The sequence below is a fragment of the Phragmites australis genome, chromosome 7 (assembly GCF_958298935.1).
Source record: "Phragmites australis chromosome 7, lpPhrAust1.1, whole genome shotgun sequence".
Classification (NCBI taxonomy): domain Eukaryota; kingdom Viridiplantae; phylum Streptophyta; class Magnoliopsida; order Poales; family Poaceae; genus Phragmites; species Phragmites australis.
This window is the reverse complement of record NC_084927.1, coordinates 27,343,106-27,462,397: the sequence shown is the minus strand read 5'-3', so window position 1 is coordinate 27,462,397 and position 119,292 is coordinate 27,343,106. Positions and strand designations below refer to the sequence as shown.

Sequence of the window (119,292 nt, the reverse complement as noted above, 5' to 3'; positions counted from 1 at the left end):
AACAAGGAGTCACAGGCTCTAGGATAGATAAACATTCTTATAACCAGCAACATCCTTGAGGGACATTCTGAGGGCATTTATAGTATCCACACAGGAGTAGGGTGTTACGCCTCCGCGCGGCCCGAACTTGTCTAAACCCCCAGTGCATTTACTTCATTCTGCACTAGATCATTCCACCCAGCCAGCCATCGCATTCATATCCATTTATTTCTCTGGCAAATATATTCAGAATCATCCCCCGGCCGAATATCTAAAAAGGGGTCCCTCAGGATCCCTGCGACAGGAGTTAACCCTCCGACAAATACCTTGCAACCTTATCTCCCTCTGGTGGTGTGTGAAAGCCATCCATTTTTCTACCCAATGGACTTGCATAGGGATGTTTTCTTCTAACCAATCCATTTTCAATATGATATCATAACCATTGAGAGGGATGATCTTGAAATTATTGCTGAAAGCATGCCCTTGGACCATCCAACCCTAATTGGCTAGCTCATGAGTGCAAAGAAGAATTCCTCCATTTTCTCACTGACAAAGCAATATGTACTGCTAGAATCAACGGGCATAATTACCTCACCATTTGTCCAATTTTCTTGTATCCTCATAGTCTTGGTACCCTATGTGCCATTTAGAGCCTGTTGAGATATTGCCATGAGATCCTCTTTGGAGTCAGATTTCACACCTCCTGTGCCCTCCTCAGAACTTTCAGTAACTTTAGGTAGCAATTTCCATAATTCTTCCACCACATTCAGTGACACCGTAGCTGCACATTTGTGGTTGGTACCCCACTTCTCCCCACACTTAAAACATAGACCTTAAGCTCTTCTATAGGATCTGAGAGATGACAGCTTGTCTTCACTACTTCCTTTAACAAAGGTACCAGTTGTGCTTCTCCTTTCCTCAATGCCATTCTACCCACTGCTCTGATACCAAATGTTACCGCAGATCAAATCACACAGAGAAGGAGAGGATAGTTCGAGATCACGGCAACTCATTGGACCTGTTCATCGTCTGTTTCTTTTAGTTCTTTCATGCCTTACAAGAACGAGAGTTATGTCTTAAGTATCAACCAGCAAAACGAAAAAGGAAAACACGCTTCTTCCTTTCGTCTCTTGGGCCGACGCTCACTTCGTCGCTTGGGTTGATGCCTCACTGCATCCATTCCGGCCCACTTATGCGCTTGCTGGTTCATTTGGAGCGCATCAACTTCTCCCATCTTTTTCCTGCCTCAGCTCTTCTGGTCTCCCGTATGCTTCTGCCTTCTCCGGCTTCGCTTGTGATGTCAGCATGACTTGGGTTGGTGACAGACGGCTTGGGCGCGCGGCCTGGAGCCATGAATGGCGGGATCCTGTTGAGCGGTACCAGTCGCTGACAAGCCAAGCCGAGGACGGACAACCCTCGACCTCGAGGTAGCCGTCGCATCTGGTGAGTGCCTCATATCCGAGCTCCTCCTCATCGATGACTCCGCCACCTTTCGCTCCGCTACAGTCAATGAGTGTACTTAGCACGCTCGTGTCCACTTGATGAACATTCTACCTGCTTGCATTGCCCAGTGCATCAATCCAAATTGAATCAAATTGTTTGAAGCAGTACACACACGCCATTTCAAAGAAGTACGAGCTAGGCTGTATCTTCAGTAGGTAGCTGTTGATTGGGAAATCAGCTGGTTATTACAAACAGCTTGACAGATTGACAGTGACACTAAATCTAAGTATTCCTGCCCTCTTGCTCTGTAGTTTTGACTTTTGAGTGCATAGCTGTGTGGCTAGACGCTCATCTCCTGCACCGTTGTGGCAGAATTTGAGCCTTCCAAGTTCTAAATAGGGTTATATTACAACGTGAATGTGAGATACCAACGTAATTCTCCATGTTTCCGTCCACATGAAAATAAAGAGTCCAATAGCTTACCTGATTTAGCATCCATTTCAACCAAATGCTGTTGTGCATTCATTTTTTGCTGCAATAGTGAGCCAGCCGCCCAGTCCATATTATACAATTTATCCAGAGTCCTCAAAAAGGATCATCATGTGAACACCAGTATATCTAAAACTGCTGAATTACCACTCTGAAGAGTGTGAAATCCTGAATTATTCCTTTAATGAAAATCTCATGTAGATTGTAGTCAGTCAATCCAGAGGAATGAATGAAAGTGCTTGCCTTTATATCATCGGCTTCAGCAGTAATGTCAGTGTCGAAATCCCTCAGAACCTGTAGAGAAGTCTCACAATCATCCATCATGTTCATCTTTGCCTAGAGATAAACAGAAAAAAAGTGGTCGTTAAAAATGTCAGCTTGGTGCATTACTCCAAAGTTCATATCCAGCCTGCGCATCTATATACCAATATTATCCACCTTTTGTTGATGAGTTTATGGGTTATTGAAATATTCGTTGGGAGCTGGCAATTACATTATTCACTAACTTTTTACTGAACCATATTACCCATCTTATGTCTGTATTTAGCTAAGGTCTACAAACAAATTAACGTATAGAACACTCATAATATGAACATACTATCCACTACAACAGATAAAGGAATATGTAATACAATTAAAAATTTTGAAGTCAAAAACCATAGCTACCTCTCTGGTCACTCGGCCGCCCAGCGCCCCAAGCCTGTATTTATCAACACCTTCCATTGCTAAAACTTGATGAGCGTTAGGATATGTTTGGCAGAGCTCACAGAACAGCTTTCTGACTAGAATTAGAGGGAACTCTGTCAAACAGCAGTTTTCAGCTTTTAGCTCCCTGAGTGGAATCCGTGTAAATGATTTTCTGAAATAAACTAAAAGTTAAGAGCTGAAAAAAGCAACTTCCCCTGATTCACTTCATGCAGAGAATCACTTCCTCTGTATATTTTATTTTAGAGAATCATTTTCAACTACAGAATCACTTCCTCCAGATAATCACTCCCCGTAGAGAATTTAAATCAGAGAGAGCTCTACCAAATAGATTCTTAGTCAAAAGCTGTTTAACTCTTGATATCTTTTGAATTCATATTTGTGTAGAGTCAGGTTTCTGCCTATCGCTGGTTCGATGTACTGAATCCGTAGAACTGTTGTCAATTTTTTTATTTTTACAGTGATTGATCTTTGTTTACTTCCTGATTATAGCTTGTGCTTTGCAGATTATTCTTTTTTATGTTCGGCTTGAAGTAGATGTGTACCTGAAGGTGAGGCTGTGGAATATCCTGTTTTAAAAGGTGGAGTAGGTTGATGAACTGATCAGGTGAAAGCCTTAGTTGTTTCAAGTGCATGTTTGATTGTTTGTATCAAGAACATTCTGATTTTGTTCGTATTTATATTCTCACAGAAAATATTGTTTGCTTGCTTATATATATTGTTTCTCTCTGTATTCGTAAATGTAATTATACGGTTAGAGCTTGATCCCGTAGATGCGTCCAAATCGAGCTTCTCTAGAGTCTGACCTAGTGGGTATATTATATCTGCTACAGTACTGTAATAGGTCCACTCGTTAGTCTCAGGTGTATAGTCATTACATTTGTTCATGCAGTAAACTAAACACTTTCACATAGTCACTGTATTTGCCTAACAAAATACTTTTTTTTCAAAATCACTACATCCACTTAGCTTCTACTCATTCAAAATATATATTACAGCTTAAAAACTCATATAGACAACCAAATACATCCCAACACTCTTTTATCTAGCATCAGCACCTTTCTCTCACTCAAAGTGGATGGAGCTAGAGGACCAGGCTCTCGTATACAAATCTCTCAATGCAAAGGCCCTTTTACCTGCCAGACTGCTCATTTCGATTACAAAAGGCCTAAAGACAACAGATAGAAAATATATGCCTTTTACTTCGAAAATAGCATTTCATATACACAAATTAAAAAAATGAAGCCTTCTTTTTTCTTTACTTATATAGAACTATATACATTGAACCAAGCACCTGTTAAAGATAAAAAGGATTACATTGTTACGTTCGGTGTAATAAATCAATTTAATGTGTTGTGATTCATGTTATTGTCTTATTTTTTTTATATGTAATTTATGTGATTAATTGATTAGAGACAAATTCTAGCAAATTCATACTATTTTTTTGATTTTTTTTAAAAAAAAATTAAATTTAATTATAATAAATATGACATATCATATTTACTGATGACCCTCATAAATCTACCAATAAAGAAAACCTTAGCAGAAGGTCAAATTGGCTCTTCGGAATCGGATCCGTCATCCATCATCTCTGAAAGATGGAGGATGTTTTTGGAGCATATCATAGGGCGACATGAGCTCGGCAGATTCGGATTTGTGCGCGATCTCGACGGATCAACCGAACGATTAATTTGGAGATGGATGCATGCATCCATCCGACGTGGTCGCCGCTGGTTCGCTGCTCCGTCCGGGCGGCGAGAGGTGGACCCCAGGGGAGCGTGCTCGAAACGGAGTTCGTCACAGCTCTAAGCTTGCCGGTTACTCGAGTCTATTTGTTATAAGCTCGATTCAAGCTCGGTTCGGTGAGCCAGACTCTAACCTAAGCCAAATCAAGTTAATGGATATTATGATTTTTATTTAAGTTTATCATCATACTAAATTTATACATCTTAATTTTTTTATGTATCTTCAAGGCCTAAGGGATGTTACAAGAACCGAAAATAAGAATCATTCTCAAATCTATCTAAATGGCTACGTCATAACAAACAACTAAGTGACAAGACACATTCAAGATTTATCATGTTATTAAGCTTAGACAAATCGAATTTGAATCGAGCTTAGCCTGTCCTTAAGCTCGGTCACCATCCTAGACTGATTCATGCTCGACTTGATCTTTTATCAAGATTGAGCCTAACAAGCTAAGCTCGCTCAAGCTCAGCTCGTTGACAGTTCTAGCTCTGACTGGCTCCTGAGTTCTCGCACTTGCCAGCACTTGACAAAGCCATGTTTTATCTTAAGAAAGAAGAAATGCGTGTCCAGGACGAGTTTTGAGCTTAGAGCGACAGATGATGCAACAAATGAAGCGTCTCCTCGGTAAGAGATGGTAACGGGGCTATACCTGTTAGGAAGTGCTCTCCTATATCCGCCCACATTTAATTATCGGGTAGAAGTTCTATTCCGTTCCTATCCCCACTTAGGATTTTGTGGGGATCAGGGTCTCAATAGGGACATGAAATTAAATTTAATTAGTTTTTTTTCTATATATTTTATCATGTCTTTGTAATATAAATAAATTATTGCTACATAAAACAATAAACTAATACTTAGATGAGTTAACTATTACAGATTAGATAAAAAAATATAAGGGTTGTCTGTAAAAAATAATGTATTACATATATATTAATAAAAATACATATATGTATATGTATGGGAGATATAGTAAGAAACCAGCAAAAATCTAAGGTCCCATTTGGTAGAGCTTTGGGAGCTGGTTCCGCTCCAGAATCACTCCCAGCGCTGTCAAACGGGCGGATCGAGGAGTGATTCCTCGCGGAAATCACTTTTCGTTTTGTATAGCGAGGTGGGAGCTGAAAAAACTAATTTCCACTTAATTCCCGACTGATTCTCCTCGATTTCAACACAATATCCTCTCAGAAATCACTTCCACCACTAGCATACCAAACGATTTTACAAACAGAATCACTTCCACTACAGAATCACTCCCACCCTACTTCCACCACAGAATAACTCTCACCACAGAATCAGAGCTCTACCAAACGGCCCCTAAAAGTAGACAACATATTCGACCATATTTGCTAAAAAAAATAGCATGTCATTGTATTTATAAATTTAATATGTGTATTCGGCAACTTATTTACCGAAAATAGTGAATAGCGTCAAATACAACCTACTCTCACTCAACTCCCATGTCTTGAACAGTATCCACATTGATTAAATTTCATTTTCACTCTGCTTCAAAACGGTGGTCTTCTGTTATTTAAAAAATTTAAATTTTTTTATGTGTTCTATAATATATGTGCAACCCATTTTAATTGGATTAAAAAAATCTTTTATATTTTTTATACTAAAATTCTTAAAAAAAACTACTTTTATAACTTCTAGCAATTGTTAATGACTCAAATAAATTCTAAAAATATGTGAAAATTTCCCAGATTTTCCTCAGATGTCGAATATGGTACTGTTCACTATTTTCGATAAATAAAGTGCCGAATACACATGCTACATTTATAAATACGATGACATATTATCTATTTCGATAAATACGATCAAATATGTTATCTATTTTTATTTTCTTTCCAAGAAGCTGAATAGAAAGGATGGGACTCCCATCCTCATCCTAGTGGCGAAGATACATAGAGAGCAGGGTGCAGATAAAAAAAAAAATCAAAAATCAATGCTAGTCTTCAGAATTTTAACTCTATCATATCCCTACAGTTAAAACTCTTACAAACAGATCGCACAGACTAATATCCAACGTAAAAATATACGTAGATAAGATCCTACATCTCTCTTCATTCCACTAGTAAGATCCTGCACGATCGTACCGAGAGTGATTGCAGCTTTACGATCGTGCAGCCACTCTCGTTTCTTTTTTGCGAGGGCACTTTCGGTTTTTCAAAACAGCCATCTATTTTTATAACTTTCGGTTTAAGATATAAAAAATAAAAAGTTCCCTCCGTAGCGCCGTCTCGTGTCTGCGACGTCGGCCCAGCCTAACAAATCCTCACGGCCCATCTCCGATTATTAAGCGTCCACCTTGACTGGGCCCTCCTCTCTCTTTGTAAAAAAAGAAAAAAGAAAATTGACCGAGCGCACGTACTCGTCTTTCTTCCTCTCGACAGACGGCCGCGTTCTCGCCCCCGTCTCCAGTCTCCGGTCTCCCAACCGACGAGATGGCCGAGGTGAGAACCTTCTAGAACTCCTCCTCCCCCGATCGCGCGCCTCCGTTCTGATGCATTATGTGCCGCCGCCGTGTCGTTGCATCCGTCGGTTGGTATTAGCAATCGAGAGCTTCCGATCCAGCTCGCCGATCGCCGTGCATCTGATCCGCGTGTACCCGCGCGTGATGTGGATTGCTATAGGGTGTTTGTTCTGAACCTTAGGTTCATTTCTTTCTGTTTGTGGTGGATGGCTTGGTCTGCCTGCTTGTTGTGCGGGATTGGTGGGCTATGTTTGATCCCCTTTCGTGCATTTTGCGTGCTGTTGTGTTGGAATTTTTACGGAATTTCGTTCACAGATCTGGTCTAGGATTTTCCGTTCTTCCTTCTAGGTGTCTGTGATGACCAATCGGCTGTTTTATTCGGGGGAGATGGGTTGGATTGTTTATAACGTCACGTCTGTACCTTACAATTTCTTCCAAGGTAGTAATAATGGTTCTACCACGAGCCATATCATTCACCATTTTACGGCATCAACCTGTAAGGCACGCACTATAAGACTACCACGTACCACCTACTGTATGAATTGTAGTAACAGGGCAGTGGGCATATGGTGGGAGAGACTGTTTAACCTTCCCACCCACATGGGTTTGAGTTCGAGTTCGAGGACTGGCTGGTGTGCCCATATACTTTGTGAATGCCAGAGCTCCTGGATATTTCCCCTCCTCAAACTTGGAAGACTGTAAATTGCAAGATATATGGGCTGATTTCAGTAGATGGAGTGGGGAGAATTTGAAGTGGGGAAGACATGTAGGGGACTAAGCGAGGCAGTTAGCAATTCATTGAAACATTACTTAACGGTTGTTGTAATGTGCTTCTCATTCTGTTGATTATCATCCCCTTATGCAACGAGAAAATCCGGTTACTAGTTTGGACATTGTTCTTATGCAATGAGATAATCCAGTTACGAGTTGTAGCATTTATTGTTGAGTGAAATGAACTATGTTACTTGTACATCTTATCTGTGTTTTTCTTCTTTAAAAATTTACTGTCCTAACCACTGTTTGATTGATCCAGTTTTTCATTCATACTTGTACTTGCTTTGCAAGCTTGTCTCGCATTGGTTTACCTTATTTGTTGCCAATGTATTGCTCTACTCTTACTTGTTCATTGCATTTCTATTGTACCAGATTGAGATAAAGACAGCTCCTGCTGACTTCCGCTTTCCTACAACGAACCAAACTAGGCATTGTTTTACACGCTATGTTGAATACCACAGGTTTGTTGATTGCAAGAGCTTTACATGTGAAAATCTCTCGGTACCTTTCTTTACTATCTGAACCTTCATGAAACCAGATGTGTGAATGCCAAAGGGGAGGCTGCTACTGACTGTGAGAAATTTGCCAAATACTACCGCTCTCTTTGCCCAGGAGAATGGGTGAGCGCTTTTGCTGTCTGTGAATATGTTGTAGGATTACCACCATTAGTTTTATTTTATTTATTTGAACTGCAAATTGATTCAACCACAAACTATATCAGAAAGTCTTATGTGACCTAGCGATCTTATCTTTTTAGTAAGTAGTGACCTAGCGATCTTATCAGAAAGTCTTATGATGCACGAACCTGCCAGAAAATTTATCTGCACTAACCTAAACCTAGAATGTTCGTTGAGTTTAAGTCCACCTTATCTGAACCACTTGGTCATAAACCATGAAGTTAGTTCTTTATGTCGTCATATTTCTCTGTAGGAGTATTGCAGGCTATTTTCCTGATTTCCTCGGTACACTTGGCTACACATATTGTCACTCGAATACTTCAACATGTTGTATGCTCCTGCTGAGCAACCTTATGCAGACTGCACATATAGTTGTAGTTTAAAAGATCTTCTAATGTCAAATCATTTGTTTTCCTTTAGGCATGGTACCTTCAGATATGCTTCAAATGTATAGCAATGCCATTTAATGATTAGCTGGACCATGTTACCTTGATGCAATGAAAAGTCGCATGCATGAGTACTTCAAATTTTAACATCCGCTTCTTTTGCTCTACTGAATCAGGTCGAAAAGTGGAACGAGCAGAGGGAGAATGGGACATTTGCAGGGCCCCTCTAAATCTTCTGTTTGAGAGCCACCTTGGTCCACCCTACAGCTTTCATCAATTGTGCTGTTCTTTTCTGATTTGAATATTTGAATCTATGCTATTCTCTTGTTTCCCCCAAGCAGTCGCTGCAAAACAGCAGGTGATGCTGTTCTTTGTGTTGCACTAATAATTTCAAGCACTGTCAGGCCCTGTTTGTTTTTTATTTTGATTATGGATTCTAGCCCTAAAAACAAACGGTCATAATATTAAAGCTGATTCTCATAATCTACGAGATAAATTGTACTATGAAATCCCATAATCCATAATCCGATGAGAATGAGCTTCCATAGATTCTACGGAATAGACTGGATTCTCATAATCTGAAGCCAGACTCTTCTCTTATTATGTTTGTGATATCTTTTTCTTCTTTGCTCCTTATCCAAATATAAATCGAGGTCTCTAGTTCATTTCCTATGCTTCTGTTTCCTCTTGATATCTGGCCTTGAATGGCAGGTGTGAGGGGAAAACGAAAAAAAAAAACTAAGAAATGGAATGGGAAAGGAATTGAATTTGCTCACGTTTTACTTGAAACTTGATATGCAGCAAATGTTCAATCGGTAGAATCTCATATGGTTGAAGAACTATTTTCCTGTTTTACTAGGGATAAAATCGATCAAATTCGGTGAATAGAACTGGTTTATCTCGTAGAATCCTCTGTGGCTCTAGGGTTCAGCGAATCATGTTTCCTGTCCGCTACAAGAAGTGGACGGATTTGTTATTTAATTTGAGTTCTGAATGTCCTGCGGCATCCCACAGCCCAGTATGTGAAAATGGTGAAGTGTTAATCGGGTAGTCATGGTAAATATAGAAATAATTTTATGGTGTATACAATACAATATTACCAAGCATCTCATTAAATTCCAGCTGATTACATGATGCATAAGAAGAAACAAGAAAGAAAATGTGAGTACTACTATTTTCTTAAAACTCACGTACGGCTCAAAGGAATCGTAGTCCCCCTCGCTGTCACTGTAGGTGGACCCAGATCCCCTCGCTGGGAATGCGTCCATTCACGACGAACAACATGGAGCAGCCCGGTGGTGCTGTTCCAGCTGAAGACCGCCGTCGCCAGCATCTCCACGGACGCCTGGTACACACCGGCCGTCAGAGGCACCTCTACCCCGCCGATCACCTGGAAGCCCCTGTGGCCTCTTCACCTCGACCTGGAGGAACAGCAGCCTCTGGCCCTGGGCCAACGAGTGCGTCGTGAACGACGGCGCCACCAATGCAACTGGCACTACGGGATCGCGGACTTGAACCCCGAGCAGCAGCGTCATGTTCGCCCCGTACTTCACATTTACCGGTGCGCCGGTGGGCGGCGGGAGGGCGATCTTCGGACGGCACATGTCGTTGGAGCGGTCGAGGTAGTCAGGTGAGAAGGCCTCGAGACTGAGCTCGTTGGGGAACTTCACGTTGTTGCGGAGGAGCACCGCCGACGAGTGGTACATCCGCGGTCGCGGGGTGCCCTCTGGTCTCTGCTCCTCGAATCGGTTCCCAGGTGCACTATCGGGCCGGTAAACGACGGGTGCGGAAGCCGAGGTGTCGGCGGACTACCACCGACCGGTGCCGTCCTTGGCGCCGTTGATGACCGCCACCTCGCCGTTGGGCGCGCAGCAGGATCATGTCCCCCATCACCCGCGGCGACGGCATTTTCTCGATGACCCACGACGCCTTAGGATCGGTAATCTTGATCCGCCCGCACGTGTCCAGCGCCGGGCGGAAGACCCCACCTGCGCGGCTTTCAGAGCAATTTACCTTTGAAAAGAAATTTTATAGTATCATATTTTTTTCTATAATGATAAGTATTCACCTTCTCTTTTTTAACTTAGCTATTAAATTATGAGATAAATAATATGAATAAAATCTCACGAGTGTCTTTTTAAATATGATATTATAGAATTTGCTTCCCCTTGTGAAACCAGCATCTCGGCTTCGGTGGGGTTTGGCTTCATGTGGAGCAGCACCGACGAGCCCGCGCTCGGTTTGTTTGTCAGCTCGGCGCCGGGGAGCACAGGATACTCCCGGACAATCGTGCCATTCTTGTAGTGGAATAGAATGGCACGGTTGTTGGCGTAGATTAAAAGATTGCCATCTACGTTGAGATGTACGAATGGATACGAACTGTTAGTTTGAGACAAAAATGGCAGTTCGAAGGTACCAGAAGGACCTGTCTTTGGGTAGAACTCGTAGTTGAACTTGCTGAGCCCACCGACGATGATCGCGCCGCCGTTGGGGAGTTTTTGGTTTGTGGCGTAACACCGGTCCGCGGCGAGCACATCCGGATCCTGCAGCTTCTCGGACCAGTCGCAGCTCCTGTCGCTCCCACTGCACGCGGGCATGAGGCGCACCTTGCGGTACCCGTCTTCCCACCCGTGCGCCGGTCTGGACGAGGGTGCCGTCGGGCGCGACGTAGCCCGACGAGCACCAGGTGTCGGTGAAGATGGAGATGGAGAGCGGGCGGAACGTGTTGTTCTTGACGTTGTACTCGACGGGGTGCGCGGTGCAGTCCCCGTTGGGGAGCGCGAGATCCCGGGGGTTATTGCGGCACGGGTGCCCGGCCGGGAAGGTGAGGTTGGACCGGCCGAAGTTGGTGCGGTCCAAAAGGATCACGCGGTCGTTGTGCAGGAGCTGCATGTGCATCGCCGACACGCCGGCGCTGGGCTGCAGGAGCGTCCAGCTCCCGCCTGCGCAGCTCGCCGATGCAATGCTGCCACAGGCGAGCAGGGCAAGAACGAGGTGAAGGAATCGAGCTTTTTTATTTTTATATTTCAAAAAATAAAAAATGCAATGTTTGAAAAATTAAAAAATAGACTATTATAGTCCGTTTGATGGTTTCGCCATTCTAACATGTGGCATCTTTAAAAAAAGATAAAGACATCGCCCTTTCAACGGACGATGGGTTAAAAAAATATTACATTCTATTATTATCAAAATTCAAAACATTATCAAAATAGTTATAAAAATACTAAAATATATTGTAGAGAACTCTATAATCTACTCAAACAATTACTTTTACAATGAGAAAAAAAAATAAATTTTGTCGTACACAATCTCCTATGTACAATTTGTCTATTTTATTTCTTACAGTACAAATCATATTTTTGTCTGGATTTTTTAAGAGCTACTCTCTTCGATTGCAAATATAGGTCGTTTAGACTTGTGCATCAGGATTAAGAAAGTAGATCAAATGATCTTGTTGCCCTTTTATTTATTCTGCATAGGAAAAAATAACTCATTCATTTGTGATAGTGGTAGCATTTATTAAACAAGGGTAAGACGGGAACAAAAAAGAAAAAAATGCATAGAAATTCGAGAATGACTTATATTTAGAGAATAGTTGAGGAAGCTAAAACGGCCTATATTTACAACTAAAGAGAGTAGATCATAATATCCTCTAGAACTAGTCATGTTCAACTATCTGTCCGGGTTGGGCTTCGGGTCAAGCTCAAAAAAGCCCAACAGGAAAACTAAAAGCTCAAGCCCGACCTGGCCTGGGCTAGGGCTGGGTTGCTAGGCCTGAGTCTGACCCGATAGAGGTGAACAATGCATTTTTCAGGCTGGGCTCATATTTTCCTGGGCTTTTGGGTTTTGAGCCGATTTTCAAAGCCCAAGCCTGACCCACGCACCGGTCAGATTGGGTTTTTTTGGACTGGGTTGGGTCAGGTATGCCGGACCGAGCTACCCATGGTCAAGCCTATCTAGAACATATATTTTTTAAAAAAAATCATGACTATTTCGATAGTATTTTGAATTTTTAGAGCAATAGAATGCTGTGTTTTTTTTATTTATTAACATGTCGCTCGTTGGAAGTACTATATTTTTATTTTTAGGATGTTGTCCGTTGGAATGACGCCTATTTTTACAATTTTTAGTGTCTAATTTTGCAATTTGTTTATTTTTGAAATATAAAAATAAAAAATCGAAGGAATATAAGCTTCATGGTTGCTTAGAGAGGGTTGTCGACATTTCAGCCCGGTTTACAGCTGTCCCGTTTCCAGGCATAGCTAGCAGCCCGTCTTATGTTATTTGCTTCCTAATTTCCCAGGCTTCTCATAAATCGTGCCAAGGCTAGGGCCGGATTCGAACTAGCCCCAAAACAGCAAGGCCGGCCTTCGTCTTCGGCTTAAGGCCACTGGAAACTTGTAGCCCTCTTTGCGCTACTCGTCAACTTACCAGACAGGCCAGCTCCCACAAAAAAAAAAAAGACAGGCCAGATTCTGTAAACGATTTGGTGATTCGCGATCTCGCTGAACGTAGAATAAAATGAGCAAGGTCAAAAAACAAAGAGAGAAGCCTTATGAGACATGAGGGCATCACCACCCACGGGTTCGTTCCACGCTCACTCCTGCGCGTCAATCAATTTAACTTACGGAAATTCATTCATAGGACGTTGTTGCTCTTTGATCTCGTTGTCCAGAACCCCCCCCCCCCCCCTCCAAAAAAAAAAGCATTATGAATTTATGATCGGTAAAGCAGCGAAATGCTGCTAAAACTACCCGGTCGGCGAGTCATCCAGATGAATCAAACCACGAACACAATCTGTGATGCTAATACTGGTACAATTGCATCGATACACACGAGCGACCGACACGGACGTCGTTCGTGCTGTTGCTCCAAGGGATCGCGCGGCTCAGCCCGGGCGTGCCGTGGCGCCGATGCCGGTCGGTCGGTTGATCGTTCAGTCCCGGCGCGGCGGCCGTGGTGGCTCGAGCCTGGTGGAAACGGCGGTGGACATCACGAGCATGTGGCTCAGCGTGGCGACCCACCTCTTGTACACGGCGTAGTCGTCGGCGCGGAGCTCCACCTTGCCCTTGCTCGTCGACACCTCCACCGGGTACGTTGCGCCCACGTCGGGGCTCGGCTTCTCCGGCGCGCACGGCCGCACGTCGTGGATCACGCCTGCGGTGCATACACGAACAGGTAGGTCAGCTCAGCTCAGTTTGTCCGAGGAAGAAAACAGAGGAGACAGGGAACGAGACGATCGGGTGTTGCTGGTTCATTACTTTCTTTCGCGTGGCAGAAGGCCATGACCATGTTCGTCTTCTTGATCCGCAGGACGATCTCGCCGTGCTTGTTCGACGCCGCGGACACCGTGTGGAGCTTCCACTTCCCTGCAAACATGCGAAGAGAACGCGACGGGTGTTCAGGTTCACATGCACGCGACGTGTAGGTTGTAACCATGGCATGCTGCAAGCCTGCGACTGGCATGGAGGGCGCCGTGGTGACACTCACCGTCCGGCATCGCGACGAACATCTCGTCGCCCTTGGCCAGCGCCGCCCTGGACCTCGCGTGGTTGAAGTCGAAGTCGAGATCGTCCTGCGACCGCGCCGAGCCCGTGTGGTCCGCCCTCTCGTTCTGGCCGTGGCCGCCGCAGCTGCGCCGTCCTCTCAGCGTCGCAGCTCCCCGCAGTGCTGCGACATTTCAGGCGAGCAAAGAAGTTACTCCTGAGAATTCTTTGGAGTCCTCATGGTGCGGCAATGCGGACGGAGGAACGGTGAGTGAAGTGAGGCCGAGACATACAGGTGGCGGCGGCCGCAGTGAGCGTGATGACGTTGCCCGCGTCCGTGGAGGCCACGGCGGCAGCGACGGCGGCAGCGATCTGGTCGCGCGTGGCGCCCGCGGCCTCGGCCACCTTCGCGCACTGCTCCGCCACAAGCGTGGCCGCGGATGCCACAGCCGTCTCCCTCATCGCCGCCGAGCCCAGCGGCGCAGCGTTCTCCGCGGCGATGGCGGCGAGCGCGGCTGCGACGCTGGCGACGGAGACGGCGGCGTGGACCTCAGCCCTCTGCAGGCGCGCCTCCTCCTTGCGCTTCTGCTTCCGCTCCTTCACCCACTTCTTGGGCGAGATGCCGCTCCACGGTGCCATCTTGCGCGGGAGCTGCACGCGACGTTCAGATGTTTAAGCTCCAGAAACCCATTATAAATGGCAACATATCTCGCCATTTCTTGGATCCGTGCATGCATAACTCGGAATGAAATGCTACCTAAGGAAGTGAAAAAACATAAACTTGGAAAGAAGATGCGGTTGCATTCTGGCTTCATCTACAATTCTAAATTTGCATGATCTGTTCCATATTCAATGTTCTACGTATCACAATCACGATATCTTTCCAGAACATGCTAATGAAAACGTCGTGCTAACCATTCATATTCATCAGAGTTCAGAAGATGACATAGTATTCTAGAAGAAAAGAAATGTGAACATTGTCCCGTCAAAATCAATGAACTGCACGGCCAAGTTCCATGATCATAACAGCCCTTAAAGAACTGAAGGTTGATCCGAAATGTGAGAATAGACCATGCAAAACATATCTGTACAGTTTGAAATCATACAGTTAATTTGTCAAGGATCATGATTCATGCATATTAATGCAACTTCAGAGATGAATATAATTTCTTTCACTCACCCATTTCTTCTTGCGACAAAGATTGTAATCCAGTTCTGGATGAATTGCCTTCTGCAGCCATATCCATGACTGAAAAGAAGAAGAAACGCCAGAAAAGATCAGACTTGAGATCAGGCTAAAACAAATATGCACACGAACATCGCACCACACAAACTATTTACCTTCAGATCATCATATTTCCACTGGGTCGTGCTGAAACCGCTGCTGTCGACCACCAAGCTACGATCACTCTTCTGCAAAGCACCCAGATATATATCGTTATGCATGTCAATTTTTATATTCAGCACAACCTTCTGATTTCTTCCTTGTGCTAGCAGGAAGATACCACTGGACGGTTCCCGAGGGGAGCCGCTCCTGCGACAAAATATTTGCCACAGAACTGAATCCACACTTACTTGCAACTGGTCTTTCCTATCATTGTCAAGCGTCATGACCGGATGCTCCACCAGCGCCATTGAGCAATCCTTCGGTCCTGTCTGAAGAACTTGGATAGCCGAGCTGCACCACGCACTAGAGAGCAGGTCCATCGGCTCTGGAGGTGGCTCCTCATAGGCAATTAGGCTTCTGTCCGGCTCCATGGCCAACTCAGAAACAAAGGTAGTTTCAACAGAAGCAACTCAGAAAAGGCAAGGGTCAGAGATTTATACAGGATGGCGCCTGGACCCTTGGTGGTTGTAGAGGTGCAGCTTCTGTGTCTTTCTGATGCGCAACCCGCAGCCACAGACAATGCGTTAGCAGAAGAACCAGATCCTTGATCGAATCACTAGGATAAACCCAACCACTAGAACCAACTTTTAGCTGTAAAAACATGAAAAAGGACAGGTGTCACAGAGAAAGGCAGTGAGTTTATCACTATAAATACTGATTAAACAAGAATATTAGTTGCTTTAGGGAGCAAATGCAGTGGGATGGATCATTAGCTTCGCCTTAGCTTTGGGTGCACACAAAGAAGAAGGAATCAAAATGGGGACCTCGGAGCCTTTACAGTAGAAAATTAGTAGCATAATAACTGTCCTGAAACATCGAGGAGTTTGAACATACACTTTTCGGTGCTGGATATTATATTCTGGCCACTAAAAAACTGCTGAAAGAGGAGATACTAGTGTTTCCATGCAATGATCCTATGTATTATATTGTAAATCAAATTGAGTAAAAGGCGAAGAAAACATGAGATGTTGGGTAGCCACTAGTGGAATAGAAAACCAGAAAAAGGCAGCAGGATGAGGGTGTCATGCATACGATGTTGCGGAACTTTCCAAGCATCATTGCCATGCGTGCAATACTGCTATGCTGAACAGAGACGTACACTTCATAGGGCATAGATTGTAGACCTGTAGCGTAGTATCTCTTAACGTAGAGTGCAAGGATCTAGTGGATGTTCAGAGCACTGGGGGTTCAATCTGACAATCCCATGCTGTAGCAAACTGTAGAGGGAGCACAGAATGATAATGCTGAGGGGTTCCAGTCTAACATCAGTAGCTGTCCTTTTTTTTTCTGGAAAAAAAAACATCAGTCGCTGTCCGTTATTTATAACATAAAAATGCTAGTAGCAAATCGATATATTGCATATCATTAGGAGTCCAGAGATCATGACTGGTCTTTAAAATAAGGTGGAAAAACATCATGTAAGTATGTCTTGTAGGATTTTTTTTAGTTCTGAAGTATCACTGCAGTATGGTATCACTAATAAAAGTGAATGCTTCAGTACTGAAGTGAAGAACTGAACCTGTGCTGTTTGCAGCTATAGTACCGGGATTGCCCCATTTGGGATAATCGGCTTTGGCATAAAGCAGGAAAGAATTTCATTAGCTCGTGAATTATTGGTTCTAGAAAGAATTTCATTAGCTCGTGAATTATTGGTTCTAACACCCTCAAGAAATGGCAACATTATTTGAAGTGGAGTAGTGTTTGCTGATGATCCAAAGCAGCTGCTGTTGTTAAGGAACAGTTGAGCAACTCTCAATATTGCTTCTGGTCTATTAGAGGGCAGCAGTAATGCCCTTGCTGGTTGGTGTAATTATCAAACCCCCTAAATCAAATCAATGGCCCCGATCTTAGTTTTGGTGCATGCATTAGATTGATCTTTCTCATCTACTGCTGCCTAAAGAGCATTCCAACTTAAGTCTCTTAACCTTGTTTATTCTAATCTCATGTGTAGGCCTCTAATCTTGTCTGCTGATCATTCACCTTTTGAATTTTTTTGATAGAGATCATATTTTATATATATCACAGCAAAGGGCCTTTTTAATCATGGATAGGACTATAGGGGATCTCTGCACTTTACAACTCCTTTTGAATGTAAAGTAGGGGCTGTAGATTCTTGATGGCTCTCATGGAATTTCCAGGGGAAGCTGAAATCATGGTTATTTGTCGGCATGCAATTCTTGTCACTGCTTTTTACTAGCTTTTGATAAAGGAAAATGGAATGCCAATTCTTGCTGCACTATGTCTGTTGGGCAATTTTTTTAACCACGCATTACAATAGACGTTCAGGAAAAAAAAACTGATACCTCAGTAAAAGCTTAGCATTTAAGCTTCAAGATAAGAGAGACATTATTAAAATTGGATGAGAAGCTAATTCCTGACATACCTGTAACTCTTTTCAGCAATATGGTGAGTACCGGACAGATAGTTGAAACACCATGTGCTAATCCAACAATTTACTTCAGTTCCGTTGATCTGTAGAATCATTTTTATGCGTATGTAATGCAGTCACCTTCTTTTACTGCACAGCAATATGGTGCCCAGTTGTTGTAGACCTTGTTGAGTACTGTCATCAGGCCCTAGTTGACTGAGACGCTCTTGTTTCAAATGTGATTATGCTAGAGATAACCCAATACCCATTATGTTGGACAGTAACAATCGTTGCAATCACCAAACAAATAATTACAACTAGACAAATCAAAATTGATCTCACATAAGAAATAAGGCAAAGCCCAATTTCATTATGAAGAACAATCTATCAGAAATATCATAGCTTCTATCCTGAAAGGCTCATAAAAAATTTTGAAGAGGAAAGATTACATGATGCCTTGAGTATTTCCTAAGAACCCAACTTCCAAATTGGCAACAACAGCTAAATATCCTAATATTGTACAGAACCAAGACATTTTAGGAGCTTCTTAAACTTCTTCGTGCAATTTCTGCATTTCTCCAGTCAAATGGCTAACTCTGAAACAATTAATACAGCATCCTAACATTTTGAAGCTAAACTATCTCTCCGTCAATAATGTGGTGTCTCATCAGAACAATTTCCTTGACAAGATTCCTGTAAGTGAATGGCCGGACAGCAGCCCTCAGGAAGAGCCCTGTATTTATATCGCTCTGCCCTCTGTCCTCTGCACTTCTGCTCCTTGCATTATCCTGCTCCTCCTCATCTTCCTCAGTTTGTTCCTGCTCCATAACCATTGCATTTGCTCTGCCCATTTTCCATTCCATCTCTTTTGCTAGTTCCATCTGCTGCTTATTGTACCCATTTGATAGCTCGATGCTCGTCTTCACCAGCTTCTCCATTTTATCAGAACTTTTCATCGCCTTCTTCCACTGCTCATTCCAATACTTCTCACTCTCTTCACTATTTTCAACTTCATCAGGTTCCAACTCTTCTGTGGTATCGACTACTTCCTCATCCTCATAATCATAGTCTCTATCATCCATACCCTCATCAGCCTCATCATCCTCAATCCAATCAACAACCTCAGTTCCATCGTCATCACCAACCTCATCATCACTCCCATCAGGCGCATCACACCCCAGCTCCATCTCCTCTAGCTTCACCTTCCATTCCTTAGTATAAGGATGGAGGAGCTCCATGGGATGGTTCGTGAGCAGGAACTCTAGGCATCGTGACTTGTCTACGTCGCTCAGCCTCGAGTAGGCATTCACAACATCATCAACATAAGCCTTTGGGTTGGCCCTCACAATCCTGCAGAGACCACAGAAGTAGGTTGTTCGAATCACATGACCATCCTGCTCAAGATTAAACAAGAACTCGTTCTCCGTAGCAGGGTCAACCAATGGGCGTAGCTTGCTGAAGAAATCCTCCTGTGGCTCGAAGCGCGACTGGTACAGCGGCCGCCTGACATATATGATGTCCGGGCGCGTCCAGGCCGCGCACCGCGTGATCAGCTCGCGCGTCGGGTTGCCGAACCTGCCCATGAGGTTCCACTTGTCGAGCCACTGGTCCTTGCTGGCCTGGACGGCGACCTCGGCCGAGAGCGTCCACTGTTCCCAGGGTTTCTCGTCGGGGCGCCAACTGGGGTGGCGCACGAAGACCCAGTAGTACCTGAACCCGACGTCGTCGCCGAGCTCGTTGAGGCGGTGCGAGAATTGGTTGGACATGTCGAACTGCTCGATGCGGTCCCACTCCTCGTGGTCGTGGACCTCGGACATGAGCGAGACGCGGTCGTCGGAGAAGCGGCCGCGGATGGGCGGGCCGACGACGATGCCGCGCCAGTGGTATGGTCCGTAGCGGCCGTACTTGTACCAGTCGTGGCGGTGGCGGAGGCGCGGGTCATCGGGCCCGTCCATGAAGCGGACGGCGCGGTCGTACCCCATGCCGATCATCTCGAGCTCCGCGTCGGTGAAGGCGTCCGCCTGGCCAGCGGCTGCTGCGGCCGCGGCGCGCCGCTTGCGGCGGTAGAAGGCGTTCTCCCCGAGGCGGCGGCTGCGGACGCGGGCCTTGGCCTTGGCCTCGCGCCGCACGTCCCCGCCGCCCTCGATGCGGCCGCCCCCGCCCTGGGGATTCTTCTTCCCCTTCTTGCTGCGGCCCGCGTGGGCCACGGTGGAGGGCGGCTCGGGTGCGGAAGGCCTCGGCTGGCGCGGGGGCGGGGTCGGGGAGGAGGGGAATAAGGAACCGGAGTCGAGTGCGGAAGCATGGATGGTGGTGGTGGTTGTGGTGGCGCTGGGTTTGCATCTGGGGGACGGCGCGAAACATGGGGGCTTGGAGCGGAACGGGCAGACGGCGGCGGTGGGGGGAAGGAAGCGGAGGCCGGAGTAGAGGGGATGCGGGGGTCTGAGGCAGAGCAGGGTGGGGGTCGCGCCGGGCGGCATGGCTGACTGGGGTTTGGCTTGGGTTTTGGGGGCAGCTGCCTGTGAATAGTGATGCCTTGGAGATTTCCCTCCTCCCTTGATGAGGTTTGTGTCTGAACTGGTAGATCATTTCGTGTGGTTTGTCAAAAAAAAAAAACTCGACTCCTGCTGGCGGCATTTGAGCGGCAAGCCAGGGTTGGAAGTTTTTTTTTAATAAGTTCATTTTACACTACTAAGAGCATTACTAACTATATCTTCATTTACTTCTTTTATTTTCTTCTCCGTTTCTATTCCCTTTATATTTTCTCATCTTCAACAGCTTATTTTTGAAGGAATTCATAAAGAAAAATAAAAAATAATCTCATCCTGAAGAAAATATCTTAAGAATCTCTTCGTAACCAGAACCGTGAAGTAAAACTGTTGGAACGCTAAAAATAATGAAAATCCCTTCACAAAAGAATTCTCGTCCGTAAAAAAAATCCCTTAAGATGCTCTAAATATCATTGGAGTTCACATAACCCCTTCAAGTTTTCTTTGTTCATTTAACTCCCTAATGTTCCTAAACAGGATCACTCTACCCTTAGGTCGGTTTATCTCAGCAGTTTTGATGATGTGAAGGCTACATTGCCGTATAAACTGCCACATCACTCTCCACACACCTAAAAAGAGGGGTCCAAATTCGAATAAAAATAATACTTCCTTTCTAGCATCTACTCATATCTAAATTATGTCTCTCATGTTGTCCACACATATGATTTATGGGGAAATAGATTCTCTCATTTTATATAAAAAAATTCTGGATGAACAGTGATTTATATGCGTGGCAATCAGTGTCATGACTTATTTTACTGTAGCCAGACACTGTAGTATTTCTCTGTCATAAGAACAATATATTAGGATTAATGTACTTACTATTTATTGATGTGACAGAAGGAAAGTCACACTTACTGTTCCCCGTGTCTTTTGTTCCTAACATCAGAGGATCCGTTTACGACTTACTAATTCAATGTTGTCTGCACCTTATTCAATGTTGTACGGCTCAATTCGACTTCACATGCGCTTGATTCGCCACCGCCCACACCTGATGCAATGTTTCCTAGTCTGATTCGCCGGCAGCGACACCAAATTTGCAGGCGCCATTCGCACTCGATGCCACTGCCTGATTTACCCCGCTGCCGGTCACAGGTGTGCCTTACGTCGACAAGCATCAACAAGACGAAAGTGTTGCAATTGCATCTCCCATCAGTCTCGTCGATGGCCTGGACAGTGTGGCCGTTGAGCTTGAACTCGACAAGGACATTGAGTTGTGCAACGTGTGGAGCCATCCACGTCGCGAACTCCCGCAGCAGCACGAGGCATGCGGAGATAAGTTCCTTCTCGTTTCGCCGCCATTTAGTCAAACGAATCGCGTGCGTATCAGTAATGGGCTACGACATAAATATGCAGAGCACCAAGTCTTTTGCAGCTAAGCTCATCAAAGGTTTCGTGGCCTAATAGATTATCAATACAAGCAATTAGTCAATCAACCATTAGTTCAGAGCGTATCCTTGGCACAGTGCGGCACACAGAAGAGGATAGGTGGAGAGGATGCAGTGCTCGAGGCAAAGAGATGGAGAGAGTTGTGTTAGACATCCACCCTAGCCGGTCCTCGATGTGCGCCGGCCTGCTCCTCTCCGCTTATGGTGCTGCTCCTTGCATGTATAGTTAAGCCATACATGGCTGGTTATTGCATGCGCCATTTATGCGTTGAGATCACGCTTTCCCTGCATGAGCTGCATGCACCGGATCTCTCTTCCTGGGATACTAATTCTATAAATCCCGGCTGGAGGATATCTCGGCACATTTAGTAATCTCCTCTTGTGTTGCTAATCAACATACAGTACCGCGTGATATCCTCCACTAATATGGCATCATGATCGTCTTTGCTTCCTGTGACCACACGCCTTCGCTTACAACCTAGCCACCGTCCTATCTCCATGGCCGCCGCCGACGCATTAGCTAGCGCCACAACGGCTACCACTCGCGCACGTGAGGCAGCCGCCGCCTGCAAACGCGCGGAAGCCGATGCTCAGGCACACACAGAGGAGGGTCGCTTCCACGCAGAGGCTGTTGCACACGACACCGAAGTTGCCCGCGCCCTCATCGTCCATGAAGCTGCAGCTCTGGCCAACTTGTATGCCTAGGCAATGGCTGTCCAAAACATCCGAGCCCTTGTGCCTGTCACCCTCGACCTCAGCTCGTCCAACTTAAACAAGTGGCGCGGTCAATTCCTCACCACCTTGGGCAAGTACTCCCTCACCGCCCATGTCCTCTCCGACGACTCTCAACCCGACTCGCCCAATTTGTGTCGCATGGACTGCATCGTGCGCGAGTGGTTGTACGGCACCATCTCCCACGACCTCTGCGAGATCGTCATGGAGTCCGGCGTCACTGCGCGAGCCGTGTGGACAGCCCTCGAAGGGCGATTCATCGACAACAAGGAGACACTCTCTCTTCACCTCGATGCCGAGTTTCGTGCCTTCGTCCAGGGAGACATCAACATCTCGGACTACTATCATCGCTTGAAGAGCATGGCCGACGCTCTCGACGATCTTAGCGAGCCTGTCCTCGACCGAATTCTCGTGCTTGCGATCCTCCATGGCTTGAACGAGAAATTTGCGTACATGGCGGCACTCCTAAAGCGACAACATCCTTTCCCGACGTTTCTTGAGGTGCGGTCTGACTTGCTCCTCGACGAACTTGAGATGGCCTCCCGTCCCAGCCCGTTGTCCACAGTCCTCGTCGCCACGGCCTCCTCTGGGGCCAAGGACAGTGCACTGCCATCCGGTGGCCAGGGCGCTACCACCACCAGCCGTAGCAGTGCCTCTTCCTCCGGCGGGTCCTCTAGTGCTAACTGTTGACACCGTCATAACAACGAGGGCGGAAACAACAATGGGGGTGCAAAATCCAGCAATGGCAACAACTCCATGCCGGTCGGGTGGCCTTTGTTCTACAACTCGTGGACAGGCACAATCCAAATGTGGCTCGTTCCACCACCTGGTGGCCGTCCACAGGCGCCAAAAGTGCAGCATCAGCAATGCCCCCGGTGGTGTGCCTCCCCCACAGGCAATGATAGCCTACCCACCAGCACCTTTGCACTCCTACGTACCGTCGGGTCTCACATCTCTACATATCGCGGCACCACCCCCATCGACCCCCAGGACTTCTATGTCCGAGCTCGGGCCATAGGATCAGCAGTCCCTGGCGAACGCCTTCAACACGGTAACGCCCATGCCACCTCAGGCCACCACAGATTTATATAAGGACTCCAGGGCCTCTCAGCACATGACTTCCGAGACCGGTAACCTCTCCCGTACCTTTGCACCTCGATCATCTACTCCTTCATCTATCGTTGTCGGTAATGGGTCATTGCTACCTGTCACCTCCACTGGCTTAACAAATCTTTGTGGTCGTCTTCATCTTAATAATGTTCTTATTGCCCCTAGTATTATTAAGGACTTTATTTCTGTTCGTCAGTTTACTACTAACAATAATTGTTTCGTTGAGTTTGACCCTAATGGCCTTTCTATAAAGGATCTTCGGTCCTGGAACGTGATCATTAGGTGCACTAGCTCCGGCCCTCTATACCCCCTGTGGCTCCCAAGGCTCGTCACCCAGTCATGTTCTTTTGTCGCTGGTGTTCCTACCTCTCTTTGGCATCATCGTCTTGGCCATCCTAGCAAGGACACGTTTCCCAGGCTTGCTACTATTTTTGCCATATCATGTAATAAAACTACTACCGACACCATTTGCCATGCTTCCCAGCTTGGTCGTCACTTACGCATGCAGTTGGCCACATCTCAGTCTAGATCTTCAAATAATTTTGATTTAGTGCATTGTGACCTTTGGACATCCCCTGTCATCAGTGTGTCTAGTTACAAATATTACCTAGTCATTCTTGATGATTGTTCTCATTTTCTCTAGATGTTCCCCTTGCGTCTTAAGTCTGACACCTTTTGCACTATTTCTCACTTTTTTTCTCATGTGGCAGCTCAGTTCAAATGCACGATCAAAAACATCTAGTGCGACAATGGACGGGAGTTTGACAACTCCACGGCACGCACATTTTTCCTCACTCATGGCGTTCATCTTCGCATGTCCTTCCCATACACGTCTCAGCAAAACGGCAATGTCGAGCACATTATTCGCTCCACTAATAATATTGTGCACTCCCTCATTTTTCAGGCGTGTCTTCCTCCCACCTTTTGGGTCGAGGCGCTTCACACCGCGACGTACCTTCTTATCCGCCTCCCAACCAAGACACTTGCTGCCTCAACCCCGTTCTTTGCACTGCATTGTGTGCATCCCTCTTATGTACATCTCTGCATTTTTGGCTCCAAGTGCTATCCAAACTTGTCCGCCACCGCCCCACATAAACTCTTGCCTCGTTCCACCTTGTGTGTCTTCCTTGGTTATTCCTCGAATCATAAAGGTTACCGGTGTCTCCATCCATTGACCAACCAGGTGATCATCTCCTGGCACGTCACGTTCGATGAATCCTCGTTCCCTTCTGCCGAGATGAATCCATCTCCATCCGCTGTTGAGTTTGAGTTCTTGAAAGAATATGACACCGCGCCGACCCCTATTGGACCATCACATTTTGTTTCATGTGCAGGTTCGTCAGCATCGGGCTCTGGGACGCCTCTCACCGTGCTCACTCTGTGCCCTGCGCCTGACTCTATTGGGTGCCCGCCGGTCACGCCCCACCCGCTCATGACCACGCACACAATTTTTGCGCCGACCGGAGCCACGATGTCCCCACCGCCGCTCGGCTCGCCACCCGCGGCTTCGCCCGTGGGACCGCCACCCGCTGCCTCACCCGTGGGCTCACCACTAACAGCCTTGTCCACAGGCTCGCCGCCTGTGGGATCACCACCTCCTGCAGCTCTGTATGTTGGCTCTCCACCCGCGGCCTTCCAGCCCAATGGCACCCTCCCCAGGGCTCTCCTCTAGCAGCCTCAGCGCGTGCGCCTGCTCCTGTCGTGACGACGCTACCGATGAGTGCGGTTCCAGTACCGCCCGTCACCAACTCGCACGACATGCAGACCGCGGCAAGCACGGGTTTCACCAACCCATTCGCTGCCTTAATTTGCATGATGTGGCCCTATCGCCAGTTTCAAAGACCTATCGCACTGTGCTCGCCGATCCCAACTATCGCGCAACATGGAGGAAGAGTATATTGCTCTTATGGCCAACAAAACGTGGGACCTTGTTCCTCGTCCGATGACAGCCAATATTGTTATGGGCAAGTGGATCTTCAAGCACAAACTAAATTTGCATGGTTCTCTTGACCGCTATAAAGCTCGCTGGGTCCTTCGTGGTTTCACTGAGGTAGAGGAAGTCGTACCTCGCAAGCTCATTGCCAAAGATCATGCCATATGCGCCACCATCTCCGGAGACGAGCTTGAGAGAACTATATATTCCAATCGGGTGGCGCAAAGACACCACTATGGAGACCTTAAGAAGTTATTACCCAATCTACAGGTTAGTATATTAGCTAAATCCAATGCCAGTCACGTGAGCTTAGTTCTCCCATGTAGTGCCAGTGAGGCCGCCAGAGGAGAGGGAGAACCAGCTCGATTGGAGCCACACCGGAGATCACCCTCCTTTTCATCAAGGTGAACTGTAGTATGGGGTAAAAAAGGAGTCGAGAGCCTTCTCCGGGTTATTGATTTTTGGGGTTTCGAAGGTTAGGAGGCCTCATGGTTACGCTGGGCAAGGCCTGAGTAAACTTGGCCCGCGCAGACTGGGCCGGCCCGTAACCTAGCGAAGTTCGTTCTTCTCTCCACCGACCGTAATCACTTCTTCACTTTATGAAATACGAGCAGGAGAGCTGCTTGAAGCAGCTCAGATCTGATGGCCAATACAGCTACTGATGCTTCCAAAAAGGATTGTGTTATCACGTATCTGATACAGTTAGTGCTTCCCTGTTCCTGACTAGCAACGAATTGTCGCACGAACCTGAAACAATCCGGATAAAACTGAAATGGTACGGTAGAACTTGTCGATTGTGGCAGTGGGAAGCATATATATCACCCACTTACGAAAAAGAATCCCAATCGATTGAGCCTGCTTGTGCATCAGAGTCTAGCTCGGGCGGAACGTTCTGGACGCCAATGGCACCGCGAGCTATGGAATCAGAGTCTATGAAAAGCAACTAAGCACATGACCATGCCAGCATTTTCTTAATCCAGTCTATCCAGTGATGGCATGGAGAGAGATATGCCACCACACTAAACAGAGACCACTTTTTTTTCTTTTGCGAGGAAAAGAAAGACCACCGATTTCCTCGTCTTGTCAGTTGTCACCTCAAACATGAACGTCGACCAGTTAGTAATGCAGCAATCTGATTAATTAGCAAAAAATACAGTTGCAGATCAGCAGCAGTTCGCAGTGATAATATACATGTAGGGATTAGAGAGGGGAGGGGAGAGAGCATGGAAGTCCTGATCGCTTCCGAGGAATTAATCATACACGTAATTAATGCTACACGAAGCTTTAATCTGCATGCATGCGCGCGCGCAAGCATGCAGCAAAAATACAGCCCAAATAGGAGGCTAGCTAGTGTACATGTCGGCGTGTTGCGGTTGCACCGATCGATCGATCAGAACGTGGGCACGACGCCATCGACGCTGTAGTCGGCGTCGGCGCCGGGCGCCATGAGCGCGGCCACGGCGGCCGCGGCCGAGGAGTATATCTCCTCGTCTTCCCCCTCCGCCTCGGCCTCGGCCGCGCCGGTGCGCTTGGCGAACCGGCCCTTGATGCGCGGCCGCGTCTCCGCGTACGCCTTGCGGGACGCGTACCGGATGGTCTTCTCGAACCGCCGGCTCTTTCGCTTCTCCCTGTACCGCATCAGCCGCGCCTCCCGCTCCCTCCCCCTGCTCACCACCGGCACGGCCGCCACGCCGCCCGCCGCGTCAGGCACCACTGCCGCCTCTGACGATGACACCTGCGTACGTCACGTCACCCCAATATCCGTCTCATTTCGTCAGGACTTTGAACAGCTTAGCTTGTTATGACATGAACTAGTGCGTACTGATACGGTGTCGATAGATATTCTTACGCTGTGGTTCATGGAGTGGTCGGAGTAGAAGAGCTTGGCGCCGGTGAGGTCGAGCTCGGGCGGAACGTTCTGGACGCCAATGGCCTTGATGTCGTCCATGGAGCGCGCGAAGTCGAGGTCGAGGTAAGGATCGGAGTCCGCGAAGAACACGTCGGCGGAACCCGCAACTCCGTCTTGCTGCCCGTGGTCGGGCTCGGGGAGGAGCCACGACGCCGCCTCGGCCTCGTTGCTCCCGTCGTCGTTGTCGGCCGCGCCGTGGGTCCCCACTTTTGCCACGGCCGTCGACGAGGCGAAGGGCTTGGGCGCGTCGGTCAGCGCGCCGAAGAAGGGCGCCACGGGCAGCCGCTCGTGGCGCCGCGCGAGCGGGTTGGCCGAGTGGATGTCCGCATCGCAGGCGGGGCAGAGCGCTGCGGCGTCGGCCTTGCAGGTGACGGCGGCTGGCGCGTGCTCGCAGACCTCGCAGAGCCACACGCGCGCGTGCCGCGACCCGGCACCGTGCGCGCGCGCGTCGCAGCCGGCACAGAGGAACGCGGCGTCCGCGCGGCAGTAGAGCCGCGCCGCCTCGGCCCCGCACGCGTCGCAGGGCCGCGCGCCCAGGCCCCAGTAGGTCCCTCCCACCGACTTGTCGTCTCCCTCCATCGCACGCTCACTCGTTCGCTCACACTCTGCAGTTCGTTGTGGCTGCTGAGCACAAAGCGATTCTCAGCCAAGCTTTCCCCCGCCCGGCTGCGGATTTGAGCTCGGCGCGGGCCGTGCTGGGTGGGCGGGTATTCGACGCAAACGCGCGACGTGGAGGCGCTGCTAACCACGGAAGTCGCTCTCCCGGCGGGCCGGGGCCAAATTGTTCGCCAGTGCCCGTGCTCGCTTCACTTCACCTCCCCCTGTATCGGGCCGTGTCGCCTGTCGAGACCCTGCGGCGCGCACGGTAAAATGCTACGGCCGACGCGGACGTGTGCCGCGCGGTAAATTCCCGCAAGCGCGCGCTAGCCTCGACGACGATCGCTCCCTGTGCCGGGGAAAGACTTTAACGTGCTCGTCGTTGTCGTCCGAAAATTAGGCGGGCGTCGGGACATGGCAAGTGGGCGTGATGCGACGGTGACGGGCGGGCCGGGGCTGCGTCCGCGTCGGCCGGGCCCGGCCGCCCGATTACCGCCGTGGGAGCCATAGCGGCGACAGGTGGCGACGCGCGGTTGGCCCCCGGGATCTCGCTCTTATCGCCAATGGATGCACTCCGGCCATGTCAGCTACCCGTGGCCGTGGTAGAACGAAGTACAGGGCATCAAGATTCAAGGCCGTTCTGGAAAATACGCTCTCGGAACGCGGTGGCGCAAATCTCCGGGACTCGGGGTGCTGCTTGCAGGATGCAGCCGCCCTACAGAGCTCGGTGTCGACGTCCTCTGGAGATGACGCGAAGAAGCGACTTGTTTAGCATCAGATTATTCAGAGCTGATCCCTGCATCCGAGGATGCTTTCGGTTCTCTAGTTCATAGTTTCGTCGGCCGATGTAACTTAATTGAGGCAGTACTAAGCGTGCTCCACGGGCTCGGCGTTTGCCTCGAATACGACTGCAAAATGCAAATTGTCAGTCGTTTCAGTGATCTGAGTGCTGCAGGGTCATTCAGACCAACGTCTGCAGGGTTTGCAGCTATGTGTTGATAGGAAAAAAAAAAGAATCGCTAGATTTTTTCGCACCAAAAGTTCGGTGTTTAAGACCGTATCATCGGATGATGATATTGTAGATATGTGCGTAGCTGAATGGGTATGGAAATCTAAATCTAAACCATGTAAGTCTAAATCTAAAACATTTGTATGTTCTGTATTAAAGTCGACTCCATAAAATAATCGGCAAGAAGAGGTGAAATTTACATTTGATATCACTAAGTGTGATAGTATATTTAATCTCTTGCTACAAGAAAAGTAAATTAGTTTGTCTCCTAATAATGTTATTCCACCATTTGAGATGATTAAAAAGGGTGCATATTGTAAGTGGCATAATTCATATTCTCACGTTATTAATGATTGCAATGTCTTCCATTGACAGATTCAATCGGTCGTTAATGAAGGATGATTAAAATTTGCCAAAAGTTCAAAGATAAAACTAGATAATGATCCATTCTCTGTCAACATGATGAACTTTGAGGGGAATAATATCTTGATTCGACCATCTCAAGCTGAATCGACTAAAGACTATAATGTGATCATTAGTGAGAATAATGTGAGACTAAAGATGATCAAACCTAAAAGTCTAGAAATTGACCATTGAAAGGTAAATGAAAATAAGAGTAAGGTCACTAGAAGATTTGAAAAGACAAAACCAACATTTAGTGCACTTTTGGCTAAATATGAGAGTGGCAAGGTCAACCAAAAAGGAGGCAACGGGCCAAATACTCTTAAACGTTTAAGATCACCTCCGAAGTATGAGTTTGGAGGGAGAAAAATGCAATGGGAGGACAATATTGCAACAGCTCCATTTCATCCTTTCGAACCACCAATACCTATGATGTGAGGGTCTCCTCCTATGGTGCTTCATTTGTGCCCACCATGGGGTTGGTGTGGACCTTGGGCGCCACCTCATATGCTGTTTGCATCATTCCATCTATGGTGGACAGCACCACGAACTTTGGCATTCGATTGGTTATCTCATTCTAGACAAGACTGGTTTAATTCAAGAAATCGGTCAAATGATGAGAGAGATAAAAAAGAAGTTAAAAAGATATATCGTGTGAAGAATACAAGCGTTTCTAATGAGAAATTAGATCTAGACAGAGAGAAAAAACAGCCGGTTGTTGATGAAAATAAAGTGCAAAACCAATCGGCTAATGACGGTTTGGTAGGCGTCAACAAAGAGGAAGTTATAGAGGTGGTTGGTACTAATATTAGGACCAAATTGGTGTCTCCTATAGCAGCACCACATCTCATGGCATCAAGGGCTGAAGAGGCTAATTCTAGTGCTAAGCCAATTGATAGTTCGGGCAATCAGAAGATTGAAAGAAAGATATCCTTGCTGCTAGGGACTAAACCACAGCTTTGATGGTGTCCTAAAGGTCTCTCACACTCCCAAAAGAGAAGGCTACAAAGGCTATGCAAGCAAAAGTTAGAAGAAGTTCAAGCTGAAAAGGTGAGGGATCAAATGTTTAATGAAATTAAGCCGATGTTGCCTATTCAGAAAGAATGGAGAGTAAAACAAGTTGCAGCACCTATTGTGACATCTAGTGATGATGATGATGACATGCTAGAAGACTCTTCGGTAATACGAGATTGTAAAATCAAGGAGGCCAACTAGAGGGGGTGAATAGACGATTCTAAAAATTCTAGCAAGATATAACCGATAAAGATGCAGAATTAAAAATAATCGGTTACAACACATATGAAACCCTTAAATCTATGTCTCAATGAAAGTGATCGATTATATGTCTATGTCAATGTTTACAATCTAGGGTGACATATAAGAAATTATAATTCTAGAAATGTAAATTATTCAAAGTAAATAAGCTTAAGTAGGCAAACTGCAAAGGAGACACCAGATTTTTTACCGTGATCTCGGAGGCTTGCTGATCTCTCATAATCCAAGTTGAGGTGGGTTCAAACCTTTAACCACTCCTCTATCAAGTATGTAATTCTGACCACGAGAAGAGGCTCACCGTGAGCAACTTGATCTTGAGCCGGATTAATCCAATGAACCACTCACTACCTCGATTCTACTAGAGTTACATTTTACCACTCCAGCAACGCGTGCACAGAGCCTCTCACAATCACACCGGGCTTTCTCACAAGCTTCATTGAGAAGATCACCGGATCACCATGCCACCGTGTCATCTAGGTGTTTGCAAACACCAAGAGTAACAAGCTAAGACGAACTCTACTCTCATTAAGTGTCTAAAGCTCAATTACTAATGCAAATACACTTATATCACAACCCTCTCTATATGCAACACATGCACAAATGTATGGGAAGGATTTCACTTAGCTCAAGTATGCTCAATGGGTGATGGAGTACTTTCCCAAGCCACTGGACACGGGGTATTTATAGGCCACAACTCGAAATATAGCCTTTACACAAAGTCTAACTTCTTTACGCATCTGGCGATCAGACCGTAGTTCACTTGACGATCATACCGCCACTAGACCAACGACTCTAAAACTAGCTGTTATAGCCTTTTTACCTTTTCAGCGGTCAGACCGACCCTCTTAGCAATCAGACCACCACCTTGGCGGTCAAACTGCCATCCTCTCCAGGAAAACGGAGGTTCTCTGTAAGCTCCAACGGTCAAACCAATCTCCTTAGCGATCGGACTGCTACCCGATCTAGAGGGATGAGAGTTCTCTGTTAGTCCAGGAGTCAGACCGCCCATCTTAGTGGTCAGACCGCAAACCTAGTGGTCATAGAGGAATTCTTGACACTCAGACCGCCACTCCTAGAACAGCACTACCGATACTCAGAAAAATGACGATAACTTTTGAACATAATGTCTGATTTAGGTGATCTTGAACTCTACAGAAAGCTTATTCAAAGAGATACACATCCCAACTGATTTCTTGATCTCAAACACATTAGATCAAACATAAAACATAATCTAAAGATCCACCACAATGAAAACTATATGAACCTGAATCTTTTGCAAAACAAATTTGCAATCTAAATGTTCTATGCGACCAAGGGTTAAAGAATTCACTATGACAACTTGCAAAACACCTTTACAAACTTAGTGACATACTATACGGAGTAGGAATATGAACCTGAGCTATTTGATAAAGCCATTTACAAATTATAGCATCCTACTAAAGAGAGTATGCACATGCAAGATTGAGCTAATCAACACATGATAAAACTCAAGCAATTGTCAAGACCCATATTAATAGTATGACATTTATTCTATCAATCCGGTCATTTCTCTTCTCTAATCATCATTAACCGGCAAAAGAAAATACCCTATATTTTATACTTTTGCCTTGAGCTACCTATCCCACCGGACTTGATGAATGCATCATTCGAGTCTCGATGCTTCTTCTAGGCTTATCATCAACTCTTCACTTGAGCTTGATGATGATGTTCATTCTCGCTTCCTATCTTGATCCTCTCTTGATCAAGCTCAATAAAGTTCACTTGATTGATTTCATACACTAAGCATGGAAGATTTGTCTTTTCATATTATCTTCATCTGGCTCACCACCAAAGCATGAATCACAAGTATCAGGCACATAAGTTGTTCACTAAGATCTTGCTCTTCCAACTCGGTACATTGAATATCTTAATTCAATATTTGCCTTCATATAAAACCTAACCCCAACTTACTGTCAAGCAAATAGCATATAAGTTAGTCTATAAAAATCAATTGATAATTACATACCTTCAGTTATTTGATTTCCACAATTAACTTTGATCTTCATGTTTATTATAAATATATTCTTAAGAGCATCCTCGTACTTCAAGACAAAGGCAATGAATTAAAGGGACAAAGGCTGTATCTGTGTATGTAAAGACATTGATATAGCCATACAGGGCACATAAATACACACATAAAAATCTCACCTTTTGAAACCTGGAGACCCAAAAGTGCCATAAAAATTGAAGCTTTGCCCAAGCAAGAGAAGAAAAAACAGACAGGGCACCTGCCCACCTGGCCCAGGGCGCATACTTGGCTGTGGCGGCCTCCCTTCCCATGCCGGCCACGGCAACTCTGGCCCCTGCCTCTCCGAACACCGGCGGCGCATATGCTCCCACATGCACGAACACGTCCAACCCACATTGGCTGCATTGTAATCATACAGACAGTGAGTGACCACAGGGCCGTTGAAGATGCTGAGTATCTGAAAGCTGATGGGAGTGAAACAACTTACCATCACTCTATTTGCATCCTTGAGTACTGCCATGGAGTTGTTCTCTGCAAACGGCTGCTTTCTTTCAGGTTTTACTTCTTTCAGCACTCCTCTTTCGTAAAGGCACCAAATCTAGAGTAAAGCATGTTAGTAAATGGGTGAAATTCTGCAGACCAACAAGATTTGCATTTTGGAGGGTGTAAAAACTCACATCAGTCCTTATCCTAAATGGCCTAGGATTGGTAGTTTTCTTGAGCTTTCCTAGTTGCTCTGGATTCACTTTGCTCTGTATTTTAGCCACTTGCGTTTGATCCATGACAGCGTGTCAGGTTCTTCATATCCTAAATACAGATAAAAGCTGCATTTTTTTAGTACCATCAGTTCACGGTACCTTCAGAGGAACATTCTTATTGTTCTCCAACTGTGTTTTCACCTTCAGAATGCAAATTGTTCGAGGTTTCTTCAATCAGCTGCTCGGCATTTGACAGATTCTCCTTGCTGTCATCGGAATTGTCAGCTCGCAATGTATCAACCTCAATTTTCAATTCCAGCAGCATCACCTTAGTTTCCTGATGGGAGCTTGCAGTTTCTGCAAGTGAGTTCTCATCTGCAGCAATGTTATCACAGCCATTTCGGTTCCCTTCGTCAGGTTCAGCATTAGCACACTTCGCCGAGCGGCCTAAAATTTTCTTCTTGCCATTCGTCCTGGATTCTTGCCCTCTCTTCGTGCTCGCCGCCGCCGCGGTCGCTTCACCTTTCTTCGCAGTCTTCGGATTCATCAACTGACACATGTACCTGCTCGGCACCTCTCGACACGCCAGATTGAGCTTCCTCAATTTGGAACAGACCTCAGACACGACCTCCTTGTTCTTGGCAGGCAAGGGCGTCGGGGCGGCCTCCTTCCTCGGTGTGCTCACGAATAGCGCCTTGACGAGCGTCCCCTTCCTCACCGCCACGGCGATCGGCTCCTTCTGGCGCTTCGCACTGAGGAACTGGTCCTGCCTCGGCCGGACGGCCTTGCTCCGTGGCATCGCAAGCGCCTTCTTCCTCGCGCTGGGTCTTCATCTTAGCCGCCTTGGTCCGGTTTGACGACGCTCGAAGGGCGCAGAGCCACTGGGTCTTCATCTTGGCCTTCGTCGCAGCCTTCTCGGTGGCCTCCGTCGCCGTGCTCATCCTCGCGAGCCGAGCCCTCGGAGGCTTCGGCGGCGCAGAGTGCGGGCATTTCAACATCGAGCTGCAACAAAATTAGAATCCGGGATATAAATCTGAACCGAAGATTGCAGAGTTCAAAGAAGCATACAGCTGAAGTAAACAACAAGGATCGCAAGATGCCGGGGAGAAGAGCTGGGTGTGGGCGTCGGCGCGGCGGTCGCGGTTGCGGTCGCCTGAGCGGAGGCGGCGGCGGGTTCGGAGACGGGGAGGAGTGCGGAGGCGGAGGCGGAGGCGGGTTCGGGGACGGGGTTGAGTGCGGTGGCGGCAGTGCGTTCGATCGGTTTCCAAATCACCGTAACGTACGGGAAAGGAATGAGACGTCAGGTGTTAGGGGGGTCTTTAACCGCGAATTGTTTGGTCGTGTTTAATGTAGGTATAGATCATTTGATTTTACATAACCCCTATATTATATAGGGGTATAGATGTATGACGTTGCATGGCTCCGGTTGACGCCAAAAAACTCGATGCAGCTGATCGTCGTGGGACTATGGGAGACATGCAGTGAAACCAGGCAGTTGAGCCGTGCAATGGTGGTGAGGTAATGCGTGAGCACTTGTAAATGCAGTCTGCAGTTGAGCCTGTAGAAGGAGTCTTCGAACTAAATCTTCTTTAGAATAATAATCTATATTTTATTTCATCTTAATTATTTTTATAAAAAGATAATTATAATAAATATCTTTTGACTTAATCCTAAGGATTAATCTAGAAGAGTTTTACGCTATGTTTGACCGAGAGCAAAGTTGGTATTTTAATAATATCTGATATGCTAGTTAACGGTCACAACACGGTAGTATAAGTATTATACGGGTCTAATACACATGAACATTAACTCTAACAACAAATATATCTTAATTACGGAAGCGTAAGCACTGACCGTTTGTCGGTGATACCATCGGATAAGGTTGAAAGGGGTGATTACGTCGGTGTAGTCGAAGCAGTGGTGGTGGTCGGCAGTGGCATCGGTCTTCACTCCGTTGACAGCGCCCTAACGATCGTGTTAGAGTTTTTAGGTGTTGGGAAAAAGCTAACCCATGCGTGCAAAAACCTAATCACTGTAGGTGTCACCCCCCCTCTATTTATTGTTGCGCTACACGGAATGGGGCCGGAACCAAAAGTTGGTTTTCACCTCCGATCAAGACGCGTGTATATGGGTCTAGCCCCCTTAGAACTCGAACTCGGTATATTTATTAGCCGAGATCAACCAACACACAGTAATAGCATAAAGTGAAAACTTTTTAGATTGCCAATGATACACTGCAAAAATATATATTTTATAATAAATCATCAATTGAGATAATTTCTCATAGCATATAATCAATTTTCTCTTCTAATTGAGGAATTCCCCGATGGTAAACAGGAACGGAACTGGGTCATTGCCATCCACGGCCAAGGGCCTCGTTTTCTTTCCATTTCAGACGAAGAGGTAGGTCCCTTCTCCAATTCATAATTAAAACCCCAAACAGTACCCGCCATCCTCTTAAACCCTAGCGCCTTCGTCCCCCAATCACGCTAGCCAAGTAGCCATGGCAACCACAGCCGCCGCCGCCCCCCTTGACGACGCCAAGGCCAGGAATGTTCTCCGCCAGGTCGCAATCTCACACCGCCTCAGATTCGTGCCGTTCCGCCATCCAATTCTTAGCGATTTTTGGGGTCAAATTCGTGTATTTCTCCCCTTTCGTCGCAGGTGGAGTTCTACTTCAGCGACAGCAACCTCCCCCGCGACGGATTCCTGCGGAGGGCCGTCGAGGAAAGCGATGATGGCTGTAAGAATTCCTCATCGTGTTCAGCTTTGATGATTTTTCGATGATTTTGCTGGTTTGTATGGTTTTGATGCTAACTTTGCGCTGTTTTCTTTTGGGGTGTGGGGGGCTTGGGCAGTGGTGAGCATGGCTCTCATCTGTTCCTTCTCGCGGATGAGGTCGCACCTAGGGCTCGAAGGGGACATGAAGCCAGAGACTGTGCCGGAGGAGACGGTGCTTGCGGTTGCCGACGTGCTGCGCCGTTCCTCGGCCCTCCGTGTCTCCGAGGACGGTATGCAAGTTATTTCCCCTTTCCGTCCATAAATGTTCTTACATGACATGCAAAATAGTGTAGTGGTTATCAGTCAAAGTTACTTTTGATGGTGTAGAACCTTACATTCTGAAGGATATGGCAATGCTCTGTCTTTATTTTCAGCTATCTTCAGATTTACAATGGCCCTGTTCTGAATTCTGATCTATGTTAGACTAAACCTCACATTATGAACTATCGTTAAATCACCTGTTCATGAAGTAATATGGACATTTGCTGCGCGGTTCATATGAAATAAAAATTAAAATGGCTCACTTTAGTTGGAATTGTAGTATGACACCAATAAGCCAGTGACTTGGTGTTTATTTTATGTAACTAATGTTCAATCTCGTATTTAACACAGGGAAGAAAGTTGGTAGGGCTACTGAGTTGTTGAGGCTGGATGAGGTCATAGAACAAGTGGATTCTAGGACAATTGCTGCATCACCGCTTCCTTACAATGTAAAACTGGAAGTTGTTGAATCTTTTTTTGCTCAATATGGCAAGGTATGTTATCTATCTGATAGCACTGAATATTGCACTTAAAAGAAAAAAGAATTGAAGCAACCATCACGGGTGTCAGCATAACTTTTATGCAAATAGGATAGGCAAGATTTCCCATTGCTAGATGCTTTGGGTTCAATATTGCAGAGAGAAACTCTTTTGAGCTGAGAATGTTCTGTCAGAACTCACATCCTTCAGGTTATGCATGAGAGATCAATATATATGATAAGTTGGTGGATTAGGCAATTACCATCCCAGTACTAGATATACATTAATCTTGCAATGTAAATAGTAAATACCGATAATGCTATGTTGTATGTGTACTGTTTGGATCGCAGGTAAATAGCGTGAGGCTACCACGACATGTTTATGACAAAAGACACTTCTGTGGCACTGCTTTAGTTGAATTTTCAGAAGAAGATGAAGCAAAAGGTGTTTTCGAGAATAAGCTTGTTTTTGCAGGGGCAGATCTGGAAATAAGACCAAAGTAAACCAACTACTAGTTCAAATTTATTTTCTTATGTGGTGCCATCTATTAATTAGAAAATGTTGTGTTCATGCTTTTGAGTTTTGAAAATAAAGTTAATCTTTGTCTCGTAAAAAATGAGAATCATCTAGGTTCCTGGCATTCACTAAAGGACATGGGCCACCCAAGCTGGTCCTTAGACTCAAACTCGGTTGTGGGAAGTTTAAGCAGCCTTTACAGACTAGAGAGGGGCTATCTAAATCCTAAAGTAAAGGCCCGCGATTGAAGTACCAACCGGTCGCTTTCATGAACTTTCTCCGTTTGATTCGATAAGGTGGAATTAGCCTCCTTCTCGAATGGCTACCCTTGACAAAGAGTAGCGTTGGTATCATAATCTACATGTAGAGGGTATAGTTTAGTGGTAAAAGTGTGATTCGTTCTATTAATAACTGAATTTGAAAGGATATACTTAAGGCATCCTTAAGTTTTTTTAATTCATATTCCGATGAAAACTTTAGTTCTTATAAAGGGTTTAATCCTGTTCCTCTCAATAGCATATTGAGGAAGAATATACATTCTCGCGATTAGTATCCATCTCATTGACAGGCCGCTGGCATGCTCACCAAAAATATTTTCCAAGTTGTTCTATTGTTTGGTTTTGAGGGAAATCATGCTTTGATGGTCGCAATTCTCTTAGCTCCAAAATGTATAGTTGTTTGTTCAGGTTGAATGATTCCAAAATCAATCACTCCTATTTTCCGAAGAATTAGGACTTGTGTGACTTACAGTTTTTCACTGTTGATTTATCTTTTAGTACATAGCAGTGTATAACTTGTATCCTATGCTAAAATAATGAAGGAAAGAATTTGATGCTGAAAGAGAGGTGAAGAAAGAAGCATATGAAAAGTCACATCCCAGTAAGAATGGTCCTGGCGAAGGGTAAATACTCTTTAACTATAATATGACATGCATGTTTCTATTTAAAAAAGTTCCTCGAGTTCAAATTAACTATGTGAATCATCAATGTTGGTTATAGCTATCCAAAAGGTCTGATTCTGGCCTTCAAGCTGAAGAAAATTCCAGCTGATGTTGACACGGAACAAAATGGTTCAGACAAAGTAGATGACACTGATGGTTCCAAGAAGGAAGAAGCTTCTAATACCACAGAGAAAAGTGTTGAGCACGAAGAGAAGATCTCTGAGAATAACGGCGATGTGAGTGAAGGGCAGTCAGATGGTATTGACGACTTGAAAGGGGTAGCTGCTGGGGAAACTGCACATTCTACAAACAATAATGAAGATACAATCTTGAGGGAGGACATAAAAGAAGAATTCACAAAATTTGGCACAGTGCGGGTAATTTATATTTATTGATGCTTTTTCTTGTTTTGTTTTGTTCTATACCATTAATGGCCTGCTTACCTTTCACACTCTTTGTTTGCATCATGAGAGTACCCTTTTTCTTGTGAGATGGTTGCACCCCCAAACATTCAAACTTTAACATGCAGATAAAAGAAGCAGACAAATCAGAATTTTGAAACTTTATGATGTTGTAATATTGTCTTCACATTTACCTCTGCCCTTCACGTTCTGTTTGCAATGCATAACATTTTCACAACCTTATAGCAAAACCAGAACAAACAGATTACGATCCTTTTTAAAATAAAAAAGAATAGACATATTTCACGTTTCTTTCCATCATTTGCAATAAATGCCCACTGATTCCGGTACAGATTTCAAAACTATGCAGAAATAATAGGTTTGAGCTTGCTTGCTTTGTTATAATTTTTCTGTTGGAAACATGTAAGAATGATCCATCCTTCATTTTCTTCTGAAAAATTCATATCTTATTGTTACATGGTTGTAGACGTGCTTGTAGCATGTGGTAAGTCACCCAGTAGTTGTTGCTACCAACTAGGGCTCGAACCCTGGTTCTCACAAAAAAAAAAGCGCCTCATTGTGTGTCGCTTTCAGTGTGGTCCTGGGCGATCGTGAAGTCGCTTTTAGAGATGCCCCTAGGTGGTTGGCCTTCGGTGCCTTTTCTCGACCTTTAAATGTGATATTATGGTGGGCTGTCTTCCCCCATAGGCAGTGTTACCGGGTCTCGTGAGTCTGAATTTTTTTTTGCTCTGTCGACACGCACCGAACTCGTCTCCGGCGAGTCCAAGATGGAGAAAACAAACGGTGAGGGAGGCGGCCGGCAACAGAGATGGTCGACGGGCGCACTAGCGCCCATGACCTTGAGCTCCCACAGTGTCTCGAGGCGGGAGACCACGGGAGCATGCCGGCGCATCAGCGAGCGATAGGGCGGAAGCGGTAGGGGAAGGATTGGGGGAGGGTGGAGACGGCGCGGGTGCACAGCTCTGCGTGGAAGAAGAGAAGCGGTAAGGGGAGGAGAGGCAATGTCGGCAGATCTGTGTGGAGGAAGAGAAGCGGCGAGGGGAGGGGAGGCGGCAGCGGCAGATCTGCGTGGAGGAAGAGAAGCGGCGAGGGGAGGAGAGGTGGCGGTGGCAGCGGCAGCTGGTGCTGGGTGGAGTCGGTGCTGGCTGCTGGTTAGGTAGGGCAAGCTATGTGTAGATGGGTTGGATGGGCCAGAAAATAGCAGCCCAATAGCTCATCTAATCTTTTATTTCCTTTTTCTTATTAAACATGTGATGTATTTGCTTGTGAATTTATGTGGATAAGTTATGAATATGAAAAAAATAGTAGTTGCGATGCAAAATTAGTTACACAACATATTTTCTCTAATTCGAATTTTCATTTTTATTTTATAAAATTATATATATATATATATATACATATATGTATATATATATACACATATATACATATACATATACATATATACACACACATATTATACATATACATATACATATATACACACACATATTATACATATACATATATATATACATATACATATATATATATATATATATATATACATATATGTATATATACACACAGCCGCACCCGTGTCTGTGTAACACTGTCCATAGGTTGGTTTTTTTTTTTTATTATTGTTACATGGTTATTATTCCAGCTGTGCTTGACAACTTTTCTCTAAGTACTCATTGCCAGAAGTGGTAGATTGTAGTTTTGTAAATCATAATATCCAGTTCATCTGTTTGTCAGCCATGAAGCATGTTATGGTTTTGTTTGATTGAGGTTATTGTTGGATGATTTGCAAATATTATCTTGACTACTTTAGTTCATTTGAGTTAGATGTAGCACACAACCTTTGTGGCCAATTGGACAATGATAAGAATATAGATTATAGCTAAACATAACTTAGGCATTTAGCTATACAGAGATGATTCATCCTTTTGAATTCTTACTTTAAATTGGCTTTTGTAAGCACATATTTGTCTTCATCAAAGGAACGTAATGCTGCACCTTCTAAGGGCATTGTGCATGCATTATGCAATTCTGTATCATTGTAGTGTAGTATCTGTAAGTTCTTAAAACAAAATTTCTTTATCGCATATGATTCTTGATAACCAGTCTGTATGGTTTCTTGGCCTTTTTTCCTTCTTGAAGTATGTGGACTTCAGTAAAGGGGAAGATTCAGGATTCATTCGGTTTGAGGATTCCACAGCAGCTGAAAAGGCCCGTGCACTTGCAGCCCTGGCAGATGAAGGCGGTTTGATTATGAAGGGCCACATCGTTACTTTGGAACTTGTGTCTGGTAAAGAAACTACAGCTTCTCTCAGTTGACACTAGTTGTTTTAACTTCCGATTCGATAGCTTCTATTGAACTAAGTGCTGCAAGCCTGCAACCCTTTAGATAGTTGTTTGTATAGTACAGTATCATCAGGTCTTGTAGTTGAAGTGTGGCGGTATGGATAGCATTCCTGTTTGAAATATATTATTTCCATCCAAATATGAGTGTTGATCTGAATCAGATTGTAAAAATGCCCTGAAATTAGTTCGGTGGATACTCTATCTTTTGTACTAAACATTTAGCGATTCATCAATTTGGGTATGCAGTACGAGCTCGCCAGATCTGAATACTATTCTAAGTTACTTGTTTGATAGGCAACTTTTCCAATCATGCAGGTCAAGCCGAAGACGATTATTGGAGTGCAATTCGAGGCGGTCAAGAGAAATATAAAGAGAGTCGAAACAACAAAGGATGGTATAATCTATTTGACATGTTTCCTTGCTGGAGCTGTTTTCAACTCTGTTCTCCCTTGGTAGTCCTTTTAGGTCTGAGGTACATATTATGTCTAAAATTAATCCTACGTATTCAAGTTTTGAAGAGAGGAAAAGCCTTATGATTTACTAGAAACTGACTAGATGTTGTGCCTATAATGATTTTGCCGTGGAACTGATTTTACTTACAGTGATATTGACACCCACCATGAGAATTGTCAATCTTGTAACTTGCGTAATAGACAATTTTCTGGTTCAGTTCTGTCCTACCTGAACTCTACTGAAAAAATTTGCATGCTTTTCATGCCTCCCAAAGTAGGATACACCAGGCTGTATTTATTTTGTCTATTTAACATCTGATTCCATCTTTAGAATTCTTAAACCGTTTGCTGAAGATAATGCCACGGGTTGCTTTGTGCAAACTTTGCAGGGACCGGAAGAATAACAGAGGCGGAAAGCACTTTGGTGGGAAGCGGGGTCGCTACTTCGACTCCCACGAGAGGTCCTCTAATAAAGCTCAAAAAGTTTAGAGCTTTAGAGAGAATGAGGAAACATATATGCTGTGTTGCTTCCGTCCACATGTTTGGAAGTGTCCCTTGGTGACTGTTTTATGTTTTATTTGTTCCTGTGCGTCGTGGGCTGCGCTTTTTAAAGTACAGACTATGAATTACGAATCATGTTGACAACGAGAAGAGAGGAAAGTGAACTGTATGCGGCTAAAGCTCAATACTGGAAGAAAAAAAACTGAACGCCTTTATGCTACGGTGCTCTGAATTCTGATACAGGTTCCATCTCGATAGGAGAGAAACACCACTTTTACGAAGTTCCGTTTGCTGGTTGATAGATTTTCCGGTATGGCCTTTGAACTGTACGACATGTTTTGTAGGAAGCCAGTTAGATCCGACGAAACTTTGTAGGAAGCCAGCTAGATCCGGCGGAATTTTGTAGGAAGCTTAATAGCACAACGATCAGTCCCTGAGTGGCATGTTTAGACGTAGGAAATAGTTGGATTCCAATAACTCTGGTTAAGTGTTGTGTGTTACAACGAAAATATAAATATTAAATGTAATAATATTAAATATAAATTTAAAGTATGAAGATATGGATATGTTATAAGAGTGTCGTTGAATGAATATGTTGGGAGTGATATCGTAATTTAATTTTACATATGATCTGAAGAAGAAGAAAATTATCTATTAATTTTTATTCTAATCTATTTATTTATTTTTATTAGTAAAATAGATCTTATATCTGTAACCTGATAACAAGATGAAGAGACTGATAATGAGATTATATGATAAAAGTTGATAAATTATTTAAATTTAGATATTTTTATTGCATGAGAAGAGAGCGGGAGGAAAACCGAAGAGGTGTTGATTTGTGGGCTCGTGGGTTAGAGCAAGGATCTCCCAGGGTCCTAATAGACCGTGCAGTATCTCTTGTCCAGAGTTTTTAATATTATTTTTTTGGGAATTTCAAAAATATTGCCTGAATTTGAAAAATTACAAAGATAATCCGCTGTCGTGAGATGGTTCCACGAAAATCAATTTTCGCGAGTTGGAGTAACTAAAATATATATTTTTGCAAATTGGTTTAATGAAATTTAATTTTCACGGTTTGAAAGTGCTAAATATTTTTGCAGTTTGAAAGTGATATTTTCGCGCCTTAAGAGCGTGAAAATACGAAATTTATCGCGGGACCGAAATGTTAAATCTAGTTTTCGCGGGACGGGCACGCGAAAACTGGTCTTCGCACTATTTGCTCCTGCACGCCTCGCTTTACTCCGCTACTAGTCACGCGCTTGCCCTCCTGTGCATTCAACCGAGACAGTGGCGTCTGTTGGGAGAGAAGAGGAAGAAGAGAAGGAAGAAGAAGGGAGAGGGAGAGGAAGGAGAAGGAGGGTGCAGGAGGAGGGAGAGGAAGGTGGGGGTAAGAGCAGGAAGAGGAAGGAGGAAGAAGAGGAAGAAGGTAAAAAAAATTGCATATTTTTTCTAGTTTTATTATTTGTCTAGGTTATGTAATTTTAATTAGATATTTGTTAGTTTTATATTTATGTAAAATTATTTGTTAGTTGTACATATTTGTAGATTTATATTAGGATAAATGAGTATGGGAACAAATTTAGATATATGTAGAAATATTTGTTTTATATATATATAAATATTTTATATTAGGATACATGAGTAGTGGAACAAATTTATATGTATGTAGAAAATATTTAGATGTATATACAAAATTTGTTAGTTTTAGAGGTTTATAGAAATAATTTATATCTATGTTGGACGTAATATCATGTATATGTACAATTTAATTTGCGATATTTATTCTAGGTATAAGGCTTGCAGTAAAAATTTGTTAAGTTAAATTTAAATTTTTTTCCTTTGTAATATTGTTTTAGATTTAAGGTTTAATTAGAGATTAAAAATAATTTAGGTTATGTTGTTTCATTATGTATGTAAGATTACGAATTAGAAAGAGTAATTGTATGTTACATTTTAGGTTACGAAGATTTAATTATGGTATAGAAATTAGGTTGTGAAGAATTTTATTTGTAATTATGGTAAAATAAGTTGATGATTTTTTATATATTTTTTTACGTCGCAATTATGTTCGACCCTACAAGTCTTAGAGTTTTCTATGGGAATTGTGAAATTCGGAACAATCTATTTAGTATTGATTTGAGCAATTTTTTATTTACCATTATTGAGCATCCAAACCCAGAGGGTACAAGGTTGAAGATGATAATATGGTTCACCTGATATTTCCAGTTGGGCCCTGACATTTATTCTTCCACGGTACAATATATGTGGACTTTGTATGTTAGGTCTAGTTTTGTGGGAGTCAAAGACGGTGTATCGGACGGACAAGTGGTTTAATTGGTTGGAATGGTGTAGGCGGCGTGGGGCTGAGTACATTATGGTGGTGCAGGCATGTCCAAGAGAAGTGTATGATGGTAGCAGTGCATCAACATTGGTAGAAGAAGATGATAGGATGGGGTACGCAATGTCAATGGAGGAAGTTGAGCAATGGCAGATGGCTGAGTCAGAGGTTGTTGTGTATAGGCAGGTGGGAGAGGTTGAGGGTCAGGCTGACGCAAGAGAGGAAATTGGGGAAATTGTTTTTGAGCTTAGAACATGGGCCGTAATGCAGTGCATAAGGAAGAAGCTTTAGTGCAATCTGTAAATATGGGGGATGATGATGATGCTGATAATGACGAAGATGATGAGTCATCTAATATTGTCATCCCAAATTAACGGGGGATGCTGATGATGATAATATGAGGATGTAAGTTATGGAGAACCATAATTCCCCTTCGGAAACGGTTGAGCTAGAGGTTGTTGTGCATAGGCAGGTGGAAGAGGTTGAGGGTCAGGCTGACGTAGGGGAGGAAATTGAAGAAATTATTGTTGACCTTGAGAACGTGAACCGTAACGCAATACATGAGGAAGAAGCTTTAATTCAATCTATAAATATGGGGGATGATGATGATGATAATGACGACGAAGATGATGACTACTCTAATATTGTCATCCCAGATCAATGAAACTTGGCTGACAACGCGGGGATGCAAGTTATAAAGAACCATTATTCCCAGATCATTGAGGACTATGCCACCCACCGAGTGATGTGCTAGTTCGGCCGCCGCCAGGAGTTCCTAGTCTTGCTTAGATACCATGTTCGTGCTTCCATACACTCGTGAGTTATAATGTCACCTACCTCGTTTTATTATGTGTTTTCCATTTCTCTAATTCAAACTCCATTTTAGGTTGTTGACGAAGGGGCCACAAAAGAGCCTAGTTAACCTAACCAATAGGATGCAGCCTTGGGTGCAGCAGTGGGGACAGGCTCTTATGGACATGATCGAGTATGTTGCGCCTTACAATGAGCTCAGTTACCAGTAGTGCCTGCAGTGGTACAGTGTGCAAACTCACACACGTCTCCTTCGTGTCAATGACCCACCACATCGACCCTCTACTAGCACTGCTGCCCTTTACCTAGGACACGTAGGAGCGTCGCTGCACCTTGCGGTATGTGAAATGTTCAAATTTTATCGATTTTTACATTCACATACCTACTAGGGCTAACGATTTGTCGTCTACCGTAGTTCGACTTGGGGAGCGAGATTCACGCGGAGGCAATGAGTACGATACTAGGCTACATGAGCATGGAACATGTGGTATGGATTTCGACGACATCATCGGAGAGTTATCTCGTTTGTCCGCGAGGGACCGACGTATCATTTATTGAACATCATGCTGGTAGCCTGACACTATTGTACGCTACTTCTCAGCCAAACGGGAGGCCCCCACGACCTACCTACACCTCGGGCCTAGAGCCATTTTACACTACTCCTCAGCCTCCACGCTATGACTAGGAAGGAGGCTCTGGTTGGACTATGCCATATGTTGGTACTCAGCCTTTGCGCCCTAACCAGGCAAGAGGCACTGGTTGGGCCACGCCTATGTATGCTAGTTCTCAGCCTCTGTGCTCTGACCAGGCGGAGGCTCTGGTTGGGACGCTTCTGTGTTCGTTCCTACATATGTTATGTCATGACTCTTTATTCCATAGTCTCTTAGTTAGTATTTGTTACATGGCAATAGTCACTTGTTTGTGCACAATGTAATTCAGGTATATTCTGTATTGAGAGTATCGGACTGGTTTCTGGGAGATCACCGCACTCCAGCGGGAACCCATGGCTTGACTACAGAGGGTGCTCCGAAGTGATGGGCCCCTCTTAGTGGTACAGTGCACTGCCGCCCACTCAGGAGACGGAAGGCACATACGGTCTTCAGTTGCTTAGACATGAGCATCGCGAGCCTGATTGGTACACACTGTCCGCATACGACCATCCTTAGGAGGAGGAGGAGTCAGTCGTTCCAGCGTCAGCGCGTAGGCCAAAGTGTGCCAGAGGCAGGACTCAGGATAGGGTTCAGGGTAGGGCTAGGGTAGGGGTGAGGCGTACTCTGTTTTACTTATATGCTTAGTCAATGTATTTTGTTCAGACTACTGCACGATTATTTATTTTTCTTAGCTTTCTATTTCATTAGTTTAGACTGTATCGACCTATTAGGGGAGCACTGAAAAGCCTATTCGCTAGACTACGCGCTCATGACTCGATTCCAACACATAGCTTGATTCCCTTATATCTCTAACACAAGCCACCACCACCACCTACTCTATATAAGGGTCCAGGTCCAGGTGCAGTGCATACAGACTGACTATTTCATCTCCACCACAATCTCATTCATGGATTTCGGGTCCGGGTCCAACAAGGGTAAGAGCAAAATGAGCCCTTACGAGCTATGATGCGACATCCTTGATAGACTCAAGTGTGAGGACAAAGAGTGAAAGAGAAATGAAGACACAGAGCTGAAGAATAGGGAGATGGAGCTGCAAGTAGAAGCGCATGAGGCACACATGCCAAGGTGCGACTGTAGTAAAATAACACGTCAGAAACCGTCCCGCTTGCCACAATTGCTTGGTACCGATGTGAGGTAAATGTACATGACATCTTGTGCTACGAATTTCATCTAATTCACATGTTTCCCTCCAACAGTCTGATAAGCCTAGGTGTAAGTACGAATGGTACGCAAACGAAGAAGGGTACACGAACATCAACTATGACTACGAGGAGGCTGAGGCAATGAGGCGTGCAGATGTTGAACAGCCTAAGATGAGGCTACATGAGCTCAACGCAAAGTGATGGGATAAGTACCTCACTACATACGATAACATCCAAGGTTTCTCCATAATGCGTGTGCGTCCTTCCGGCTGTGCCAGGGCCTATGGCATTTAGACTGGCACAAGGGTATGTGTGCAACAAACTCTACTCCTATGGTTACAACTTTTAAGAGATTCACTGGGAATATCTGGATGAGAAGCCTCCATCTTTTTCACCAACCCAATAGATATTTTCTTGCACCCGATAATCTATCATTTTATAAGGCATTCTTTATTTGGCGATGGGTACTACATGCCATTATAACTTATCGTAGATTGTGTAGGAATAGGGTACGAGTTGGTGTATGTTGCCGTATGTACTGTAGTGACAGACATGCAATGAATGCTTACGATGAGCTTTATATGTGATGTAATTTACTTTCACCAATGAAATAGTCGAGATTTATCATGATACCAATACGTCTTTTCTAAGATCAATGCTTTCATATGATTCTTTGTCTTCCATGCAGAGACAACAATAACTCTTTGCTGAACTTTTGTAGAATGAGATGACCACACTAAGCAATATTTTTCATAGGTAATCTGTGTCAAGCATCAATACCACAATATTTTTATCTTTCACAAGGAATCCCTACGAAAGTGTCCTTATGCACAGGACTCCCATACTCCATCCCCCAGTCATACCTATGCACTCAATCCATGCATCAGCTCCCAGCCATCATAAATAACCCCACCCTGAATCATGGATACACCATTCCTTCCACAGCTCTCTTAACTCAAATGTCTTCGTCAACTCCATCAAGCTTACCCAAGAAATATTGTGAGACTTCCATCAACCAGTGGGTCGAACCGCCGATGTGTTTCTGTGATGACCTTTGTAAGCTTCGCGAGTCTCAGATATCTCCTACACCTATGGCAGTCACTTCTTCATGTGTTCCAACTATCAGTACAATCCACCTCAACATAGATCGTATGAGTACGCACCGATATAGCGATATAGATCACTCTTCTAACACTTTTTATACAAATTCACGCACTGTCTTACTAATCTCACATCTTATTTCATTTGTCTAGTCTCCTCCACCTATCTGTGACTTCATGGAATGGCTAGATATGAAGCAAAAATAAGCACCAAAAGCAATAGGTTGATATGGAGATGCGGCGGAGGAGAAAAACTTACGTATGCCGCGAGTTTAAGCAACATCAGGAGGAACTATGAATGAAGTGACAAGAGGAGGAGCGCATCAAGAATATCGTGATGGAGCGCGTCGCGGCTTAAGCACGCGAAGCAGAGAGGAAAATGAAACAGTAGATGGCTCATCGTGCTAAGGTGGAGGGCCCCGATACCATGAGGAAGCACAAGTATTCTAGATGCATTTAGTAGAGAATATCTATTATAACCCGAGTTACTTTCATACCTTAAACCATGTTAGGTTTAGCATCGGTACGCTATTAGGTTAGTGTTTAGGCGCATCGTACATGCCAATATTTGTTATCATCATCTATGTATGTTTAGGGTCCATTCGTGTTACGACGTAAAACCCTACGCCTAATGTAATGTTCACCGGTGTATGTAACATCCATACCGAGTTTTATAATAATTATGGTTCAAAACTACTGGTGTTTGAAAAAATATATTTTTCACCCTCTTAAAGTTATTTCACTCAAAAAATTACCACACAATTTTACATCAAATAAAGAAAAGAAATATCAATAAATTTACATCGAACAAAAAATTTTAAAAAATGAAACACTCTATGATGCTGTTCGGACAACTATTTGCACGACAAAATTTTTTCACCGAACTAGTCCAAAGAATTTAAACTAATTTTTCCATGCATAAAATATTAAACTATTTTTTATATTTTCAGTACTAGAAACAAGATTAAAAAATGCTCGTTCCGTGAAAACTAGTTTTCATGTGCTCGTCTCCATAAAACTAGTTTTCCCATTTTTACATTTTGAGCCCGCGACAAATTTCGTATTTTCACGCTTTCAAGACACAAAAATATTTTCACATTTTGAAATAATAAAAACTAAATTTTTGTTAAACTAATCCACGAAAATATATATTCTCGTTACTCCAACTCGTGAAAAGTTAATTTTCGCGGAACCATCTCGTGACAGTATATTATTTTTATAATTTTTCGAATTCGTACAATATTTTTAAATTCCCGAAAAAAGTATTATTAAAAAATTCTCTCTCGTCCAACCTCAAACACGCTGTGATTTGACCAAAATGCCACCGGATACGACGGCGACACCGGCTGCTATCTTGCTCTCGGGCAGAGGGAAACGTCGTTGACAGCCGCACTCGAGTCGTTGAGTAGAGCAGCCACCGGCCAGATCTTCCCAGCCCACCGGCGGCGATGGCGGCTCCTCCTGCGACGTCCTGCGCGGCCGCCAACTCCTCCTCCTGCGCGCGGCTGCCCAGCGCGCCTCTGCGTGCGCCGAGAGCCGCCACCGCCGCCGTCTCCTTCCCCTCCCTCCGTACGCGCTGTCGCCTCAATCAGCTGCACCATATTAATCCTACTCGTCCTGATTTATTCTTTCTCCTTTTGTTTTTTTACTTAGTGCAGCACGGCCGGCCGCGCTGACCGCACGAGCTTGGCCGTCGCGGCGCCCGGACGTGGCTGCCGCCGCGGGGCACCAGAAGCTGATGGGGTCGCTGACCAACACCGAGGGACTCAGGTTTGGGGTGGTGAGTGTTACTTAATCGAGAAACACCTGCTACTTTGCTATTGAATTGATGGAACATCGATGTGATCTAACTGAACAAAAGCCATGGCTTTGCTCTGCAGTGCTTACTGACATGCTGTTGCTGTATTTTCAACACCTTTTACCTTTGAATGCATGACTCAATGACTATATGGTTCCTTCTTTACTTGCAGGTTGTGGCACGGTTTAATGAGATCGTGACAAACTTGCTACTGCAGGGGGCCCTGGAGACATTCGAGCGATACTCTGTCAAAGCGGAAAATATTACAGTATGGATCTTCACTCTTCTGGTTAAGTTGAAGTTGTTTAGTGTCGTATTGATATGCAGGAATTTGTTACAAGTGATGTTAGACCTAATAGCTTATCACCACTATGAAAAACTAGTGTGCCTGTGGAGCATAGTTGTATCAATACGACACTAAACACCCTCGTTCCTGATGTTGGCATAGAGATGTAGTATTTTTCATGAAGGGCTTATGAGCCTTGCAAAGAACTCTTATTGGGTGACTAATCTACTTGACCGGGTTTAAATGTTTCATTTCTATCAACCTGTCCGTTATTTATTTCATTGTGCACAATTAATATTCTCAAATAGAAGGGTAATGTAGTTTGTCGAGGACCGTTAAGTATTCTCCGTGTTCTTTCATCGATAATGTGGAGTTTATTTGTGACTAGTAGATAGCTGGTCATTTCATGGTTTTGTCCATGTGAATTATTTTGATAATTTGATCTACGTTTGTTGACGAACAAGATGTAGCATTCAGCTGATCACCAGTAGTCTAGTACTAAATAACTTGAACTATTGTATAAATAATGTCTTGAAATGTAGAGCATGATATGTATTCGAACAGGAATGCTGCTCTCCATATAAAAGCCTTCGTTAGTTGTTAGAATCACACGTATAAAGCTGCACCATGTATTAATTTGAGTAAATTTCACAAACCTACAACTATTTGTACTTTTGTAACGCAAAACTACAACTTCTGAGACTTATTTCACAAAACTACAACTATTTGTACTCTTAGTAATACAAAACTACAACTTTTTGATCTGTTTCCACCCGTCAGCCACACATTTTCAGCATAATAGGGGGAAACGAGTAATGCGTGGTTGATGGGTGGGACCAGGCAAAAAGTTGTAGTTTTGCATTACTAAGAGCACAAGTAGTTATAGTTTTATAAAATAGGTTTCAGAAGTTGTAGTTTTGCATTACAAAAGTACAAATAATTGTAGCTTTGTGAAATTTACTCTATTAATTTCGACTTGTATGCACATTGGTCTTACCTTTATAGTGATTTGCATAGTTGTGTATGCTTCTAAAAAGTTTCAGAACATGAAAAATTCACTCTGATTCAAATTATTGTTTGTTTAGGTTGTTAGTGTTCCTGGAAGCTTTGAAGTTCCTGTTACGGCACAAAAGCTTGCGAAGTCTGGAAAATTTGATGCCATTCTGTGCATTGGAGCTGTGGTAAGTTGATTAGTTTTACTATCACCTCCATATTACAGCAGTGAATTTTTATTGTTTTCTACATTCATTTTGCTTTTAATGTTCATGTAGCATGTCACCATGGTAATCTTGATCCTCTAAGGTTATTTTCCAGATATATAACTATTAAACGTATTCCCATCTAATTCAATATTATGCAGCTTTGTGAACTGTGCAAATGAGGAATTCTAAAAAGTTCAATAAACTTGTACACTTTTGTAGACTACCCTTTAAACATTATTTTTTTGCTGATCCTTCTCTTTTAGTTTTACGATGAGCTACAAAATGTCACATGCATCTGTTATTTATATCTGAGGAAAGTCCAAGAAGAAATAACAACACTGAGTTATCTAAGTATTTCCCCTTTTTGTCCTTTTTAATCACACTGATCATGATGCTCTTGTCATAATACCCAATTGAACCTGTATTTTGTAAACCCATTGCTAGCACTTAGAAGTAGCTGGTTCTTTTTTATTTTGGAAGTCTTTTTTAACACTGTTTGCAGATTAGAGGTGATACAACCCACTATGATGCTGTTGCGAATTCTGCTGCATCAGGTGTACTCTCTGCTGGATTGTCTGCTGGTATGTTGCTTTCAGCTCTTATGCCTCCTCGTGTATCATGCCAGTAGAAAACTTGGTTTGCTAAGATTGTTTGTGTCAACTGGGGTAGTCCTAAGTAGAACTTTGATTCTTCTTGTTGCGAACAAGGTTGACTGTCAAGTAAAAATATTGAGCTGTTAAACATATCTTGCATATCTAGTGAAACTTTTCTTATGTGTTCAATTCTTTATTCCCAGCAAACACACACATCTAATGATTAAGTAGCTAAAGAGAAATGCACGTGTCATATATCTTCAGATTTTGTTTATGAATTATATTTCTAAGGATTAATGAGAGTAACTAGTATGGGATTGGAAGTTATTATAGCTATCGAAAATGGTTGGTGCTCTCAAAGTACTTCGCAACGTTCTATGAAATTTTGTGATATGCTCATCTTGGCTATTTTTTGGTGATTACATCTAGTTAACATTTGCTGATGTAGGTATTCCTTGCGTATTCGGTGTTCTAACCTGTGAAGATATGGACCAGGTAATTCATGGTTTGGTTATGTATACATCTTATCAAATGTTTCGTATATCTGGATCCTGTTTAGTAACCTAAATGAGGGGTGGGGGCCACATTCAAACTATTTTGTTTTTGAAAATTTCGTCTCTATTTGATCTCTGTCATGCATCCATTCAATGTCTATTTGAACATCCATTGAATATCCACTATTGTTTTTTATATCTGGAAGAAGGAATAAAAGTTTTATTTTCGAGGATTCGACATTTTGAATTTGAAAATTTTCAGCTGGTAGAAACCAGAACTAGCCAAGTGTCGAGATTCTGTCCATGTTCCCGAGCCATGTGCTAACTTACGGTATTGCATATTCCCCACTATTTGCGCATGCTAATAGGTGAAATAATTATGGGCATATTTGGTTTCTTTGCCCGTCCTTACCTAGTCTTACCCAGCAAGGTTAGTGGACAAGAAAGTATGTTTGGTTCTCTTGCTTTATTTGAATTCGGGCAAGATGGGCAAGGATTTTCATGCTTTTGAGGGAGAGCCAAATTGGCTCATCCATTGGCAAGCTTTGCCTTGCCCAAACTTGCTAGGCAAGGCTAGTGGTTGAGGTTTTTTTTTTTTTTTTTTTGAGACGGAATAGTAGTTCCATTACGTGGTGTCAGGCATATCACCTGCCACCATATCAAATACAAATCGGGGGCTTGACACATACATACTTCCGAGTCAGAGGCCACTCCACTAGCACCATACTTAGCTAAAGAGTCTGCAACCCTATTACATAAGCGAGGGCACATGGAGACAATACATGTAGTAAAATCAGAGATCATCAGGCTTCCAATGTCCTTGAAAAGGCTCCCAGTTCACTTCTATCCATGGCAGCATTCTTGATTGCGTAGACCACCGGGGCCAAATCAATTTCCACATTGATCCTCTCCATTCCTAGCAGTGCTGCATACTCCAATCCTTTCCTGCATGCAATTGTTCCACATTGGTCAAGGTTGGACAAACAAACCTAACGTACCCTGGACAGCAAAGTAATATTAACTCCAGATAGCTCTGACTAATGAAGCAGAAGTTTCACACATGCATTCCTTTGTGATGAAACTGTCATCTAGATAGTGTGATCTTTTGTTGGTTATCTGACTACTTTTGAAAAGCTGCACATTGATTTGCCCTTATCACCCTAAGTTTCCCAGCTGAGAAAAAAATGCCCGACCGAACTTTTGCAGGCACTAAATCGTGCTGGTGGCAAGGCCGGAAACAAGGGTGCTGAAGCTGCTGTTACTGCTGTAAGTAAATTTCTGTTGCCGATTCAGAGTCCAAATAAATCTGGATCTATTATCATGTGACAAACTATCATTTCACGTAGATTGAGATGGCCTCGCTGTTTCAGCATCACTTAGGCTGACACACCGTGCATTCTGATTTCTTCGAGGCGACAACCTTTCCTCCCGTCCACGGATATCAGAGTTTTGGCTACTAGAGCTTTTTGGCAGCAAAGGCTAGCATCTACGCTACTGTTCTAATGTCCAAATTGGTTGGTCCGGATGCTGATCGGTTGTTTCCCTCCTCGATGGTTTGCAAAACTCAAGAAACATTTTGTTCAACTGTATTCCGTGAGAAATTTTAGCCCATGAATAATTGTTAACAAATACGGTACATGTTCATGAATAAAGCTGCATTGCTGTGCGTTTCCATGGATGAGAACTCTGCACTGAACTTTCCTATTGATCTGGTTGGCATTGGGGGTTGATGAAATTAGGTGGCATGCATCCGTATTACCCGAACTGATCGTATCTGTGTTGCATAGATAGTGCCCGTGCGCCGGTGCTTCCCTGCTTTGCGCCGCGCTTCGTGGGGGTCCGCTGGTATGGCGCGGTGGGCAGCCCGGTGCGTGCTGGACGCCGTCCCCGTCGCCGCGCCACAGCGAGGCGCTCCGCGCTCGTAGGACGGTGGCGTCCCGCGTCCCAGCCTCTCGCCGTTTACCCAGCGTCAGGTGCCGGGCGCGACCCGTCCCCCTCCCCTCCGCGTTGATCTGGACCGCTTTAGTCGATCGAACGGTCTCAGTATATCTCCAAAGGAACCCGGATCCTCTGCATTAATAATGGATTAATGCAGAGGATAACTGTTTGTACAGTAAAAATAAGTCTGGTGCTACAATGCTGTGTATTAACTGATCACATTTATTTTGGCAACAGTAATCTGATTTCCTGTGCATTCATTCTGACGCTGTAGCACACTACTGTAGTGACACTGTAGCATACGGATCTCTATCGTGAAACTAACGGCTCAGATCAGATTTAATGCATTCTACTGTGGCTACAGTAGCCTCTTTGTAGTTGCCGTGCCAATTGCAGAGGATCCCGATCGCATGGGAAGAGTTTCTCCTGTGGTCCGGGTTAGGACTTTTTTTAATAATAATATTTTAATGAAAAATGTAAAAATAAAGTTCAAAAATAAAAAATTATAGACCAGCTCAATACCACGTGTTGACCGTGCGCCCTTTCCCTAGGGCTATATGTGTGTCATATAGTACGTCGGCACTCAAGTACCGAGAGACAAATATTTTTTATTTTTTATTTTTCAATTTTATTTTTGCAATATCTATTAAAATGCTATTATTAAAAAAATCGTCCGAGTTGCACTTGCACCCAAACCCTGAAAGAACTCTCCCCTCGCCCGGGCTGTGGATCCAAGCCGACGGGGCAACGCGAGGGCGCCCAGCGGGGTGGGGTTGCTGGGGATCAGCCGCTTGGGGAGGCAAGGCAGGGGGAGCGGCGGGAGAGAGCCGGGAAGGTGAGGACTGTTTAACAGTCTTGTTCTTGTGATTGGAGTCATCGAATCCTTTTCAATCTGTCGTTCCAATTGGGAGGGTAGAGAGTTGTCTTTGCCACGCTGAGTCTGCCCCTGCTTCGCAATGGGAGGCTCCCCTGTTTTGGATGGGACTTTGTCTCTGGACGGCTTCAACGCCTCCGCGATGGCGCTGGTTAAGAGGTGGAAGGAGATTGAGGTCAGCGATCCCCTTCCTGACTGGACATGGAAGCCCTGCTGCAAAATGGGGGTGCCGTCTGAGGTGTGCTTAATGATTTGCCTTTGCTGTATTGTTTCTTGTAGCCTTTTCCTGTCTCCGTTTTCTTATTCACACTAGTATTCAGGTTGCGAGCACTGAGGATTTTGCTTGTTTTCTTGCAGGTAGAGGGGTATCTGGCCCTGGAAGGAGTGTACCGCAGTTGTGGAGAAAGCCAGGTGGGTAGTTTCTTGGCCTGTATGATAAGTGATATGATGCTTGCAAAGTACTGGCATTTAACTAAAATGTTCCACCAGGAGCAGATTGAGGAGAGGGGAAATTTTGATGATGCAGACATTGTTGGGGATGATACTTGGGTAAATGTTCAGTATACATTCTTCAATTTATGTTTCCGTGGCCCACGCATTGGCCTATTGGTACATTAGCTTGCTCTGAACTTTCTGCCGTCGCCATACCATCAGATTTTTTTTCCCCTGTACAACAATTTTGGCGAAGAGCTTGTATAAAGGCTGCAGTTCTAATTGGGTGTGATTCTGGGTCTCAGGGTCTTGTGCTGAACGCTATTTTTTGTAGACAAGACCCAACCACCCTTAATCTATTATGAGCACAGGTGCTCCGTCATGATTCCTTCTCTTTGCAGGTCCAGAGCTCTAGTGATAATGTTCACGTTTATGATTTCCATGTTGTCTACAGCTTTTCTTACAAGGTTCCAGTGCTATACTTTCAGGGTCATCACGCTGGTATGTATATTTGAGAACACGAGTGAATATTTACTACCTTGCATTGTCCTACGTGACAGCAAACATCTGAAACTTGTACTTAGGTGGGCAGCTACTAACTCTAGATGAGGTAAAAGAACGCCTTCCCTCTCACTCACTCAAAGTATTAAGTGAATCAAAGTGGGCGTTTATTACTCAAGAGGTATGAATCGTTAACACATGATTCTCGACAATGATATAAAAATGTATCTTTGGTTTCTCGTTCACTAATTGTTGGAATATTACACTCTAAACTCGGATGATTGAACTGTCCTTGCACTCCTGCAGGAGCATCCCCACTTAAGCAGGCCGTGGTTCACCTTGCACCCCTGTGGAACCAGAGATTGGATGAAGCTACTTCTGGAAGAAACTGAAGTGGCAGATAAGGAACAATCGCTGCAATATTTACCAGCATGGTTATCCGTGGTTGGCCAGGCAGCAGGGCTGAAAATCCCTCTTGATCTTCATTGCAGTTCATAGGTTTCACGTTCACCCTTTTTCATTTTCAGTATGTATGGTGATTGAAAGGGAAAGTTCTCACCTCGTATTTGGTGATGTATATAGGTCACGAATATTCCTGACACTGGTTACACTTGCCATTTTTTTAATATTGTGGACTTGTGGTAAATATCTACTTTCATTGCATCTGCTAGAGTATTTACTGTTGAACATACTGGGGTATATACGAGACTAGTTAAGTGCTCGTGTGTTATAACAAAAATATAAACATCGGATTCGGTAATATCAAGTATAAATTTAAGATATAGAGATGTGGTTACGTTATGTGAGTATTATCTAATAAATACATCGGGAGTGATATTGTAGTTTGATTTTAGATGAGATTAAAAAAAGAGAAGGTAACATTCCAATTTCTCTTCTTATTTTTTCTTTATTTATTTTTATTAGTAAAATAAGTCTTATATCCTTAGTCGGTAAGGATTACTGTGGAATAAAATGATAGATGATAAAAATAGATAAATTATTTAAATTTTATAAGTTTTTATCAGATAAAATAAAAGTAGAGGGAAGATGTGACGCATGAAGAAACTAGTGTTATACAGTAGAGACAACTGAACGCTCGATGCTGTTGCTCCGTTCTATATCTGGGCCAAGTGCGGAATATATTGATGCGTCCAGGCCTTGCTCTCGCGGCCTGTTCCAAACCAGGGTGCAGCATGGGTCAACTCGAAGGCCTAATAGCTTCCCGTAATAGGCCTCGGAGGCGCACTACTCAACCACTGCCGAGGCCCATATAGGTCACGTCAAGGTGAACCCCAGGCCTACCAAGTAGCATGGAATTCGAGAGTTCGGATCGTACGCCTAATCTTGTCTCTTGTCCGAGTTAGTAGTGTATAGAAGTCCTTTCTTTGTTTGAGCGGATAGTTTCCTTGAGTCTTGCTTATGAGCGAAGAGAGCAAGAATTTAGCTCTGTTTACTGTGTTTTAGAGATGGCAGAACTGGCTTCTCTTTCACTGGAAAAGACTCGGTGAACCACCGTTCGAAACCCCTGCTACTGAACGTCCGACGAAATTTGTCACGGCTTCCACGAGGGCGGAGACGGCGGCGCGGTGGGGAACATTGGCGGCACGGCGGAGAACATGGTGTTCTTGTCGACGGCGCCGACGCCTGAGGCGCGGCCGCTGTTGGTGATGGCCACCAGGGCGGCCACCAGGGCGGCGTTGCCCACCAGCGTCGGCTCGCTCTGCCCGTAGGCTTTGCGCGAGTCGTCGAACCCGTCGTTCTTGTCCGGTCCTCCGACCATCGCGCCCGTGAGCACGTTCGGGTCCGCCTTCTTGCTATCGCGCCACTTGTACCCGCCTTTGCACGAGTACTTGACGCCGTTGTGCGGCGTCGACGCGCCCCGGTGGTGCACGTGCCGCGGGTACTTCTCGCCGAAGCCCACCACGTAGCTCATCTTCTTCGGGTTGTCACCAAGAATGTAGTTGAGCTGCTCGCGATACGTTCCACATACAGAACAACGTACAGAACAGAAGAGCAGTGTCGTCAGAAACCAACGAATGGAGTGTTGAGCTAATGGCATGATTTTTCCGGTCGATGCGTTGTTAATTACCTGAGACCTCGAGAACGCGCGGAGGTCGTCCGTGGTCATGAAGTTGGGGCCGCAGTACCAGCCGGGGACGTTGACGGCCTCCATGTAGTCGGCGTAGAGCGAGGCGAGGAAGGAGTTGGCGACGACGTACTGCAGCGGCTGCCCCTTGCCGTGGTTGAAGAGCGCCAGCCCACCCTTTGTGAAGTTGAAGGCGGCGAAGCGCGGTAAGTACATGCACATGCTCAAGCTGGTGGCGTTGTGGCAGCCGATGAGCGACTCCTCGTAGGGGTATCCGGGGTTGAGGAACATGCGCAGCCGCGACAGGAGCAGCCCGGCGCCGGGGAGCTTGTTGTCCCAGCTGAACACGGAGAAGTCGAGGATGTTGTAGAAGGCATTGGCGTTCCTGGGTGTCCCCGGCTCGGTGGCGAAGCTGAGGTAGCTGTCGTTGCCGGTGGCGTAGTACATCCAGGCCGCGCTCCACATGTACTCGTCCCAGTAGCTGGTGGAGTTGTAGTAGGGCGCGATGTCCGGCCGATTGCTGGAGTAGGTGGTGTGCGTGTTGCCCGAGTCGCGCGCGAACTTGTACATGGTGGCCGCGCCATGGACGAGCTTCTTGGAGTAGGCGGCGTTGTCGCGAAAAACGATGGAGGCAGCCGCCAGGGCCGCGGCGATCTCGCCGCCGAGGTCAGGGGCAGAGGGGATAGACAGGGAGGGGCGCGGGTACGCCATGTCCTCCGGCCGATTCCAGCAGTAGTGGTCGTCCGGCTCGGTGCCGTTGATCCTCGCATGACCCACCTAGAGCAAGCACGAGCCAGATCAATATGTGACATCACAAAATGTAACAGACTATAAACTGCCGAATTCTTTATATGTTTTAGATATTTTATCTCGTGATTACGAATCCAACGTGGCAAGGTACGAACCAAAGTTAGTTCTTTATTTCTCGGAGTGGTAGAAAATCTCTTGTGCTAAGATAGCGACCAAAATTTACTACTGCGCGTGTAGCATTTGGGTACCTTTTCGATGTGATCTTGTGGTCAGTCATGTTCTAGATCGCACAGCAGAAGAAGCAAGCGAAGATTTAGTATCTTTCTATGAGAAATACTTTTTCTTATTTTTGTGAGAAAGATACATTTTTGTAACAGATATCTATTTATATTATTATTTAAGAGTTAGGAGGAGCCACATGTTCGTTTTCAAAGTTACAAAATTACCACGTTAATCGAAAAAAATAAAATTATCTAGACTACTCATTGTTACAAGCATCAAACAGTCTATATTAAACCAAAGAATCCATATCAAATACAATTCATAAATAGCTAAATTCGGAATTAAAAATTATGAAAAATTAGCAATTTGATTTCCATACAGTTTGGGAAGAAAATATCTAAATAAAGAGTCCAAATAAAATTAAATTAATAATAATTGAAATTGGTATTAAAATAGAAAAAGAAAGATCCATATCAAATAGTCTTAGAAAAAATCAAATTATTATAAAAATCAAATACCTAAATAAAAATTCAATGAGAAATACAATTAATCAATAGCTAAAATTCATAATGAAAAATAATGAAAATTTTAAATTTCTTATTAAGATAATAAATTAAGAAGCACCGTATAGCTCAATGTCATCGCATCAAACAGACAGCAGGCAAAGCACAACACGTATGCAAGACAGACATATTCTAATTTGGTTGAACTGTCTACACATGACACACGATTTTAGGGATTAATCAAAATATATACGAATCGACCAATATATATATATGATTTGGGTACAAGTTTATAGCATAAAGAATTTTCTTTTCCACTAACATACTTTTTATCTCTCATTCTAATTTTATATGTGTTTTTAACTAAATGACACCAACCTTATAAAAGCTAAAGAGACCAATTTGTTATCGTGATAAAATATTACAATGATGCTAGTCACGCTATTAGGATGAGCCACCTTGCCAGTTAAAAAAAATTACATGTTTTCTTGATGAGTTTTTTAGCATCCTTGGAGAGGTACCAATTATTATAACTTGAGAGGTATCAAAAACTGATCCCCCCCCCCCCCCATATACCAAATTTTAGTACCTCACGTACCAAGCTGAAGTTATAATTTTAGTACCTCATGGTACCTTTCAAGGAACGTAAAAAAGCTCTTGATTCCATAGAGCAGTCCAAAGAACAAAGAAGTAATGAAAACTTCCCAGTGAAAATTTAAGCACTTTAAAATTTAGATTTTTAGTTACCTGAGCGTAGACATGGCCGATAGTAGAAGCAGAGGAGTTGAAAGTGAGAAGCAGGTAATCGGTGCCCCACTTGATGAGCTCTCTCACATGATCATACTCCCCTATGGTCTTGTACTTGGCACTGTACTCTATCACCGACCAGCTCAGCAGCGTCATGGAGAACGCCATCGGGAAGTGGAACTTTATGTTGTCGCCAGCGTCGTAGTAGCCACCGACGAGACCGCCCTTCACTTCCTTTGCGTCGGAGCCGTCCAACAGACCGGAGTTCCCGCGCCACGGGATGCCATTGTTCCTCGGAAGCCGGCCGGCTGTCGGGAAGAAGAGGGGCACAAATTCAGTCAGATGAACAGAACAGTATATAATTTTCCGATCATCCTGATCCGTACGTTAAAGAATGAATCAACTCGGTGGCCTATGGGTGAACGTGACATGATTCCCAGCAAGAGCAATTGGGGATTTGGGAGATTTCTTTGTCCATATCAGGTTGTCGCTTCCTGCAAAGGTGTAGTGATAGTGACAGAGAGCAGGACAGAACATTCCATTTGTGGGGGTTGCAGCTGTAACACAATTGTACTGTGCACTGATTAGTACGCGTGGGTTGCTTGCGCTTGCTCCTCAGGTTTCGCTCATCGGTGGTCGAAAAAGGCAAGTCGATGAAAATTGCGATGCGATTCCTTTCTAGAGATTTGCGCAAGCAAAGTGCGATGCAAATTCCCCAAGCCCTAACGCGATGGCAGATCTGCACATGTTTCTGCCGATCAAAGATCGTAAGGAACTTTGGGGAAATTCATTCTAGCTTCCGAAAATTAGAATTTTTTAAGACCAGCTTATGAAAATTCGATTAAAGAACTCGTCGTTCGTACGGATGTACTACCATAAACAAGAGAAGATCGACAGGAGAGGAAGCGTTTTCTTGTTCGCTCACATTTCTGGGCGTTGAAGAAGAGGAGCGCCTTGTGGAGCGCCTCCGTGTACTGGTCGGCCGGCGGCGGGCGGGGCTTCTTGTGGGGGATGAACTTGGAGATGACGACAGGGAGGCCGACGAGGACGAAGGCGGCGACGAGGCCCCAGAAGAACCACCACAGGACCTTGCGCTTGACGACGACGCAGCCGAGGTCGACGTACCTGTCCTTCTTCTTGGCCTCCGGCGGGCCGAGGAGCCAGCTCTGCTGCGTCTCGTCCAGCTCGTGGTGCTGCCGCGCCGACATCGCGCCGCGGTCCAGGTCCATGTTCCGGCTGTGGTCGTCGTCCTCGGTTCCGTCGGTGGTGATCTCGAAAGACCCGCCCCAGTGGTTCGCCGAGTACATGGCGTCCGCCCGGTCGGTGCGTCACTTGGCTTGGATTGCGCGCGCTGGCGGCTCGATCTATCAGCGCACGAACGAGGGCCGGCGGGATGCCTTTGTGTCGCCGGTGAGGTGGTTCTTGGCTGGTGGGTTGCAGAATGCAGAGAACCGCGGCTGGCAGGGTGAGGTCTGAGTTACTGCTCACCCGAACACTGTATCCCAAGAGCCTGTTTTACTGCTATAAAAAGATAGAGTTTGTGCTGAATTGATTTTTTGTATGTATGAATACGGAATTAAGGATCTTCTGTGAAACGTTAATAATGTTATATAGTTTTATTATGCGGCTTATGATATTACTCCTTCAGTCACTTTTGGATATTACCACTATTATCAAAATTAGAATATATGAAAATATTATATAAAAGTATTTTTCAAGAGAAATTTGTACCTATGCCTTTTATTTTTAAGTAAATATTTTAAAAGTTATTGATAAATAATGTCTAGTGCAATAAGAAGAAAAAGACAAGTTTTTGTTTTTTAAAAACTATATCTTTTTTGTTTCTCATTATGAAACTCAGTTTGCGAGTTGAAATTTTATGGAGCACATGAAAAGAGCATCCTCTACAATACAAAATATGTTCATTTTTTTTATTATTTGGATGGTATTTTGAAGTCTAAGCCAAGTAACACAATATTTTCTTGATTTTTTAAAATCGCCCAATGAAAAGATGAATTTTCCCTTCCCGCCCCATGGTTGTGCAACAGGGGTCTATTCGTATGAAATTTGCAAACGGTGATCTAATTTTGTAATATTAATAATAAATAAATATATTTAAAAATTCAACCTAAGAAACCGTGCACCCAAAGCCAACGAAACCCAGCCTAATGTTTATCAAGACGGCCCATATAACTAGGTCTACCTCTCTGGTCCTCAAGGGTAGGTCCATTCTGAAACCAAATCGTCCCAAGAACCGGCCCAAGATCTTGACTCTTCATCTTTTGCAATGGTCTGGGCCCTTTCCTAAAAAAAATTTACTACCGGGCCCTTGTTCCTCCCAGCTTTTGAACAGAACTTCCCAACTCCAGGTGATGGCGAACAAGCTGATAGCGAATTTTTTTTATTTTAGTTTTTTTAAAACTAATATTTTAATAACAACACGTGGGTATCTAAATTTTCAGGAACTAACCCCTTTTTTCACGCCAAAGTGTCTGGCGTGATTTTCTAACGTAGTCATACCATATTCATTAGCGTGATCAAAGTGGCCACACTGGCGGAAACACCGGCGCCTTTACACGTGGATTCAACGTGGCAGCCTGAGCCACGGTGTTTTCAGTGGATGAACAGTGCTTTTAGCGGTTTCAATTGTTCTATTTCCGCTTTCTCTATTTGAGCAGTGGGGTTGTCGTACTCTAAAATTTATGAAACCTTTTCAGTATATCCTATAATTCTTGATGAATCCATTTTAAAGGATTCACCTCAATACCCCATCTAGGTTTCAAAATAAAAAACTCCAAAAATAGCTACTTTTAGAAATTCTAGTAATTTTTAAGGCCTCAAATAAATTTCCAAAAATATGAGAAAATTCATTAATATTCCTCTCATATGACGTAATAATTTCTAAAACTATTTCCAACCCTAGGTTACTTGGTGCAACATGTACAAGTCCTATTTGCAAACATGTACAAGTCCTATTTGCAATTATGTTCGATTTTTCTCAAAATTTTGCCAGCGCTTAATGCAACATGTACAAGTCCTATTTGCAAACATGTACATCCAATAGAGTCGTAGAATTTGAATTATTCAATTTCGAATGTTGGTATATGTTACAATTTGTTCTATAACAATAATATTTAGGTGACTTGTGGAGCCAAAAAAAATTGCCATTTGCGGTCTAAACCTTACCAAATTTATTGTATGGATAGTTCAGAATATGTTTTAGCCGAACCACACACATGATTTTTAGGAAGACTAATACACTTTAAATTGCGTATGTTCAAACATGGCTAAGTGCTATGGCTACCCATAGCCTTTGAGACTACAGGGTGAATTAAGCATTTTGAAACGTACATTTAAATTAGGAAATAATTTCCAATTTTGTTGAAAGTAGGCAATTGACAATATTAATGTTCTTAGGTATAAGCCATGAGATATGTTCATTAAGAATCTATACACAATTTAGGTTACATTGAATGAAACAGTGGTAACCATTATCTATGAGTAGTTTAACTGTGGATTGGAAGGAGTCATCCGATAGTGATTACACATGAAAGATGGCAGCGGCCCCTCTCGGACCTTGACCTGTAGGGCCACATAAATTTGCACGATGTTTTAGGAAGAAGATCCAAGGAACGATCAAAATCAAAGCATGTAACGGTACAATTAAATGACAACACATCTGTCGTGAGTCAGACTTTAGACAATAAGTGATCACACGACTCAGCTTTAAGCATGAAATGACAACACCTTGTTGCCAGCACAGTATCTCTATCGTGACTCACAATGTACACACAAAGTGTCCACACGACAGAGCTTTTAGCATGAAATGACAACACATCTGTCGTGAGTCAGGCTTTAGATAATAATTGACCACACGACTCAGCTTTAAACATGAAATGACAACACCTTGCTACCATCACAGCATCTCTGTCGTGACTCACACAGTCACACTGTACACACAAAGTGGCCACACGACAGCATCTCTATTGTGACTCATACTGTACACACGAAGTGACCACACAACAGAGCTTTTAGCATAAAATAACAACACATCTATCGTGACTCAGGTTTTAGACAAGAAGTGACCACATGACTCAGCTTTAACTATGAAATGACAACACATCTGTCCTGACTCAAGCTTTAGACACACCAATGCTTGTGCTAGTGTTCTCTTATGACTAATGTTGTAGCACGAGCACCTTGGGGACTGGCACAGACTGGGGTTGTATCACCAGCACCTCGGGGACTAACATTAGTTGCAGTTGTAGCATCAATCATGTGATTGTATGAACCGTTCAACACACAAAAATTGCTTGCTTTTTTTGGATGAATGCTTAAAGCATGCTTTGACTTTGTATTAAGACCAAAGGGATAGATGTTACTTCTACACCCACTCAAAATGTATTCTCCGAGCAAAGGGACCTCCAAAATCATGCAGGCACAGGCAACTACAACAAATTCTCAACCTTCAGGGACGAACATTATTCATAAGAGGACACCAACACAGCATCTCTGTCGTCAGGCTTTCGACATGTAGTGACCACACGACAGAGCTTTAAGCATTAAATGACAACACCTCTATCGTGAGACAGGCTTTAGACACGAAGTGACAGCACGACTCAGCTTTAATCATGAAATGGCAACACATCTGTCGTGAGTCAGGATTTAGACAAGAAGTGACCACACGACTCAGCTTTAGCCATGAAATGATAAGACCTCAGTCCTGACTTAGGCTTTAGACACACTAATGCATGTTTAGTGAATTTTGGAGCACAGCAACCCCATTGTCCAAATAGAGAAAGATGAAATGACTTTAATTTGAATCTACCTGGTACTGTTCATGTTTGCAAATAGGACCTGTACATGTTGCATTAAGTGCTAGCAAAATTTTGAGGAAAATCGAACATAATTGCTAATTATTTAGAGGGCGTTTATAAGGCTAAATAGTATGAAATGATAAAAATGCATATAAATGGAGCATTGCAAAGGAACTTACTTTTTCACCAAGTAACCTAGGATTGGAAATAATTTTAGAAATTATTACGCCATATGAGAGGAATATTAGGGAATTTTCTCAAATTTTTGGGAATTTATTTGAGGCCCTAAAAATTGCTAGAATTTCTAAAAGTAGCTATTTTTGGAGTTTTTTTATTTTAAAACCTAAATGGGGTATTGAGTGAATCCTTTTAAAATAGATTCATCATGAATTATAGGACATACAGAAAAAATTTCATGAATTTTAGAGAACGGCAACCCCACTGCTCAAATAGAGAAAACGGAAAGAGAACCAATGAAACCGCTAAAAACACTGTTCATCTGCAGAAAATACTGTTTATCCGAGTCAGTCTAACCAATTTGGCGTGACTCAACCTGCCACGTCGAACCCACGTGTAAATGCGCCGGGGTTTCCATCAGCGTGATCACTTTGGTCACGCCAATGAATATGGTGTGACTATGTTGGGGAGCCACGCCAGTCACTTTGTCGTGACAAAAGGGGTTAGTTTGTGAAAATTTAGATGCCTACGTGCTGTTATTAAAATATTAGTTTCAAAAAAGCTAAAATAAAAAAAAATCTCTGATAGCTAGGTGGTAGGATCATTAGTTGTAGTGCGTATCCATCTGCGTTGAGCGCCACCTACATTCGAGCGTTACGCAGATGTCGCACCCACGTTTGGTTGAGTCGGGGGTTAGCTAGGATAGAATATATTGTGCGTTTTTACGTATTGGAGATTTCAAGTCATCTAATCTCTTCTAAAATATGTGGATGTGTATGTATATGTGTGGTGTGAGTGTGATATACTTGCATGCCTAGCGTGTCCGGTTATCTCTCTATCCTAGAATGCGTAAGATTTCTCAATCCTCGTGAGCCCACATCATCATTTGGTTTGTCGCCGTCCGATCCAACAACGAGTGAATATATACCGTTGGATCATGGCCTTGGCGATTCGTCGGTCCTTATCCTTCCTCTCCTTCCCCCTCCCCCGCCATCACCTGTGCCAGTCCGCCGACAACCGCACGGCCACCGACGCGGTTGCTCCTGCCCTGGTCCCTGGCGCGTACACCTGCAAGGTTTCCGTCGACATGCACCCCAGCCCGCGCAGCGCCGACAAGTTTTCTGCATTCTCCCTTCTTCTTCATCGATCGACCCCCTCGACACCCGCTCCAGGCCAAAAAAAAAGGAATGCCGCACGCTCGACTACCCAAGACTGCAACCTCAGGCCGGCCCCGCCCTCTCCTCCGCCGCTGCCGCAACTGCCTCCACCCCACCCCGTTCCTCTCCCGATCACGACACCCACGGCCCCAAAGCATCGCTGCTCCCTACCTCCATGTGCCTCGATGCCGCCCCCTCCTATACGCGGCGATGACGGCCTATGTCCCGTTGCTAGGGTGCCTTTTTGAGGCTCTTGGATTGGAGAAACCTCCGACAAACCAATCAAAGGCGCCATTTTTGGCCACCTTTTGAGCTTCGGGGAGGCTGTTGATGTTGCAGTCTACTGCCATTTGATCTGGCAGTGACCTCTCCTCGAGCGATGCAGCGGAGGAGCTCGCGAGGATGATACAGGAGCTGGAGGAGGGCCAGATCGAGCTCAAGCGAGAGATTTCTAAGCTCGTGCCGGAGCGCCGCGCGTAGTCCCCCTCCTCCTCCTCGCGCCGCCCACCGCTGGTGCAGCGCGCTCTCGCCGCCCACCGCCGGTGCAGCGCGCTCTCGCCGCCCTCCCACAGTTGTCATCGCTGATGTAGTGCGTGGGCCACGTCGGACGAAGCTGCTGATGCTGCAGTTTGTTGCCATTTGATCCGGTAGTGACCTCTCCTCGAGCGATGGTAGCATAGGAGCTCGCGAGGAAGATACAGGAGCTGGAGGAGGGCCAGGCTGAGCTCAAGCGTGAGATATCCAAGCTTGTTCCGGAGCGCCGCGCGCAATCCCCTTCCTCATCCTCCTCACGCTGCCCGTTGCTGGCGCAGCGCGCTCTCGCAGTTGTCATTGCGGATGTAGAGCGTGGGCCGCGTCGGGCTGTTCAACATGCAACACATCAGGGCCCTGTACGCTCTGGGGCCAGGGGCGGATTCAACGGGGCAGCAGGTGGGGCTCAAGCCCCCCCTACATGGCCGGCGCACTTGAGCAGTTGAGCGCTCCCCCTCCAGCACCCCAAGGCTCCAAGACGGCCAGCCCCCGCTGAGCCTGAGCGGCACTGGCGAACAAATCCGGCGGACGACTATCAAGCCTGGAGCCTGGAGGAGCAGCCCCTCCTATAATTTTAGTCTGCGTCCGCCCCTGTCTGGGGCAGGTCGTGCATGTCATTGCCCCCCCCCCCCCGGGGGGAGCTGGGAAGCTCCTGTACTGGTGAGGTTCCTTGTATTTCTTTGGTTTGGTTGTGTCTGTGCACCAAATGTTTGACGAAATGCTAGACAAGCGTTATGCAGAGGTTTCAAATGTAAAATATTGCAACAATTTCAGACAACAGGAGCAATATTTACTTGTATTGAAAGCTAGAAAACAATTTAGATCATGGGGTCTGCGCCCTTCGGTAATGCATCTTGCTTACTGCATGAATAAATGGTGAAGGCAACAATGTAGGGATTGAAACATGTTAGGATGCTCCCTTGTAGTTTAGGCGGTCTTAATATGCATGAATTTTGTTACTTGCTTACACAGAAGTGTGACGGTAGGATTATAATGGTAAGTGAAACCAAAATATGGTTGCTTAGAGTTGAATGTGAGAATGATAGACAAATCTTACATCCTGTAATCTGTTCTCATTAAGCATCACTGAAATATATGTTCTTCCATTTGTTTATTTTTGGATTTCTGATTTAAGTATGGATCCAACTTTCATGAGAAATAATTCCAACACATGAAAAACGCATCATACTTTATAATTTGCATTTCTTTTGTGTTCATCAAGCTGACATCATTTAATTTGGCAAGGTTGGGAGCAGGAACAATGTTCCCCAGTCTCAAGGCGGATTCCTCTGGTAACTGACAGACCTACAATCATATTTAGTGTTGATGTCACTCATCCTCATCCTGTCGATGACAGCAGTCCCTCAATTGCTATTGTAAGTAGAATAATACTTCATTCTTTTAGCTTTAGTGCCTAATTACCTGTTCTTGAGTCTTGACTTTTGTTTTGGGAGAGGTTAGTCTTTAATTTGTTAACCAACAACTTTATGTTGTTTTGCAAGTTGTGGCATCCCAATTTTGGCCAGAAGTTATAAAGTATGCTGGTTCAGTTTCTGCTCAAGCTCACCGACAAGAGTTCATAGAGGATTTCTATAAGGTTTGGCAAGATCCACAGAGAGGAACAGTTAGCGGTGGAATGATAAGGTGTGCTGCTCATTGTCTCAATTGTTCTTTCCCTAAGAAAGCAACATGTAGTGGTGGAATGATAATATCTACTTTGCATTTTCCAAATTTTCTTTCCTTAATAACACAATTAATTTGTTACATTGAAAATGCAGGGAGCTACTTATATCCTTTAAAAGATCAACTGGTGAGAAGCCCCAACAAATAAACACTGAGACTTGTGCTTTCTCCTTTCTCTACAGCTCAATCTTCTTTGCCCCTATCAAGGATAGTGTTAGTGAAGCATAATTTTATCATGTTCTGCTGTATGAGCTCAATGCAATCTGAGAGGTACATATTTGACCCGATCAAGATTTATTTTCTGTGTGCATATGTGGATGCTACCATTAAATACCATCTCACGTGTCACTCAGACTTGTGCCTCGCTAGAAGCAAACTACCAATCAATGGTGTCTTTCATTGTAGTTCAGAAACGTCACCATACCACACTCCCTGGTAAATTTTGTAATAACCTTAAACCACATAGCGTTAATATGTTTTCACTAATATTCTTTACCACTGCTTATTAATCTAAAATAGCGCTTCTGCCATGCTGTACATTTTAAAAGGTACGGTTGTAGACATGAAGATCTGCCACCCTACTGAATTTGACTTCTACTTGTGGAGTCATACTAGCATGAAGATAAATGTCTGGATTTACTTACATGCTAGCATCAAACTTGATACAGATGTACATACCTTCACAACGAAGCCCATCTATCTTGACACAAGGCACAATGTTGCGCTCTATTTCTAGTACCTTCTTAAAAAACTCCCAAGTGACAAAGGAAACTTCATTTCCCTCTGAAAAGAAGAAAAAGAAGAAGAGGAAGTGCGTCGGCTCAGGGCAGTTGGCACTGTCGGTGACGAATAAAAGAAGTATCCATGCAACTTGCGCTCGCTCTCTCGCCGATCTGTCGGTGTGCGAGTTTCTTATTGCTCATGGGTTAGTGCTAACAACTCGATAACAATAGATTCTAGCCCGTGCCCAGTGGCATGTCCCCTTCTCTCCCTCCCTCCATACCTCCACCAATGAAATCCTTCACTGTAACCAACGCCACTTAATACTTGTTCTGAATGATTGACAGGCCAGGACTTATAATTACTTTAAAAAAAATCTGATTTAGCAGGCTGCTTCTCGATTTTTCAAAGATTGTATCACGAAGTCCAGCAGACCTCAGCCTCCCAATTGGAGGGGGAGCTTCAGTTCATTTCCTAGTGTACTCGTAATTGTTTCTTGACCTGAACTGTTCGTCGGTATCTTTTCCGGTGAAACATCGCTGTACAGCGGTCACTAGACGATAGCTTGCCAGTTGCAACACGAAACTGGCTGGAAGATATGTCTCTGTGTGTGTGCATCCAGGCAGCCTCCTACTGACCATGAAAAAAGTTTGATGCATATATGATTGGTGCCAGCCCCTCGCCAGGCTGAACATGCATCTGCCGGGGATAAAGAAATCAGAGGAGTGGAAGGAGCCACTGCTAACTCGCATTCCATGTGATCCTCCCCTCCGTTTTTGACTACGGCGAGCGACCGACACACATGGCACATGGTTGTTGAGCTTGCGATTATTTGGCCTGCCCTACCCTCTTGATCGGAGGCTCCCCCTCAGGTCCTGAGTTCTTGTGTCGAAACAACTTTTTCACTTGACTTTTTTCTTTTTTGCCAAGGGCTGAAATGTATTAAAACTGAAATGTATTAAAACATTGAGTAGTACATCCCTGTGTTTAAAAAAGGACTTTTATAAGCTATAACTTCTTAGAAACCTGCTTCTAAATATAAATACATCTATATTTATTTCCGACTTCTCAATCTTCTATAATAGTAAAAACTATTTTTACTTCTCAAAAATAATAATCAAAAGCTTGAAAAACAGACGATTTATTTTAACTTCTTAACTTTTAAGAAGCAGAAACCATTGAAAACCTAACGTTTAAGACAATCTCCAATAGATACTCTAAACATTCATCCTCTGTAATACTATTACAGTATTCCCTAATACTATTACAGTATCTCTTATTTTTTTCATCTTCAACAGCTACCCTATTTTCTACATTCTATTACTCTACTCTTCCTCCGAACCCACAATCATACACTTGGCACAGTAATATAGAGCCCTTTTTTCTCCTGCAAATATGCGGCTGCCGACCTCCCTCTGTTTCGCTGCCCCAATACTTTTCACCTTGATACCGACTCGGTTGTTGTATAGATACGGCAGCAACAATCGACAAACTGGGTAGAACAGTGATACGGCGCAAGCCAATTCTGGCTCTGTTGGAGTCGGCCTAAGCCTCCATGCTTCCAGAAACCTTTCTGGTTCTTTTACTGAAGCAGTGGCCAGATGACTATGCTCTCAGGCTCTAAAAATTAGCACGGGCAAACTGCGCACCAATACAGTACCATTGACAAATGCAAAATTAGTCGAGGAAAGATTTTCTGGAAAGGATGATTCATAATCAGACACATGGAACAACTTCCAAAGCTGATGCAGACAGATTGTTCGACATGTTACACACCTGCATGCATGACAAAAATGCTCCCTTAAAACTATTCATCATGATTGGAAAAAGAGGAGCAGATTGAGCTCCCTGACCAGTTCTCCTGCAGCAAAACGGGACCGTCCCGTGCAGCAGCGTTGGCAGCAAATCATACCCCACACCACGGCGTGCTGCATGGAGCAGAATATGCCCTCACCAAACATGAAAACATGTAAAGCAATGTTTTTACCCGTTGTAATCTTCACTCGGTTTTGGAGAAGTAAATTATATAGGACTCTCTACTCTGCGATGATATGTGTTTATTTTTTTTTCTTCTTCAATCTAGTTATTGAATTACATGATAAATAACGTAGATAAGATTTTATAAAAATCTTTTTAAATGGAATTTTATAAAATTCACTTCAGTTTTAAACCCCTAGAGGTCAATAAACCATTCAAATCAGTGTATCCGCAGCTGGCCTCCCCGGGAACGCCGATCCCAATGGCACCTCCAACGAAAAGCAGATAAAGTGAGGAGGCCCAGCTGATGGGAACTATAGCCGGTCCTGATATTTCGGTGATCCGGAGTAAGATTAAAAATGAGATCCCATTATTAAATATAAATCGTCCGGATCTAATTTTTTAATTTACTTTTAGACTAATATACACAATATACGTATACATATGGGGCCTCTGGGTTTTAGGGGCCCGGGGCGGGCGCCCTGCTCGCCCACCCTCAGGGCCGGCCCTGATGGAAACTTTGCAACAGGTACACATCAGAGTCAACTCTCCGTGTATGACCACTGTTCGAACAAAAAAGGGGCAGATTAGTTGTCCCATGTGAGCAACCTGTTCCAATGCATATATATAATTTTAGAGGAAAATATTTTTATCTGTTTAGTTATCTATATATATTATTTTAGTCTGATCTTATAGATGTAAATGTATACCTATAGCTGATCTAGTGGATGCAGGAGTAGACTCACTTATCAATATTGTAAAAGTATCTTTATACGAGTAATCAATTATAATCTCAACTATACTCGCTCATGCAGCCTCAGATTCAAACAACCAAATAAAAACTCAACTCAGCATGTCTAGACAGATACATTAAATTAAACATATTTTTTTATAATAAATATGACTTTGTTCAACCCGTTTCTCGTCAGTATACATATATAGTCTATATAATCAACCAATCACACTAAAAAAGAATGCTAAACTTTCATATACATGCAGACACCACTCAGGCACTTAGGAATGGGCAGCTTTGGGTTTATGGTTATTTCAAGCTTCTCAAGTTTTTTTTTTTTTTTTTTTTTTTTTTTTTTTTTTTTGCGCTTTGTTGGGTTCAATTGCACCGCTTCCTTAGTGGGTGAGTTATTCGATTTTACCTTTTCAACTAATCTAGCTTAAAGTAAACTAAAAGGACTAAAAATATTGGCTGGTCTAACGGTTTGAATATATAAATGTATTAAACATAATTTCATGAGGTGATCTTGAAATAGTATTCTTGATTTAAAAAGGGAAATCACAAAAGTCGATAACTTATTATGAATACATGTCTGGTCATAGAGTAACAAATATATATGTTGTATCAACACCGTCTAAAACATCATACACACTAAATCACAAATTTTCGCTTCTGGTTGGTACCCATAGCACAAGCAGCAAAATCAAAGAAACAAAAATCTAAAATAGGCTCTCAAACAGATAAAATAAGTGAGGAAATGTAGAAAACCCAAACCACCCTTCGTTTCCCTCCCTTCCCCTGCTACACGGTCACACCTCCCCTGAGCAGAGCAGGCCAGCACCCACCGCCCAAGTCAACCACCCCCTTCCCCTTCAAAACTCCCCCACCCAGCCACCTTCCTCAGTCCTCACCCTTCCTGCCCCGGGCTCCAACCCACCGCCAAGAAGGCTCGCGGCTCGCCACCGCCCCCGTCGGTCCCCAAACATGCGCTGCTGATCGAGCCGCGATCCAAGCAAAGCCAAGGGAAGGCAGCTTAGCTCAGCCGACCGGCCGGCAGCAGCCATGTACTCGGCGAACCACTGGGGCGGGTCGTTCGAGATCGCCGCCGACGGGGCGGCGGAGGACGACCACAGCCGGAACATGGACCTGGACCGCGGCGCGCTGTCGGCGCGGCAGCACCACGAGCTGGACGAGACGCAGCAGAGCTGGCTGCTCGGCCCACCGGAGACCAAGAAGAAGGACAAGTACGTCGACCTCGGCTGCGTCGTCGTCAAGCGCAAGGTCCTGTGGTGGGTCTTATGGGCCTTCGTCGGCGCCTTCGTCCTCATCGGCATCCCCATCATCATCGCCAAGTCCATCCCCCACAAAAAGCCCCGCCCACCGCCGGACGACCAGTACACCGAGGCGCTCCACAAGGCCCTCCTCTTCTTCAACGCCCAGAAATGTGAGTACAGCTGCCAGAACCAACACCTACAGCTTCCTCCTTTCGATCATCCTCTGTTTTATGCTTCTACTCCATGCGTATGAATGGCGACTTCTTAAATCGAACTTTTTTGAAGCTCTGCTGCTGCTAGAACGAAACTTTGCAGAACTTTTACCATCCCTGACCGGATCTGCCATTTTTTCAGAGCTTTGAATTTGCCTAGCAACTCGCTTCCTCATGCCGCTAGTAATTTCTTGCCTTGAATTGCCGTTTCCGACCAATCATCATCGTGAAGCGCACAACACAGTTAGATGCTGATGATCCAAAGCAGAAGTGCGAATGCAACCCCCGCGTAATAATAGTTAGCGCACAGCACAGCTGCAACCCCACTAGTGGAATGTTCTGTCCTGTTCCCTGTCACTACACCTTTGCAGAAAGTGGCGGTCTTGATGTGGAGAGAAATCGCGCAAATCCCAATTGCTATTGGCAGGAATCCTGGCACGTTCACCCACATGTAGGCCACCAAGTTGATCCATCCTTTAGTGCAGCCCAAATCTGGTTGGAAAAAAAAAATCGGCTTTAGGATCTGAATCAAGTGCCTGTAGATCTTGCTGAATAATCCTACTCTGTTGCTGTAGTCTGTACATCTTTCCGATGGTCTGTACCTGTGGATCTTGCACTGACTACACTGTACTTGTAGATCTTGCCTAGTATTCTCCAAGATCTGTTTTTTTTAATAGCTTCTTCCTTCTAACCACAACATTTTGACCCCTCTTCTTACTGACAGCCGGCCGGCTTCCGAAGAACAACGGCATCCCGTGGCGCGGGAACTCCGGTCTGTCGGACGGCTCCGATGCCAAGGACGTGAAGGGCGGTCTCGTCGGCGGCTACTACGACGCCGGCGACAACATAAAGTTCCACTTCCCGATGGCGTTCTCCATGACGTTGCTGAGCTGGTCGGTGATAGAGTACAGCGCAAAGTACAAGGCCGTGGGGGAGTATAATCATGTCAGGGAGCTCATCAAGTGGGGAACGGACTATCTGCTTCTCACTTTCAACTCCTCTGCATCTACCATCGACAAGGTCTACGCTCAGGTAACTAATAATCTAAATTCTCAAATGCTGAAAGTTACACTGTGAAAATTTGAATTACTTCTTGGTATCTTATGACATTAAACTTCACTACAATGGGGCACTAGTTCTTTTGAATAAGAGATAAGTAAAGAGGAAATATTATATTGAGTTTTATTCGTCAATTAGTCCACACAAAAATTTAAGCTGTTGAGATAATATAGGTATTATTTAACTAGCTACTCTCTCCAATCCCAAATATAAGTCTATTTAGTTCTTCTCATAATTGATTAAATATAATTCTATCAACAACTCCAATGCACATTTTTACCTCTATTTTCCTGTTTTGCACCTGTATAAATGCATCTAATCAACGGAGCAAAAAGCCAACTACTTTAATAATGACACTGATTGGAGGGCAACGGAGTCTTTATACCACCTAACTTAATTCGTGTACACAAATCCAAATAAACTTATATTTTGGATCGGAGGTTGTAGGTCTTGAATACGAACTTTAACTTTGTTATCATATTAAGTTGTATATATAAACCAATTCTCCCAAAAGTTTGTGCTATTAATAAATGGTGCGCAATATACTTCTTCGCTTGATTGGCCGATACTATTCAACATACACCAAAATATTCGAATGAAAATCAATACTACACGAAACAACTTTCTATTGATGGGCACACCTACCAATATTTGACTTCATCATAGATTAAGGTTCGGTTTCCAGTCATCTACATGTGCTTAATGGGCCACGCCATGTTCCTAGAAGCAAAAATATTATATCTTCGCTTGCTTCGTCTGTTGTGTGATCTAGAACATTTCTTTTTTGGAACTTAAGTGTGATCTAGAACTTAGTACATCACTGACCACATGATAACATCGAAAAAGTACCCAAATGCTAACGGAGTAGTATTTTTTGGTCCTTAGGATAATAGGATCTCATCTGTCCTAGCATAAGAGATTTTTCACCATTCCGAGAAACAAAAGAAGTAACATATTGGATTCGTAATCACGAGCTAAATTATCTAAAGCATGCGAAGGAATTCCGCAGTATTAGACTCTGTTACATTTGTGATGACTTACTCGCGCACTGTGGCGTCACGTATTGATCTGACTTGTGCTTGCTCCAGGTGGGTGCTGCAAAGATCAACGGCAGCCAGCCGGACGACCACTACTGCTGGAACCGGCCGGAGGATATGGCGTACCCTCGCCCCTCCCTGTCGGTCAGCTCCGCCCCCGATCTCGGCGCTGAGATAGCCGCGGCCCTGGCGGCCGCCTCCATCGTGTTCCGCGACAACGCCGACTACTCCAAGAAGCTCGCACACGGCGCGGCCACCGTGTACAAGTTCGCGCGCCAGTCGGGCCGCCGCACCCCCTACTCGCTCCGCCAGCCAAACATCGAGTACTACTACAACTCCACCAGCTACTGGGACGAGTACATGTGGAGCGCGGCCTGGATGTACTACGCCACCGGCAACAACAGCTACATCAGCTTCGCCACCGACCCGCGGCTGCCCAAGAACGCCAAGGCCTTCCTCAGCGTCCTCGACTTCTCCGTGTTCAGTTGGGACAACAAACTCCCCGGCGCCCAGCTGCTCCTTTCTCGGCTGCGCATGTTCCTCAACCCCGGCTACCCCTACGAGGAGTCGCTCATCGGCTACCACAACGCCACCAGCTTGAACATGTGCATGTACTTCCCGCGCTTCGCCGCCTTCAACTTCACCAAGGGCGGGATGGCACTCTTCAACCACGGCAAGGGGCAGCCGCTGCAGTACGTCGTCGCCAACTCCTTCCTCGCCTCGCTCTACGCCGACTACATGGAGGCCGTCAACGTCCCCGGCTGGTACTGCGGCCCCAACTTCATGACCACGGACGACCTCCGCGCGTTCGCCAAGTCTCAGGTAATTACTTATTGCTGACAAACATCGACTGGAAAATTGCTTCATTAATTACTTAGCTCAAGATTGCATTCTCTGGCTAGCTTCTGACAATGGCGTCCATTTGTTTATATATGGAACTTACCATGAGCAGCTCAACTACATTCTTGGTGACAACCCGAAGAAGATGAGCTACGTGGTGGGCTTCGGCAAGAAGTACCCACGGCACCTGCACCACCGGGGCGCGTCGACGCCGCATAATGGCGTCAAGTACTCGTGCACCGGCGGGTACAAGTGGCGCGATAGCAAGAAGGACGACCCGAACCTGCTCACGGGCGCGATGGTCGGCGGGCCGGACAAGAACGACGGGTTCAAGGACTCGCGCAACTCCTTCGGGGAGAACGAGCCGACGCTGGTTGGAAACGCCGGTCTCGTGGCCGCCCTGGTGGCCATCACCAACAGCGGCCGGGGCGTCGGCGTCGGCACCGTCGACAAGAACACCATGTTCTCCGCCGTGCCGCCCATGTTCCCCGCCGCGCCGCCGCCACCGTCCTCCTGGAAGCCGTGAGAGAGCCTGTGGAGGTGGGTGGATCGGACGCTTCGTTGCAGGGGTTTCGGTAGGTGGTTCGTTCGGTCATACGGTTTTTGGTGATCGCGCAATTCTTTTTACTATACAACGTTAACTGTGTAGGCAAATACTGTGGACGATGGCATGCATCATGCGTGACCTGTAGATGTTTTATGCGCAATCGATTACGGCTAATGAATGGATACACACCTCTGCAAATTTCTGTCAGAATCATCCGTGACCTGTGGATGCTTTATGCATAATCGTTTGCTGTCACTGGCGAAGCTACATATAGTTTGGGTGGTGCACGGGTATTAGGGTGAAGATTTTTTTTATTAGTAAACTGTTCATATCAATTATATAAATTTGTATATATATAGTTGTCAGTGTATGTGTATTGAATAAGAGGTTCTGAGGGAGTCCGTACAATGGAGTGATAGTTGACGGTAAATATCTTTTTATAAAAAAAGATTGTGACTCTATCACGTGATCACGAAAAGCTCTCGTGATCAGTCTACTGGTCGTGTAGGTAAGTCCTGCGATCAGCCTCACTGATCGTATGGTAGATATTTCATATTAACTATCAAATCACATTAAATACTATCTACTCAAGTGTTTTTCTTCCAGACATCCCCTCCAACGAATAAAGTCTTGACCGGCGTAGTTGGGTAGTGTCCCGTTCTGTAACATTAAATACTATAGGACGGCGTTACAGATAGACGTAGAGCCGCACGGCCGATGAGACTGCATTGCAGGCATGCGGCATGGGGTGACGGGACATGGTAGGCCGATCGACCAGTGTAGGGTCTGCATATCTACCCTAGCTAGGGGTAGTTGGTTTCATCAGGATTAGACTGGTCACACTATTGGCATTGTTTACTTGTATGTACACCACTCCTATTATATCAATAGAGGAGGATCAGACTTGTAAGAAGGAGAGGAACACATCTGTAAATATTTTCATACTATTTATAAAAGAATACACATGACGTAGCGTTGTTATCCTGCGATAGGCATAAACCTGGATAACCTTGGTGTTCTTAAGTTCGTACACACACCGAACACGTCGATCACACACTCATCGTCTGGTATACCCCAGAAGTATTATCAGGGATTGGCTCCAGACAGTTGGCGTGCTAGGTAGGGGACGCTGTCGGTGAATCAGGAACCAGGGGTCCCTAATCCCGAGGCCAGGCCAGCAATTCGCCACGTGGCACCTTCCCACGGGGTTCACCTCCGCGAGGTACGAAAAGACTAAGTCCCGGGAGAGGGCGCTCGGGGCCACAAGCAGTGGTCCCCGAGTACCCGGGTTCCCCGATGATCTGCGAAGACTAAGTGACCGGGAAGAGAGTGCTCGGGGAGGTGAACAGTGACCCCCGAGCACCGAAGTCCCCCGACGACCAGAAGAGCCGAGTACCGGGAAGGGTGTGCCCGGGGCTACGAGCAGTGGCCCCCGGGCACCCGAGTACCCCAAGGACCCAAGGAAGGTAGTTCCGAGAGAGAGTGCTCGGGGCTGCGAGCAGCGGCCCCCGAGCATTCGGTTCCCCAAGGATCCAAACAGTCACTTCCGGGAGAGAGTGCCCGGGGCCGTGAACAGTGGCCCCCGAGCACTCGGTTCCCCGAGGACCAAGAGAGGGTGTCGGAGGATGAACTCCTGTCGCATGGATCCCGAGAGACCCCTTTTTAAAGATTCGGCCGGGGGGATGATCCTGAACGAGCTTGTCTAGGAAATAGATGGGAGCGGAAATAAATGCAGTGGCTGGTGGTGGGAGATGATCGTCCTAGTGCAAGAAAGATGGGTGCACCGGGGTTTAGACAGGTTCAGGCCGTACGGAGGCGTAACACCCTACTCCTGTGTGAGTGCTATACCTTTCCTTGAAGGGAATTCTTCAAGGATGTATCTGGTTACAGGGGTGAGCTGTCTACAGAGAGCTTGAAACTCTCGTGTTCTAGCTTGGCTCGAGCTTGTTTGTGATGTTCTTCGTCTTTTTATCTGAGCTTCGGGGGCCTGTCTTTATGTGTTCTCCATCCTTTCCTTTTATAGGCGCGCCGACCTCGACTTATCCTGAATGGGAAAGAGGGGGCTCGAGTGCCAGGGCGCCACGGAGAAAGGCGTCATCATTCCGTTTTGGCGAAGTGACAGAGGCGGTGGAAAAATGCGGCGTGCATCCGACCATTCGTCACTGTAGATGTCCTCTGGCGCTATTAAGAGGGCCCACCGGGCAGCCACAGAGGTGCCCGGTGCGCCCACCCTGTCTTGTTCTTCTGCCGGGGCAGGGTGGCAGGCAGAGCGCTTCGATTTTGGCAATGTTATCCCGAGGCACCCGGGTGAAACGGGACGGGACCCGTGCATTTAATGGTCCCACGCCCCCCTGCCAGAGCATGGCAGGGTCTGATACTAGGGCGTGGGCAGCTGAGAATGTCAGGATGTCAGGCCGCGCATGCCTATTAAATGCGGCATTGGGCCTTTGACTAGCTGACACCCCGACGATGGGACCCTTCGGGTCGTCGGACGATCTTGCGCGAACCTTCGGGGAACCGAGTCCTCGGGGGCTGCCACGTGCAGCCCCGAGCAATCTCTCCCGAGCACTTCGGTGAGACCTTCGGGGAATCGAGTCCTCGGGGGCTGCCACGTGCAGCCCCGAGCACTCTCTCCCGAGCACTTCGGTGAGACCCTTGGGGAACCGAGTCCTCGGGGGCCGCCACGTGCAGCCCCGAGCACTCTCTCCCGAGCACTTCGGTGAGACCTTCGGGGAACCGAGTCCTCGGGGGCTACCACGTGCAGCCCCGAGCACTCTCTCCCGAGCACTTGGCTGTTTGTATCATCGGGGGATTACAGTACTCGGGGGTAGGCGAGGACCCTTCCGAGTACTTCCTTCCCGGTACTTGGACTCTGCGGGTCATCAGGGAACTGGGGTGCTCGGGAACCAGAGGCGGCGGCCCCGAGCACCTTCTCCCGGGACTTAGCTTCTTCTTATCTTGCAGGGTGGACCTCACGGGATGGTGACGCGTGGCGGATGGCCGGCCCGGTCTCGGGACTCAGGGACCCCTGGTTCCTGATACACCGACAGAGGGCGTTTCCAGGAGAGAGTGCTCGGGAGGGTGAACAGTGACCCCCGAGCACTCGGTTCCCCGACGGCCCAAGAAGTCCTTCGTCGGTGGCCCCCACGGGGGTCCAGCGGTGAGGTGTCAGCCTGTGAAAGGTCTGATGCCCCATTTAAGAGCGCGCGTGGTCTGTCACCTCCAACTGTTCCTGTCACGCTCGGTGTCAGTCCCTGCCACATTCTGGCAGAAGGGCGTGGGGACATTTAATGCACGGGTCCCATCCCGCGTCATCCGGCTCGTCTCGGGATAGCTTCGTAAGGCCCGAGGCTCCCCGTCCGCCGCCCTGTTGTGGCAGGCGTACAAGATCGAACGGGCACGTCGGGCCGCTCTGCGGCTGCCCGGTGGGCCCTCTCCACGGCGCCCGTTGCCAGTGCCATTATGACGACCGAAGACCGGACGGGGGCGCGTTTTCAACCCCCCGTCACTTCGCGCAGAGGCCATGATGACTGCCTTTTCATTTATGGCGCCTTGGAACTCATGCCCTCCCTCCCAGGGCACGCTACTGCCGGCGGGTATTTAAGGCAGCCGGCAGGCATGGACAAAGACAGGTGAATCTGAGTGATCCAAGGTGGATAGGCTAACAGAAGAACCCAGCACAGAGGGCACTCGAACTCTCAGACACTCGCTCAGAAACCGAAAAACATCTTCGTGCAAGCATAGGAGCTGAGACCACCGAAGAACAAGGAGCCCAAAGCTTTAGGGTAGACAGATATTCTTGTAACCAGCACATTCCTGAGAGACATTCTCAGGGCATTTATAGCATCCACACAGGAGTAGGGTATTATGCTCAGTGCGGCCCGAATCTGTCTAAAAATCCCTCCAGTGCATTTACTGCATTCTGCATTAGATCTTTCCATCCCACCTGCCATTGCATTCATATCCATTTATTTCTCCAGCAAACATATTCAGAATCATCCCCCCGGCCGAATCTCAAAAAGGGGTCCCTCAGGATCCCTGCGATAGGAGTTAATCCTCCGACAGACGCGTTTTCGCGTTTTGGTAAGTGCTGATAACTTGATTGGGCTACCCATAGCCAGATCCACGACAACCGCTGAGTCCCGTTTCGAGGACTCTAGTCGCCGTGAGGTGTTCGTCATGGGGTACGACCCAAATGAGCCCCGTGTGTTCCAAGCATGGGACACCGAATCGAAGCCTGAAAGCTCTGAGGCTCAATGTGAAGTTTGCATGGCTGATCATACAACAGGGGGCAGTGGAAGCCCTCGTGCTCTGGGTATTATTAATGAGCCCTAGGCCTTGCACCTAGAGGGAAACCGGCCTGGCACTGAACAGGTAGGCGCTCCAATACAGCCCCCGTAACTACATCGCCGTCCAGAGGAGCTCTCACATAGGCACAGTCTGTGGCAGCGTAGTCACCTAGACCATCACACCATGTGGGCGCTGGAGGCTCCCCTCCTCGCAATATGTCGCTGCTCCGTGCTCGGCAGCTTGACTACGTGGCCATGACACCTACATAGAATCTGCAGACCATGCAGATGCTTCTTAGCCACCCACCAGTATCAATACCGTAGAGTTCGCCAGTAGCCCCCTTGTTGCGCAACCTCTCCCTCTTGATTGAGATCGCCCGATGCCAAACTATGGTGGAAAATGTCACGCCTGGATATAATTCGGAACTTCCGACTTCCTGAGCACTCAGATATTCCAGCCTGACCTGGAACCTCAGAGTTCTGAAGCACTCAGATACTCCAGCTTGACCAGGAACTTCCAAGTTCTGGAACTTTTCAGAAAATTATGTAGAACAAAAATCTATTACAATTAACAATAATATGAATTTAAGGCATTGTGATTGAATGTTACCTTCATAGAATGACATTGGATAGATAGTAAATATATTTTCATATAACTCGACTCTTTAAACAATCATATAGCTCTTTAAATAAATAGTCAAATCTCCAATGCTAATTCTTATTGGCATCCTTGAGGACAATAATTTCATAAAGAGACTAAACACAAATTTACTTAAAGAAATATTAGTCTCAAAGTACAAAATATAGGATGAGTTATCCCTAAATATATGCATCCAAGTACTTGAATTACTTGTGATATACACATAGTTCATTCAAAAATATAGAGGAGTTTACCTTATATTTTAAGTTAAGGCACAAAATGAATTTACAAAGAAAATACTTGTGCTAAGAATGAACTTACAACCATAAGATCATGTAGATTACCACAAGATATGAATTATGGCTTGGCAATCTACATGTTTTTCCACTCGCTTTTTCTTCTCATGGTAGAGTAAGTCCATCTTCTATAGCCATTACCAAGTTTAAATCCTCTAGTGTTCTTTTTACCTTATATAGCTCACAAAAACAAAAAAGATAAAATTCACAAGAAATTGTAACAAGAGTTTTAGCAAATACCATACCTCTTTCAAATGTATCCTTGAATATTATTGATGGAATGGTTTTTTGACACTTAATGAGCTCTTGAACGAAGTACTTAAAGTGAAGGTCCAATTTTTACTTCTATCTTCATCTTAACAGGCCTCTAATCTTCTGCAGATTTTGGAACTTCTGAATTTAGGCCGGAATGTCCGGTTTACAAAGACCGAAACTTTCAAATTCAATCCAGAATATCCGGATTATCCAAAAAAACTAAGATACTTGGAGTTTTAATGAGTATTGATTTTTTATTGATGATCATCACCAAGTATTCATTGTCTACATCACTTATAAGATTTTGCTCTAGAGAGTATTATTAAATGCATCACTTTATAAGAATGTAGATATTTAAGTAAAAACTACCTAAACAACTTTGAGTGTTCAAAATCACAAAAAGATTGTAAACGACTCACACCTACACAAGGTTAAGGAGACTAGATATTTCAAAGTAGGTAATTGTTACCGAGATGTTATTAGTTTTTGATGTTGGATTAATAATCTTCATACTTGGCATTCTTTCCACAAATGATAAGAAATATGATTTGAAAGGAAACTTGATATGAGATTTGCAATAAAATTCTTCTCAAGTGAGTCAAGTATTCAATGCATCTCTAAATACCTATTTAGCAAATTGAGAATTTTGTAGTACCCAAACCTTGTTGAGTCCTTTAAGGTTAGTCACGAGAGACTTAAGCAGCCAAATGACCCTTAGATTAACATGAGGTAAACTAATCACCTTAGCAATACAAGTATCACTCTTAATCTTCCGAAGCAAATATTGATCATTATTGAAAGAGATAGGCTTAGAAATGTTAACATTAGGATAATTTTTACCAACATGTCCCTTTGCCCGGCGATTGTAGCAAAGTTGATTTTTGCTTCCGCAAGATCTTTTCTTCCTCTTGTTTTGCTTGTTGCCGGTTTGCCTTTCACTTGATGACTTGCAAAGTTCTTCCTTCTTGTAAGGACATGATCCAATTTCATACCTCTTCTCATTACAACCATAACACTTCCTTTTGTTGATTCTTGATTTTCTTTTTGGAAGTGTTGCTTCATTATTAACTTTGCTAGGACAACTTGAGGCAAAGTGTCTCGCATTGGTGCATTTGAAGCACTTAATGTGAGCAAAATTATTCTCATTTTCTTCTTTCTTGCTCATCTTCTTTTCTACTTTCTTCAGAGGACAATCTCTCATATGGTGGCCCTCTTTCTATCACTTGAAGCAAGTGATAGTAGTCTTGATCTTCTTTTGATTTTTCCCCTTGATCTTAACATTGTTGGACTTATTCTTCTTGTTGGAGTTGATTCCAAGTCCACTTTTGTTTCTTGAATGCACTTGATCCTTGAGCTTCTTACTTTTTCCTTTACTATCAATATTACAAGCAACACTAGGGAAAATATTAGTTTTAGAGCAACAAGGATTAAAAGGCAATTCATCATTGAATATAGAATTGACATCAAATGAATTGCTAGAACTAGCATATGTTACATATATTAGGCAAATAAAATATGCTAATGTCCACATGAGGTTTATAGGATTTTACCATGATAACCATTACCTCATGAGCTATTTCTAGCATGGAATGAGAATCTATAAGATCTTCATAAGTGCACAAAAGCTTTTTATGGTTTTCTTGTAGGCTTACATACTTGCTAGTAAGCCTTTTAAGTTGAGCCCTTAGTTTAACATTTTCTTTCTCCAAAGATGCTACACAAAAATTAGAGTTAGTAGCACAAACATCATCAATAGGAGAAATAGTAAATTTATCCTTAGATAAAACATTGCAATTAGGACATGTCATTTTTAAATCAACTTGAGGCATATCATCTAATTTATCAAGCAAAGAAATATGCTTAACTTTAAGATCCTCATAAAGATTAGATAAAGAACTATGAGATTCTTGAAGTTTTTTATATTTCACATTTAAGGCTTTGAGTTCCTCAATTTTCACAATGAAGAATTTCTCTTGCCTCTCAAGGCTATCCTCGAAGCCTTCCATAGTGGCCATGAGCTTGATTATTTTAGACATATTCTTTTTACTCAAATGATCAAACTCAAGTCCGTCAATGACACTATCACTATCATCCCCACTTATCGGTTTCCTTTTACCTTTAGGCATAAGGCTCATGTGGGTGTCAGGATGAGGATATGAATATCTTGGAGAAATAGATGCTTCTCCACCTAGACTTTGTCTCTCATAGACTTTCATTTTCTTCAAAGAGTTAGTCTCACAAGTACTAGTAGAAATAGATACATCGCTATGAGAACAAGTAACCATATTATCACGATAAATAGTCATTTTTGCACTAGATGATATGCAAGAGTTAATAACACAAGTAGATATAGAAATTTTATCGAAGTATTGTTAAAGTCCAAAGGAGAGATTGAACACTTACTAATCACATTCACCATATTATTACCCTGCTCGGATATGTCAATTGGTGAGGTGGATGATAAAGTGATATCCTCTTAGACAAAGAAGGAAGTTATTTGGTACTCTTCATGGTGTGATATGAAGTAGAGCATTCCACAAATGACGTCTCCGGAAGAAGTTCTTCTTCATCTCATTGGGTTTGCCATATATTTCTTTAAAAGTAGTCCAAATGAGATGAGTGTCTTCAAGTGGCAAGATGGATTCAAGCACATCTATACTCAAAGCATTAAACAAAGCTCTAGTGGCTTGACTATTGAGATATATGCATTTCTCTTCCTCTTCAACTGATAAGAATTTATCACTAGGAGGAGAAATGCTTATATCTACAACTCGCTCTATTTGAAGATCTATGCCCCTAAAGATATTAAGTATGCGGGTACTCCACTCAAAGTAATTAGAACCATCTAATAGGAGTGACTCTATATGCACTAATCAACTAGTCGATATCTTTACTCTGTAGGGGTAAAGCCCTAAAAAGATAGACTTGGCTCTAGTACCAATTGAAAGGACAATAATGTCGTCTAGAGTGGGTGAATATGCGTTTTAAAAAAAAATTGTACTATTTTACCGTTGGCATAAACTTGTAGCGGAAAATAAACTAATTAATTTTTCACAAGTGAAAATCCTAAATATGCTAGGGTCAGCTAGTGCATAATCACCCTAAATAAGTATGAAAGTTACAATCCTAGAGTGACAAAGATTATTCAAAACTAGCAAAAGATATGCAAGAAAACACTAGCTGAAAATCCTAAAAATACTATTTACTCCGAGTTGAAGCCTTCACAAACTTTTCGCGGCACACCAGAACCTTGAGTGCTCGCCGGCTACATCCAGCCACCTAGGAGCTCAAAGCTCCAAGAGTAACAAACGCGATGATGAACTTCCCAATGAACTCAAGTGTTCAAGATGTGATTTAGCTCACTTACACCCAATCTTTTAATCTCTCAACCCAACTCACTTTTCTTCTCAAATCTCACATTAAAATGGAGGGGAATGAGTTCTTTTGGCTCTAGAAGGTTTTTTCTTTCGTGCCCAAGCAGCAGCAAACAAGGGTGGGGATGAGGGGGTATTTATACTTTGCACCCAAACTAGTTGTTACACAGCTTTTTGTACTAACCCGGAGTACCCGGGTTAGTACTAGAATGCATAACTGAGAGTCCTGACCGAAGTACAACTAGGAGGGTTCAAACAACTATCAGAACCCGGTGTCTCCGGTTCAACCCGGAGTATCCGAGAAAAACACTTAGACCCTAACAGATCACCCAGCTCGGAGCTAAACCCGAAGACTCCTGCCAACCCGAAGTATCCGGGTCAGCCCGGAGTGTCCGAGTTCAACACAACTGACCATTTGAAAACAACGATAACTTTTGATTCCGAAATCCGATTTCAACGATTTTGGACTTACGTAAAGCTTATTGAGAGGGCTACATATCCCAACTAAAATCATGATCTCAAACACATATGATCAAATTAGGAACACTCCAAAATCTAATTCGAACACTTCCACACTTTTCGCACCAAACTCCTAAAGTGAACTCTCACTTTGGGTTGATTAGAAACTCTTGAGGACTAAGACACATCAAATAGCTCTATGTTGTATGCCTCTTAATAGTGCAGCATACCTATACTCAATTTCAAAGATAAAACACGTCTGAATCACATTGAGAATTTGAATACCTTCATGTACCGCTCTTTTCCTTCAAACTTAGAGGGTTTCTAATTTTTATATCGTCGTCATTCTATTTCTTCTTGATTGTTCATGTGGTTGATGCAAATCACCCGTAGCTTCCCATGGCTCCCATGATATTGATGCAAAACCTTTACTCGCTTTTTACCACCGTATTGATCCTTCGGCGTCAAGCCATTTGCTTTCCCTTCACCACGGGTGGTCCATCGCAGCAGTATTGCTTGCCCTTCACCGTCTTGCCATAGAAAAACCACTTTATATTCGACATATTCAATGAATTGACTTTATCATATATGGAGTCCACTCTTGTTTCACTCTTGGCATATATGATTTCAATTCAACTTATGTCTTCTTATGGATTCTAACCCCAACTCACTCTCAAGCACAAAGCACATAGGTTAGTCCATAAAACTCTATTGACAATAGCATACCTTTAGTTACTTATATCCACAAGTAACTTAGCACTCACGCTTATCGCCAATCTTCTATGAGTTTTTCTTTACTCTTATGAGTATCACTAAGATCTCAATGACTTTGATGCAATTCTCATTGAATCCATACTTCATCATTTATGCATCTCCCGAGTAACACTTAGAGCTTATTCATCTTGATGCATATGTCTTGACCACATAGAATTTCATAAAGAATCCATGCTCAATCTTCCATGTATCACCTATGAAATAACCTACTAACAATTCTCAATAACATTGTTAGTCCATAGATACTGTCATTAATTACAAAAATCACACATAAGGGCTAGATACACTTTCAGCATCACTGTCGGCTCAAGCCGTCGACCGACAGTGATTCCCCTTATCACTGCCGATTCATAAGCCATGATGTTTGATTCTTCCCGTGTGGCCTATGAACCGACAGTGATGCACCATCACTGCCAGCCCGTAAGGAACCGACAGTGATGGGCTGGCATATAAGCTCGGTTATGTAGCAGTGTGTTCTCTTTTTTTTTCTCTCTCCCACGATCTCTCTCTCTATTTTTAACCTCCTCTCAAGATACGGTTTCCTGGACCTACCACAAGGGAAAACTGTGTCGATGACCACTCCTGGGGTAAACTCTTGTCCACCTAGGGCTCAAGTGGTGCAACCTAGTCCGACCACGGCCACGTGGCGAACTGCACAACCGACTGCATCCACGGGGAAGCTTCGAGGCTATTGTCAGTGTATTGAATAAGGAGGTCCCCTGTAAAGAGGAGTCTGCACAAGGGAATGCCAGCTGCCGGTAGAAACTTTTTCAAAAGATCGTGGTCCTATTGTGCGACCAGGCAAGGTTCTCGCAGCCAGCCTCCTGGTCGCAGAGGTAAGCCCTGCGACCAGCCTCACCGTCGTAGGGTAGATATTTTATATTAACCTATCAAGTTGCATTAAATATTATTTACTCAAGTGTTTTCTTTTCCTAGGCAACCCATCTAGTGAACAAAGTCTTGACCGATGCAGTTAGGCAATATCCTGTCTTGTAGCATTAAATGCTATGGATGGCGTTACAGACAGGCATGGCGCTGCACGGCTAATGGGACAGCATCGCAGGCGGGCATGCAGCGTGGGGCAATAGGTCAGGGCAAGCCGATTGACTAGTGTAGGGTCTGCATACTTACCCTAGCTAGGGATAGTTGGTTTTCAGGGTTAGATCGGTCACGCTGTTGGCACGCTTTGCTTGTATGTACACCACTCCTGTTGTATAAATAGAGGAGGATCGAGATTATAAGAAGTAGAGGAAAACATCTGTAAATAGTTTTATACTATCCATAAAACAATACACATGACGTATGAATGTTATCCTACGGGAGGCCTGAGCCTGAATAACCTTGATGTTCTTGAGTTCATACACACACACACCAAACACGTCGATCAGACACCCATCGATCGATATCCCCTGGAAGTATTATCAGGGATTAGCTCTTGACAATAGTGAATTATCACTAGGGTCATTTCGGCTCAAGCTTCACGCTTGTTTCCGATTAGTGAATGAGATGCATATGGTTTTTATGTTATAGAGACAATGCTGCTCTAACTGCATTGCAATAGATAAAATGTTCGCAGCACCATTCGTAATGTTGTTAGCCAACCAATACCTAGGAAATGTTAACCTATTACATCAGCCTCAACCAAAAGGAAAGCACTTAGAATGTTGGTTTTCAGTCGATGGTTGGTATAGTCAACTGATAAATTGTTTGCTTTCAGTCGCCTGAGCAACAGTCTCTCCTAAGGGATTAGTACTTTTTAAGGAAACTGGTAGGAGGGTTGCCCGTTGTATTAATAAGACAAAAGCCCGACGGGCCACATGAAAGGTTTTTACATCCCAAATGCAAGTCAAGGTTTGCGGAGTCCGAGTACGTCCCCAACCCTAAAAGAAAGCCTACTTTCACGCTAAAAGGAACCCTAGATGGCACGCTCTTGCAAAAGCCTACAAAGTGGCTTACTATCAATGATAAAAAATGTGTTGATTTCGTTCCTTCCAAATCTCCCAGAAGACAACCATGATAAGAGATCCGATTCCTTTTCATGAAGTGTGGCACGCGTTTGCTATTGCCGACCACCATTCATGCACGGAATCTGAAGGTGGTCATTGGCTAGGGTCGATCGCCACCTGAGTTAACAATGACATAACTTGCCCTCAAATAAGCCAGGTGTATCGACAACCCACAAGAAGATGTTGAGAGGTCTCTGGGGTTTACCGGTAGAGGCTGCATGTTATGTTTGAAGACCATCCCCTCTTAGCCAGATGGTCCGCATTCCATAATCAGTTCTAGTTAGCTAGCCAAGCAAAAAAACTTGCATTTCAGTGATGCCCAAGTCTCCCAGAAAATGATAGTGAAGTCGATGTTGATGGAGTCCCAAAATTGCATCTTGTATGTTGAAGACATGGAGTATTCCTTATTAGCGCTCATCCTCCAAACAATGTCATCAGGAGTTTGGGGCTGTAAGGAAACAGCATGTGTGGCCTACCACAGAGGACTACCTGGCGAATATGCTGATCAGACATCATCCGGTTGTAGTCAATGTCACCGATCCAGGAGTTGCTTTGCAAGGCTTCGCACAGGCTCCTATGCTTGGCTCTGCATGCAATGAAGATTGGGGGGGGGGGTGGCAAAGTCCATTGGCCTTCGACCTCCAGCCTAGGCGGAGTGCCAGAAGAAGATGGAGGTACCATCACCAACCATGATTTCAGTAGCAGTCGCGAAGAGAGAAGCCTGTTAGTCTTGTTGCAAGGGATCTCCGAACCAACCCACAACTTATGTGGGGACTTCCATTCATGCCAAAGCCATCATTGCCATAGCGCATGACCAAAACCTTGTAGCTAGAGGACACTAAGGCTGCCCTTGCCTTTCAAACAACAAACTCGATACCAATTTACCTTGCAGCTCACTCTGGTGAGCCTCTGGCAACTCGACCACAAGAAACATCGTCAGGCCACATCTATTTCCTTAAGAGTTCCATAGGGGGATTTGATAGCAGTGAGGAAGTAGATTGGCTGCAAGGAGAGGACCAATTTGACCACGGTTAGGCGCCCGCTAGGGTTGAACTTTCCCTGCCAAGTGGCCATTATGCCAGTAGTCCTATCCACCAGAGGCTAAAGATTGGCCCTTTTGAGATGCTTTGTTGTCACACCTGGTTTCAGAAGAACAAACTAGGTGCATTCCATATGTATGCCAGAATCATGATCCATACATATGGTGATGTCATAAGTGAAGTCATTAGAGTGTCATTACATAATAATATAATTTATTACAAAAGGATCCATAGGTTTTAAAGAAAACACTAGGATGAGCCTCCAGCGATAGCAGGTCTTCCATCAGCCACATATGTTGTCCGGGAGGGCGCCAACCTAGAACAGGATCTTCATGTCAAAGTCTTCCTCCTAGAACTCCACTTCATCATCAAGGTCTAAACATCAATTGGTCGCAGCAGAAGGAAGGGAAAAGAAAAAGGGTGAGTACATAAAATACTCGGCAACTGTAGAAAAGTATGACATGAGGGTTCAAGACAAGAAATGCTTGACTCTGGTTTACTGCAACTAAACCATTCTGACTTGGGACTCATGAAGACATAAAAGTCTTATTTACTATGTGTGACTATCAGACTTTAAAATATATAGCTTATCGTATTTCATCCAACTATCAAACTCATCAGGAATTCCATACCCAGCTACCAACTCATCGGGTCACCACCACCCGACTACCCAAAACCAACCATCCATGATTCCCACTAATCATGAAGAAGTCAGAGTTTACACATGAATCGTGATTCTTGTGTTGCTTCACACTTCCGAGGTGTAGATTTGGGGTATCACTACAAGTCATTTATAAAGCGCTTCCTAACATGTATACAACCATTAAGGTTTCATTGCTAACAGGGATTCCATCCACTGTAGAGACCTCATCTTGCGCCACTCAACAACCAACTGTTGTGTAAAGAGTTAGACGGACCACTAATTATTCAGCCAGACCATACCCATATTAGTCTTGTGATTGTACTATTGAGCCGGGTTATATGCTTCACAAAATAATCCTTAGGATCTAAAGAAGGTACTCGCACATTACCCAATGTGCACACAATAGCCATACCAACCAAACAAACTTGCCTAGATCCTTATGATCCATGTTGCTACAAAATATAATCTAATCCGGTTCATGTTGCATAGATAGTTAATCCGATTATTAAGTAACACTCCTATATCCATGACAGATGTCATGTCCCGAAACCGTAATCATTTAATTAAGTCTAATTATGCATCATTAGGGTCATGATTAATTTCGGAAAAAATTATTTTGGCACATCAAAGCACTTCGATTTGAGTCAATCAGATGAGAGAAAGAAATTTGAGAGAGAAAATAATCAATTTCGCAGAATAAAACAGGCTTCTCTCTCTAGCACGTGGGCCCAAATGGCCGGCCCCACCACCTCTCCCTTCACTTGGGCAGCACCCACCTGCTCCCTCTCTCTCTCTCTCCCTCACTCCACTCCCATGCTCCCTCTCTCCTCAACTAGCCAAGCTAAGGAGAGCAAGAGCTCTCCCTCCCTCTCAAGCTCCCACTCTCCTTCTCCCCCAAAATTTCACCTCAAGAGAAGGAATCAAGATATGCATGTGCTACTCACACGTTCACTAGCTCCTAAGCTATCTATCATCCAATTCATTTTCGTTTTCCCGAAGGATTCAAGCTGGTTTTAATGTCATTTGGTGTTCTTAGTTGAAGCACAAGGAGCACCAGCGTTCTTCCTCTTTCTGAGCTTTTCCTCCTTCAACTGACGGCCCCCAAGCTCGGCAAAGCATCTTGGGTGAGTCTCCTAGGTTCCCATGGCATAGATGCATATTTTGGTTGGATGAATCCCGAGTTTGAAGCTCCGGTTGCAAAGTGCCCGAGTTCTTGAGATTTGGAGCAATTTAGAGGTTTTGGATGAATTTGAGTTAGAAATCAAGTTGCTAGGTTGTTGAGTGAGGTATAGAGCCTATGAACTAGCTCAAACATATTTCTCTTTGACTTGGAGAGGCTCACAAATCATATCGGTCAAGCCCCCGTGTTGCTCTCTGCAGAAGTCCGGATATAGTCCGAACATTCTAGAAAAATCCCAATGAATTGTGTTCAAAGATCGTTAGGATTTATAGTGAAATTTGAGTCTAGAACCCTTTGTATAGTGTATATGCATGTATATGTAGCATAGATTCATCATGCGAGTCGAATCGATCGATGAAACAACAAACATGTTTTCCACTGGAAGTCCGGAGTGTTCGCAGAATTTTCCAGAGGCTCCGCAGCCCAGAGAGTCTGAAAAACTTCCCGGAGAGTCCGGAGATTTTCCCGGAGTCTTCGGCCTCCTGTTGGTTTTTCGATGTACTTTAGATCACACAGTTGTTATTCTTTCGCATGTCTTACACTTTTAGCGTGTTGTCATGCATATTGTAGCATACTTTGTTGCACTTCATTCATGCGCATCATTGCATACGTTCTTCTCTAGTGAGCGAAGAACCGGCCTGTGACCCAGCCGCTGTTGAAGACGATGCCAATCTCCCCGAGTTTTGCGAGTGTTACGTGGGTAGCATTAGGCGGTCACCTGAGCAGCAAGGAAAATATTTAAGCATACTTCTCCTATTAATTTGGATCATATGTGTCATATATGATAAATTGCGTTTTATATATGTTATGCATGAGTTCTATCACCTTTTGACTTAGTACACTCGGAGGGGACCTGCACCTTTGATTTCTAAAGGTGGAAATGGAATAGATAGAACATAATTTGGATTGATGATTTCTCTCGTTTCCGACCACTACATAAGCCGCTGGCGGAAAAAGCTCTTCGAGCTTTCTCCCCTTCATTCGTAGCTAAGCCAAGGATGCCACTCTTTAAAATGAAAAAAAAGGAGTAATCAGGTGTGACATGAAAAAAACGAATCCTTTTGTACCTCGTCATTTATTGGCAAAAATAGAAAAGCAAGTCAATGTCGGGTTTATGATGGGTAGAACCTATGTTGATGCACTAATTCTCCTGTCTTAAATAATTGTTGATCTGTATCCTTGTAGCCTAGGTTTAATATGTTGTTATCAAACTTAAAATGTCATTCTGATGCTTAGCAATTGCTTAGGTTCTCAGTAGAAGTCGAGTGGTGAAATGTTTCATCGTTCATGAGTATAGGCTTTAATTACTTGCATAATTATCACAATGATGGGTTGATGGTATTGGTTGGATGAGTGGTGAGGATGAGACGAGATATGTGTGGTGTTAGGGGTATTTGTCCTATCCGGATGTGGAGTTCTCCTGGGTAGGTTAGGAGAGGGACCCGAACACCATAGACCACTTGCATCATTTAAGCACCGATCGTTGTTGTAGTTGACTTTAGCACTTTTCGTGCTTACTACATGTTACATATGGGAACGATAAGCCGATTACCTTTGCAGCCGTGGTTTTTTGACGTGCGGGTCGATGGTGTCGGTCATGAGGCCAGTTGGGGTATTCATTTTGCTCCGAAAGTAGTTCTGTATAACTCCTGCACCTATCGATGCATGATCAAATGGTCGAAACTTATTGGAAAAGATTAATATAAGTACCCCTTGTATGGACATGTGTGGTCATGCATGTCGTATAGTCCTCAAGTCATGTAGGTAAAGAAGTACACCCTGCAGGGTGTAAAAATATTTTAAAATGCCGTACTCTCGGTCATGAGCATACTTTTATCCATTTACAGTAGTCGTAGAGTTACGAGTGTGGATTGATGTGGTTGATAGGTTGAGATGGTGCTTTACATATATTATTCTTATGTTTCCGTTTACATATATGTTCAGTTAAGGCTTATGGGTTAAATAATCATGTTGGTCAAGTATAGATGCTCACACATGTTTATGTCAAATTTGCTTTCGCATATGAAGTTTACTTAATCATATGGCCTTTTCTTGCTAATATCCAAATGCATAATTTTTAGAGTCGGGCTATTTATAAGTGCACATTATGAATTAAGTCTTACGAGTACCTTCGTATTCACGCTGCTTTTTCAGGTGCTACCGTCAAGGAGGAGTTGGTCTTTGGCTACTTCACGCTTAATAAGGGCATACGACTTCACCCATCTTTGCAGTCTTTAGTCTTTCGCTGTGTAGTTTCTTTTGTTTGTTAGGAGTTGAGTCGATTTTTATCTCTTCCTAGCTCTCTTTTGTTGTAAATTGCAATAACTTGGTAAATACTTAAGAACATGTAATGTAATATTAATTATTCGCTCTTTATTAAGCTGTGTTGTGATGTTAAATGTTGGAAAGACATGTGTTCTTATCTTGAGCACAAAACATGTGTCGGGACTACTGGAATAATATTCTAGTTAATCTTTGAAGTCATGATTAAGTAAATGATCGACTTAATAATTAATTAGAATATTATTTGAATAATTCCTTACAACAACGGAGCGAAGCAAGTCTACCCTTGACACCCCGACTCTAACACATATGGTAAGGATAATCTGGAAAGTACTAGTAAACCATAAACATGGGTTTTATATTGACAAGCATACAATTGAATAAATAAATGACACACTTTCCTACAATAGGATCAAAATGGTCAAGGACACTTGCCTTCAAAAATAGGTTGCTCACAAACACCGAAGGTTTGCTCTTGCAATCTCACACACTACTCATCTCCTATTGTATTCACGAACACCGGATATAAGCAAGTAAAAATAACTAAGAATAGTACACCAAACCATATCAAAAGGCTAATAAAAGCTTACTAATAGGAAGTACACGTCACTATAATCGTGTGAGCGAAATAATCGTCTAAAACAAAGCTATAACAGAAAAGTTATAAGGGTTTTAAACTACATGGGTCTTTTTTAAAATAATATGGACCATTTGGTAAAAATAGAAAGGACCTATATGTAAAAAAGAAAAGGTTTAGGGGCTTCTTTATAAAAATATAAAAGTTCAGGAGTTTATATGTAAATAAATAAAATTACAAGGGGCTAAATGTAAAATATCAACTAATCAGGGCATTTATATAAAAATAGCAAAGTTTAGGGAGTAATTTGTAATAAAAAAGTAAGTCTATGGTGTAAATGTAAAAGAAAGTCTAAAGGCTTTATGTAAAAACAATAGCTGACTAGAACCTTTTTGTGAAAACAAAAAAGTCTAGAGACCTAAATGCAAAATTACCTATTTAAAAAAATTAATGATAAATTTTAATATAAAACCCTAATTATTGCGCAATGTTGACATCAACACGCTAACTGGACTGCTGATCAGGCTCGGGTGCACTGACTGGATTGCCACGTAGGATGAAAGGCTGACGTGGCGCGCTTGTGTGGCAATGCTGAGGTGGTGATTTCATAAAATCACACGTGTTGATCCACGATCTGACGGCTGACATCTAATTCACGAAAGGGTATCTAGGCCTACACCGCACATACGAGATCGGACGGTGGGAGACCTCTTCTCTGGTGTCAACGACGATGACCATGGCGGAAGATCGTCGGAGACGACTCGTAACGGTGCAGCGATGCTCGGGGGGCAATGGTGAACGGCGGAGCTCAACTAGATGTCGATGTCGAGTCTGTTTGAAGGGTCGCGAGACGCCAGGGAAGCTCGAGGGCACACGACGACAACGAGCTACTTCAGTGGAAGTCCAGTGGCAACGCGAGCTCGGCTACGGCGATGAAACTCGACGGCGAGCAGTCACAGAGGTCAAGGTATGATGGAGAACGTGGACATGCACTCGGACGACATCGGGGAGGCTTGAAGTAGCACGTCGACAGGGTGCGGTGAAGGTTCGGTGACAGCGCGGATCGGTCTGATGTGAGGAATTCGGCGAGGATTGAAGGTGCAGGAGCGGTGATGCAGGGATTTTATAGCTATAAAATCCACAATTGACCATCAGCCGAGCTCCTCCCTGCATCACCGCTCCTGCACCTTCCCTGATTGAAGGACACCTTCCCTGATTCAAGGACACCTACCCTGATTGAAGGTGTAGGAGCGGTGATGCAGGGAGGAGTTCTGGTGAGTGTCATGGCAGCAGTTTTGGCAGGGCGATTGGGCTAGGGCAGGTAGTTAGGGATGATGGGTGGGGCCATGTGTCAGAGGGAGGGAGGGAGGGAGGGATCGTGGGGATGGCCAGCGTGGAGAGAACGGATGTAACATTCATGGAGAGAGGGAGGGCGAGGTGTGTAATTGGGAAGTCGACACGGAGCGCGGGAAGGCCAGCTGGCACCTCATCTAAGTTTACCTCGGAGCATCTTATTTTGCTGACCGATGTTTTGGTGAAGTTTGTTTTGAGGTCAGTTGTTTCCCCCAAAGAAGTTAATGATAGCGACAAGAAAGACATTCCTCTCGTTGGGGACACGAAGACTACTGTGTTATCAGCGTACCTAGAAATCTATAAATCTAGACGTTGTCCTCGCAGCGGCGCCATATAGCCCCGTTTAGCAGCCTGCGACAGGACCAAGGGTTTGGTCATACGACTTCTTTTCCTTTTGGGCATGGTGCGACGTTGGCTGCGTAAGCGGCACTGTGCGTGAGATGCATTACCCGTTTATGCATGAGGTATACATGTTTTATCACGCATGCATAGTTGGGTATGGTCAATGAATGGACGTACTCGTTCTTGTATTTATCTTTCAAAAACTGAACTGAAAAGACATGGGTCGGACACTCGGAGTTCGGTATAGCCCGTGTCCAGCGGCCGCGCCCTGCGGGCATAGAAGGCTTTTTTATTTTTATTTTTCAATATTTATAAAAAATTATGTTTATTTATAAATATTATATATTGGACTAGCGCTGTTTATTGATTGGACGACGTCTTACTGTCGAAGTTTATTTTATTACTCTAAAAATTCAAGATATTATTGAAATAGGAAAAAATTCTGAAAAATGTAGGAAAAAAGTTCTATGATCTAATTTTAAAAAATTAGATAAAAATATGATTTGTACAATGAGAAAAAAAACAAATTTTACTGTACACAATATGTTAGACCATGTATAATGTAATTTATCTTTCTTTTTTTCTTATTGTAAAAGTACTAGACTGAGTTAAATTTTTTTAAGAGATAGATTATAACATCCTCTGCCACATATTTTTTTCTAGAATTTTTTATGACTATTTTAATGGTGTTTTGAATTTTGAGAGCAATCAAACGCTGTTTTAAGATGTCGCCAGTTGGAAGAACGGCATCTTTATTTTTTTTAAAGGTGTTGCTATTGTTATCGCCTTTCCGGTGAGTGACGATAATTTAAATATACAATATTTTAAAATAGATATGTACTTTTATAATAAAAATATAAAAGTAAAAAAATCGTAGGCATAAGGATAGTAGTTTTTTCGTCTCAATATTAGACACAAGTTGTAATATCTGAATCTATATCATACTCTACACATGCACGCCTATACACTAGACCTATAACATATACTTACACATGTATGTTAAAGAGATTCATGAAATTATAGACTCTACTAGCACGAGCATACCACTCTCTCATTGTGATCCATCAAGCGCTTGAGGTAGATCGGAAAAAATCCTCGGGGGCAAGTAGGGATGATAACGGGGCAAATCCTTATTGGGGAATGCTTTCTTATCCCCATTTAGCTATTGGAAGAAGTTTTCTCTCATCTCCATCCCCGCGGAGAATTTTGCGGAGATCAGGTCCTCAATGGAGATGTAAAATTGAATCATAGTTAATTATTTCTATATATTAATATATTCGTAGTATAAATAAGTAATTTATTGATGCATACGAGAGTAATTAATATATATATAAATGTATAAATATTACATTATATAGGAGAAATAATAATATTTATACATTATATATATATATGTTTTCTTAGTGTATGTGTGTGTGTATATATATATATATATATGATATCGGAGATATAGCAGGGAGTGGTAACAATGAGCGTCTTCTCATCTCCATCTCCATATAAATTTATGAGGATAAATTTTTTTCATACCTATCTCTAATAGGGGAATTCTCTATAGAAAACCGAAGAACGGAGCCTCATTGCCAGGGCGTGTGCCAAGACATGATGACTTACCAACCAAGCTAAGGCCACGCCCAACAGCTTCGTTTGCGGATGAGATTCTCAGCACGAAGGGATTCTCGTTCCCTTCAGTACTCCAACGATTTCCCTTCACGGTTCCCTTCACGACGGGATTCCTAGGGTCATTTTCTTCAGGACGGGATTCTCTCTTCTTTCCCTTCACGATTTCTCTCAAAGGAAAGCTGTTAAAGATGAGAGAAAAAAAAGAAATGAGAAAAAAAAAATCAAGAAAAAAATGAAATGAAGAAAATATAGTTAGGGATGGTCTAAGCTCGGTTTGCCATAAGGACCGTAGTTGGCGTCACAGATTTGGCAGTGTAGGACCGGGCCGTGAGCCCACGAGCGGCTAGTGAGCTGAGGCGTTTCACGGCCCAGCAAGGCAGCAACAGTAATTTTTATTTTTTTATTTCAAAAATAAAAAATTGTAAAGCTAGATATTTATTTGAAAAATTGTAAAAATAGGCTAATGACGTCCATTAGAAACGCGATAGGAACCTATCGCCATTCTAAGAGGCAATAGTTTTTTTAAAAAGAGACGTTGCCCTTTTAATGGACAACAGATTAAAAAAAAAATCTTATTCTATTACTATTAAAAATCAAAATACTATTGAAATCATTAAAAAAACACATCTTTATTTTTTTTAACTTAGCCTATTTTTTAAAACGGACGGCTAGTTTTGTAATTTTTTATTTTGAAAATATAAAAATAAAAAACTCCAGCAACAATTTTAGAGATGACAACAGGTCGGGTCAGGTGTGGGTTCAGCCAAAACCCGCCCAAGGCGAAACCCGAAATTGGAAACATAATCTGCACCTGCCTTTGGGGTCACCTCGTGTACCTCATACCAGTCCCTGTATCAGTAGCTGGTACGCACGAATTTCAACATAAGTAGACATCACAGACATACATCGATCAAATACGATAATAGGTACAACACATAGTTTATTACAATAAAGACCCGTAGGCATAAATTAACAAATCCTCACAGCACAACGGAAACGGCGCAAAAGCGACCCATGCCATACAGGCAGCTTGAGTGCAGACAAAACCAACTTCTCTAATCTTCATCTTATCTTTCGACGAAGTCAGCCTCTGGATTATCTGGATCTACAATTAGCAAGTGTGAGTACATAAGGTACTCAACAAGTCCTACCTCAAGGGGAATATTATATGCTTATAGGTAGATCAAGGATAAGGCTGTAGAGTCTTTTAGGTTTTACGAAAAGCTAGTTTTGTTGATGCAAAGTTCATTTTGTAAAGACTATCTTTAATAAAAATATTTTCAAAGAGAATACGTAAGTTGAGCTTACGGGGGTTGACGGCCCTGAGGGAGATACTTCCATCTTGCCAGTTCCCACAAGCATTTTACCGGCGGATACACAGTCCAGGAGGCTTAGAGTATAGAGCCAAAACCCTTCTTTTCGAAAACACGGGCACGTCGCCCACTCACACACCAAGTAGATACTCTCGCCGAAAAGCTAACATTGTGACTAAACCATAGCATGTCCTTGACCGAGGACACGGCTATCCGAATAGGTTTAACACTCTGCAGAGGTTGTACACTTTACCCACAATATATGCACAGGCTCCCACCTTAGTAACTGGTGGAGCTGTCATAACGAGACGCAATGACTGCACAACGATGTAACAATATCCACCCATGGGGCACTAAGATACAAGGGGCCTTAGAAGATCCATGGGAAGGACCATTTAGTAATCCCAAGACTTTGACATAGCCTTAACAATATCACCAGCCGGACCTTGGGCTATGCACCACCCAAGTCTTCTCCTGGTCCCCATTGCCACTACCGGCCTTCGGGTGGGTACCGAACTAAGTCAGAGGAGTTAGGTCAAGTGCTGCCCATTTAGACCATGTGGTTGTACGAGTGGATACTAGGTAAGATGTCACAGCGAACCGGTCCTTATACGACCGAGGCAAGAGTCTCCCAGCAAGAACACCACAAAGGCGAACCTTGCTCTAAGGTAGTTCCCACCCTTGTGGGGTACCTTACTCACCCTTGTCAACATTACTCTAGAGTTTTCTCAAGAACACAAGTTTTACACGCATACGCACCAAGCACACATCACTTCACATTTTTTTAAAGCATGATTAACGTATGTAGATAATCTAGTTCCTTCTTTTGAGTAAAGCAATCCTAAGCATACTAGTAAATAAACATTCATCTAAATAATCATTATAGTTGATGTTGGGAACCTTCTAGAGTTTCAACAGAATAAAGGTAACAATGATAAGGCATGGCATAAACAAGCTATGTCATAACTATTCTAGCATTAGTTATAATCACAACTATTAATTTAATCATGCATACTCCTATTGTTTGAAACAACGGCTCTACGGGTTGTATTTAAAATCATAGGATCAATATGATCAATGGATGTAGGACTTGCCTTCGTTGAAGTCCTCGTCTGCTCCTTCTTCAAACTCCGGATCCTCAGGATCTTCCTCGAATGCTCATTCCTCTAGTAATCGCAACAACGACAAAGACGCACACGATCAATCAAACGATTAAAACAATGACTAAACAATTTTCAAAATTATGAAATTGATATGATTGGACAGATCTCGACTTTAGATGAATATCGGTGGAAGAATCATTGAAAACGGAGTTAGGATGGAGGAGAAACGGGCTTCGAAAGTTTTGCCGGGAGAGAAATTCAGAAAAAGAAAAGGGGAGAATATTCCCAGAATATTCTGTTGAGTCGGCTCGGGGCTGGCTCGGCTCAGGGCTCAACTCGGCTCGGTTTCACGGCTCAGTGGCTCAGCTCAGGGGCGGCTCGGTTCGATTTCTGAAGACGGCTCGGCTCGGTTTTTGCAGCTCGGCTGCAACGGCTCGGCCCGAGCTCGGGCCCACCTATCAGTCGCAGGGGAGAGAGAGATAAAAGGGAGAGAAGAGAGAGGAGAGGAACCGACCGGGCATCCCGACGGGGAGAACGAGTGGAGGGGCGATGGGACGGCGGCGTCGCGCCGGCGGAGGCCGGCGGCGGGCCTCGCCGGTCGGATCCGGTTGGCGGGCGACGGATGCGGCAGCCGGTGCCGGGGAGGGCGGTGGCTGGCAGCGGGAAGGCGACGGGAAGCGGCGGTCGACGGCGATGGGTGGCCTAGGTATGCCCACATGGGAGGGAAAGGAGAGAGATGGAGAGAGAAGAGGGCCGGGGGGGGGGGGTTATCGGCGGCAGTGGTGCTCAGAGGGAGGCGGCGGGGTCACGGGGAGAGAGAGTGGATGTGAGGAAGGGGATGGGGTCTATGCACTGTTCACCTCATTATATAGGGCAGGCAAAGGGCAGGCGCGCGGGGCGAGGCGTTTCGGGGCGTGAGGCGGCGCGAGGTCTGCCCGCGCGGCGATGCGACGGTAGGCGCGGCGTGGCGCGGCGCTGCGCTGACAGGCGGTGGGGTCACGGGGAGGGGACGGGAGAGACGGAAGAGAGAGGAAGAGGGAGAAAGGGGAAGAAAAAATTAGGGATTTGGCAGTGATTAGGCCGAAAGGAGGTGGTTGGTGACACGCAGATCTCGAGCGACCGGTGACGCGGTGAGGTGAGACGCAGACGGTAGATCCCAGGCAAGGGCACGTGGCGACGATGCCGGAGGGGCGGGCAACGCTGAGCCGATGACGAGCAAAGATGAACAGGAGTCGTTCCATCAGGACAAGAAATGAGAGTGGGTTTCGAGTAACTCGATAAGCATCCGAGGATAAAATAGAAACCTAGGCGAGAGCACGTGGTGACGATAGCGGAGGGATGGGCAACGCTAAGCCAAGGACGAGCAAAACTGAATAGGAGTCATGTCATCGGAGCAAGAAATAAGAGTGGGTTTTGAACAACCGATAAGCATTTGAGGACAAAAATAGAAACCCGATCCTGATGGAGCCATGAACGAAAAATAAAACTCAAACCTAAATCCGTCATTGCAAAACCCATCGATACTCAAACCCAGGATCCAATTACCATCCCTAAACAGCTTCAGTTCAACGGCCCCTCCCAGGTCCAACCGCTCGCTGGCCGCTGCCTCCACTCCACTCGCAGTCGCAGGTCGCATCGCGGAGAGACGCAGACGCTTGCGTTGCTCCTCCCCAGTCCTCCCCGATCGGCGACATTTCCAGCAATCTGGTCGTTGCTCACGCATTTCCTGCCCACCTCCCTCCCCTGCAAGCTGCGCGCAAACGCCCCGCGTCTCGGACTCTCGGTACGGTACCTCCCCCCCCTCCCCTCCCCTCCCCTCCCGGGAAACTCCTCGTCCAATCCAATCCCACGCGCGGCCGCGACGGGGTCCGACGCCCTCCCGATCCCCCGCCACCGGGAGCACCCCGGTGGGTGAGCGCGCCCTCCCGACCGGTTCCTTTGACCGCGCCGCGTTTTTTCTTCTTCTTCTCTCTCTCCATTTGCCTGGGACTCCGTGGGTGCGGTTTGTGGGTGCTCCGGGTGTCTTGTTCCGGCTCCCTGTTGAAGATTTTGGCGACATGGATCGCCCCCTGCGAGCTCGCGCCTCGCGCGGTCGCGGAGATGGTTTGGTGGTGGTGGGATTTACTGATGGCGTCGGGGGTTCGTTGCGGTCATGTGGTTCCGATCTCGGGCACGGAATGGTTTGATCGGACTTGAATGCGACGCGATATGGCTTTAAATGACAGTGACTGATAGACATGGCGTCATTAATAATAGCGATCATAATCCCGGTCAGATTGTGAATTTGTTGACTCTTGTTTCAATAGTGATTTAGATGCTCACGAATGTTTTAGGATTGCCTGTGCTACAAACACTTCTAGGATGAGTGCTATTCTAGAATTGCTGATCTATGTGAACTGTCACCCATGAACCTTGTTGAATCTTCTGAAAGAGCTACTGTTGTTGTAGTTTTTGACCCCTAATTCCCTTCCATAAGTACTTGGAGATACCGATGCATTTAAGGGTTGTTGTGGAGACATAGAAGTATAGAATACATGTTCTGGATGATGTGTATTCATACAAAGTTTGGTAATGGTGATTTTAGACTTGAACGATGAATTTTCCTAACTTAGGAATATAGGCTGGCTGTTTTCTTGACACAATTAATGTTTATTAGTAAAGCAAGAGCCAGATTACGTTCAGGTGGGTGCTTTTCCCTCTGTTGATTCCCTAAAAAAAGCATGAACCAGATTTTTCATAACCCAGACATATCTGCATTTTAAACAAGGTTAATAAGAGTAAAATAATGCAAACTAAGACGACACAGCCATGCTCAACATGATACAGTAGTATATTGGATCATTTGTGCTATAGGGTTGAATGGCCTAACATGATCCAGGTTGTACAACTTAAGACTCAATTAAGATTTTCGTATGGTTCGAAATTTATATATGAGGTAGATCCTTCTTCTGTTTTCAGAAGTTATTTTCTTTATGGAATATTTGTAATTCTATGGTCTTGATGTGTTCTGAAATTTTGATGATTGTATTTTTTAAATATGATTTTTAAGGAATTTGAACTATTATTGCTGCTATGCAAAACCAATTCTATAGTTTGTGTATTGACAAACTTTATTGGAGCTTCTTTTGTTGCATATGTTTGCATATTTTGATGTGGTGACGTCATAACTGGAGTTTTGCCTCATTTCAGGGTTCTACCTGAGGAATGATCGTGGAGTTTCCTTGAGAAAAGGAATAAGTGTGCAAGAATGGCCTCGAGGGCTATCATCAGGAGGAGGAATTACATTTTGCAGCATACTAGTGCACCTATTTTATTACCTTCATCCACTAGTACAATCGGGCAAGGAAAATTTGGATGTGAGGTTGAGCAGAGATCTGTATGTTTGTTTTCAGAGGAAAATTCAGCAGATTATAATCATGCTAATGCGCAGTATACTTTAAGTAAGCGAAATCTGTATGTCCTCAGTAGTGGTTTCACGTGGCGTCCAACTTGTGTGGTCTCTCTGCCCACTTATGGTTCTGGACCACAGAATTCTGGATTCCCCTTGGGAGCCAGGTGTTTCCTACAGTCAGTCCGCACCTCATCAAACACAACTGGGCAGCCTGAAGTTAATATCGCAGGCAAGCAGAGTGAGGATGAGAAGCACAAGCAACAAAAAAAGGAGGCATCCCCAGAAGAATGTGATCAGGCAGTGGAAGGATTAAGCACTGCAAAAGCAAAAGCAAAAGGTAAGCTGGTGCAGGAAGTGCAAAAGACTGACCAATCAATCATACAGAAATTCCGGGCAAGGCTTCTGGGTATTGGTCCTGCTTTGCGACTTATTGCTTCAATGAGCAGGTCTCAGTTCCCCTTCAAATTTAAGCACTGCCGTATTGTTCTTTTTTGATGGATAGCTTTTTGTCTGCACTCTTCAATGTTTGACATATATTTTTCTTTATGTGGTTTTAAGAGCTGATTGGGCTGCAAAGTTGAAGCATTGGAAGCATGAATTTGTTTCTACACTGCAGCATTATTGGTTAGGCACTAAGCTACTCTGGGCGGATGTGAGAATTTCATCAAGACTATTGGTGAAACTTGCTGGTGGAAAAGGCCTTACAAGAAGAGAGAGGCAGCAGCTCACACGTACAACAGCAGATATGTTCAGGCTAGTACCTTTTGCCGTGTTTATTATTGTTCCGTTCATGGAATTCTTGCTTCCAGTATTCCTCAAGTTGTTCCCAAACATGTTGCCATCCACTTTCCAGGACAAGATGAAAGAAGAGGTATTGACCCAGATCAATTAGGTTGTCTTGTCAATAGAATTACTAGATGCAGACATGGTTCAGGACCGCACTTAATATTGCTATATACAGGAGGCATTAAAAAGAAAACTGAAAGCAAGGATGGAATATGCGAAGTTTTTACAAGACACCGCAAAAGAAATGGCAAAGGAAGTTCAAACATCACGTAGTGGAGAAATGAAACAGACTGCTGAAGATCTGGATGAGTTCTTGAATAAGGTATCAGCTTTTTACATGCTCAATTTGTAGCATCAAGTTGAAAACACATACCACTAAGTGCTTTAGTTTTTACCTATTGGTGACGTACTCAAATTTGCAAGTAGGTTAGGAAAGGTGGTCATGCCTCTAATGAAGAAATTTTGAGCTTTGCAAAGCTATTTAATGACGAGCTGACCTTGGATAACATGAGCAGGTTGGCGCTTTATGAATATAGATATAGACTCAATCCTTGATCATACCAGATGCCTGATCAACTTTTTTCTGCAGACCACGGCTGGTAAATATGTGCAAATACATGGGGATCCAACCTTTTGGCACGGACCACTACTTGAGATTCATGCTTCGGAAGAAATTACAAGAGTATGTATTCCAATTACCTCGACATGTAGATGTTAGGGAAGGGAAATTATGTGATGGATGATGTTGTGCAAACCTTTAGTTCATCGTGAGAGTAAATATTGTATCTTTAACATTTAAACGTGATTTTCTACTGGATGTAGTTACTATTGATCTGAGCCTCTTGCATTAAGATCAACTAGAGATATTTAAACAAACCCCAAATCTCTTTCAAGTTTCAGTACAGCTTATCATTTGGTACTACTGTAGTGCACATATGTATATCAGTTTATGTCTATGTTTGCAGCATTAAGAATGATGATAAGATGATTCAAGTTGAGGGTGTGGAGACTCTTTCTGAACATGAGCTTCGGCAAGCATGTCGTGAACGTGGTCACCTTGATTTGTTGTCAACAGAGGAGATGTGCCAACAGGTTTGCTCAGTGTTACTCGGACACCCGAACCTTTTTTTTTTTTTTTTGCCGAGTCAGACACTCGAAAATTGTGTCAGATTCCAAGTTCTATTTACAGTTTCTAAAAGAAAATTGCCAAGTTGGGCACCTGAGTCAGAGTCGGATTTCAACACTGGCATTTGTGGCGAAATAACACTGTGCTTGCTTGCTTTGAAATTGTTGATGAGGCACATTGGTCTTAAAAAAAAATACCGGATGATTGTTTTTGGTGCCTTGGTGGTTCAATAGATTGTCATGTATTCCCACTTTACTAGTTTAGTTTATTAATTGCCTTGAATACCGAGAGTTAAGTCCTTGTGATGTTTCACATGTATTTTACATTAGAGTTCTTGTCCCATTCACCCATTGAGATGCATCTTGTGGCCATATCTTGTAAGTTTGTTGCTATAACTAACTGCTACTGTCACACGAGGGAAGGTAAAATGGCGTATCATTATCTACACAACTTATTTGGTGAATGCTTCGTTAGCTAAAACAGTGTTACTGTGCATTGAGAGTTTGAGACTAGAGAATGACATAAATATTTGAGATATGGTAGAAGGTGTCTTCAGTTGTTTATGTAGTGATTAGATGGGTAATACTATCCAAGGACTATATCTGCTTCAGTTAATTGTTCTAATATTTTAAGAAAATGTTGCAATAATCTAAACACTTAACTTTATGTTCAGCTCCGAGACTGGTTGGATCTATCGCTCAATCATTCTGTGCCATCTTCTCTTCTAATACTCTCAAGGTAATTTTTCTGATAAATGTCCTGATAGTGTATTGCTACTGTTCAAATTCTCACATGTGTTCGAAAATTCTGTCAGAGCTTTTACTGTGTCTGGGAAAATGAAACCCGAGGAGGCTGTTGTAGCAACCTTATCTTCTCTGCCAGACGAAGTTGTCGATACAGTTGGGACTGTACTGCCTTCTGAAGATTCTGTTTCGGAGAGGAAGAGAAAATTGGAATTTCTGGAGATGCAGGAAGAACTTATCAAGGTACTATGAAGTATAAACATGAGTCACTCAAATCCATGTGTACATGAGGAATCTGCAGGTCTAAACTTTTAAGCAGGGATGGGTATTATAAAATGATATTCTTCACTGTTCTTTATGCCAAATATTCTTGGGGAAAACATGAAAAGTACCCTTTAGTAGGCATGGCTTACACAGATTGCCGTTATTCTCGCTTTCTTGTCTGTATCACCATACTCGCAGGTCCATGAATATTGGCACTGTTCTTTGTTTGAAAGTCCTTTTCTAGTGAGATGTACATATTTTGAACTAAAGTTTAGCATGAGTGCTGATATCTTACCAGTATCACTATCCATCTAGCAGTTGCATAAATTCTCAGTCATATCATTTAGTAACACAATAAATTTTGTTCATCATGTAGTTACTTGCCCAACTTGAAGCTGTATATTTCCTATTTGTTTTTTATGTTCTTCAGTTGCCCAATTTAATATCTAAGTCACCTCTCCTTCTATGTATATTCTTTGGCTGAAGAATCAGCATAGTTATACAACTTTTCTGAATCCCACTATGTGATAATTCAATGCCATGTTGTCAACAATAAATTGTTTTTGATGCTTTTGCATACCAAATAATGCTCAGGAAGAGGAGAAAAAACAAGAGAAAGAAAAGAAGGCAAAACTCGAGGAGTCAAAGGCTACTGAAGAAGATTTGGCTCTGAAGGAAATGACTGAGCCTACTGTTATGGAGGAAGAGGAACTAAAGAAAGTGAAAAAATATGATAAGAAAGCGCAGCTTTGCAGTATCAGTCAAGCATTGGCTGTGCTTGCATCTGCTTCTGTATGATCGAAGTCACTTTTTTTGCTACTACTATGCCTATCCTACATTTGTAGTAAAAACTTGCATTAAATTCAAATGTACCTTCTCCTATCTTGCAGTCCGTTACCAAGGAGCGCCAAGAGTTTTTAAGCCTTGTCAACAAGGAGGTATGATCTGAAGTTGGACTGAATATTTATGCCCTGTCTGTTTTCATAAGTTAATACACCCCACTGTTGTGGAATACAGATAGAACTGTATAACACCATGCTTGAAAAGGAGGGTACGGAGGGTGAAGAAGAAGCCAAGAGGGCATACAGGGCTGCTCGGGAGGAATCAGACCATGCTGCGGAGGCAGCTGTGGGAGAGAAGGTCTCTTCAGCATTGATAGATAGGGTAAGGAGTTTTTTCTTCAACTAAAGCTCTACAGGCTGATTTATCTCTGCTAAAACTTCTACTAGGAAGTATCCTTTATTTTCAAGTGAAATATGCACTACTAAACGTATATCTGTATATGAGAAGCTTGAAAGTACAGGAACTGTTGGGTTGCATGCAGAATTCTATCAGATTGGTAGAAATTTGTCATCTGGTAGTTGTGAGCTCCACTTATTAGCCTATGAATTGTAATAAACTTTTCAGATAGGTAGAAATTTGTCACCAGATACTTGTAAGCAATCACCTCCAATTATGCATGTCCGTTGTTCAGCACCTTAAAATGTATGTTTCAACTCATTGAGTTAAAACATTGCTGATGTATTAGAGTGGTAATAAACACTAATGGGCTTCTTTCTAGCAGCAAGTAGTTCCTGCAAATCACTTCCTAAACAGGTAGAAAAGAAGTAGACATCACTATGCTGCTTTAGATGATATGCGTTATGTACTAGTAAATGCTGACTACTTTGTTAACTTTATTTGTTTGCAAATATATGCAGAAAAATATCCATACCCCATTCTGACGTTGTGCTTAGAAACTTTTTTGCTAGTTGAGTAGTGAGGCTATTTGCTGGCGATTTTCTTTTTGCTGCATTTCAGGTTGATGCTATGCTTCAAAAATTAGAAAAGGAGATTGATGATGTTGATGCTCAAATTGGCAATCGCTGGCAGCTGCTGGATAGGTAAGCTTGTTGCATGTGCACTTATTTTGAATCACTTAGCATGCTTTGTTGCTGGTGAAATTTTTTGGTTATATTTCTTGAATCACGATTTTCTTAATGAAAAATGGAAATGGCACCAAAAGGTGCTAAAATTCAATGAGGAATGAAACAATATTGGCTGAGGGAGGGAGCTGGTGATAATACTGCAATTTTTCCTCCTTGATTCACACACTTAAGTTAGAATTTGATTTAGATGGTTAAAGATCTAGTAGATTTTGCAAATATTGGCAATCATATACCCCTCTATAACTAGCAGCAGCTCGATTAAATTTCATGCTCACACTGTTAAATTGGCAAATGGCCCATCTCATAGTGTGTTCCTCTAACCAAGAGAAACTGCAGCACATGCCCACATCGTGAGCAAATTGATTTTCCTTGGTCACTAATATGTTGATTTATTTACAGGGACCGTGATGGCAAAGTGACTCCTGAAGAGGTAGCTGCAGCAGCAAATTATCTCAAAGACACCATAGGAACGGAAGGTGTCCAAGAGCTTATCAGCAATCTTTCTAAAGACCATGGTCCTTGCACTCAACACTCCTGTCTATCGTATTGATGAAAAAGTATATAGCGTATCTTCCTTAACGCTATATCGCTAAGCCTTCTTTTTTATGCCAAACAGAAGGGAAGATCCTTGTGGAAGACATTGTGAAGCTGGCATCACAAACAGAGGAAAACAATAAACATGAAGAAGCGGCACGATGATTGGAATATCTGGCACATTCTTGGTTGTTAAAACTCTGGCGGTCCATTCTTTCTCGAGGGAATGTCCCGCGTAACCCAGTTTGCTCATGGCAGTGTCATGCGTAAATCAAAATGCAGGACGGTCATTCTTTTTGTTCCAACTAGCTGCTGCGGTGAAAGTTGTATCCGGTAGCATAGCTTGCTGTTAAAGATATTACATTCATACAGTTAGGCCCCATGCTGCTGATCATTAGGTTAGGTGAAGGAATTCCTTAGGTGAATGGCAACTGAAATTTCGAACGGTTGCCATGGAAATGGAAATAAGTTTGCCGGCCCGGGTGGTACAATCGTTCATCCATAATCTGAATAAAAGTATAGTATTAAATAAGCATCTGCCTTATTCTCATGCTATTTGAATGAGAATGAGTTAGATTTGCTGTTTCATTTTGTAAGTTTGCACGTCAATGGTGATAGGGATATGCATATGGGGAAATGAGGATGAAAATGCTCGTCTTGGTGGGTTTACCTGTCCGAGAGGCAGCTGATACTTTTACGGCATGTTTCTTGTACCTTCAGCTTCAACCTCTACCTATGTTCAGTCGCATTCCCATCTAACTATCGCTGCAAGTTTTTTCATCGTAAGCTGGTGATTGGCTCCTTGAGGTTGAAGTTTTATAAAACGGGGCCTTGAAGCTATTCATTTGACTATGGGCATGGTTGATTTGGTGCGTGGACTTGGACGGACTAGGCTGCATAGATACATAATCTTTTGAGATTCACGTGTTTGGACGGCTATACGCATAAAACAGCTACACTATTTGATGATGATTAGTGCATACTACCTCCGTTCTTAAATACAGCTACACTATTTGTTGATGATTAGTGCATACTAACTCCGTTTTCAAATAGATGTTGTTCTAGAATACGTGCAGTTAAATTTTAGAAACTTTGACTACTTATATACACAAATTATTAGGATTTGACATATAAAAAATGGTAGTAATGAATTTGTTATGCAAAATATTTTAATATCATCTATTTTTTTATCAATTTTTAACTAGAGATAGTTGTAAAAAATAAGTAGTCAAACGTGCTTATTGGAGACCGTGTCGATGTCCTAAACAATAAATAAAAGAGAACGGAGGTAATACTTAAGATAGTATTAACAAGTATTAAGTTGACAAAATAAAATAATATTTATTAGAGTGTATTAAGACAAAATGAAGGTCACGCTATCTCTCCTGAAAGAACCATGTAGTATGTTTTCTCCGAGTATTGTCAGAAATACACGGTATAGGAACATAAAGAAACTGCTGATTCCTAATCTCATGTAAGAAACGAAAGTATAATTTGTTTTGAAATGTGGGTACCCAATGAATAATTCTAAATCACTACTTAGTTTTCTTTTAATTTAATTAGGTGAGAGTGAATTTCTAATTTATTTTTTTAGTTTTGGATCGACCTCGTAACTAGAAAATACAGAATTTGTATCCAGTAGACAGTCGAGCCCTAGCATATAGGCTGCAATTGTAGCTACACCATTGCAGACCGTCGGATCGCAGCATCAGCGGCTCAGATTGAACCACTAGCTCAGAAAAAGATAAACAAACTCCTTTCCTCCTGCTTGACCCCCCACCCCCTTCTCCTTATCGCCATCCATCCTCACACGGCGGACGCGTATCAGACCAGAGCAAAAGGGATCTCCACTCCTCGGCTCTTCCCCTTACAATTCCAACGTGGGCTCGTCGGGCTCGTCGACGAGGGAGAGATGGGGAAGAACCAGACGTACAAGGCGATGCAGCGGGCGCGGCTGGGGTCGTCCTCCGGCGCGCCCGGCGCCGCCGACGCCCCCGAAGACGGCATGGTCGGTCCCCTTCCTCCTCTGTCTTCCCCACCCCTCACAGATCTCTGATTCCCATCTGCCCTTCCGAGTCCCGGACTCGCAATCCATCTTGATGTGATGATTTTAGCAACCCTATTAAGATGTTAATATGTGATGGAGTAAAACTGTAGTAGTTGAGGAATTTTGGCTAACACCGTAAAAAAAGAAAGGGGGAACTTTGGCTAACGAGGGCCGTCGCAGACGGACGGTTCATTTCATTCTCCAGAGTGGCATGCGGCGCGCCTGGCCAGCCTCAGCAAGACGCACACCGTCACGTGGGAGGAGTTCAAGAAGAAGCAGAAGGTACGATGGCACACCCACACTACTTGCTCTGCACTAGCTCTACTGGATTTGTCGCTTGGTTACTTGTTTAGACCATGCTTACGTTCTTGTACTCCAATAGTTAGTGTTTCGACATGCCCCCGTAGTACCAAATCAGCTTTGTCTTGTGTTGATGATCCTAATGCGCTCGTGTTATTTGATGTGTAAGCATATTTCTGTTTTTGATGTGCAGAAATTCGTCGTAAGTTGTGACCTAGTGTCTAATCATTAAGCTTGAAATGTTAATTGCCTTGCTAGTTCATATAGTAAATTAGTAATAGATTTAGCAACCTGAAGTCTGCACTAGCAGTCCAGCACAAGCTCGTTCTGTACCATCCACTCTATCAATCACCTCTTTTCTGGTTAGCAGATTTTGAGTTTTTTCAGCTGTGATTATTAATATGGTGGACAGTGTCATACAATGATACAAAGTAGATAGAGTAACTATCACGTGCCCTGTGCTCACATTAACAGTTCTCTATGATACTATTCTAGCATGTCATTTCACTTTATTTTGACTAGCCAATTGGCCCGTTCAATTGCGTGGCTAGATCTGATTAGATGATGGTTTCGTTATATAATTCTAATCCATATGGTTAAAAGTGTTACTATAATTGCTATACAATTCAAATGTATATAATTAAATATATAGTTTTAGGTTATGCAAACATAATACATAGTTAATTGTAATATAGCACCACCCATTAAATATAAGTTGTTCGTTTTTATAATTTATTATTTTTAGTGATTCAAGAATTTATTTTTTCCTTTGGTAAATAGGCTGTAGTAGACTATCTACAGTGATTGGGCCCCTTCTCATGTTGATTCTTGTAGATGGGGCTGGTTCGGCTGTTTTATCCTTATTGGGCCTTTCTTAAGTTAGCTGTTAGCTAATGGGCTTAGTCATCTATAATATTAAGTCAGCCCAAAGTCTATTTGGATCTATTGGTTGTGATTCAATCTTACTAAGGATCCACCAAAATCCACAGCTGGATGTTTTTTTATGGGATTTTCTAGTATTTCTCTTTTTTCTCAGCGCGTCTCATCAAGGATTACTGTGGAACTCCTTAAGAAGCCTTCAATTAGTAGTAAATATAAATATGTGTAAAATTGGCTTGGATAATGCAAATTTTGAGGCAATTATGATTCTTGACCGTAGTGTCTATGTAGGCAAACCTTATAGTAATTCCAAACAGACCAATCTAAGCCTTTTCAACAATGGTCTGGTTGTCAGATTTATTTGCAACCGATTCCTGGTTTTTTCCATTAGATGCCACTGTTAGATTAAGCAGATTGTGCCTGGTAATGTTGGCAGCATTTGTAGTTACTTCAAGATTGTTTTGTAATTACCAACAGCTTTTATCTGTACTTCTATAGTTATTCATGATACTCTTGTTCCCTAATAGGAAGAGGAACTGAAAAGGGGTGAGGTGGAGGCTGACAAAGATAAAATGATGAGAGAGTATAGAGCTCAACTGGATGCTGAAAGAGCTCAGAAGCTAGCACACGGAAGAACCCGCTCAAGCTCAAACTCGAAATCATCATCTTCCAAGAAAGGTAAATGGACAACTGCAACTTGCTACATGATATTTCGTACAGTGTTAGGTATTAGACTTAGTACTTCCATTCGCTCACCCAGTTCTTAAATCTATTGTGTATGTCAAAGGAATCTTTTGACAAAGAATTTTTTAAACAGAGAGGAAGGATAAGGATGCAAAGAAAAGAAGTAAGAAGAAGAGAAAGGTATACTCTAACTTCTGACCTGCGTTCATTATGGGTGTGTTTGGCTGAGTGGATGGGGGATGGACATCCCAGTTTTAGAGGTGGTTGGTTGGATGGATGGGTGGATGGAGTGGCCAGAAAAAAAGAATATACCCTGAGGATGCTGGATAGGGGGATCCGGGCAAAACGGCCGGACCAAGCGATCCAGTTTCGTGCCCGTTTGCTTGTTTGTCAGTACGTGTGTTCGTGTTTTTCATTTAACTCTTGATTTTATCTGAGAGTACAAGAGTGGTCCAAAAATTCTAAACGTTTTCATGAGCAAACTAAAGCTCACTAGCAACCCGTTTTAATTGGTTTGATCCAAAAATTTTGAGCTAATATTTAATTAAAATTCTCCAAAGAAGACTACTTTTATAACTTCTAAGTAATTTTTAATGTCTCAAATAAATTCTCAAAAATCAGGAAAAATTCACTAATATTCTTCTCATGTGATGTACTAATTTATAAAAATCTTTTTAACCTTAGGTTATTTGCTGAAAAAGTGAGTTTCTTTGTAATACTCCATTTATATGCATTTGTATCATTTTATGTGATATTCTTTTTTAATTCAATTTGAATTCAAATAAATTCAAACATGCATAAATTCATCCAAATGCTGTACAATCAGGGTAAGTTCACCAAAAGATCATTATAAACAACTCAGCTCATCCAATCCATTCAACCGAACAGAAAACTGCATCATCCTATCCATTCAACCGAACAGAAAACTGCATCATCCTATCCACTCTAATCCCACTAACCAAACAGAAAACTGTCTCATCCCATCCATTTTAACTAAACAGAAAATTAGATCACCCTATCGTAAAAAACAGGGATGTCTTATCTTATCCTGTAATGGCCTGGAGATCCTAGTTTGGATTTCTCTAAATACAAATGCATTAAGTTAGGGTATTTCTACTGAGTTATGTCACTTTTGATTTTAAGATAGCATGAGCTGAATGCCATATTTAGCTACTCACATTAGTATTTTTAACAGCACAGAAGTTCATCAGAGTCGAGTTCCAGTTCATCATCAGAATCATCAAGCAGCGATGACGAGAACAGGGGTTCAAGGAAGTCCAGATCACGGTCAAGATCGAAGAGAACAAAGAGGGAAAAGAAGCACCGGTCAAGGTCCAAGCACACCGGCAATGATAGTGAGGAGGAAGAAGGTCCGGTTCGTCTCTCTAAATTCTTTGGGAAGTAAAGACTTAGATACTGTTTCCGAGACGCCTTTAACCAATTTGCTTGCTCCTGGAATCTCTTTTCATTTCGAACCATACATCGGTGGGTGTGGATGTATCGAGAGTGCAAAACAATTGGAGGGTTCGGTTATATTGTGGCGTCGTGCGACTTGTGAGCAACGTCCAAGTCACTGTTAAATTGTTGTACCTGAGAGGATTTAGTGCCAGCATATGAGACATTGACAACTGGAACTGATATATATATCTTCAAACTTGAAATGCCCTTTTGATCGTTTTGTTATGCACTTGTGCTGCTCTGTGGGGGCTAATTGTTTTGTATATGTAAATCTTTCAGCACCCACCTAACCCAATTTATTTAACTAGGACTTCACTGTTGAACTAGTAATTTTTTTCACTTAATTGCTAGCACATTTCGCATATGTGGTGAGCAAAGGAAAAATTCATTTTACGACCGACCTAAACTTTTCTGTCTCACTTACCCTCGGAATGACGGAACCTACATTGTATTAAAGGCATTGGCGAAAAATATGATCGATAAAAATTAAAAATACGTGCCTGCAAAACTGTAGGACAGTATTCGATAACGACAACAGTGTGTGCATGGGAGTGCTGCAGCGGTCATCACCAAATATTATGTTAAGATAACTGTTTCAACATCAGTTGTCTGGGTGGTGTAGTTGGTTATCACGTTAGTCTCACACACTAAAGGTCCCCAGTTCGAACCTGGGCTCAGACATATCTTTTGTTCTTTTCTTTTTTTGGCTGTGTCATTCTTCGAATTTTTTTTTTATGTTTCAAGAAAAATCTAAAAATAGATGTCCATATAAAAAATATAAAACTAGGCTACTGTCGTCCTTTGTAAAACTAAGTTATTGTCATCTTTTTAGCGGGCAACAGTAATCTAGTTTTGCAAAAAAAATTCAAACGGCAGTCTATTTTTATAATTATTTGATTTTCAAAATATAAGAATAAAAAATTCGTCATTTTTCTCTTTTTCCTCCAGCTGTTCTTCAGGTTCTGGGCCTAGCATTGTGACTTCCATGGGCTCACGGGGTGGATCTGATGGTCCGAGACACGAAGACCGTCACATGAGTTTGGTGGGCTTAGCAATATCCCACCGAAGTACAAACCAAGTCACTCGGACTCATTTCCCCGGTCCCCATACAATACAAACGTATTGTACAATCTTCTTTTTTATCCATAAAAAATACATAATTCTTTTTTGAAGTTTTTTTAGAATCTTTTTTGTGGGTTCCGGCAAAAGCTCGAACCTATGCGTTAATCATTAACTTGCTTAGCTCATATCTCGCTCATGATGTCCACTTCTCCGGGGCAAGATGCCAGTAGCAAGCAACGGGCAGATGCTGGTAGGAATGTAAGTTTTATATTTTTGGATCATTAGATTGATTTAAAAATTTTGAAAAATAAACTAAAGATTTATTTCAACCTAATTAAACTAAAAAATAAATTAAATGGTGATCTAACACTATGCATTAGATACTTATAAGCACTGCTACCGACACGCGGGCCCCGCACACTCCTGTCCACACCCAGCCACGCGGCCGCTCCCTCGCTTTTCAAACTAGCCGTTGCGTTGGCTTCTCCTCCCTCCCTCTTCAAACGGTCGAACTGAATCCCCAAGCCATTTAAACCTCCGCCGCCGCCTCCTCCCCACCTCACCCCACTCCGCTGCCCTCCGCTCCTCACTCAAAGCCCACAAGCCTCGTCCCACCCGCACTCGGCCATGGGTGGCCTCTCAGTGATCGCGCCGCCGGCCGGGGACACGGCGTCCCGCCCTCACCGCCGCGCGCGCCGCGCGTTCCTCGTCTCCAACTACCTCATCCTAGGGGCCGCCTCCGGGTGCGGCTTCCTCACGCTTTCGCTCCGCCTCGTCCCCTCCATCGACGGCTTCCTCCTCATCCTCCTCCACGCGCTCACCGTCGCCGCCGCCGTCGCCGGGTGCGCCGTCATCGCGGCGCCCGAACCGCCCCGGGGCCACTGCTACACGGCGCACATGGCCGCCACCGTCGTGGTCTCCATCCTGCAGGGCGCCGCCGCGGTGCTCGCCTTCTCCCGCACCGCAGACTTCCTCGCCGACGGCCTGAGGTCGTACGTCCGCGAGGAGGACGGCGCCGTCATACTCCGCATGGTCGGCGGGCTCGGCATCGCCATCTTCTGCCTCGAGTGGGTCGCGCTGGCGCTCGCGTTCGTGCTGAGGTACTACGCCTACGTCGACAGGGAGTGCGGCGGCAACCCTCTGCGGCGCAGCGCCAAGGTCGGCGGCGAGGACGGCTCGGGCACCTGGCCCTGGCCGTTCCAGGTGTGATCGAGCAAGAGATTCAGTTGCGGAAAGGACTGGTGTCGTCGGAAGCGAGAAGATTCACCGAGAACTATGAGTTCTTGGAAGAAAAAATAGTGTTCTACTGAGAACTAGTATATGTGTGGGGATTGGATGTGATATTATTCGTTTATCTGTTTGTGCTGTGCACTGTAATACAGTATGGTTATGTTGTGATGCACCTTTTATACTATGTGAAATCACATTCGGATCAATCAACCCCTCTGTGATTTTGATATGTTTACACCGAGTCAAAGTTGTATTTTAGGATCATATCAATATCTAAAATGATATTTATTTTAGATCAAATGAAGTAAAAAAGGTGAAAATCATCTATCATACTAGTCTTTTATGTTGAGTTGGTCTAAGATATTGACCGTGGCTCCTATTAGGCATGTGCGAATAGCAACTGAGATTTCACTAGCCCGTTTGCAGTGATCTTCGCATGTGTCGGAACTCTGAATGTAGCGCCCCTGAAGCCGTTCAGCTTAAGACAATCTCAAATCCCAAAATCTCAAGCTAAAACGCAACCGTTTTTTCTCGAGTTGTGACGCCCATCTCTGTAACTGCTCTCGTGCTCGGCACGACGCCGCAACGGCCGCCCGAGATCGTCGCGGCCCTTAACCACATCCACGAATCCCGCAACCACCACCCGCGTCTATATAATCCAAATCAAAACCAGTTAGCGGTTTTCGAAGCCTGTAACCCGGCTGAACAGCGCAATCACGAGGCTTATATGGATTCGGCTTGGCCAATTAATTAGATGTTCTCCTTATTTTGTATGTAACAGTGGACGGTTGAATAGCACAAGATGAGGCCTCTGCAGTAGATGGAATCCCTGTTAGCAATGAAACCTTAGTGGATGCATATGATTCGGAGGCTTTTTTAAAGGCATTGTAGTGAGACCCTAGCTCTACACCCCGGAAGTGTGAAACAAAACCAGAATCACGACTCGTAGATATAAGTGTGCAAATTCTGCAGAGTATAAAACTGATCGATCAGCCATGCTCACGATCAAGAACAGCTTATACTTCTTCTTGATTAGTTGGGATCGGGGTTCTGGTATGGATGATCGGGTAACCAGGTAATAAGATTATCTGGTGAGTTATGGTAGCCGGATATGAAATATCTGGTGAGTTTGGTAGTCGGATGAAATCTGATGAGATGTTCCTCTTGTTTAAATTGTGTCTTCACACTTAGTAAATAAGATACCTGATTCTGAGAGTTATAGGTTAAAGTTGTTTAGTGCAATAAACCAGTGTCTAACCTTTTATTGACTTAAGCCCTCATGTCATACTTTTCTACACTTTACGGAGTATGATATGTACTTACACTTACTATTTTTGATAATAAATGATGCTCAGTTGGAGAAGGTTACACGAAGATCAAGGAAGCTGAAGACTACAACGAAGACGGAACGTCCTAGGTCGCGTTGCCCCAGTCGATTTGCATGTGGTGTGCCCTGAAGCCTTCGTTGTAGTTTCCTCTTGTTCATCCGCTGTGGTTTAAAAACTATGGTATTTATTTTAATAAAGTTGTTTTTGTTCGACATATAACTGTATATTATTGATAATGTCACCGCATATATGATGAAATTGATCCTGACATACATGTGAAATGCACTTAGTTATTCTTTTGAAAAACCGAGCGTGACATATCAATATCTAAAATGACATTTTGGATCAGATGAAGTAAAAAGGTGAAAATCATCTATCATGCTAGTCTTTTACCTTAAATTGGTCTAAGATATTGAACGTGGCTCCTACTAGTCATGTGTGAATAGCAACAGTGAATTTCTTCTGAGATTTCAGAAGCCCGTTTGCAGTGATCTTCGCATAGGGTCGGAACTC

The 119,292-nt window shown here is 43.9% G+C and overlaps 14 protein-coding genes, 1 non-coding gene and 3 pseudogenes across 20 annotated transcripts; 12 read left to right on the top strand and 6 right to left on the bottom strand.

Moving 5' to 3' along the window:
• The first annotated feature begins 6,682 nt into the window (after positions 1-6,682).
• On the top strand, positions 6,683-9,096 carry LOC133924512 (cytochrome c oxidase subunit 6b-2). Its single transcript, XM_062370087.1, has 4 exons — positions 6,683-6,818; positions 7,985-8,073; positions 8,151-8,232; positions 8,852-9,096. The coding sequence occupies exons 1-4, from the start codon at positions 6,810-6,812 to the stop codon at positions 8,903-8,905; spliced, it is 234 nt and encodes a 77-aa protein (XP_062226071.1). The 5' UTR covers positions 6,683-6,809; the 3' UTR covers positions 8,906-9,096.
• A 657-nt stretch (positions 9,097-9,753) lies between these two features.
• On the bottom strand, positions 9,754-11,588 carry LOC133924511 (aldehyde oxidase GLOX-like; annotated as a pseudogene).
• A 1,786-nt stretch (positions 11,589-13,374) lies between these two features.
• Positions 13,375-18,090, bottom strand: LOC133924509 (VAN3-binding protein-like). Its single transcript, XM_062370086.1, has 9 exons — positions 17,932-18,090; positions 16,673-16,835; positions 15,737-16,139; positions 15,503-15,574; positions 15,342-15,410; positions 14,455-14,812; positions 14,166-14,345; positions 13,937-14,044; positions 13,375-13,832 (listed from the first exon to the last, which is right to left on the bottom strand). Exons 3-9 carry the CDS (start codon positions 15,917-15,919, stop codon positions 13,612-13,614), a joined length of 1,191 nt encoding a protein of 396 aa, XP_062226070.1. The 5' UTR covers positions 15,920-16,139; positions 16,673-16,835; positions 17,932-18,090; the 3' UTR covers positions 13,375-13,611.
• A 211-nt stretch (positions 18,091-18,301) lies between these two features.
• LOC133924508 (uncharacterized) lies at positions 18,302-20,475 on the bottom strand. Its single transcript, XM_062370085.1, has one exon. It carries the CDS (start codon positions 20,391-20,393, stop codon positions 18,549-18,551), a length of 1,845 nt encoding a protein of 614 aa, XP_062226069.1. The 5' UTR covers positions 20,394-20,475; the 3' UTR covers positions 18,302-18,548.
• A 2,083-nt stretch (positions 20,476-22,558) lies between these two features.
• Positions 22,559-23,272, top strand: LOC133925532 (uncharacterized). The gene has a single exon (XM_062371429.1). The coding sequence runs from the start codon at positions 22,559-22,561 to the stop codon at positions 23,270-23,272; it is 714 nt and encodes a 237-aa protein (XP_062227413.1).
• Positions 23,273-24,929: 1,657 nt separating this feature from the next.
• Positions 24,930-25,364, top strand: LOC133925531 (classical arabinogalactan protein 9-like). The gene has a single exon (XM_062371428.1). It carries the CDS (start codon positions 24,930-24,932, stop codon positions 25,362-25,364), a length of 435 nt encoding a protein of 144 aa, XP_062227412.1.
• Positions 25,365-26,741: 1,377 nt separating this feature from the next.
• LOC133924507 (zinc finger protein CONSTANS-LIKE 5-like) lies at positions 26,742-28,355 on the bottom strand. The gene is made up of 2 exons (XM_062370084.1): positions 27,475-28,355; positions 26,742-27,360 (listed from the first exon to the last, which is right to left on the bottom strand). The coding sequence occupies exons 1-2, from the start codon at positions 28,111-28,113 to the stop codon at positions 27,016-27,018; spliced, it is 984 nt and encodes a 327-aa protein (XP_062226068.1). The 5' UTR covers positions 28,114-28,355; the 3' UTR covers positions 26,742-27,015.
• Positions 28,356-32,947: 4,592 nt separating this feature from the next.
• LOC133923563 (uncharacterized) lies at positions 32,948-34,792 on the bottom strand (annotated as a pseudogene).
• A 1,123-nt stretch (positions 34,793-35,915) lies between these two features.
• Positions 35,916-42,441, top strand: LOC133924506 (la protein 1-like). Its single transcript, XM_062370083.1, has 10 exons — positions 35,916-36,089; positions 36,188-36,266; positions 36,382-36,534; positions 36,917-37,059; positions 37,395-37,543; positions 38,381-38,461; positions 38,559-38,877; positions 41,065-41,212; positions 41,584-41,662; positions 42,110-42,441. Exons 1-10 carry the CDS (start codon positions 36,027-36,029, stop codon positions 42,207-42,209), a joined length of 1,314 nt encoding a protein of 437 aa, XP_062226067.1. The 5' UTR covers positions 35,916-36,026; the 3' UTR covers positions 42,210-42,441.
• Positions 42,442-49,616: 7,175 nt separating this feature from the next.
• On the top strand, positions 49,617-54,333 carry LOC133924505 (6,7-dimethyl-8-ribityllumazine synthase, chloroplastic-like). The gene is made up of 8 exons (XM_062370082.1): positions 49,617-49,851; positions 49,941-50,062; positions 50,253-50,348; positions 51,452-51,547; positions 52,071-52,149; positions 52,610-52,656; positions 53,862-53,921; positions 54,002-54,333. Exons 1-8 carry the CDS (start codon positions 49,731-49,733, stop codon positions 54,038-54,040), a joined length of 660 nt encoding a protein of 219 aa, XP_062226066.1. The 5' UTR covers positions 49,617-49,730; the 3' UTR covers positions 54,041-54,333.
• Positions 54,334-55,208: 875 nt separating this feature from the next.
• LOC133924503 (ubiquitin-like-conjugating enzyme ATG10) lies at positions 55,209-57,044 on the top strand. Of its 4 annotated transcripts, XM_062370079.1 has the most exons (7): positions 55,209-55,428; positions 55,510-55,705; positions 55,825-55,878; positions 55,957-56,016; positions 56,301-56,400; positions 56,484-56,581; positions 56,707-57,044. In XM_062370079.1, the coding sequence occupies exons 2-7, from the start codon at positions 55,550-55,552 to the stop codon at positions 56,896-56,898; spliced, it is 660 nt and encodes a 219-aa protein (XP_062226063.1). In that variant the 5' UTR covers positions 55,209-55,428; positions 55,510-55,549; the 3' UTR covers positions 56,899-57,044. The 4 variants fall into 4 exon arrangements, with proteins under 4 accessions (XP_062226063.1, XP_062226065.1, XP_062226064.1 ...); XM_062370080.1 differs by having other exon boundaries at positions 55,212-55,705; positions 55,963-56,016; XM_062370077.1 differs by having other exon boundaries at positions 55,212-55,705.
• An 856-nt stretch (positions 57,045-57,900) lies between these two features.
• LOC133923562 (endoglucanase 12-like) lies at positions 57,901-62,180 on the bottom strand. Its single transcript, XM_062368846.1, has 4 exons — positions 61,634-62,180; positions 60,709-61,016; positions 58,490-59,263; positions 57,901-58,366 (listed from the first exon to the last, which is right to left on the bottom strand). The coding sequence occupies exons 1-4, from the start codon at positions 62,013-62,015 to the stop codon at positions 57,953-57,955; spliced, it is 1,878 nt and encodes a 625-aa protein (XP_062224830.1). The 5' UTR covers positions 62,016-62,180; the 3' UTR covers positions 57,901-57,952.
• Positions 62,181-68,215: 6,035 nt separating this feature from the next.
• Positions 68,216-69,809, top strand: LOC133925530 (protein argonaute 1C-like; annotated as a pseudogene).
• Positions 69,810-73,301: 3,492 nt separating this feature from the next.
• Positions 73,302-77,682, top strand: LOC133924502 (endoglucanase 12). The gene is made up of 4 exons (XM_062370076.1): positions 73,302-73,947; positions 74,714-75,021; positions 76,137-76,907; positions 77,038-77,682. The coding sequence occupies exons 1-4, from the start codon at positions 73,566-73,568 to the stop codon at positions 77,449-77,451; spliced, it is 1,875 nt and encodes a 624-aa protein (XP_062226060.1). The 5' UTR covers positions 73,302-73,565; the 3' UTR covers positions 77,452-77,682.
• Positions 77,683-102,575: 24,893 nt separating this feature from the next.
• Positions 102,576-110,382, top strand: LOC133924501 (uncharacterized). 2 transcript variants are annotated; one of them, XM_062370074.1, is made up of 15 exons: positions 102,576-102,802; positions 104,209-104,856; positions 104,969-105,281; positions 105,372-105,518; positions 105,623-105,711; positions 105,786-105,878; positions 106,162-106,288; positions 106,996-107,060; positions 107,137-107,308; positions 107,924-108,121; positions 108,220-108,267; positions 108,347-108,493; positions 109,130-109,212; positions 109,657-109,772; positions 109,874-110,382. In XM_062370074.1, the coding sequence occupies exons 2-15, from the start codon at positions 104,267-104,269 to the stop codon at positions 109,954-109,956; spliced, it is 2,271 nt and encodes a 756-aa protein (XP_062226058.1). In that variant the 5' UTR covers positions 102,576-102,802; positions 104,209-104,266; the 3' UTR covers positions 109,957-110,382. The 2 variants fall into 2 exon arrangements, with proteins under 2 accessions (XP_062226058.1, XP_062226059.1); XM_062370075.1 differs by lacking the exon at positions 102,576-102,802 and adding an exon at positions 102,839-102,926.
• Positions 110,383-111,571: 1,189 nt separating this feature from the next.
• On the top strand, positions 111,572-115,371 carry LOC133924500 (uncharacterized). Of its 2 annotated transcripts, none has more exons than XM_062370073.1 (5): positions 111,572-111,799; positions 112,019-112,120; positions 113,545-113,695; positions 113,835-113,881; positions 114,902-115,104. In XM_062370073.1, exons 1-5 carry the CDS (start codon positions 111,704-111,706, stop codon positions 114,953-114,955), a joined length of 450 nt encoding a protein of 149 aa, XP_062226057.1. In that variant the 5' UTR covers positions 111,572-111,703; the 3' UTR covers positions 114,956-115,104. The 2 variants fall into 2 exon arrangements, with proteins under 2 accessions (XP_062226057.1, XP_062226056.1); XM_062370072.1 differs by having other exon boundaries at positions 111,573-111,799; positions 114,897-115,371.
• Positions 115,372-115,766: 395 nt separating this feature from the next.
• On the top strand, positions 115,767-115,840 carry TRNAV-CAC (transfer RNA valine (anticodon CAC)). The gene has a single exon. It is a non-coding gene; the product is annotated as a tRNA-Val (tRNA).
• A 921-nt stretch (positions 115,841-116,761) lies between these two features.
• Positions 116,762-117,619, top strand: LOC133923561 (uncharacterized). Its single transcript, XM_062368845.1, has one exon. The coding sequence runs from the start codon at positions 116,849-116,851 to the stop codon at positions 117,428-117,430; it is 582 nt and encodes a 193-aa protein (XP_062224829.1). The 5' UTR covers positions 116,762-116,848; the 3' UTR covers positions 117,431-117,619.
• Positions 117,620-119,292: the final 1,673 nt, after the last annotated feature.

Bases quoted from the DNA above. Each gene is read 5' to 3' on its own strand.
- LOC133924508 (XM_062370085.1), bottom strand. From the start codon at position 20,393: ATGCCGCCCGGCGCGACCCCCACCCTGCTCTGCCTCAGACCCCCGCAT.
- LOC133925531 (XM_062371428.1), top strand. From the start codon at position 24,930: ATGAATCCATCTCCATCCGCTGTTGAGTTTGAGTTCTTGAAAGAATAT.
- LOC133923561 (XM_062368845.1), top strand. From the start codon at position 116,849: ATGGGTGGCCTCTCAGTGATCGCGCCGCCGGCCGGGGACACGGCGTCC.
- LOC133924503 (XM_062370079.1), top strand. From the start codon at position 55,550: ATGGGAGGCTCCCCTGTTTTGGATGGGACTTTGTCTCTGGACGGCTTC. The intron at 55,879-55,956 runs GTGGGTAGTTTC...ATGTTCCACCAG, and splicing joins GCAGTTGTGGAGAAAGCCAG to GAGCAGATTGAGGAGAGGGG. The intron at 56,401-56,483 runs GTATGTATATTT...ACTTGTACTTAG, and splicing joins CTTTCAGGGTCATCACGCTG to GTGGGCAGCTACTAACTCTA.
- LOC133924507 (XM_062370084.1), bottom strand. From the start codon at position 28,113: ATGGAGGGAGACGACAAGTCGGTGGGAGGGACCTACTGGGGCCTGGGC. The intron at 27,361-27,474 runs GTAAGAATATCT...TGACGTACGCAG, and splicing joins ACCACTCCATGAACCACAGC to GTGTCATCGTCAGAGGCGGC.
- LOC133924512 (XM_062370087.1), top strand. The intron at 8,074-8,150 runs GTTTGTTGATTG...TCATGAAACCAG, and splicing joins CGCTATGTTGAATACCACAG to ATGTGTGAATGCCAAAGGGG. The intron at 8,233-8,851 runs GTGAGCGCTTTT...CTACTGAATCAG, and splicing joins CTCTTTGCCCAGGAGAATGG to GTCGAAAAGTGGAACGAGCA.
- LOC133923562 (XM_062368846.1), bottom strand. From the start codon at position 62,015: ATGTACTCGGCGAACCACTGGGGCGGGTCTTTCGAGATCACCACCGAC. The intron at 59,264-60,708 runs GTAACTAAAAAT...TGCTTGCTCTAG, and splicing joins TCGGCCATGTCTACGCTCAG to GTGGGTCATGCGAGGATCAA. The intron at 58,367-58,489 runs GTAATTAACAAC...TATCGCGAGCAG, and splicing joins GCGCGTTCTCGAGGTCTCAG to CTCAACTACATTCTTGGTGA.
- LOC133924509 (XM_062370086.1), bottom strand. From the start codon at position 15,919: ATGGAGCCGGACAGAAGCCTAATTGCCTATGAGGAGCCACCTCCAGAG. The intron at 15,575-15,736 runs GTAAGTGTGGAT...GGTGCTTTGCAG, and splicing joins ATAGGAAAGACCAGTTGCAA to AAGAGTGATCGTAGCTTGGT. The intron at 14,813-15,341 runs GTGAGTGAAAGA...CGTCGCGTGCAG, and splicing joins TTTGTCGCAAGAAGAAATGG to CTCCCGCGCAAGATGGCACC.
- LOC133924506 (XM_062370083.1), top strand. From the start codon at position 36,027: ATGGCAACCACAGCCGCCGCCGCCCCCCTTGACGACGCCAAGGCCAGG. The intron at 36,090-36,187 runs GTCGCAATCTCA...CTTTCGTCGCAG, and splicing joins CCAGGAATGTTCTCCGCCAG to GTGGAGTTCTACTTCAGCGA. The intron at 41,213-41,583 runs GTAAAGAAACTA...CCAATCATGCAG, and splicing joins TACTTTGGAACTTGTGTCTG to GTCAAGCCGAAGACGATTAT.
- LOC133924501 (XM_062370074.1), top strand. From the start codon at position 104,267: ATGGCCTCGAGGGCTATCATCAGGAGGAGGAATTACATTTTGCAGCAT. The intron at 109,213-109,656 runs GTAAGCTTGTTG...ATTTATTTACAG, and splicing joins CGCTGGCAGCTGCTGGATAG to GGACCGTGATGGCAAAGTGA. The intron at 109,773-109,873 runs GTCCTTGCACTC...TATGCCAAACAG, and splicing joins CAATCTTTCTAAAGACCATG to AAGGGAAGATCCTTGTGGAA.
- LOC133924502 (XM_062370076.1), top strand. From the start codon at position 73,566: ATGTACTCGGCGAACCACTGGGGCGGGTCGTTCGAGATCGCCGCCGAC. The intron at 73,948-74,713 runs GTGAGTACAGCT...TCTTACTGACAG, and splicing joins CTTCTTCAACGCCCAGAAAT to CCGGCCGGCTTCCGAAGAAC. The intron at 75,022-76,136 runs GTAACTAATAAT...TGCTTGCTCCAG, and splicing joins TCGACAAGGTCTACGCTCAG to GTGGGTGCTGCAAAGATCAA.
- LOC133925532 (XM_062371429.1), top strand. From the start codon at position 22,559: ATGGCTGTCCAAAACATCCGAGCCCTTGTGCCTGTCACCCTCGACCTC.
- LOC133924505 (XM_062370082.1), top strand. From the start codon at position 49,731: ATGGCGGCTCCTCCTGCGACGTCCTGCGCGGCCGCCAACTCCTCCTCC. The intron at 50,349-51,451 runs GTATGGATCTTC...TTGTTTGTTTAG, and splicing joins TCAAAGCGGAAAATATTACA to GTTGTTAGTGTTCCTGGAAG. The intron at 52,657-53,861 runs GTAATTCATGGT...GAACTTTTGCAG, and splicing joins CCTGTGAAGATATGGACCAG to GCACTAAATCGTGCTGGTGG.
- LOC133924500 (XM_062370072.1), top strand. From the start codon at position 111,704: ATGGGGAAGAACCAGACGTACAAGGCGATGCAGCGGGCGCGGCTGGGG. The intron at 113,696-113,834 runs GTAAATGGACAA...TTTTTTAAACAG, and splicing joins ATCATCATCTTCCAAGAAAG to AGAGGAAGGATAAGGATGCA. The intron at 113,882-114,896 runs GTATACTCTAAC...TATTTTTAACAG, and splicing joins GAAGTAAGAAGAAGAGAAAG to CACAGAAGTTCATCAGAGTC.